At 41.2% G+C, this 118,617-nt stretch overlaps 4 protein-coding genes and 1 long non-coding RNA gene across 10 annotated transcripts; 4 read left to right on the top strand and 1 right to left on the bottom strand.

Moving 5' to 3' along the window:
* The first annotated feature begins 20,633 nt into the window (after positions 1-20,633).
* Positions 20,634-33,107, top strand: LMOD3 (leiomodin 3). Its single transcript, XM_048856886.2, has 3 exons — positions 20,634-21,026; positions 23,388-24,788; positions 28,844-33,107. The coding sequence occupies exons 1-3, from the start codon at positions 20,736-20,738 to the stop codon at positions 28,868-28,870; spliced, it is 1,719 nt and encodes a 572-aa protein (XP_048712843.2). The 5' UTR covers positions 20,634-20,735; the 3' UTR covers positions 28,871-33,107.
* A 42-nt stretch (positions 33,108-33,149) lies between these two features.
* On the bottom strand, positions 33,150-50,681 carry ARL6IP5 (ARF like GTPase 6 interacting protein 5). The gene is made up of 3 exons (XM_048856893.2): positions 50,506-50,681; positions 35,459-35,676; positions 33,150-35,052 (listed from the first exon to the last, which is right to left on the bottom strand). The coding sequence occupies exons 1-3, from the start codon at positions 50,679-50,681 to the stop codon at positions 34,880-34,882; spliced, it is 567 nt and encodes a 188-aa protein (XP_048712850.1). The 3' UTR covers positions 33,150-34,879.
* A 102-nt stretch (positions 50,682-50,783) lies between these two features.
* On the top strand, positions 50,784-78,191 carry UBA3 (ubiquitin like modifier activating enzyme 3). Of its 6 annotated transcripts, none has more exons than XM_048856892.2 (18): positions 50,975-51,176; positions 54,043-54,084; positions 57,245-57,365; positions 59,199-59,279; positions 61,458-61,540; positions 63,281-63,361; positions 64,624-64,667; positions 64,952-65,016; positions 71,360-71,515; positions 71,638-71,740; positions 73,542-73,655; positions 73,921-73,974; positions 74,458-74,494; positions 74,570-74,651; positions 75,939-76,039; positions 76,176-76,239; positions 76,344-76,398; positions 77,338-78,191. In XM_048856892.2, exons 3-18 carry the CDS (start codon positions 57,246-57,248, stop codon positions 77,424-77,426), a joined length of 1,329 nt encoding a protein of 442 aa, XP_048712849.1. In that variant the 5' UTR covers positions 50,975-51,176; positions 54,043-54,084; position 57,245; the 3' UTR covers positions 77,427-78,191. The 6 variants fall into 6 exon arrangements, with proteins under 6 accessions (XP_048712844.1, XP_048712845.1, XP_074986330.1 ...); XM_048856889.1 differs by lacking the exon at positions 50,975-51,176 and adding an exon at positions 53,857-53,928; XM_048856887.1 differs by lacking the exons at positions 50,975-51,176; positions 54,043-54,084 and adding an exon at positions 50,784-50,959.
* LOC142072672 (uncharacterized) lies at positions 65,023-69,016 on the top strand. The gene is made up of 2 exons (XR_012669178.1): positions 65,023-67,182; positions 68,320-69,016. It is a non-coding gene; the product is annotated as an uncharacterized LOC142072672 (long non-coding RNA).
* A 2,141-nt stretch (positions 78,192-80,332) lies between the features above and the next one.
* Positions 80,333-115,762, top strand: TMF1 (TATA element modulatory factor 1). Its single transcript, XM_048857374.2, has 17 exons — positions 80,333-80,583; positions 85,180-86,444; positions 89,444-89,547; positions 90,010-90,136; positions 91,980-92,085; positions 95,077-95,219; positions 99,460-99,626; positions 99,833-99,989; positions 100,641-100,733; positions 103,222-103,378; positions 104,354-104,546; positions 106,446-106,515; positions 106,600-106,692; positions 108,087-108,206; positions 108,933-109,079; positions 110,112-110,237; positions 112,018-115,762. Exons 1-17 carry the CDS (start codon positions 80,442-80,444, stop codon positions 112,159-112,161), a joined length of 3,354 nt encoding a protein of 1,117 aa, XP_048713331.1. The 5' UTR covers positions 80,333-80,441; the 3' UTR covers positions 112,162-115,762.
* The last annotated feature ends 2,855 nt before the right edge of the window (positions 115,763-118,617 follow it).

The following is a 118,617-nucleotide window of genomic DNA, read 5'->3' as shown; positions in this document are numbered from 1 at the left end:
AAGCAGCCCGGTAGGAAGGAGTCCAGGGGTGAGAGCAGTAAAGGGACATACATGCCGACCTTAACTGTTCACTACAGGGCCCCGAACTGGAACCCTGAGTAGAGGGTGGGCCTCAGTTCCCCTACCATCCATTGCAGAGTGGCATTGCATGGAACAGTGGATATGAAGATATGTGAGGACTGCCTGGTGCTGCTGGTGCAGAGACACTTTGAAAGACCACTCTGGAAAGGGAGGCTGCTGAGTCACGAAGAGGAAGCTGCAACACTGAGAGTGAGGCAGACCCTGGCAGAGAGACAGCGTACAACTGCAGGAAGGGGCGTCGACCTGGTGGAGCTAATCCCTAGAACCGCCAGGAGGCGGCGCTGTCCAGCGGTGAGTAGAGTGCCCCGTCACAGTCATCCACCAATTTTATCAGCAGTGATTTTATATTTATTTCCACATCATTGATAGAAAATGTTAAATACCATCAAGCCTAGTGCCAATCCCTGCGGAAAAATACCCTCTTTTGATGATGATTCCCCATTAACTAGTTTTTGAAATCTGTCGGTTACATTTTCCTACTCAATGTAACAGGTGCTCTATTGATACTATATTGATCTTGCTAATTTTTTTAATCAGAATGTCATGCAATACTAATGCCTTACAAAAATCTAAGTATCTTACATCTGTGCGGTTACCTTTTATCAACCAAGCTTGTGATCTCATCAAAGAATGAAATCAGGTTTGTTTGTCAAGATCTCCTTTCCAGAAAACCATGTTGACTGGTACTAATTAGATTCCTATCCTTTAATTCTTTTATCAACTGACTCCCGTCTCAGCTTTTCCAATCCTTGTAGCCTGGGACTGATGACTGGCCTATTGTTACCCATCCTACTTGCCCTTTCTGAATATTGATACAACATTAGCACTCATCTAGTTTTAGGGAATTCCCCCTGTAATCCAAGATTATCTTGAATGTGCAGTGAGAGAATTAAACTCAGTGAATTTGGTGACATTTTAAAAACAGATGAGCCCGATCTGCAAAGTTTGGGTCAGAATTTTTCTGACATTTAGAGATGTTAGGCCTCAAAATTCCAGTTCTAGTCTTTAAATGTCAGAAGGCCTGGGGGTAAAACATGCTCCCCTTGAGGATCACCTGCTGGTCTACCGGTAGCTGAGAATGGATAGTTCTCTGAACACATCGGCTCAGTGTTCAGCAGCAGTCAAAAAAGCTAATGGAATGTTTGGAACCATTAGGAAAAGAATAGATAATAGTGCCAGAAAATGTCATCATGCATTGTACCTGGCACACCCACACCTTGAATACTGTGTGCAGTTCTGGTTGCAACAAAAATGATGAGGGGTATGGAACAGCTTCTATGTGAGGAGAGACTAAAAACGATTGGAACTGATCAGCTTGGAAAAGAGACTTGAGGGAGGGATATGATAGAGGCTTATAAAATCAGGACTGGTGAGAAGAAAGGGAACAAGTGTTATTTACCCTTCACGTAACACACGAACCAGGAGTCACCCAATGAAATTGATAGGCAACAGTTTAAAAACAAACAAAAGGAGGTACTTCTTCACACAACGCACAGTCAACCTTTGGAACGAATTGCCAGGGTAAGTTCCCTCTAAGCTGCACTGCTGTGCAGCAGGCTATCAAGGGCCACGCAGGTTGGGAGAGGCGCCTCTCCCCCGACCCAGCCGAGCCCCAGAGCTGCAGTGGCCGGCAAGAGGCACCTCTCCCCTGGCCCCAGCCCTGGAGCTGCCATGGCTGGCAAGAGGCACTTATTCCCGGGCCCCAGCCCCTGTCCCGGAGCTGCCATGGCCAGCAAGAGACACCTCTCCCCCAGCCCCGGAGCTGCCACGGCTGGGAAGAGTTGCCTCTCTCCCGGCCCTGGGCTGCTGCGGTGAGAGAGGGCTGAGGGCACTGTGCATCCAGCCCTATTTTAGGGTAAACGAAATAAAGTGGAAAAACAGAAGCAAGGGGGGAGGTCTCTCCAACTCTGAAAGGGGCTGAGAACATGGAATTAAAACGTCCACTCCCCAAAGAGCTCAGCGAGTATAGATCTGGGAGAACTGGAATATATCGCCAATCACAATGGGGATAAGAGAAGAAGGGAAGAACTTGCAGATTTCACACCCAGCCGAGCATCAGGATGACGAGGGCCGCTGATGCTTTCCATCTGGGGAGGCACAGCTTGCCTGAACTCTGATGTTCCCAATTACTCTCCAGAGGTCTGTGCTGCAAAGCGCGGCACTCCTGGGATACGTGTGTGTAGTTTCTTGTGGGTTTGAAGCAAAACCCCAAATCCAACATCCCCAGGCATGTGAACAAATTCCATCTGGTTCTGGCTCTGAACTTTTGGGAATCTCTAGTTTCTTATTTAACTATCGAACCAGGATATTTCTTTAGCGATGTTCCACTTCAGTAGTTGTGAACAACCACGGTAACCTGTACAGCCTAATGGACTTGAACAGGAGTCATTAATAGTATATTTATAATTATGATCATTTGTAAAGAACTGAAATGGGAAATCATATTTGTCATCAATGGATTGTTATTTCACATAGGCTGTCTGAGCAACGTCTCACCCGCCTTTCTTGAGCAGGAACGGCAAGGACATCTAGTGTCTGATCAGGGTCATTGCAGGTAAGAACTTTCTCACCTTTCATTAGCTCAAATCCTTCTGCCTTTTATTTGGGAATATTTTATTTCTCATATTTCTACAACATAATACATATTGAGAGACAGAACAGAAGCCAAGAGAGAACATATAAAGATATAACAACAAAAATCCGCAGAACAGGGTCAGATTGGGTCCTACGTTAATCAGAACACCACAATTGCCTAGAGAATTTAGAAAAGGAAATAATAATTTTTAGAGTGATTTCGTTTAAATATATTAAACGAGCAGAAATGAAACAACAAAAATTAATTGGAAAACACTTTGCTAAAGTAAGTAATCCGATCTCTGAGTTATTATTGTTACATATTTTTTTCTGTTCTGTTAACAACACAAACATACATTCCTCCTTAGCGTGGCAGGACGAGCTTGTAAAAATTCAGCTGTGCATGAGGTATTCTCTTCAAGTCTCTTCTGTACAGGTTCTTATGCCACCCTCATTGCTGTCGTACCTAAATATCTTCCACTAGCACATTAAACGATGTGACTAACATCTGTCACAGGAGGCTTGTTCTTTCTCTGGTCTTCTCCCCAGAGGAAGAATAGTGTGTGCAGTGGAGGGTTTTGTTGGTGTTGTGGCTTTTTTAAAATACACACTGCTCTGTTTTTATGTTAGTGAAGGCAAGTGGAAGATGTGCAGCTGATACTTAGCACTTGGAGTGAAATGGGGAAGGTTTGTGATAGTCCATCGTTCCTGGGGTGGAGTTCATTCTAGTCTGGGTCCAGCCTCTGAGGAGAGCTCTTGTCTCCTGCACAGATGAGCTTATCCTATGGTTGAGGGCTTAAAAGAGCATTAATTCTCAGCAGCAGGGCATGCTCCCTAGTAAATATTACAAAATCTCAGCATTAGCCCAGCACAAGACTTTGCTCTCTCTAGTCTCAGGGAGGATGAATATTCACCTAGTTCTCAAAAGAGCTCCGTGCAGAGGGCCAGAGCCAGGCCTATGCATCATTTGCATCTCACTTAAGCCCTATTGTGAGAATTTAAATGGATTTAAGTGGTGCATAGGCCTTGTGCTGACCCTCTGCACAAGGGTGACTTCCCCCTGCACCTTCAGCCCTGATATGTACATCTGGAAGAAACCTTGCAGAACTCAGTTCTTTGTGAATTTACTGCGTGGATTGTTTTATAAACTCCAAAGCCCACTGTGCCACAATAACTGGGTTTTCAGCATAAAAAAGCCAGGGCCGGCATTTGGGGGTAGCAAGCAGGGCAAATGCCCTGTGCCCCAGGGGACCCCCGTGAAGCTACATTGCTCAGGCTTTGGTTTCAGCCCCAGGTGGCAGGGCTCAGGGCCCCAGACTTCAGCCCCATGCCGTGGGGCTTTGGCTTTCTGCCATGGGCCCCAGCAAGTCTAATGCTGGCCCTGTTTGGCGGCCCCCTGAAACCTGCTTGCAGCCCCCCCTCCGCTTAGAATTCTCTGCTTGGCAGTGACAGGTAGCACCTGTGACCTAGAGATTCAGAGATAACTGGGTGAAAGGATTACTATAGTCTGAAATATGTACGTAAAAGGGCCATGCCTGACAAACACCCAAACCCATATGAAACACTCTGAATTCGGAGTTTATTCCAAACCCAAAATTCAGATCATGTTTGTTGTAACATTCTCTGAGGTTCATAGATCTTTAGAGCTCACCTGGCCTCATTTATGGATTTGAACAGAAATAATGTGAAATTTGCCAGTCCACGTGGGTTCAGTGCAAAACTCAATCATTTCCACTCAGGTTTGATTTGAGATTGAACAAAGTCAAAATGAAACATTGGGGCTATGGAGATCAGAACAGCCACCCAAACTTGTATGCAGCAAAACAGCTAAGGTGCTCTGAGCTCCAATATACAGTGGGGCAGATCCTCAACTGGTGTAAATTGGCATCATTTCCATTGTCCAGGTATCTGGCCAAGCACATTTAAATATACGTGCCAGGTAATGAGGGCCTTCTTCAAACAGCTACTTAGTGCCCTCTCCTGATCATGTAAAATGATTGCAAGCGAGACAAGGTGGATGAGATAAGTATCTTTTATTGGATCAACTTCTGTTGGTGAAAGAGAGAAGCTTTCGAGCTACACAGAGCTCTTCTTCAGGTCTCCAGAAATTGTGTCATCGTACATGATGATTCTTCAGCTTAAGAGAACAAAACAGTATCAATGCTTGCACTCCACTTTCTAGACAGGCTAGCTAATATCCTCATGTGAAGATTTCCACACTCCACATGGCTTCTAATTTGTTTTATACTTTCTTGTCATCTTTAACAAGTTCTTAGGGTAAGAAACTCAGTCACAGGACTTTGCCCAGGTGTGAAGGCCCGTAAAGCCGACAGGAGCAGAGGAGCCTGCAGTTCATACAGAGTCATCCCTCAGGAGAAAGAAAAGGAGGACTTGTGGCACCTTGGAGACTAACAAATTTATTTGAGTGTAAGCTTTCGTGAGCTACAGCTCACGTCATCAGTTGCATGCAGTGGATGAAGTGAGCTGTAGCTCACGAAAGCTTATGCTCAAATAAATTTGTTAGTCTGTAAGGTGCCACAAGTCCTCCTTTTCTATTTGCGAATACAGACTAACACGGCTGCTACTCTGAAACCTATCCCTTAAGAGAGGATCTATTAATAGAGATTCTTTGTCTTAGTAAAGAGGATAGACGTTGAAAAAGTACAGGTAGGAATTGAAGAGAAACAGTCAAATGAAAATGAGTCTCATTGAATTAGATCATATGAACGCAAAAAAGTAAAAAGTAATAAGTGCTTGTATACTAATGAGAGAAGTCTAAATACTTAGAGGGGTAAACTTCAGTGCCTTGTATTAAATGAGATATTTATATAATAGGCATCACAGAAACTTGGTGGAATGATGACAATCAACGGGACGCTGTAATAGCAAGGTACAAATATATAGGAAAGACAGAGTGGGTCGTGCTGGTGGGGGATTGACACTCTATGTGAAAGAAAGCATAGGGTCAAATAAAGAAAAATTCCTAAGTGAATCAAACTGTACCACAGAGTCTCTGTGGATTGAAATTCCATGCTTAAATAATAAGAGTATAGCAGCAGGACTCTACTACCTGTACCAACCACCTGATCAGGATGGTGGCAATGATTGTGAAATGGTCAAGGAGGTTAGAGAGGCTATCAAAATAGAAAACTCAGTAATGTGGAATTTCACCTATCCTCACGTTGACGGGGTACATGTCACCTCAGGACAGGATGCAGAGATAAAGTTTCTAGACCCCATTAATAATTGCTTCTTGGAGCAGCTAGTCCTGGAACCCACAAGGGGAGAGGCAATTCTTGATTTAGTCCTAAGTGGAGCATAGCATCTGCTCCAGGATGTGAGTGTAGCTGAACTGCTCAGTAATAGCGACCATAAAATAATTAAATAGTAGGGGGGGAAATAGCCAAGAAGCCCAAAACAGTCATATTTAACTTCAGAAAGGGGAATGACACAAAAATGAGGAGGCTAGTTAACCAGAAATTAAAAGGAACAGTCACAGGAGTGAAATGCCTGCAAACTGCATGGAAACTTTTTAAAAACACCATACCAGAGACTGAAATTAAGTGTATACCTCAAATTTAAAAAAATAGTAAGATGACTAAAACAATGCCACTGTGACTAAACAACAGCGTAAAAGAGGCCATTAAAGGCAAAAAGGCACCGTGTAAAAATTAAAAATCCTACTGAGGAAAACAGAAAGGAGCATAAACTCTGGCAAGTCAAGTGTAAAAGTATAATTAGGCAACACCAAAAAAGAATTTGAAGAGCAACTAGCCAAAGACTCAAAAACCAACACCAAAAATATTTTTAAGTACATCAGAAGCCAGAAGTCTGCCAATTAGTGAGGCCAATGGACGATTAAGATGCTAAAAGGAGCACTAAAGAAAGACCAGGCCTGTGCAGAGAAGCTAAATGACTTTTTTGCATTGGTCTTCACTGCAGAGGATGTGAGGGAGATTCCCACACCTGAGCCATTCTTTTTAGGTAACAAATCTGAGAAACTGTCCCAGATTGAAGTGTCAACAGAGAAGGTTTTGGAACAAACTGATAAACTAAACAGTAATAAATCTGGACCAGATGGTATTCTGAAGGAACTTGAATATGAAGTTACAGAACTACTACCTATGGTATGTAACATTGCTTAAATCAGCCTCTGTACCAGCTGACTAAGAGGGTAGCTAATGTGATGCCAATTTTTAAAAAAGGCTCCAGAGGTGATCCTGGCAATTACAGGCCAGTAAGCCTAACTTCAGTACCAGGCAAATTGGTTGAAACGGTAGTAAAAAACCAGATTTATCAGACACAGGTGAGTATGATTTGTTGGGGAAGAGTGAACGCTGTTTTTGTAAAGGGAAATCATGCCTCACTAGTCTATTAAAATTATTTGCGGGGGGGGGGAGGGTCAACAAACATGCGGACAAGGATGATCCAGTGGATGTAGTGCACTTGGACTTTCAGAAAGCCTTTGACAAGGTCCCTCACCAAAGGTTCCTAAGCAAAGTAAGCTGTCATGGGATAAGAGGAAAGGTCCTGACATGGATCAGTAACTGGTTAAAAAACAGGAAACAAATGGTAGGAATAAATGGTCAATTTTCAGAATGGAGAGAGGTAAAGAGCAGTGGCCCACAGGAGTCTGCAATGTCTGTTCAGTGCTGTTCAATGTCTTCATAAATGATCTGGAAAAAGGGTGACAATGTCTGCAGATGATACAAAATCACTCAAGATAGTTAAGTCCAAAGCAGACTGTGAGGAATTACAAAAGGATCTCACAAAACTGGTTGACTGGGCAACAAAATGGCAGATGAAATTCAGTGATCTGAAATACCGGTATTGTTAATTGCACTGTTTACTTGTAAGATGTCTCTGTTTACTTTATAGAGGTCCAGACAGAGAGTGGTCCCTGGTAAACAAGTGATGCAAAGCTAGACCTCAAGCTGTGTGAAAGCATGTCTGTGTGAAGCATGAAAGCTGATCGCCATATTTGGGGTCGGGAAGGAATTTTCCTCCAGGGCAGATTGGAAGGCCCTGGAGGTTTTTCGCCTTCCTCTGTAGCATGGGGCACGGGTCACTTGCTGGAGGATTCTCTGCTCCTTGAGGTCTTCAAACTACAATTTGAGGACTTCAATAGCACAGATATAGGTGTGAGGTCTTTTTTAGGAGTGGTGGGTGAAATTCTGTGGCCTGCATTGTGCAGGAGGTCAGACTAGATGATCATAATGGTCCCTTCTGGCCTAAATATCTATGAATCTATGAATCTATGTTTGTGTATCTAGTTTCTGGTGGTTGTTTTTAAATATTCAAGAAGGACAGTGATTCCACATATCAAGACACAACGTAATGGTATACAGAAAGATGAGGTCTTTGTTCTGAGGACCTTACAAGCTAACCCACCTGAATACAATACACAGGGCTAAAGATCAAGCCCAAAAAGGAGCAGATAGCATCAAACCAGAGACTGCTGAAAGGCTAAGCTGAGAATGGGGAGAGAGGTTTGAAGAAGGATTAAAGCTGCTTGGCATTGTGGAGCAGGGTGACTAATCCAAATTAAGGAGTGGCTGGGAATAGTGTGGGTAAATGTTGGGGGCATGTATTTCTGCACACACTGAAATGCAGATGATTTTCAACATTGAAAAAGTGAAAAATACAGAAAAGTGTTGCCCAGAATTCTGCATTCATTAATTATTGCTATCATGGGCAACATCCTTGTTCCACAAAAGATCATTGTGGACAGGAACCCCACGAGGTCCTTATAAAGTGATTGGGGGAGACGTTTACAGCATGTCTGGCAAACTCTGATTCAGCCCCTCGTCCTTGGCTGAAAAGCTCAAGACAACCCGTGTGCAAGCTCTGCAAACATGAATAGGTTCCAAGGGTGAAGCTGGAGGAAAGCAGACCTCATCAGCGCAGGGAAAGAGCAAGGGGTCAGCAGCGATGCAGAAGGAGAATGGAAGGAGACAGGGATAACAATACTTGGGGGCTGGGGCAAGGCTAGAGGAACACAGGCTGGAGCCATCCAATGGGCAGCAAAGCGAGACAGCAGAGCAAGGAGAGGAAAGCAAAGATGAGAACTGGGGGAAGGGAATCAAAACTGTGCCCAGGACTCGGAAGATTTTGGGCATCAGCCAGCCTCCTCCCCAGCAAACGTGCAAGTAAATAGGGTCTTTGCACAGGGGGGAATGAAGGGAGGCTGGGGGGAAAAAATCTTCTCCATCTACTCCAGCAGCTTGGCAAGCATAGCTGTCACTACTACAATCTCTGGGGGTAGCCGCTGGGGCTCCTGTGTGCCCCAAAAAGGGAAGTGGAGGTAGGCTACTGAGAGGAAGCATGGTCGTATGGTGAAGACACTAGACTCAAGCAATCTGGGTTGCGATCCTGAGTCTGCCACAGACCTTCCCTCTTGCTTATGGGTATGTCTACACTGTGATTAAAAGTCACGGGCACTAAGTCTCAGGTCCCAGCTCCGCAGACTCAGGCTTGTGGAGGTTAGGCTACAGGTGTAGATGTCTGGAGGGGGGCTGGAACCTGGGTTCTGGGCCCTCTCCAGCCCAAACCTGGACATCTACCCTGCAGTTTTATAGCCCTCCGAGCCCCATGAGCCGGAGTCAGCTGACCTACAGGTCTTTGATCACACAGCAGCAAGTCTCGGTACCTGGGTCAACTGACTCAGGCTCACGCTACCAGGCTAAAACAAGCACTGTAAATGTTCCTGCTCAGGCTGGAGCCCGGGCTCTGAAACCTGGAGACAGGGGAGGCCTCCGAGCTCAGGCTCCAGCTATTTCGTGCTGGTCTTTTTAGCCCCATAGCGCAACCCTGAATCAAAGTCCTCCTCAGAGTTTTAAATCTTTTCAGTGGGCACTTATCAGGCGGGAAGGAGCAGCCAGGAATGACCCCAAAGGTATCATAGTAATGGGGTAGGTATCTGAGGGCCAAGATATCCAGCGGGCACAAAGTAACCCCCCTAAAAATGGTGGAAGATAAAAGCAGCCACCATGAAGTGAGGCAGACGGATGGGGGAAGTTCTGGAAAGAACAAAGGACCTCTGGGAATCTATGGGCCTGGGACTAATTCTCAGGTCCAGCCGAGCTCTGCCAGGCACAGGACCCAGCATGACAGGAAAAAAGTGCCTTGGTGCTCCCATTAAACCCCGCTCCCCAACCCTGCGGCCTGCTAAAAATCCCTTCAGGCTCCAATGCCTCAGGGTTGTTCTAAGTTGATTCAGAAGCGGTGGTTTGCCTGAGCACAACCGTCCTCGGGCCAGGCTCCCTTCCCCCAGGCATCCCTACACCAAACCAGAGAAACCTGCAGCTGGCCAAACAGGTCAGCTTCATAGCCCCTTTATGCCGCTGTGTGTTTAGGGCTGATGAAAAGAACTGAGGGGAAAGACTCCCCTATCCCGTAACGATTTCCCTGATTCTTTCCCCTAAAAGAACTGTGGGAAATGAATTGCCTATGGTCTAATCCACAGCACTGGTTTATTTTCATCACTGGTTGTGCTTGTCATTTATTCGTGAACTGTTAACCCTGTCCATCTGGAGTACTAGCAAAGATCCACTGTGCACAGCTAACATTTTACACTCATCTTGCATCTTTCATCCAAGTATTTCAAAGTGCTTTACAAAACACTAATTAAATTTCACGAGCTGAGAATGTAATACTAAGTCTATTTAACAGATAGATACTCTGAGACATGGATCAGTTACACGATCTTACCAAGGTCATACAGTAATTGAGACCAAGGAATAGTCCCCACCTATATATATAACTGGAATATAGTCCATCTTTTATGAATGCCTGAGAAATATTCAGCTCAGCTGTTACCCATACCAAAGAGCCTACAAACAAGCTTCAAACAAAGGCAGGTTCTCTTGTTTCTCATGAATGTCAATTAAGCAGCATTGCTTCATTTGCTTTGAACAATGTGTACCTTGTATTTAAACAGGATTTTAACAAAGGCTGGGCCATATAAGTAACAATAAGCTTAACTGTGCAATTAAAATAAGTCATGCATGTGAGGAGCTAGACAAATGTGGGACACCACTGACTAGATTTAAGTGTTTGTCAGAGCCATAACTTCTGTGGCAAAATATGTCCCTTTTACGGCGGAAGGGGTTCATTAAAAAAAAATCATTAAAAGACTCATTCATTAAATAAAACCTGATCCTCATCTGATATAAATGGACATAGCTCTGCTGAAGTCAGTAGAGGTACGCTGAATTACACAAGCTGAGGATCTGGTCTCTTACGGCTCACTGCTCAGCTAGATTCTGGTGGTTACAAAATTGGTTCTCATTCTCTCAGGTATGATGGAGTGCGGGGCGCTTTAATGGTTTTAAATCATTAGTTCAACATTATGAAATGGGTTTTAATGGTTTTGATTGTAAATATCCTTTATTTCATTTGACTCATCTCATAATTGTCCCTGACAAGCCACTTCACATGAATTAACATGTTCTGTCATTACTCTTACGTGGACTAAAATTATGACTTCATTTTTTACCATGACAAAACTGGCTTTTCCCATTCTTTTTGCCATGACAAGGAACCTAAATGCTGAGATCTGAGGTAGATATTGGTTTGGTGAGACCTTGTTAATGGGCTGTTGACTTGTGGCATTCCTAGGCTTCTCGAGACTGTACTGGGAATGGAAATCCCAATGAAAGTGAATTTTGGTCTTTAGTCTGTTATACCCACATGCCATTTAGAGCCTGCTCCTGCTCTCACTGAAATCAGTGGCAGAGTTCCAATCTGAGTACAATGAACACTCTAGTCCCCAATCCTCAGGTCCAGCTGAGCTCTGTTTGTTGCAGAGCCGAGGAAGGGAAGGGGACAAAGATGGATTTATGCAACTTTTGGGGCTCTCCCAGTTCTGGGGCCTGACATTGGGGATTGCTGGAGCAAAGCACATAAGAACATAAGAATGGCCATACTGGGTCAGACCATCCAGCCCAGTATCCTGTCTACCGACAGTGGCCAATGCCAGGTGCCCCGGAGGGAGTGAACCTAACAGGTAATCATCAAGTGATCTCTCTCCTGCCATCCATCTCCACCCTCTGACAAACAAACCATTCCTTACCTATCCTGGCTAATAGCCATTAATGGACTTAACCTCCATGAATTTATCCAGTTCTCTTTTAAACCCTGTTATAGTCCTAGCCTTCACAACCTCCTCAAGCAAGGAGTTCCACAGGTTGACTGTGCACTGAGTGAAGAACTTCCTTTTATTTGTTTTAAACCTGCTGCCCATTAATTTCATTTGGTAGCCCGTAGTTCTTATATTATGGGAACAAGTAAATAACGACTTTTCCTTATTCACTTTCTCCACACCACTCATGATTTTATATACCTCTATCATATCCCCCCTTAGTCTCCTCTTTTCCAAGCTGAAAAGTCCCAGCCTCTTTAATCTAGCACCCATCTGCCCATATTGCTTCCCTCTGTCCATGTTCCCTAAGATGAAGTATGTGAGGCAGTAGTGTAGGGCCAGCTTCTCCAGTGTCTGTCACCCAGGAATTCCCCACACCAGCCGGTTAGCCCAGGCCACTGGGCAGAGGATCAGACCTTTACATCAATACCATTCTTTTTGTCATGTGACTTTAACAGATGATAAAGTCATTTCTCAGGGGAGCTGTCTAACAACCAATCAGATCAAACATGTATAGTTTTTTTCTGGAAGATTCCTGGCTTTACCATAGGATCTCTCTTTATGATCCCTCTTGTTACTTGGTGGTTCTTATTATTAAAAAGCCATCATCTGACCCTTGATAATCCCCATATGGCATTACTGGGAACTGCTGGACATACTCAGAACCGGTCTGTGTTTTTCAATTTTAGACTGCCCCATCACCCTTACAAGTATTTTACAAGTGATGCCAGGTTATGTTACATGGACACATTCTCCAGCCTTTTTCCAGTTAATGCTTTGGCACTTGGTAATGGCATGTATTGGTAGAAGGCAATAAATGGGTGGGTTTTTATCAACAAAAATGAAATCCAACAGTACAGAATTTGCTTTATAAAGGACTTGGAGTCAGCACATGTCCCTATCAGTTATCTTAAAAATAGAATCCATTGAACGTTTTAGGCACTTGAAGCATGTTTTGATGATCTGCTACCTTGGAGTCGCATGGTGACGCATGGAGAGAAGTTGGTGAACAAGTCGTCTCCTCTATTCAAGTTAAAAGCTTGTTGCTGCTTTTACTTTCTAGACGGATTGAAGGAGTGGAGCTTCTGAAGCAAATACTTGAAAGAGAAATCAATTTAAGTGAAACAATACAGTACCCAAATGTTCTGGGTTTCAAACAAATGTTCATGCTCTAAGTACTTGCCTTAGAAACAATGAGCACTAAGTATTAATCGGTCATTTGATTTCTATAGGCATGTTTCATCTCTCAGCACAGTTAACGCTTATTCCTTAACTGCTCGTATTCAGCGCTTGTAAAGTACCTAGTCAACATGACCGTTAGAATTGTAGCCATTGGAACCAGCTCATCATTATTCCCTCTATTAAACAGGCTCGTGTTCGGTTAAAGTGACTTTTTTCTCATCCATATTTTGGGTTCCATATTCAAAAATGCCACCTTAATAATAAGGAATAATTAACAGAAGGAATTAACACTTAGTTCAGATCTAATGCTTACTACTATTTGCAGTTTTCTGTACAAGTATGGAGTTGTTAACTCAATGTATTCAGATCAATTCATGCAAAACTCTCAGAGCTCTGTGTGCCTCTTTGAAAAAATAACTAAGTTCTTCAGCTTTATAGAGTGCCATAAAACATACACTTGGGTTTTTATTAGTGGCTGTGTAACTTGCACTTCAATTATCTATGCCAGCTCTGCAGTGAAGGCAAAAAGGTCATTATTTTTCTACCAAGTGGGAAATCATTAACATGGTGTTTACTCAGTAATATTATTGTGACTCTTTGACAGCCATTAATCATCCATGTCAGTCAGACTAGGAGAATTGCGTGAGATGGCCAAGCTTTCAAAACAAGTTGTTAATCATTGGCTGGAAGATGGGATAGGGGATGTGATGCAGTTGGCTTTAAAGATTGTTAGCATCAGCTTAATAAAAATAAAAATGTTGGCAGTTTCCTTCTTTAAAATATCTTCCTCTACAGATCCCTGTATGCTGCACTTTGATGCAATATGAGCACGACCTACAAATGCTTCAGTCAGTAAAACTATGATAACAAATAATAGTTGTGAACATAATACACCCCTTTTTGGAAGGAAAAATATGTCTCAGACCCTAATCCTGCCACTTGTGGCACACAGACAGAGCCATGCACCTGCCCAGAGCCCTAGATTAATGGGGCCTAAAGTTTGAATATTAAGTTTTAAGCCTAAAATATAAAACATGTAACTTCAGATGCTCCAAGACAAGTTATTCATAGATATCAAGGTCAGAAGGCCTTGTCTGATCTCCTATATAACACAGGCCAGAGAACTCCCCCAGAATAATTCCTTTTGAAATAGAGCATATATATATTTTTTTTTAAAATGGAATTGTGATTTAAAAGTTTCCAGTGATGGAGAATCCGTCGTGACCTGGGTGTGTACGTGACACTGTCAGTTGAAGGTCTCCATTGAATGAGCACAACACTTAGAGTGACACATTGTTGTACTTAAAGGGACATTGCTGACAAAAACTCACCCATCTGTTTGAATTTTTTTACTCCCTGTTACAGGTAACACCTAAAATAATGGAATCTGGTAGGGATTGAAGGGGGGAAAAAAAATCCCTTTTTTTGATTTGTTTATGTGAGTCTTGGCTGCCACACTGTGGATTGAAGCGAGGACCTCCAGCACTAAAAGCATCAACTAACGAGCCAAACTTCTATAGCTCAGGGCTGTAACAACTCAGAATCTCTGTGGACTGGCACAGAAGTGGGGGAGACTGGTAAGACACACTCACCAGTGTGGTCCATTTACTTTGTACACACTTCACACCATTTTATATCTGGCCAGCTTCCCTTTCCACTTGTAGAGGCAGCTCGTTCCCCTGCTGTTTGTGTGAATCTCACAACAACAGGGGAGAGAAAAACATTTTTTAAAACAGGGCCCTGTGAGTGTAAAGCCACAAAAAAATCAGCAGGGAGCCTGAGAGGCTGTTGGTGGCTTCACTGGAGCCAGGGCAGAGACCGTTGCTGTGCCCAGAGCTGACTGAGGTGGGCCTTGCAGTGAGGGCAGTGTGAGTAACCACCACCCTTGTTTGGGAAGGTGCTTGCAAGGGACAGGGAACAGCGAAGAGCCTCTAATGGGTTGTCTGAGAAGAGGCAGAGAGGGTCTTGTCCAGGGTTGCTGACCTCTGGTTAAACCATCTCCAGTCTTCAGAGGGGTCATGCATCCTGGAATGCTCCCAAATTAGAATTGTTCTGCCCCTTGTTGCCTTGGCTGGACTGAATCACTGGACCAACAGAGTGCTGGCCCCAGGTTCAAGATCTTCAAGCGTGCCCACGCAAGCAAGCGTCTAGGATTCTGAAATCCAGAGGAGTGTATATTCAGGGGTGGGGTAAATGGTGGCAGTGTAAATGCAAGTTAGATAAATTTTGTTTACTACTCTAAACTGTATTTGTGAATTGATTTATTGAACAGCCCCTTGCTGATTTAAATTAGTAGTTTCAGAGTAACAGCCGTGTTAGTCTGTATTCGCAAAAAGAAAAGGAGTACTTGTGGCACCTTAGAGACTAACCAATTTATTTGAGCATAAGCTTTCGTGAGCTACAGCATCCGATGAAGTGAGCTGTAGCTCACGAAAGCTTATGCTCAAATAAATAAATTAGTAGTGACATTCAATCTCAGTCTGTTATACCATGTTTCTCAACGTTGTTAAGTAAAGGTGTGTTAACTCCAGTCTAAGTGTATATTGTTTATCATTGGTATTTTTGAGTTAGACCCATTGCACAGATCACCCCAGGTGTATTCCTGGAGGCTCCCCACCACACCGTCGAGTGTGTGCAGGGCCCAGGCATGTGAAGGCACTGCCAATTTTAATTTCCTTTAGGAGTAAAGGGACTGCAGCAGAGGGGTGGATCCTCTATTCCCCACCTATCCAACAGCACCAACGGGATACTCAGCATCTCCTTTACAATCAACATCATCAGGTGCCTGGGCACACAGGGGAGAGTTACCTGCTCCCGAGTAACCTAGGGAGGAAAGGGAGGTTACACTGTCTTCTCCTCCTTCAATTCCAAACAGGGTGGTAGGTGTCAAAGGAGTATTCTAACTCAATGTATTCTGAATTAAGTAGTGATCTTGGTATTAAAGAAGTTACTGTGCAAGGAAATTTGAAATCAGATGTTTTAAAGGTTGTAGATGGGAATTATAACATCTGTTAACTAATGCAGCTGCGCATTGTGTGTCCACTGGGATCTTATCCTTCTACCCTCTTTTCTCCTTTATGTCTGTTTACTTGCTGTGCACTAGCTAAATCCCAGTCTGTTGCTGGGAGCGTCTTTTTGTCATTTGTTGGTACAATGGCTTGTACAACAGTGATCTAATCTTCTCTTCTGCACACTAAATAGCCCCAGTTCCCTCAGCCTCTCCTTGTAAGTCATGTGCCCCAGCCCCCTAATCATTTCCGTTGCCCTCCACTGGACTCTCTCCAGTTTGTCCACATCTCCTCTGTAGTGCGGGGGCCAAAACTGGACGCAATATTCCAGATGTTGCCTCCCCAGTGCCGAATAGAGGGGAATAATCGCGTCCCTCGATCTGCTGGCAATGCTCCTACTAATGCAGCCCAATATGCCATTGGCCTTCTTGGCAACAAGGGCACACTGTTGACTCCTATCCAGCTTCTCGTCCACTGTAATCCCCAGGTCCTTTTCTGCAGAACTGCTGCTTAGCCAGTCGTTCCCCAGCCTATAGCAGTGCATGGCATCCTTCCTTCCTAAGGAAGGATTCTGCATTTATCTTTGTTGAACCTCATCAGATTTCTTTTGGCCCAATCCTCCAATTTGTCTAGGTCACTCTGGACCCTATCCCTACCCTCCAGTGTATCTACCTCTCCCCCCAGCTTAGTGTCATCTGCGAACTTGCTGAGGGTGCAGTCCATCCCATCATCCAAGTCATTAATAAAGATGTTGAATAAAACCAGCCCCAGGACCAACAACTGGGGCACTCCCCTAACACAGGCCACGGGCTGGAGAATCCCAAAGGGCTGCAGGAATGTGTGCGGGGAGAGGCAAATGCAATGAGTGTCAAAACTTGCCCAGCACATGGCACTTGGCAGCCTGGCCTGCCAACCTTCCGCCAACCGGGCCCAGGACTGAAGTCGAATGTGAGAGCACTCAGTCCGGCTTTAGGACTTGGATTGTTGTTGAGTTTTCAGGAGAACCAGGAACATTGTGAAGCGAGAGAAGCCCTGGAATAAAACCATGGGACAGTTAGGGTATGTCTACACTGGCACTTTGTCAGCAAACCCCTCCCCACCCCCAAAAAAGTTTTACTGACGAAAACCGCCAGGTGTGAAGAGCGGGAGTGCTTTCCTGCCGACAAAGCCACTGCCGCTCATGGAGGGGGTGGAAGTTGTTTGTTGGCAGGAGAACTCTCTCCTGCCTACAAACAGCAGCTACGCTGCGTGGTTTTTAACAGCACAGCCGTGTCGCTAAAAGCCTCCTAATATAGCCGTAGCCTTAAAGTAGTGCTGTGCCCTGGAGCTTCAACTCTGGAGTCAACGGAAACTGTTGGGGCTGCCCTGTCCTCCTCTTTACCTCATAAATGACTAAGTGCCACTCATTTTCCACACTCACTAAATGCCACACGAGTCTAAGTCACACAACTTACTCCCATTGTCTGTTTTACGCTACTGTGTACGTCGCTGCCAAATGTATCCCAGAGATTCCCAAGGAGGTTTCACCCACTTATTGCAGGCTGCCGGTGGCCCACCCTAACCATATGATGGAAAAAATAAAACTTTTTGAGATAGACAGTTAGTGGAAAATAATTCCTAACCAGGTTCCAGAGGCAGAGCCCAGATTCTGACCTGACATCTGTGTGAGCACACTACAGTCCAGAAGGCTGGCAGAGATTCTGATCTAAGATGGTTTGATAGTGAAATGGAAGGGGACAGTAAATGGTAATAATAAACAAGGGTGTCCCAGTCATTCACGGATATTTGGTAACAAGGTACTTCAGTGGAATGTTTTTGTTTCCCTTTGGTGCACTATTGCCTAGACGGATGCAAATATAGTACTTATTAGGTCTCATAAAACCAATTATATTCACAGATATGCAGCAGATTAGTGCACTGCTTCTTAGCTGTGAACCTCTTGTGAGAAGGGTTAACTTCTACCAATATATCGTGTACTACAGACGAAGCTAGTTCCTTACACGAGCACAGTAGGATGTTAAATAGGGTCTTATTTTTGGATCTGTAATCTCAGTGCATTGTAAAATACCTATAATCACAAGTAATGCTCTATATTTAATAAGCAGGAACTGTATACACAAGATACTCTTTCTAGGGGGAAAAAAAAATTGAGAACACATGTCTACTGGGATACAAACCCAGAAAGACAAAAGTCTCTTTAGCTTTCTTCAACGCACATAGTGTAGGGGAAATCTAAATAAAGACTAAAGCTTCATGATGGTGTTCAGTATATGTGGTGAATGGGCCCAGTAGTTTGTTTTAAACTTGCATGACATCCTTAGTTGTAAACAATAACCACAATATCCTAACATTAGACAATGGGTGTGAAAATGATATGGTAAACTCCAGGAGAAACACTATTGGTGAATTTCACCCATGCCTGCACAAGGACTGATGTCCCACTCCTAGGATGAGGCTTATTATGTGGTAGAGAGGCCTTATGAATAAGGACTTTACAGAGGTAACATTCACTACACACCTGGTTCTTTAGATTCAGGTTGTTATTAGCACCTAGGACCCCCTGTCACGGCCCAGGACCCTGGTAGTAGTAACAAGTGCACCTTATTATGACATATTTTATGGTTCTAATTTTTTCAACCTATCTTGCCCAATCTTCCATGATTTTATCCAAAGCACAGTTGCCATTTCAACTGCTCATGTGACCGGGGCTATTACAAGCTGATATTCAGCATTTGAATGTGAAGCAAAGCTGCCCTCAGAATTCAGGTTTCAGAGGAACAGCCGTGTTAGTCTGTATTCGCAAAAAGAAAAGGAGTACTTGTGGCACCTTAGAGACTAACCAATTTATTTGAGGTTTCAGAGGAACAGCCGTGTTAGTCTGTATTTGCAAAAAGAAAAGGAGTACTTGTGGCACCTTAGAGACTAACCAATTTATTTGAGCATGAGCTTTCGTGAGCTACAGCTCACTTCATCAGATGTTTACCGTGGAAACTGCAGCAGACTTTATATACACACAGAGAATATGAAACAATACCTCCTCCCACCCCACTGTCCTGCTGGTAATAGCTTATCTAAAGTGATCAACAGGTGGGCCATTTCCAGCACAAATCCAGGTTTTCTCACCCTCCACCCCCCACACAAATTCACTCTCCTGCTGGTGCTAGCCCATCCAAAGTGACAACTCTTTACATAATCAAGTAGGGCTATATCCTGCATAGATCAAGGTTTTCTCACATCCCCCCCACCCCCATACACACACAAACTCACTCTCCTGCTGGTAATAGCTCATCTAAACTGACCACTCTCCAAGTTTAAATCCAAGTTAAACCAGAACATCTGGGGGAGGGGGGGGTAGGAAAAAACAAGAAGAAACAGGCTACCTTGCATAATGACTTAGCCACTCCCAGTCTCTATTTAAGCCTAAATTAATAGTATCCAATTTGCAAATGAATTCCAATTCAGCAGTTTCTCGCTGGAGTCTGGTATTGTTTCATATTCTCTGTGTGTATATAAAGTCTGCTGCAGTTTCCACGGTAAACATCTGATGAAGTGAGCTGTAGCTCACGAAAGCTCATGCTCAAATAAATTGGTTAGTCTCTAAGGTGCCACAAGTACTCCTTTTCTTTTTTCCTCAGAATTCAGTCATTTTTGAAAGCTTAGGAAAGACTATGAATACAGTGTGAAATTCACTCCTATGTAAAGGGCCAGTCCAAGGCCTATGCAACACCTAAACCCTGTGCTGAGCCTTCAGTGAGACATACATTATGCATAAGAACTGCCATACTGGGTCAGACCATGGTCCATCTTGTCTAGTTTGCTGTCTCCAGCAGTAGCCTGTACCAGAACTTCAGGGGAAGTGTACAGAACAGGGCATTTTTGGAGTGATCCATCCCCATCTTCCACTCCCGGCTTCTGGTAGTCAGAGGTTCAACGTTGCCCTAAGCATGGGGTTGATCTTGATGAACCTATCCTCCATGAAATTATCCAGTTATTTTTTTGAACCCAATTATATTTTTGGCCATCACAATATCCCATGACAATGAGTTCCACTGGTTAGTTGTGTGTTCTGTGAAAAAATACTTCCTCTAGTTTGTATTAAACCTACTGTCTATTAATTTCATTGGGACGCTTGTTTTTTGTATTGTGTGAAAAAATAAATAACACTTCTCTATTCACTTTCTCCACACTACACGATTTGATAGACTTCTATCATAGCCCCTCTTCGTTGTCTCTTTTCTAAACTGAAGACCCCTAATCTTTTTAGTTCCTTGTAATACTTCCATACCTTTGATTGTCTTTGTTGCCCTTCTCTGAACCCTTTCCAGTTCCAAGAAAACTTGTGTGTTGATTCTCTGCACAAATGTGAATTTCATCCTGCATATATAGCAGATTCGTCAATATGATGAGACTTAAAAGTTATCCTCTGAAGGGAATCCTCTAGAAAACTATCGTCTTCTCTATTACTCAATCAGAGACATACCAGCTGTACTGAAATGTCAGAAGGGTTTGCACAGCTGACAAGTTGCTGAAAACGGAGCATGGCAACATCTCCATAAATTCTCTTGATCTAGCCAAGTGCAGCAGCTTAATATAGACTTAGTAAAAGCTTCAGTCCCACTGTCTCTCTCACACATTGAGATCAAGCACTGCCACAGATCATGACAAATACACAAATGTGGGGATTTAACAGCGTGTAATACTGTTAGTAGCACAGTGTTTTATAAATTGTTTTCTTCAGGTTTAAAAAAATGTCTGAATTCAGCCAAAATTCTGACCAGGAAGTCAGAATCGAGGACATTGATGAAGATGAAATCTTAGGAAACTTATCCCCTGAAGAGCTGAGGGAGCTCCAGTGTGAAATGGAAGTCATGGCTCCAGACCCAAGAGTCCCAGTTGGAATGATACAGAAAGATCAGACTGAAAAACCTCCAACAGGAAACTTTGACCACAGATCTCTTGTTGATTACCTGTATTGGCAGAAGGCATCAAGACGCATGCTAGAGGATGAGAGAGTTCCTGTCAACCTCTTGCCATCTGAGGTAATAAACGAGAATCACAACTGTTTATTATGCATCTGCTATAAGACTTATTGTAACAGTATATTGCCAAAGATCAGGGCCTTCATAGTAATAGGTTTGATCCTTTGTCTTCCTCTCTGTCAGTTCCTTCTGCAAATTAAAGCACAGTATAGTGTATGAATTTAAACTCAGTCAAATCTTGTTTCAAAACTTTCTATAACTATAGGATCTAACTTGAAAGATTACCCCAGTAAAAGATTTTTACTTTTTGCCCTAAATTGTTAACTACATTTTCAAATGTAAGAAAATGACATTTTTATTTCATCAAAACCTCTGATTGAAAAAAGACCATATAAAAGCAAATCACAAAATAGAAGTCAAGCTTTTTATTTCTCCATAATATATATAAGAATATAAATATTGGCTAGCGTGATTTTCCCATATAACCTTAATATAATTAGAAGGACTTAATAAACTCTAAAATTAAATTATGATAATAATAATAGTAATCATTAATAGAACTTAATGTCACATTGAAAATGTCTGTCTTTTTGACTGAGTTAAAGTCACTAGTGACTATGAGCCCAAACTTCATGGGCCAAATACTCAGCAAAGGTAAATCAGCCAAGTTAATGGAACTGTGCTGATTTACACCAGCTGGGGATCCAGTTGTATGTCTTTTTGTGGGCTCTGATTCAAGAGTCCAATCCTATTCAGCAATGCACTTAAGCACATTCCTAAGTCCCATTGACTTAAAGTTAAGCACGTACTTAAATGCTTTGCTGAATTGGGGCCATAGTCTTTATGCAGGCCAAACTCTCACTGAATACAAGGGGAGATGTGCCTGTGGAAATACATCAAGATTAGGACGTGTAGGAATTTTAAATGACTCAAGGGAGAAACGCAGTATGACTTTTTACCATCAGTCCAACCTTCTATAATATGGTTGTATTCTAGTACATCAGTACTGTATATCCCTGAATTCCAGTAAAAGTTTGTGTCCCAGTAACTGTTTACAAAGAAGATAAGCTGTTCCTTAATCATTCTTGGCCTTTAAGAGGTTTGTATATAAATGTGTTTCCTTTTATACTTTGGGATGTTGAAAGTTGTTGGGGTTTCTTTAACCTCTATTGTACAAAGTAGAGATGGGCCTGAGTTGCACAGTTTGGATCCAGATTTGAACTATTCCAAAGGTGGGGGTTGTGTGGTTCATTCCCAGCTCCGTGTCCAGTTAAATCCATACAAAAACTCCAAGGGTTTCATTAATACAGCAAACAGATATGATTTATTTATATTTCAGCATCCCCTACTTTGACACTTCAGAACTTGACAAATAGCAACCTCCACTGGTACAAAGGAGAAGTGCAGTTAAGTGTCACTGTGGTCCCAATCCTGATCTCAGTGGGGCAGGACCACCACCACCACCATCTGCATCCCTTACTTTTGTACTTTCAAAGGGCCTGATCGTGCACTCCTTATTTATATATAAACTCTCACTGGAGTCCATGGGAGTTTTAAGCTGGACGTGGACTCTAAGATCAGGCCTTCTGTCTAGTTGCTTACTAATAGCAAGTTGCAGACAAAGTGAAATGGGTCCTGACTAATAAAATCCAGTTCTTACCCATCATGAGAGAGGGGCAAGAAAATTAAATTGTACATGAAATAGACGTTCAGGGAAAGTGGCTATGTTTCCTGGCAGGAACTGAGCAGCGGCCAATATGATGTCATTACTGATGCTAAAAGCACAGTCCTTCCATCAAGCAGTGTTCAGAAACCACGTTTCCATTGCAGAACACAAAAGCAATTGAACTAATATTCACCTATGTCCCCAGTGGTGTCCCCTTAATGCTAATGCTTTACACAGAAGCCCAAACTCGTAAGGCTTGGACACTAACAGTTCTACCCGTTATTATGACATTCTCCTCTTTGGTCTTAATTAGACTGAGCCACAGAGCCAATATCTAGAAATGTATCTCCGGTTTTTTGCTACATGAAAAACAAAGGTCTCCAAGAAATGCGATGGACAACACATTGTTATATCAGAGAAAATTAGGGCTGATCTACCATTGATGTAAATAGAAAGATTTCTCTCGACGTCAGTAGACTTTTGATCAGGAATGTGAAAGAAGTTATTGGCATTCTTGGAAAGTTTATATGAGAGATTTCTGTATAACAGTATTTAAGTAAGGAATTATTGTTCATTCACATTTAGGCCAGAAGTACTATGAACACTTTCTTTTTTCAAAAAGCATTCTCTAGAATATAATGTGAGGAAAAACAGAGATACATTAAAGCCGTTCGCTATATTTTTATTTCAGTGCATAATTAATGAAACAAAACCATTTTAAATTATTTCAGCTATTAGCATTTTGTCTTCTTTAGAGAAACATTGCGGAGAAGTTTGAAGAAAATGCTGGGGATATGGACGATAGTGCTAAGAAAAAAATGGCAGAAGATACTACAGAAGCAGACAGAAAAGAAACATATTACAAAAACGAACATGTCGAACAGGCCAAACCTGTTTCAGCACAACAATCAGGAGAAACAAATGAAGAGAGAAGCTATAAAGAGACAGAAGATGAGGAGGAGGAGGAAGATGATGACGAGGAGGAGGAGGAGGAGGAGGAGGAGGAGGAGGAGGATGAAGAATCAAGAATGAAGAAGCCATATGGAGACGAAAACATCAACAGTGATCAGGTAACTAAGAAGCCATGTACAAAATCAGGGGGAAATCCAGAAAACCAAGAAAACAATGAAAAGAAAGTATCAAAACTACAAATTCCAAAGAAGTTAGCTGTAGATACTAGCTTTATTAAGTTAAGTGCAAGACCTTCAGGAAACCAAACCAATTTAGATGAGAACTTGCAGAAGGTCCGGAAAAACGATCCAGATGTGAAGGAACTCAATCTGAACAACATTGAAAACATCCCAAAGGAAATGCTGGTGGACTTTGTGAACGCCATGAAAAAAAATAAGCATGTAAAAACATTTAGTTTAGCCAATGTGGGAGCTGATGACAACGTAGCTTTTGCTGTGGCCAACATGTTACGTGAAAACAGGAGCATCACTACTCTAAATATTGATTCAAATTTTATCTCAGGCAAGGGAATTGTTGCGATCATGAGATGTCTGCAGTATAATGAGACGTTAACTGAACTGCGTTTTCACAATCAGAGGAACATGTTGGGCCATCAAGCTGAAATGGAAATTGCCAGGCTTCTCAAAGCCAACCCTAAGCTGCTGAAGATGGGCTATCACTTTGAACTTCCAGGCCCCAGGATGGTTGTTACCAATCTGCTCAGCAGAAATCTTGACAGACAAAGACAAAAAAGGCAGGAGGAGCAAAAACAGCAGCAATTAAAAGAGCAGAGAGAGTTAATAGCCATGTTAGAAAATGGACTAGGGTTGCCTCCTGGGATTTGGGAAATGCTAGGGGGACCAATGCCTGATTCAAGGATGTATAGCTCAATACAAGCCCCCAAGCCTCCACCTGTCCCTAAAACTATGCCCATGAGCAGGAAAAATGAACATGCAAGAAAGCCAGCCCCAGAAGAAAAGAGCAGTGAGGAACCTGCCTCCTTCAAAATGGTCAAACTCAAGAGAACTCAGCGCAAGCCCACTATACCAGAATACGTAGAACCAGCTGAAAAAACAAGTCTCAAAGATGTTATCAAGACTCTCAAACCAGTTCCAAAAAAACGACTACCTCCTCTGGTTGAGATAACCCCAAGAGAAAAGCTCTTAAATGACATTCGTCAGAGTAATGTCGCCTATCTTAAACCGGTAAGTGTATATGAAACAGAATGGTAGCAACAGGGAAATAATTCCATCTCTGTAATTTAATGCAAATCAAATGTAATATTCTATTTTAAAAGCTTCCACAAAAGCATCTTCAAAAACTGTGGGCATATTCATTTTCAGGCACATAAACATGTTTATTGTATGCAAGTTGGCATTTTTGTGAACAGATTTTGAGCATTAGTCACGTGTTTCTATATGCACAAATGCAGAATTTTGCACAGGCAAATTAATACAACCACAAATTTTGCAGGTGCAATTGTTAACGCCTGGTGAAGATTTGGCTGCTATGCTTTATGGATAGATTCATCATCATTTTAAAATTAAGTACATTTATGTTATGGAATTTTGATAAAGGGTTTGTTAGTTGGCTGATGGGCTGTTATGAGCTGTTAGTTGAAGTCATACTTTAATTCACACCTTACATCTCAATAATGACCAACAACAGTTTTACTTCAAATGTGGTAAATATTAAGCCCAACTTTCAGTGGGAGCTTTTCCTATATAAGGACTGCATGTTCTTTGAGCAAGGATGGCAAGACCCAGACCATTATTTCCCCCTAGAATGAGATTTTTCATGCCTAATTTCATGTTATAACTAGACAAATCATAAGCCCCTCTAAATAATAGTCAGTGAAATGGTCCCACTGACGCAAAGTCCTAAAGGGAGATTTCAAACCTTTGTATGCCCACAATCATAAAGGTAAAAGAAAAGGATTCAACTCAATAGATAAGCAAAAAAATTAGAAGAAAATCTGTGTGTGTGTGTGTGTGTGTGTAAAAATCTGTTTCTTTTAGGGTGCAAATAGTTGCATGAATGATTTATTACTAATCCTCCAAAATCATACAATGTATGGTCAATCCTATGAGGTTCCCATAATAACACTTATCTAGCACTTTTCATCCATAGATCTCAAAGCCCCTTACAAATGGAGTATCATTATGCCCATTTCACAGATTGGGAAAGTGAGGCTGAGGGAGATGAAGTGACTTGCCCAAAGATTACCTAGCAAACCAGTGGCAGGGCCAGAAACTGAACCTATGTCTACTTAGTCCCCTGTTCAGTGCCCTAGCCTTAACATAAGAACGGCCATACTGGGTCAGACCAGAGGTTCATTTAGCCCAGTATCCTATCTTCTGACAGTGGCCAATGCCAGGTGCCCCAGAGGGAATGAACAGAACATGTAATCATCAAATGATCCATCCCATTGCCCATTCCCAACTTCTGGCAAACAGAGGCTAGGGACACTATCCCTGCCCATCCTGGCTAATAACCATTGGTGAACCTATCCTCCAGGAATTTATCTAGTTCTTTTTTGAATGTATCTAGTTCTATTATATTCTTGGCCTTCACAACATCCTCTGGCAAGGAGTTCCACAGGTTGACTGTGTGTTGTGTGAAAAAATACTTCCTTTTAAACCTGCTGCATATTAGTTTCATTTGTTGACCCCTAGTTCTTGTGTTATGAGAAGGAGTAAATAACACTTCCTCATTTACTTTCTCCACACCAGCCATGATTTTATAGACCTCTATCATATCCCCCTTTAGTCGTCTCTTTTCCAAGCTGAAAAGTCCCAGTCTGATTAATCTTTCCTAATATGGCAGCCATTCCATACCCCTAATAATTTTTGTTGCCCTTTTCTGAACCTTTTCCAAGTCGATATATCTTTTTTGAGATGGGGCGACCACATCTGCACACAGTATTCAAGATGTGGGCGTATCATGGATTTATATAGAGGCAATATGATATTTTCTGTCTTATGATCTATCCCTTTCCTGATGATTCCCAATATTCTGTTTGCTTTTTTGACTGTCACTTTACGCTGAGCAGATGTTTTCAGAAAACTATCCACAGTGACTCCCAGATCTCTTTCTTGAGTAGTCACAGCTAATTTAGACCCCATCATTTTATATGTAGAGTTGGGATTATGTTTTCCAACATGCATTACTTTGCATTTATCAACATTGAATTTCATCTGCCATTTTGTTTGCCCAGTCACCCAGTTTTGAGAGATCCTTTTGTAGCTCTTTGCAGTCTGCCTGGGACTTAACTATCTTGAGTAGTTTTGTATCATCTGCAAATTTTGCCACCTCACTGTTTACCCCTTTTTCCAGGTCATTTATGAATAAGTGGATATTCTAAAGTTCTTCTGAGTGGTGAAGGCCCCATAAGATCTCATATGAGACTGTGTTCTTGTTTTAGTGGGGAGAGGAGTAAGTTTGTTTGTTTGTTTGACAGCAGCTCTTCCTTACTTTGTCTGAAATTATCATGATGACAGTACAAGTGGTGACATTGCCAATGGCCCTTAATCTATGACTGTATATTCAATAATGTTGAAGGTATACTTAGTGCATATGCCATGACTTTGAATTAATAATTTGCTAGACAGGCAGAAGTGGCTTCTCCTGAGCTGCTTTGGTCTATCTGGTCTAGGACACATTTTTAAAATTGCCCGAGTAGAAAATCAAATGGCCTCTAACTTGTTGTTTTAGTCTGCAGGGCACATATAATGCCTTCAATAATATTTTAATTAAAAATAAAGTTTTTAATAAATAGACAAAACCAAACAAGAAAGACCATGGCTTAAATTCACTTCTGGCATGAGCAAGTGTACCTGGAATGAAATCAATGGAGATATGCCCTTTTACAGCAGTGGTGAATTTGGTTTTGTATGTGTGAAATGTTAACAGTGAGCAAGCATTTAACAAAATAATATATAGGCCCTGGATCTGTGTAGATCACTGTAGTGACTGGACTCGGTCCTGTTCCCATTTAAGTCAATGGCAAAATTCTTGGCAACAATAGGAGTAGGATCTGGGTCTGTTATGCATTTTTTACAAAATATAGAGCAAAATTATGAAAAGGACTAATGATTTTGGATGTTTTCATTTTTGTGTATCCAACTTGAAATACTTCGAGGATGATTTTCAGAAAGTGGTGAGCCCTCAACCTCCGAAAACCAGGCCCCTTTCAGAAGGCTCAGGTTGGGCACTCAAAATCATGGCCACTGTGTTTAACGTTCTGTTCTTCTAGGAGCTAAAACTGACCCCCGTAGTCCTTACATAAGTGATCAGGCCCATTAAATTCTGTGAAAATAATCATCCAAATGGAATTGCTTTTGTGATTAAGGAATACTCCCATGAGCAAGAGTGTGGAGGGTCCAGTCTAAAAACTATATTGCCAAAAGGTACCATTCCAATTTCTCAAGTAATTGACACTTGCTTCATAACTTTCTCTGAATTTTTTTCAATGTATTAATTGAAAGGCCTTATTTTGGTTCCATTTACGTTTGTACAAACTCATGGTTGTCAATGGTGTTACACATAGGTGTAATGGAGATAAGAATTTGGCCTGAAATGTTAAAGAAGATGAGAGATCTTAAAATGACCCCGCCTGTAAATTCAAAGTTAATGCTGCCACTGTGTCTCTAACTCACATCACTGGGGTATTTTTATTGTTACTACTACAGTGGCAAGGATTATTTAAAGACTGATTTAGCTGCAAAGAAAGGCAGTCTTCAGGACTTCTGACCTTTTACATTGGCGTATAAGTGTTGTATCTTAGATCCTGTCACGCTGTCTAGAATGGGTCACAACTGATTAGAGGTAAAATACCTGCCGTGGACAGCCCACTGGACTTGGGTTCAAGGCACATAGGCTCTGTTCTCAACTCTGCCACTGACTCACTGTGTGATCTTGGCACATCACTTAAACCCTTTCCAGAGGGTCTATCCCCAACTGTCATATGGGGGATAAGAATGCCCTCTCACCTTGTAGAGCACTCTGAGAGCTATGGGAAAGTGCTGTATCTGGGCTAAATGGTGTTGTTGATTTATCAAGCAATAACCATCAGCTCTGTGAATTCTAAGAAAGAACAATGTGCCAAGAATTTAACCATTATAGCCACAGAATTTCCAGTTACATTTTCAGTACTTTGATGTTACTGTCTGATTCCAAGCAGCACACTTATTTTTGGAGAGAAGAGGGAAAAAGCCAGATTTTCCTGCTATTAACGTGTCTTCTTCTTGGTCTTGTACAGGTGCCAGTACCAAAAGAGCTAGAGTGAAACACCAGAGTCTCCTGAAAGAAACAACTTGAAATAAAGACTATTCAAGTTTCACTTACAATGGTTTCAAAGGATGCTTTCTTCAGAAGCCAAGGGGTAGATACGAACACGTGGGAACAATGCTTGTAATACGCAGTCTGTTGATACGATGATGAAAAAGGGTGGAATGGAACAAGTCAATGCGAAAAGAATTTCCATCAGCCATTAAGTAACCATGATGCCCTGGTATAATCTGTCTTCCAGTTGGATTCTAGTCTCCAGTTTGTCCAGAGGTATTTGCCCAGCAACAGCAATAACTTAACAGGTTTTACAGATTCAGTCAATGAACTCTATTGCTTACATGATACTTTCTTCTGTTAAATTCTCCTGCAACACATAGTGCCCTATTGTGACTTTCCTTTATCACACTGTTGTATGTCACTGGCTTTTTTTTTTTAAACTAAGAACATGATTTCTATCTACACAACTTATATTTTCAGTCCAGAATTTTCATTTTTAGACTGAGGAAACATTACACACAAAAAAAGAGCAAAAATGCCCTGTCTAGGAGAGAGCACAGTGTGCATTTCTTCCATGACAAACTGCAGTAGTTCTGAGAACAAAATGGCTGCCATCTCTGCAAACAGGCAGAGTTCTTAGAAACTTAAAGGCACAGTACACAGGGAAAAAAAAGAAAGTCGTAACAGTTTCAAACTTCATACTCCATAGAATGTGTTCTGGCAAGTATTCTGTCTGGTTAGCATTTAAAACATGAAACCATGAGCTGTATTGGGAGCTGTGCAATCATTGTTCTCCTGGCAGATTCTCTCTATCCTTGCTATAACCCTGAACTGTTTCACCACCCCCAGGCTTCAAGCCACACATTGCAGTCACCTTCTGAGAATAGAACAGGACTGTTTCAGATGTCCTTCAATACTCCTGATTAACTGGCCACAGTTGCTGCTACTGAGTATTGTTGGGCCCTTGCCCTCTTCCCTCTGCTTGGGACTCAAACTGCCTGCCAGTTTGAGGAAGGAACTGAATGTCTCGCTTGCGTGGCGAGGCCAGTGCAGAGCTCTAGATGGAGGTAACTGCACTCACCCATCCTTGCACAACTTAACTGTTTTGAAATATTCCGATGGGAAAAAATGTTTTAAATGGTCAAAGAGACTAAGCGTGTGAAATCCCCCTGAGTTTCTCTTATCTTTAAGGAATCTCTCTTTTCTGGATACTTGCCCTTTGCTACCAGGCATGCTGTTGTATACCCCCTACTTCAGTCTGTTTGTACCAGCCTATCCATTCTCTCTCTCTTGTTGGTTACTCTCTCTGCTTGATTCCCTATCTGCCAACTCTCCTCTTGCTCCCCACAAAATTTCACTCCACGCAAACCAGCCTCACCAAGTCCATTAATGGCCTACTCTGCCTCTCGTAGCTAAGACACAGGGCTGGGTCTTGCTCTTTATTCCCTTCTTGGTCTGCCTACTACTGCTGCTCAGTTCCTCCTCTTCTTGTCTGCATGTCCTTGGCCATTCAATAATCTGACTTCTTCTTTCTGCCGCTCCTTTGGTTTCTCCTTATCCTTCCCTTCTTGCTCAATATCACCAAAGCTCTACAAAATCTTCTGCCCGCCAGCTTGCATTTCTCTTACACAATCCATACTCCCTTCCCAAACCGCTTTTCTCCTTCTCACAGCTTCATATCCTGCTGCTTCCACATAGGGAACAGTTGCCTTCTTCATGCCATCAACCCTCTCCTTTCAAACCCACCTGTCCAACTTTGTTCAATTCCCCTCCCCCTGCTGTCTGATTCCTTTTAAGGCTCTTGGGGGGGAGGCACATGCAGGCAGGGAGCTCAATTTATTGTTTATAAGGTACTGTATGAATTTACAGTACAAAGGGATTTTTTAAACTATGATTCAACATTGCTTTCAACAAATGTTGAGAGGAAAACCTAGTTTTACTTTATTTCTCATTTACAGCTGTCACATGAAGAGAATATTCTAACTGGGATGTACCAGTGTTGTAGTCTCTCTCTTCCAATTGAACAACTAGCAGAAAAAGAAGCATGGTCAGGAAGAGCCAAAGTGGCTTTGAGCCACTCTAATTCAGCTCTGTTCCCAGAGCCGATTCAGGACTCAGCCTAAGTTGAGCAGCTTTTCAAGGGTCCGTCTGGAGGGAAGCGTGCGCCTTCACCAACGCCAGCCAGAGAGGGTGTGAGGGATGACAGAGCTGCTGCAGTGACCCTATGCCATCAGCCGATCCCTACATGAAGGGAATGCTCCCAGGGCCGGTTAAGGTGATTTTATGGCTGATCATTCTAGTGAATCAGGCTCCTCATGTTCATGTAAAATTTTCAGAGTGCTCCTAATGTCTACACTGTGTAGTAAAGAGAGGGAAGCAAATGAACGATAAGAGCTGCTCTGCACTCTCACAACATGGAAGGGTGGCTAAGTGTTTGGAAGAAACTAGGGCAACCCCATCCCTTCCTTTGAGGGAAGGAAAAGCAAGCAAAAGCCCATCACTACCTTATGTGTAATCACAGGTGGGACCATATGCTAATATGGCATGCAGGCCACATTCAGGCAGGAATTGGCACCATAGATTAAAGATGCAGAAGGGACCTATATGGAGAAGAGACTGGAACATGCATCTCAGTGGCATCAACACAACCCTTGCTTGTGAGTGCAAGAGAGTTCAGGGGAAGGTGTGGCCAAAGCAAAGGTAGGTGGAATCTAGGGAAGTGCCACACAAAAATGGTGCCTTCTGAAAAGGCACAAGGGCAGGCTGCCAAAACAAGTTGGCTACTTTTCACAGCCATCAGTTCCTACTGTAAGAGAGGAATGTGCATCAGGAAAAGATCCCATCTCTCACCCTGTCAGAAAGCATGCAAAAGCAAACACCTGGAGGCTTATAGCACTACCCCCATTCAAGCCCTGCTCCACAGGAGGACTGGTTTGTTTCAGAGCAGACACTCACTTACCATTGAAGTTTATCCACATTGGACTGAGCCTCATGGTATGCAGATCTATTAGTGCCTTGTAGGTTTCTACAGTTAGCGTGGTCATGTCTGGTGTCATGCTATTTCACAGGGTTCAGGGCTGAAGGGTGGTTTTGGGGATGCGGATCACATCACGATCCTTTTCCTTCAATGAGTTATATACACATTACCACATCAGCTACTTGCAGTCTCCTACCTCAACCCTAATAGGATTGCACTACTTTTTCCACTGCAAATACCTCTGCAGACTCCTCATCTTCAATAGGGTTGGAAAAAGGTAACTGAACCCATCTCCCACCCTTTTCTGATGGCCACTTATAGTTCCTGCCAAGCATATTTGGGTGGGGCATAGCTTCTTCTTAAAAAAAAGAAATCCAACAATACCTGCCTCACTCTTGCCTTCTGTACTTCAAGGTCCCAATGGATTCTGCTAAGGCCAGAAATAGGATCAAACTTCAAGGATAAGGGGTTGCTGTAGGCTGTGTGCCCCACCCCCCACAAAACCCAGTAGCAGATACTAACTGGGATTATTGTTATTGTAAAGGTACAATCTGTTATCTTGTATAGGAAGGTGTCCCCCTTTGCTTCAATTTCCTTTGAAGACATATAGCAGTTTACCTCTTTCTATTGCAGAAGCTGCATGTGTACACATACAAATCAGGCTCCACCCCGCTGCATATAGTGTACTGATTTACTCCCACTTAGTCTGAGGTTTTGGAGAGGTGTTGTTTTTAAGTTGGGAGATGAAGGCAGAAATCTTCTCCCTTCAAGCCGTTTCTAAAGTAGAAATTTAGTTAGGTAGGGGGGAAACTGAAAATTATTCATATAAGGTAGCTGTGCTCTGTACAAGCACTTTGGAGTTTTTGTGCTATTTGGTATGCTAAAGGCTTTAAAAAAAGGTCGGACATCCAAACACTGGAAAATTTTGTTTAATAAAAAACAAAAACCAACTGTACACCACCCAGCTTGGTAAGCATACCATTTCTCAAAGTAGTCCAAAGAGGCTGCCGTCCCTACTCTCCTCCACCCAGAAACCCACTCACCTAGAAGGATACAAATAACCTTAGTGCTCTACTGCAATGACTCACTATGGCATGTTCCAAATCCATTCCCTTTTTAAAAAGGAAAGATGACCCACAGTGCATTGTGTTGTGCTTTTGTTATATGTAAAGTAGTGACTATAGTTCAAAAAACAAAAAAAGTTGGTCACTTAAACTGAATCATATTATTGTAGAGTAGTGTGATCTTGATTAAAGTCACTTTTCTGCATCATTAGTTAAAAAAATGCAATAAATGCACTCTGTTTTAACAATGGTTAAACTTTATTCTTCACAACTAATTTTTAAAATTCTACAATGTAACCATATATTCATGAAGTCATAGGCTAGTATCTCTTCTGTAAGTGTAGCAAGAATTACTCATCGAAAGCTAAGACAATGTACTATAATAAAGGAGCAGGTCATGGCTTCTTACCCTGGAATATACACGTAAAGAAGCTTCTAATAAATACTGATCACTCTGGAACATTTGTATGGAATGAGGTGTTCAGACTCCAAAACAATTCATTTGGAAGAGACCCCAGGTGTGTGCGCACGTGCACACTGATGCGTCTTGTACACATGAACTTTGAAGAGGTTTTTGGGATATCTGCTGTACCTGCCATGTAAATCAAGTCAGTTACAGATAAATACTTCATAAAAAAAGGGAGGAGAGATGCAAGACTGATGGTTACATACTATGTTAATCTGCATAAGTTTTTCCATGCATATGGTTTAGGTAGCACAGACTGCAGTCAAGCTGAAGTTTACTGAAGCTATTTGTAACAATAGCTCTTGAAAATAATTGCTTACATGAATTTGGGAATGGTTTTAAGAACATGTAATTTGTTTTTATTTACAAGTCTGAAATCTGGTCTTATTTCCCTTGAATAGAGCCACAAGTAGAATAAATTAGCAAGATGTATGTTTTAGCCAGTGTCTTCTTTAAACAGGAAGAGTCAGAGCACAATTTGGACAATGAGGTAAGTCCTAAAATCTCAAGGGACAGTTTTAAAACAAAAAACAAAACAAAACCAGAACTCCAAATAAGAGTCTCCTAGCTATTCTTACAGTCCACAGGTTTTTTTTTTAAGTATTAAAAGAAAGAAGAAACCAATTGCAAAAACCCACACCTTGTAAGTGTGAAATTGTGGCTCTATTGAAGGCAATTGCAAAAAAGCTTTCATGGACCTCAAGAGAGCCAAAGATGTCAGAGACATTTAAGGCTCATAATAACCTTCAGAGACACATGTGCCTCTCCTACTGAATTCAGTCAAATCTGCATCCGTGCTTTGTAGGCAGAGCTGGACAAGGGAGCTATATAGTTTACATACGTTGCCCATTTAGACTTGGATCTCCTGCTATAAGAAATATTACATTTTATGAGCATGCGAGGTGACTTGTGTGCTCTGGTCAATTTATTCTTTCCATTTGCTACTTCAGATAATAAGATGGCTTGACTATAACCTGCTTGAAAAGGTAAGCTGACAGGAGGACACCCCCTAGAGGTTTTTTTGGGGGGGGGGGGTGGGGGGGGAAAGAAATGAAAAAAAATTTTTTATTGGCAGAGCTTTCAGCCAGTCCTGACTGCCAGATTTTTGTCTGGTGACATTTTTAGCCAACTGGTAGTGCACTAAACAGCCCCACCCCTATATCATTCCTCCAATGAAGTGCATTATAAATACTTAGACATGACACTGGCTACCAAGAACAGGTTCAGAGACTGCAATTCATGTTTGTTTCCCCCGCCAGAAAACAAGTGCTTTAAAAACAGTTGGTGCATATGTATGCAATACCAAGACATTTTACCATACTCTAGAAAGGTGAGTCTCTCCTCCCCAGCCTTAGAGGAGCCCTGCATAGCTTTGTATACCTGTATCTTGCCATTTTCAATCTATACAGTATGTGCATCTCAGACAAATTGAAAGCAAGCTTTGACAAAAGTAAATAGAAACTAAATTCCTGCAACAGGTAAGAATGCCATATTATGTGCATCTTATTCCTTCACTTTAGCAATGTAGTCAGCCAGTTTGTTGATGTTCTCTTCCTGCTGTTCAAGGGCATCAAGTACTATGCCCATAGGGGTCTTCTTCAAACCTATTCCTTCCATTTTATTCTCCAGTTTGTTCTTTATGCTCCGAAGCCTCAGAGATGCATGGATAAATATCACTAAGAACAGAAATACATGTTTGTTAACTGACATGCCCCCATTGAATACTTAGCTCTTCAGTATCTCTCAAAGCACTTTGAATGACTTTGTAAATGAGCGGACATCCAAAAGTAGGAAGCTGAAAGTCTAACACATATGTACTGATATGGTCTGCTTAAGAAGTCATGTAAGTATATGTCTACCTCCAGTATAGTTTATTTCTTAAAAGGAAAGCATTAGATTCCTTCAAGTTTCACTTGCTAGCAGCCTTGAAAGTCAATTGTATAAAATTTGTTTTGGGACCATTTTTAAAACCTCAAATTTCATATACTAAGTGGAGCCAAGGGTTAATTCAGAGTGAAGAGACTTGAGCTTTTAGTTTTAGTCATTAAGGGGGGAGAGGGGAGGGAGAAAAGCTATACTTACACAGTAGAGGAAATGTTATCCCAAATATGAACACCATGACACCTCCAAAATAGGATATCAAGAAGTAACTAGACAGCAGGATGGCTACCACAAACGCAGTTGGGTACTGCTTCTTGAACTTGCGAAGGATGTCCTTGTTGTGTGATGCCCACACAAAGCCTGTGAACACCAGCACCACTATGGTGCCACCAAGGATCATGTTCAGTGGGCTCAGAAATCTGGAGAGAAAGTGAGGGAAAGTTTGACCAACATCTTCATTTTATAACATATGAGTTATGCATTCAGCTTGAGTGTCTCCCTATTGCATGATTAAGAAGATGGAGACAGTTGACAAGGCTTATGCTTCAGTGCCTCAGAACCCTTATCAGCCAGCTTCGGACATTCACATGTCGCGCTTTGTTAGCCATAATGTTGTCATGCAGAGACCGCAAGCCATTGGTAAGCGATGTGCTTAATTAGTATTGTTCTCATGTGTATTTACACACACTATTCTCCCCCTGCCCTGGTTTTTGGAGGAGTTCAGTGCTCATGAAAGCAAGGAACTCACATCTGGCTAAAAAGAATCCTGAAGGCATCAGCACATCTCAACGCCACCCACCCATTTCACTCCTGGGCCTTTGCTGAGCAGCAGCAGACGGACAGTCATGCCAGATAGCATGATGGTCTAGTACTTGCTGGGACCAGTCTTCTCCATTTGTGGCTTAGAACAGGATCTAACCTAGTCTTCAGGAGGTGAAAAACGCTAGTGATGACCTACTGTACTGCCTTTAGCTTCAGATAGGTTTAATTTACATTCCCCGTTCCCCCTCCCCCCATATTATGCAGAATGGGACTTTTACTTAGACTATATCTGAAGATTTAGAATACAAATAGAAGTCAAAGAGATGCAGAGATATCACGTGTGTCAAATCAAGGTGGTGTGTATCCCTAGGTAGGGCAATTACTTTCATCAGCAAACTGCAGGTAGCATGTGCGTCTCAGGGTCAGAAGGAACTAGGGTCTAGGATAGAGGTCCTGCAGGGAAGTTCTAGAAACAGCCCAGTTCAGCAAGAAAGCCAAGACTGGAAACAGAACATTCAACTTCAGATCGTGTGATAGAGGAGACACACTGGACAGACCTTAATTAACATTACTAAGGTAAGTTCAATCCTTTGAAGCCCTATTGTATTTAAAATGCAATTGCTTGTATGTTATTGTGAGTCTATGCAACTTTGGGTACGTTCATGCACTTTCTCTGGTTATCAGCCCTTTGAAGAACCCCCGAGAGGTTTGTATATTGTTGTTCCAACTAGATTCTCCAAACAAAGAATTTTTGGATAAATGGCCTGGTTTTAAACTGGCTCAGGGCCTTTTATCTGGTGCTGCAAACAGACAGGACCCCAGTCCTTAGAGAAGGATTGGAAGAACTTTGGCCTACTGAGGCCCCATAAGACAGCGTTAGTTCCAAGGTGAGACTTAAGAACTTGGGCACTGGTATGAGGGGTCTCTTGTGGTCACATGTTAGAGACATTTGGTGGGCAGGGGAATTGCTGGTAAACTTATTAGCATGTGTGTAGGTTTTTATATTGTTTACTATGTTTTCTCCATAATCTTACATCCCAAGAATAAATAGGCTTGCACAGTTAGTGCTATGGTACCATATCCTGAGCAATTACCCCATAACAGTGAGGAGAAAGACAAAGCAGGTGTGCTTAGGCAGACTCTTTTGCTGGAACAACACAGTGAAGGCAGTGGAACTGTTTAGCCTGGAAATGCTCTGCTCAGGATGGAGAGAGACATGGGTCTCCAAAGAAGGGCTTCTTGCTCCCTGGCCATTGCCTGAGAGTGGGTGTCCTTGCTGGGCTATAGAGGAAAAAAAAAAAAAACAGATGCAGTTGTCCTGAACTATGACAACTAGACAACCAAAACTCCAGGATGGGAGTGAGTTTAGGAGTATCTGGAGTAGGGTGGGAACTCCACCTGCTCTCACCACTCTTCAGTTATGTGTAGGCCATTTTTTTCTGCCCCTCCCCTAACCGTAACTTGCTTAGCCTGCTACTAATTTTTGCTTATGAAGTGCAATCTCTTAGTCTATTAATGCATAAGAATGACCACACTAGGTCAGACCAATGTACTATCTTGTCCAGTACATTGGCAATGGCCAGTGCCAGATGCTTCAGAGGGAATGAACAGAACAGGGCAATCATCCAGTCTCAGCTTCCATCAGTTGGAGGTTATGGTTCACCTGGAATATGGTGTTGAATCCCTGACCATCTTGGCTAATAGGTAAGCTTATGGAGGATAGGTCCATCAATGGCTAATTCTTTTTTGAGCCATTTATACTTTTGGCCTTCAAAACATCCCCTGGGAATGACTTTCACAGGTTGACTGTGCATTGTGTGAAGTACTTTGTTTGTTTTAAGCCCACAGTTACAAACAGAACAGTTCTTATGACCAAGATGATCCTGATTTGCCACTGTCAAATGGGCGTCATCCCTACTATAACAATTCCAGTATTTCAGGCCATAATTCATCTCAGACATAACCAGATGCAACACTAAAGCTAGGTGACCTGCCCACACTTACATCAGCACTAAGCTTGGCTCATCCTGTTGGACAACTGCAGTAGCATATGGTAGCATTTATAGTCTGTCCTTAATGTCCAACAAAAATGAAGAGCCATTTCGTACACATTATCTAGTTACATTGGCAATATTTGTATCCACTACTCTGACAAAGGGTTCCGTGGGAAAGGGGAAAACTAAATCACTTTGGTTTGAAACAACTCGTCTCCAGTTTCCTCTGTAGGTCAGCTGTCCCAACAAGGATGGGACAACTGGATTGAAAGATAAAAAACGCAAGTTAGCTGCCCACCTGCTTCTGTTATTCATGTCTGAGCTCCAGCAAGGCACACAGGAACTCTGATAGGGAAGGCCTGTTTGCAACATTTGAGTCATTTGTCTTGCAGTCAACCACAGACTATATTTAGGTTAAAACGGTCTCAAGCTCCCAGGCTGGAAAAAGTGACCAGCATTACTCCAGGCAGAAGTTATTTTAAGTCCGTGCTCTGCTGCAGCAGGATTTCTGATCAGACAACACTAGTAATGCTACTATATGTTTCAGAACCAAAGTGCTTGTGTATATATATATATTTATTTATTTAATTTATTTTTTAAAAGTCTAAATACACCTCCTTTCCCCCTCCACAAGGGGGATTAACCTTGTTAACTTCTATGAGAAATGACCTAGTCTGTTTAATAGTTTGCCAATAGCCGGTCACTAGATTTGGGTGCAGGAGGTAGAGCCTTGTCCCAAGTTAAACATTTGTAGCAAAGTTGATTTGTTCCACTTCAACATTCAGAGGCTTTTATTTATTTTTCCAGTTTAGGAATTGGGGGTTTGTATAAATAGTTTCTGTCCAAACATTAAACGGAAGAATATTTTTCTCCATATTGACAGGTAGTTCATTCCAAATCTCTACATGTTTTAAAATTGTATTCTAGGGAGTTTGTGCAGTTGAACTTCCTCAGATGCAAAGACCGCTGCAAGTGATCCCAAAAAAAGACAGCTTTCCCAAGGAAAGCGTTAATCTGAAGTACATGCTTTCTGAAGTGGGATGAATTGCAGAGTACAAAGAAGCAGTGAGTGTAACTATCAAATGAGATCATTCAGAGCCACATAAAGGCAGATTAGTAGTAAGCTGTCCAAAGAACATGAATATTCATGTTGTGAGCCATGTGGTTCAGATTCCCCAATACTGCTGAATTCAATCTTGGATGTCTCTTTTATGCCATTTTCCCTGTAACAGTTTCTGAAAGCCATCTGCATTATGCAGTACTGCTTCCTGCCCACACAGTGCTACAACAGGATCACCCTCACAATAAATAAATTCCATCAGAGAGGAGTCATCAAATGCTGGCATATTTCACCAAGGCTGCCTTCTGCTACCTGAGAGTGTAAGTCAGACTTGTGATCACTCTTTCTAGATATCTGCTATATTTAATGCACCCCCTGATTTAAGGGAAGACGGAACAGGACAATACTAGTTTTCCAGGTAGAATATTTTGCCTCTGAACTTGTGAACAGTCAGGTTTTCAGCTTAGTCCAAAATAGCAGAGTAAGTGACAGGAGGGTCCTGTTACAGATGCCAACAACGTGCAGTGGAGCTGCTGCTCATTAGGTTAAACCTAGATATTGCGTTCTGGAGCATAGGTTTGAGTTCTTTGCAGCATTTATCCAATACCAGTGATTGGGTAATAGGTATTCTTTGAGAATACTTCCTCCCATCCCAAAGTAGAACAATTAGTTCTGTAGATTGTGAGGTTCAGAATTGCTTTCCGAAGGGCCAGATTTTTTTTTTTACATCATTGTAAATCTGAAGCATCTCCTCTGATGTCAGGGCTATCTTTAAGAAAATCATCAGAATCAGTCTCTGGGATGAGCTACACCAACCCACTGCTTGTCTGTCTGTAGAATGGCAGCAGCGTGCCAAAGCAGTATCACACCCCAACACTCAGCAGAGCATGGGCTGCGCAAGTGAATGATGATAAGCAGTTCATGATTAAGGTAATGAGGGAGAGACTAGAGCACCAGGTACTGCATGCTTTTGTGCTTGTATCTGAGAATAGGCGATATATTGACCCATATGCAGTCTCTTAAAGTGGTGTCCTGGAAGTTTCCCTTCAACAGCACAGGAAGTACTGTTGTGGCCTTGCTTAAATATATATCTCTTATCACAGTCTGATAGTGACTTCCCAGACCTCAAGTTTGAAGCCTAGATTGAAGTCTTCCAAACTTGCAGAGACTAGATACTTTCTAAATACAGTTCCTTTGAAAGGTTTATTAGGCATCTCAAACATTTTAAAAGGCATCTAATAGGGCAGCAGCACTGTGGCAATGAGTTTTAGGTTGCTCAGACAACTTGAAAACCAGAAGCTTGGGTAGAAGGCAACAACTAGTTCTTGTTTCCCACAGAGAAATTAAGGCAGGAATAACACACAGTGTCAAGAGGAAGTACAAAGAGCCCAGAACCAACAGCATGCCAAGTGGATGTTGCATTCCTTTCTAGGATGAAGGAGGAGTGAGCCAGAGGTCTGGGTCCAGCAGAGAATGGAACAAATCAGTTGGGAAAAGCCAGCCATTTAGAGATGGAATCTCTCTGTAGTCTCATCATTACAGGAAGTACCCCTCTGCCTTCTTTCTGAGACAGTGTTTCCTTGCATTTCTTACTGCAGCTTCTATGAAAGCAAACAGATATGGGAATTGACTTTATTTGTGCTGTCAGGCTGGTAGGCCTGATTGGGTGAAGGGCAAGGAAGGAAGTCAAGCAGTATTGCAAGGGAGAGGGAATAGAAAAAAAAAACTACTGAAAAAAACTAGCCAGTTCAAATAGTCCTTTTGTAAGAAGACTCGGCACTAGGTATAAGCAGACTAAACAATTGCTTAAGGCCCCCGTTAATTATTAGTATGTGTTGGGGGCAAAAATATTCCTGCTGATGGCCCCCAGTGGGCTAGCACCAGCATGGTTTGGAAATTAAGGATGGCAGACAGTGCTCCAGTGAGTTTCCTCTTTTACATGAGTCTAGGCCGAGGACAGTTCAAGAGGTGGCCCTCGGTCAAGCTTTTAAAGGGGGGATGCTTTAAGAACAGAGCTAGATTGAGCCTGTGCTTTACTTTGTAGCGGTCACACCTGTCAGCTTGTTTTGTTTTACATGCTACCTTACTGCAGGAAAGTCTATTAAAATGCTGACAGAACCTGTGTTTCTTATTGCGTAGCAGAGCTTTTTGCTAACTGCCTCATGACTGACTAGGCTCACCCTCAACAGAATATATTTGTTTAGAGGGAATACATGAGAGATACACACCCTTTCTCTAGAGGCCCAAGGAAGTTATGCCTGTGTTCTCCCCCCGACCCACATTCCAGTAAATGAGCAGGCATAGTGCTGCTTTACTCACTTATGAGTTATTTCAAGACTGCACAGATCAAATTCTTCCCTCAGTTACATCTATGCAGTCTCACTGAAGCCAGTACAGTTTGCATAGGTTTAACTGATGGCAAAATTTGGTCCTGTACATTTAAGAAAGTAGGGTTGCCAGGTGTCTGACCTGACCGCCCGGTCAAAAAGGGACCCTGGCAGCTCTGGTCAACACTGCTGACCGGGCTGTTAAAAATCCAGTCGGTGGCGCAGCAGGGCTGGCAGGCTCCTTGCCTACCTGAGATCCATGTGGCTCCCAGAAGCAGTAGCATGTACTCCCTCTGGCTCCTAAGGTGTAGAGGCAGCCAGGGATCTCCAAGCAGTGCCCCCGCCCAAAGTGCCAGCTCTGTTGCTCCCATTGGCCAGGAACCGCAGTTAATGAGAGCTGCAGGGGTGGCGCATGCGACCAGGACAGCATGCAGAACCACCTGGCTGTGCCACAGCGTAGGAGCCAGAGGGGGGACATGCTGCTGCTTCTGGGAGCTGCTTGAGGTAAGCACTGCCCAGAACCCGTACCCCTGACCCCAGCCCCACACCCCAACCCCCTGCCCTGAGCTCCCTCACCCTCTGAACCCCTCAGTCCCTGCCTTGAGCACCCTCCTGCACCCCAAATCCCCAGCCCCACCCCTGAGTCTGCACCCACAGCCAGAGCTCTCATCTCTCCCCCCACCCTCTGCCCCAGTCTGGAGCCCCCTCCTGCACCCTGAACCCCTCATTTCTAGCCCCACCCTGGAACCCACACCCCCTGCCCAGAGTCTGCACCCCCTCCCTCACCCAACCTTCTACTTCAGCCCAGACCCCCTCATACACTGAACTCCTTGGCTCCCCCAGCCTGGAGCCCTTTCCTGCACCCCAAATCCCTGATCCCCAGCTGAAGCCCTCACCCCCCTCCCACAACCCAACCCCCTGAGCTAGCCCAGTGAAAATGAGAGAGTAAGGGAGGGTGGGCAGCGAGTGATAGAGGGAGGTGGAGATGGAGTGAGTGGGGGGCAGGGCAGAGGTGTTCAGTTTTGTGCGAGGAGAAAGTTGGCAACCCTATAAGCAAGCATGAGAACAGAGATAGTACATTTCCAACCTTTATGAGTTACCACAGATGTGTTACTCCTGGGTGAACTAAGTCTATTTAACATTTCAGTAACCGCTAGCATCCTGAGATCTCAAAGCTTCACAAACATGAAACCGCTACTGAAACACCATCTAGGAACAGAATCCAGGAGACCAGCTTCCAATATCCCTCTGCTAGGGCCACTAGACACCATTCCCTCCAATGCTTCCCAAATTTTGCTTTGTCATAGAGGCAGCTAACTCTATTGAATACGGATCTATTTATTTTTTAAAGCAACAAAATGGAAGTGTTGCTCACCCTCGCTGTTTTTGCCATTCCAGTTTTTTTTTTAATTTATTAATAGCCCAACTCCTCCAAGCCATTAAAAATAAAGTCAGGTTTCAGAGTAGCAGCCGTGTTAGTCTGTATTTGCAAAAAGAAAAAAGGAGGACTTGTGGCACCTTAGAGGCTAACATTTGAGCATAAGTTTTCATGAGCTACAGCTCACCTCATCTGATGCCTTCAGAGGAAAATACAGTGGGGAGATTTTAGACACAGAACGTGAAACAATGGGTGTTACCATACACAATGCAAGGAGAGCGATCACCCAAGGTGAGCCATCACCAGCAGGAGGGTGGGGGAAAAAAACCTTGTGGTGATAATCAAGGTGGGCCACCTCCAGCAGCTGACAAGAACACCCAAGGAACAGCCAAGGGGGTAGGGGCGGGAAATAAACATGGGGAAATAGTTTCACTCTGCACAATGACCCATCCACTCCCAGTCTCTATCTAAGCCCAAGTTAATTTTGCCACTTTGGAGTGATCATCTTACACAGGGAATTATTCTAACTATAAATCAATCAACTAATGTGGGGCAGGGGGAAGAGAAGAATAAAGCTGTTTGTCAATTTGAATGACTGTGCAGTAAGCTAATGGAAGGGAAAAAAAAAGAAGAATCAAAGGACTGGGGGATGGAGGTGGTAAAATCACAACATGAGGCTGCAGGTAAGCAGACGATTAAGCCATATCAGAACAGAGAGACAAGGTGGGTGAGGTAATATATTTTCTTGGACCAGCGTCTGTTGGTGAGCAAGACAAGTTTTCAAGCTCCACAGAGCTCTTTGTCGGGTCTGGAATTTGGGAAATGTACTAAGATGAAAACAAATATTCTAACTTCTTGTGCTAAAGTATGTGCTGTTTGATCTTGTACTAAGTGTCACAGGTAAATACATTTCCCAGATCTGAAGAAGAGCTCTACGTAGCTGGAAAACTAGTCTCTCTCCCCCACAAACAGAAGCTGGTCCACTAAAAAGATATTACCTTACCCACCTTGTCCCATATCCTGGGACACACAGCTACAACAGAACGGAGATAGCTGTTGACTAACACAGGAGGGACCCTGGGATGCCTAGCTCATTTTACACGATCAGCTTTTATAGCAATTTTTACACTGGGAAGGCTCTAGTAGCTAAAATTTAAGCATTTGATGTGCATGGCAAACAAGTTCCAAAATACTGTGCAAGTTTATCTGAATATGCAGTGATTTGACTTTTAGTAAAGCAGCATCAGTAAGGCATAGAAATCTATTTGGCAAGATTCCATTCTCCTGCCAGAGTGGGAGTCCTCCACTAGGATGCAGGGATTGTCTAGGTATACCTGATCCTGCCTCAGTGCACAGGGATGGAATAAATGACCTCTTTGAGGTCCCTTTCAGCCCTATATTTCTATAACTCTGATCAGAATAAAACGAACACTCTACCATCTTCATGATAGGACCGATCTATAGTTGAATGTTTTAGAAGATATTTTTAGATCTTTGGGGTTATTTTTTTGGTCTGTTTGTAAAGCACCTAAAACAACGGGGCCCTGGAGCTCCTGCTGAAATACAAATTAACAACAAAGGACAGTTAAGCACCCAATTCCTATTGATTTTGGAGCACTAATGGGATATTTAATATCTTGGAATAGCTACAGGGATTCAGTGGGAGAGAGTCTTAATATGGAGCTATGTTGCTGTGTAAGTCCAGCCTTGAAAAATCAAGTTACTGTCTACAATGTGTTTTAACACAGAACAGCACTGTGATTCATTCCCACTGGCACTTTTATTGTACACGTAAACAACAACTATAGCCAAGAAATGTTAGCTTCTAGTTTCTGGATTCACAATTTTCTATTTAGTCCGGGGGGAGGGGAGGGACCTCACACATGAAGGATTTTTTTGTTTTTAAATGCAGTGTTGTTGTAGCCATGTTGGTCGCAGGATTTTTCTTTTTAAATGTCACACAGGGTGTGCCCATATAATAGGCTGATTACTTAGTGGCCTTTATACTTTGCCATCTGGGATTACCACACACACACAGTGGTAGCTTTTATGGAATAGGATTAGTGTTCAGATGGTTCAGTACCACATGAATTCTCTATTAAACTAGGGGAAAGCTATACAGAGGTAATATTGCAGTTTTACACAGTGTGCTCAGCATAAGGGTTACAAATATATACAGCTCCTTATCGCAGGTAGAGGTATCCTGTACTCACTGGATATTTCAGAGGGGTAGCTGTGTTAGTCCGTATCAGCAAAAACAATGAGGCGTCCTTGTGGCACTTTAGAGACTAAAATTTATTTGGGTATAAGCTTTTGTGGGCTAAAACCCACTTCATCAGATGCATGGAGTGAAAAATACAGTAGGCAGGTATAAGCATACAGCACATGAAAAGATGGGAGTTGCCTTACCAAGTGGGGGGTCAGTGCTAACTAGGCCAATTCAAATCAGGGTGGATGTGGCCCATTCCCAACAGTTGATAAGAAGGGGTGAATATCCGAGGGAAAATTATTTTGTAGTGACCCAGCCACTCCCAGTCTTTATTCAGGCCTAATTTGATGGTGTCAAGTTTGCAAATTAATTCCAGTTCTGCAGTTTCTCACTGAAGTCTGTTTTTTTTGTTGAAGAATGGCCACTTAAGTCTGTTATTGAGTGTCCAGGGAGATTGAAATGCTCTTCTACTTGTTTTTGAATGTTAATTCTTGATGTCTGATTTGTGTCCATTTATTCTTTTGCTTAGAGAGTGTCCGGTTTGGCCAATGTACACGGTAGAGGGGCATTGCTGACACGATTGCACATATCACATTGGTAGATGTGCAGGTGAATGAGCCCCTGATGGCGTGCTGATGTGGTTAGGTCCTATGATGGCGTCCCTTGAATAGATATATGGACAGAGTTGGCAATGGGTTTTGTTGCAGGGATTGGTTCCTGGGTTAGTGTTTCTGTTGTGTGGTGTGTAGTTGCTGATGAGTATTTGCTTCAGGTTGGGGGGGGGCTGTCTTTAAGCGAGGACTGGCCTGTCTCCCAGCAAGGACTGACCTGTCTCCCAAGGTCTGTAAGAGTGAGGGATCATCCTCCAGGATCGGTGGTCAATTCCTGATGATGTGCTGAAGAGGTTTTAGTTGGGGGCTGTAGGCAATGGCTAGTGGCCTTCTGTTACTTTCTTTGTTGAGCCTGTCCTGTAGTAGGTGACTTCTGGGTACCCTTCTGGCTCTGTCAATCTGTTTCTTCACTTCCCCAGGTGGGTACTGTAGTTTTAAGAATGCTTGATAGAGATCCTGTATGTGTTTGTCTCGGTCTGAGGGATTGGAGCAAATGCAGTTGTATCTTAGGGCTTGCTTGGCTTGTATGTCCCAATAAATTAGTCTTGGAGGTGCCACAAGGACTCCTCGTTGTTTTCACTTGTGGTTGGAAGTCTAATGAGTTTCCATCTTGTCAGATTCAATTTACAACCATAAAAGAGGGGTTTTATGGTTTTACGGTCTTACTAGCAATGTGTAAGACACACAATTCCTAAGTAATGCTGATCACGTTGCCCAACGCTACCACCACAACTACCAAACTATTACAGTGTAGAAGTCAGACAGCCCAGGGTTACAAGACACACCCAGCTTGAATGAGAGGAGTTAGGCTACTCTAAAACAGAGCTGACCATGGGGCAAATTTAGCCTTGTTGAGAGAGAAAGAATTTGGCACACTGCAATGGCCTTTTTGCAGAATCCTGTTGCTGCGGCCTTACACAAGTGTTTTTACAAGTTAAATCTCATATTAGAGAGGGTTTTCTAGAAGATGTAGAGCCATGATGCAGTACTGGATTGCTGCCCAGTGAACAGTTAAGCATGGAGAATTTAGACAAATGACTAAGTCTACGACTTATCGACAGAGCTTTCTTTAGTTTCCCCGCTCAGCACACTCAGTATTTGAATTGGTGAAGTTAGCCACAATCTGTCCCCCATTAAAAAGGTCAGCTTTATGTAATACACACCCAGAAGTATGGACGTTTCCCCATTAGGGCTTGATCTTTGCTAAAATAAGGGACTTTTGCTATTCCATTCAATGGCGGCAGCATCAGCACTCCTAGGATGCAAAGTCTTCACACAGTACGGATCATAACTCAGGAGCAAGAAGATCTCAGACACCAGATGTGCCTTATCCTGGTGTTTTCACTTCAGGAATTATTTTTGAAAACTAAACATCCATAACATTAACTGTTCTGGATCTGTGCACCATGCATGCTAGTGTTTTTTATTGGCAGATTCAACACATACACACACACAGCCAGAAAAATTGGTAATATTTTTTCCCCCCCAGTTACATGTAGATAATCCTTATTCTAGAAGATTGGGGATTTGAGTATTGTATATCTGGTAGGGAAATGATTGAGGAGACCAAACAGGTTCAAGTTGAGGTGGCAACAGTTTATAGTGCTTTTGAGATCCTTGGCTGCAAAGTACATTCTGACTAGTGTCAGAGTAACAGCCGTGTTAGTCTGTATTCGCAAAAAGAAAAAGGAGTACTTGTGGCACCTTAGAGACTAACCAATTTATTTGAGCATGAGCTTTCGTGAGCCACACCGATGAAGTGAGCTGTGGCTCACGAAAGCTCATGCTCAAATAAATTGGTTAGTCTCTAAGATGCCACAAGTACTCCTTTTCTTTTTTCTGACTAGTGTGTTATCTGTCTTTCAGAACTGAACATTAGTTAGCAACCTGAGGTAGAGAAGAACTCACACCTGGCCAACACACAAAGTTACACTGATTTACCTAACGGTGAGATTTTGCACCAGTCTAAACTAAAACTACTTGTCTATTATCACTATGCAAGAATGCTGACAATAGTTAAGGGTAGACTAAAGCGAAGTAAGCCAGTGCAACTTTGTGTTTAAAGAAGCACCAAGTAGCTTGCTCAAGGTGACAGAGCTGGGAAAACAACCCAGGAGTCCTGCCTACCTACCAGTCCCATGTTCTAATCTCTTGGCCATACAACACCCCTCTACTCCCAGTTACCAGCAGCCTTCAAGCTTAGAGCAGGCAGAAGAAAAAGATATTCTATCCCATGGTGCCAGTTCCATAGCTAGTATACAGAGTAGAAATATCACCCACTTATGAAGAGTACTTCACCTCTCAAAGTCTGATCCAAAGTTAATTGATGTCTGTCAAGGTTCCTCCCCCACTCTGAACGCTAGGGTACAGATGTGGGGACCTGCATGAAAAACCTCCTAAGCTTATCTTTACCAGCTTAGGTCAAAACTTCCCCAAGGTACAAAATATTCCACCCGTTGTCCTTGGACTGGCCGCTACCACCACCAAACAAATACTGGTTACTGGGGAAGAGCTGTTTGGACGCGTCTTTCCCCCCAAAATACTTCCCAAAACCTTGCACCCCACTTCCTGGACAAGGTTTGGTAAAAAGCCTCACCAATTTGCCTAGGTGACTACAGACCCAGACCCTTGGATCTTAAGAACAATGAACAATCCTCCCAACACTTGCACCCCCCCTTTCCTGGGAAATGTTGGATAAAAAGCCTCACCAATTTGCAAAGGTGACCACAGACCCAAACTCTTGGATCTGAGAACAATGAAGAAGCATTCAGTTTCTTACAAGAAGACTTTTAATAAAAATAGAAGTAAATAGAAATGAAGAAATCCCCCCTGTAAAATCAGGATGGTAGATATCTTACAGGGTAATTAGATTCAAAAACATAGAGAACCCCTCTAGGCAAAACCTTAAGTTACAAAAAAGATACACAGACAGAAATAGTTATTCTATTCAGCACAATTCTTTTCTCAGCCATTTAAAGAAATCATAATCTAACACATACCTAGCTAGATTACTTACTAAAAGTTCCAAGACTCCATTCCTGGTCTATCCCCGACAAAGACCAGCATATAGACAGACACAGACCCTTTGTTTCTCTCCCTCCTCCCAGCTTTTGAAAGTATTTTGTCTCCTCATTGGTCATTTTGGTCAGGTGCCAGCGAGGTTACCTTTAGCTTCTTAACCCTTTACAGGTGAGAGGAGCTTTCCCCTGGCCAGGAGGGATTTCCCCTTCCCTTTATATTTATGACAATGTCAATTGAAAAAAAATGTATTGTCAGCTTTCAGGGGGCTTCAGATTAGGCCATGTGTTAATGGCCTCAAGGAGTCTGACTGGATGTAGGTTCTTCGCTTTAGCAAGTTTTCATTCTGGTTTAATGTTTTAAATGAACAAGCTGGCATCTTTACAACATGCTATTATAAATGAGATGGTGCCCTGGCTCATAGGCTTAAAGTCAGACCTGATTCAGACAAAACAGATGATCCTCAGCACCCCCAATTCAAGTGCTCTGGATTCAGATAAGTGTTGCTATTTTACCTGCCTAGACATGATAATTGCAAATGGTTTGGTTGGAAGATTAAGAGGTCCCCACCCCCATTATCACTATTTTCTGCATCTGCTTCTAAAACACCTTAACACAAGTCTTACAGCAATACTCGAGAGGGAGCCACGCCAGATCCCCATCAGAAAGGGGTAAAATGTTTAGTCTCCAGACTTTCTCCAGGAGCAGAAGGGCGCCATGGTGCAGTTATGCTCAGAGAGTACACCGATACCCGAATGAGACCCCCCCATGTGCAAAACAATCCTGCTCTTATCATCAGACTTCCAGCACTGACTGCTCCAGGAACTGATCCTGCTCCACCTCCACAGACCTGGAGCCCTATCCTGACCTCAGACACAGCAGATGCAATACCATGACTGAACAAAATTGGTCCCCTGAAGTTTGGGGGGAGGGAGGGCGGAAGAGAAGAGAAGAGAAGAAAAAACAAACACACACAAAAAGCCTATCAACAGTCAACCACACTTTCTACATTTCAACTTGTCCGATTCTGCTCTCTGGCTGGTAACCCTTTAAGCAGAAAGCACATCACTGCAGAGGAAGTGGTTTTATTTTTAAGAGGAAAAGTAGAGAGTTAAGCCGAGAGCTACACAGCAGCCAGTTCCTAAACTCAGTGTTGTTTTTTGAGACTGAGCACATTAAAACTTAACATAAAACAAAAAATTTAAACGATTTAGGTCTCCCAAACAAGCCTTTTGCTCTCTACCCCCCCACACACAGCAGCACCCCCAGAAAGGGGAGATTGGGGGGTGGGGAGCAGAGGGAGGAGCTGTTTTAGGACTCCTACCACATAACTGTGCTGTAAAAAGGAAGCCACACCTTCCACTGACTTACACCCTTTCTCAGCTATTCCAGGTGAACAGAACCAACTCTGCTGGTTTAAATTTGAAACCCAAGGAGGTTTGCTCCCTCCCTCAACACAGCCAAGTCCTTGCACGGTCCATTTCGCCTCCGCTGCTCCGGCGGCTGTCGCAGGCCCACCGGGTGGGGAAGAAGAACCGGATCTCAGAAACCGCCGAGAACGGCGCTGGGGCCCGGACACCTGGGCGGCCTCCTCGGCCAGCCCTGCCCAGGCAGGGAGCTGCCGGCGCGGCGTGGGGGACACACGGGCACGGCCGCCAGCGTCCTGACCCTACAGCCCGCTTTGCGACCGCGTCTGTCCACACAGCGGCCCAGGGGGCATAACCTGCAGGACCCAGCATCCAGCCGGGACCCCCCAGCCCAGCCCTTTGCAAGTCGCAGGAGGCCAAACCCTGAGCTCCGCTCCTGGCAGCGCAGATGGGGGGAGCGGGGGGAGGAAGGGGGCGCCCCTTTTGCTACCCACCCCTCCCGCGCAGGAGAGGCAGACTCACCCCACGATGGAGACGACCGCGGCAGCCAGCAGCAGGTAATTGGTCTGGTAATAGAGCAGGTTGCTGACCACCCTGTTGTTCCATTTGGACACGTCTCTGAAATCCGGCCGGGCGAAGCGCTCGACGCCGGGGAAGAAGTCGTCCCAGGCTCTCCGGGGCGCAACCTGCACCTCCATCGCGCTCCCAAGCCGGCGGCGGCCCGTCAGCTGGGCAGGGTTAAAGAGCTCCCGGCAGCGAATCCGCGCAGCCGGCCGGCTCAGCTGCTCCCCGCGCCGCCAATGCACCGCGGCAGCAGGAGGGGTCTGTTTTCCCTTCTTCACGCCTCCACTTCCTCCGCTCCGCGGATTGCAGGGGGGTGGCTGGCTGTGGCAGCGCGAAGGAGACGCGATGTGGCAAGCACCCGAGAGCGGTCCGTTAAATGCCGCATTTTCGACAAGGAGCCTTCCCCCTCGAGGTCTGGGTTGTTTTTTTTTTTGTTGAGGTCGCAAAACTGTCTTTCGCGATAATCCCAAATGGGCCTGCGGTTCGGTGGATGAGATCGTAGCAGCTGGGCGAATCTCGTCACGGGCAGAGACGCTCAGTAATTTAATAAAATGACATGAATGAGCCTATTGGAGAATTGTTGCAGGCCTTTTTACTGCTGGTCAAACCCAGGAGAAATCTACAATCAGGTCAGATGATGAAGAGTCTAGGGCTTATTGTGTACATTATTGTACTTACTGAAAATGGGGAGGGAGGAGCATTAGTTTATATATATGTATTAAATTGACACGAAATTTTTACCAAAGGATCAGATAAATACATATAAAGCAAATGTGGAATCAAATTAATGTAAGATGTGAAATGCTTATGATGTTTCATAAAATATTTTACACCAGTGCATTTGATGTTTTATAGCACCTACAGGCCACTGCCACGCGCTTGTTCCCTTTGTTCAATAAACTGTAACCATCAACATTGAAATTAACATACTATTTTAATGGAAATCACTTCATGAATTCTAAACTATTGGTGTTGCAGAAATGTGTTTGAAGTCAATGTGATTCAAGTAATGATGCGGGCCAGTTCCAGCCATCAGTGCAGCAGCAAAGGCCGATTCCATCGAATCTTGTTAGGAGAAATAATAAAGCGTGCACTGAGGGCACAACCCACTGTTGCTATGTCATTTACCCCATTGCAAAATGAGTGCAAAATCCATGCTTTAAATCAAATAGTAGTGTAAGCAGCTACACAAAATGCAGAGCAGCACTCAATCAATGTAATACTCAGGGAAACTTCAGCAAGAAATACAGATTAATCATTTGGAACGGGGAAGGGTACCTTAGTGTTATCTTGTTCTTTTTGAGCCTAATCCCACTTCCATTGACTTTAAGGGGAGTTGGATCAGGCCTCACTTTAGCCCTGGTTTCAACAAAAATGATGCCTACATTGTGTAGAGGGTGTTCACGAATTCTTATTTTAAATATATTAATGATCTGTGTGTGCTTCTACCTGGCAGGATGTAGTTGTCAAAGGGGTTTGTGCAATGTTGCTCAGTAGTCTTTGAGATTACTTTCCACATATGTTGTGTTTGCAGTCTTTGGACCATCTCATTCCCTCTGCTTTTTGCTTTGGGATGAAAAGAATGGAAAACTTCTCCCCATCACCCTAAATTCTAATGGAGGGAGGTGAACTGCAAAAACATCCTATCATTCCCCACTCCATTTAACCTCACAGAAACCTCCCTAGGCATCAATATCACAAAAACTAATAGGAGTAAGTAACTTGACACACATGAGCAGCTCCTTTGGATACAATGGGACTACTCATATTTGTTATTACTCAATCCATTAGTGTTTATGAGATTGTCCTTACCAGCCTCTGTTCAGGCAGAAGGCCAATTACAGATAACACTGATAAGATAAAACATACATTTCTTCTTCTTCTTTTTCTTCTAGCCTTAGTCCCATCTATATGGGGTTGGCTCTTCAAGTCCTTCTTCATTCCAGTCTGTCTTGAAGCAGTGCTTCATAAACTCCACAGCTAATCAGATCATTTTGTATAACATCCATCCATCTAGTTCTTTTCCAACACTTCTCTTACTTTCCCACTTCTAAATTAATACCGTTTCCCATATATTCTTCCAGTCTTCTTTTCACATGCCCAAACCATCCTGGATTCCTCAGTTTTTCTATAATTGGTACCACCTTCACACTTTCCCTAATAAAAAAAAAAAAAGAAAAAAACTAAAACAAAAAACATATAAAATACATAAAGAAGATGTGCTGGTCAGATGGCTGTATGATTATTGCTCTGCAATAAATAGGCAAGAGGCCGTTTTGAAATCTGATTTCTTACTCCATGAGGCTGTAGGAGTTCAAAGTGCAGTGAACACAGATTGTGAATCTCTCAGAGCTTGACGGTGATCCCTCAAGCCTGTATAGAAACGGTACATATGAATTTCAGAGGAAACTCCAGCTTTCATCAGCCTATGCTCTCCTTTGCTGTGACTGTAGGAGTGAGTTATAGACTCTTATACACTGCATTATTGACGTAAGGCTGAGTGACAGGGCCTCCTATGCATTATGGGCATAAATAGTGGCTTTAGGAAATCAGATCAGAGACCTACCTATGTGTGAAGGGGAATTCTATCGGGCTTACACCTTGTATTATGGCGTGAACTCTGCAGAGGCTTATACCCTTCATTTGGGCAAGGGGGGATGTTTTTTGGAGACCTATGCCCTACAGTTTGGCAATCAAGCGAGATGTGCTGTGGGCTTTTCCCCGGGATGCTGGCTCTGTGATGACCTATAGGGGACTATACCCTGCACTGTGGCTAGAGGGATGAGTTCTATGGGGGCCGATTAAGGTTGTGGAGTCCCTTCGAGCAGTGCGACTCAAAGAGGTGGTCGGCGGACCGGTGCCGGTCCGCGAGGGACCGGTGCCGGTCCGCGAGCCATCGGCTGCCGGTCTGCGCGCACATTGGGGAAAAAAAATTGCCGGTCCCCCACATCAGATAGCTTGAGAAGCACTGCCTTAGAGAGGTTTCAGAGGAACAGCCGTGTTAGTCTGTATTCGCAAAAAGAAAAGGAGGACTTGTGGCACCTTAGAGACCAACCAATTATTGAGGGTCCATTCCCTACATTATTGCTGTGGAGCTGAGTTCTACACTAGCCGTCTATTGGAAGCACGTGTCATGCGCGCGCCCTCTCTCCCTCCCTCCACCCCCCGAGGAACTACGTCGCCCCGCCGGAGCACGCCGGGTGGGGCGCTCTCTCCTCCCAGCTGCTCTCTATGGTCTTTCCGCCCGCCTTGGCGCTCTAGCTGAGCTGCGCCCATAGAGGCGCTGCGCTGCCGTTGGCCGGCTCGGCCCGAAGGGCGGCGGCGGCTTGGCAGCGGGGCATTGTGGGAAGCAGAGGGAAATATGGCGGATGGCGAGGAGCCGTAAGTAGCTGTGTGTGTGGTCCCCCCTTCCCTCGGGGCTCGGTGGGCCCCGGGCTCCCTCCCCCCGGGCTCGGTAGCGCGAGACTGACCCTTCTTTTATTCTCTCTCTTTTAGGGAGAAGAAAAGAAGGAGGATAGAGGAGCTGCTGGCGGATGGGTTAGTGTGGGGCCGGGCTGCGGGGCCTAGTGCGGTGGTGGGGCCTCGGCGGGGCGGGCAGTGTAGGGCCGGGCTGCTGGGGTAGCGTCAGGCCTGCCTGGGAGGGGGGTAGTGCGGGGCCGGCGGGGCGGCTGCCGGCGGGGGGTTAGTGCGAGGCTGGGGAAAGGGGGGCCGGAGGACGTTGCTACCGGGGGGGGGGGGGGTTAGTGCGAGGTCAGGTAGGGTGGAGCTGGCGGGTGGGTTAGTGTGGGGCCTGAGGGGGGAGGGGTGGGGCAGTTACTAGCAGGTGGGTTATGGGGGGTGGGTGGGTGTCGGGAGTTGGATACTGGGGCTTTGGGAGCCTGCTGGGCCTGGTGTAGTGAGCTAGGGTTGAGGGGGCTGCAGGCACAGGTTAGCTTCTGTGGACTGGGATGGGGTGGGGTCGGAGGAAGTGGAGCTGTGGGGTGGGAGGAAGCTGCTGTGGGATGGGGCAGCGCCAGGCAGGCTGGCAGGAGGTGGAGCTATGGGACTGGAGGAAGTTGCTATGGGATGGGTTAGTGTGGGCTCCTGGGTGTTAAGGGGTTTGGGCAATGGATTGGAGAAGAGGAATCTCCTGCGGAGAGGGGGTTGGTGCTGGGGGTGCTGGAGGCTTGGCATGAGTATGGCCTGGCAGTGCTGGGAGAGGCGGTGCTGCTGGGCAGAGGCCTGAGGTGGTGGCTGTTTTAGCTGCTGAGAATTAAAGATCCAGGCTACAGAAGAGCTGCCTTGGCTTATTAAAACCCCAGACTCTATGCACCTCCCCTCACTCCCCAAGAAGTAACATGTGGGAACCCTCAAGCTGTATCCTTCCTTCTGCTTGCAACCCCCTCCCTAAAGACCACAGAACAGATGTAGCTACTTAGCCTGGGAGGTAGGCTCACAGGCATTGCATGTGTATGTTTGGGATGGGGTCACAGAGGTTCTTGGGCATATTGGCTGCATGCTGATGACAGGGCCCCTCAGAAGCGTGGAGCTTTGGGAGCTGGGAGGGAGAAGGAAAGAGTGGGACCTGGGACATCATAAGGACTGTGATACAGTGACAGTTAAAATGACATTGAAAATTAAAAATGAGAAATTGAAACAGTTCGTTGAAATACATTCTAAGATCCTTAATCAAAATGTAATTACACAGAGAATTGCTAATGCCATGGTGCTGCAAAAGTGAAGACTTTAAAAATGAATAAAAAACACCTCACTTCAAACAACAGATTTGGCAGGTCTCCAAAGTGTCTAACTCAAAACCAAATCTTACTGCCTACAGTTAACTGTAAATTAAGAACAATATAGTCCTCTTCTCTCCCCCCCCCCATGTAAAAAAGTACAGTTGGATAATGGATACATTTAGATTCTATGTAAAAAGCACAGAAATCAGTTCTTAACACCACCAAGCACGGCTCTACATTTATTTCCAGCAGAACTTTTAAATTACAGTACACAGGATACAGATTAATGTTTGTGGTGCAAATAAAATAAGTTAAAAACATCTATGAGATTTGCATTTCTTTAGTAGCCATGCATGCTAAGAACCAATGTACAACAGGAGGATCCATAGATCCAAGAGTCAGAGAGGGGACTGTGAATTGTACATACTGCAGAAGAAAGTGAAGCAAGTTTCAATTACAAAAGAGATTTTTGTGCTGTAGTTCTTGTTGTTAAGCCCTTCATAAATTAGTAACTGGTGTAACTCCATAGAATTGATAGTTACCCCCCAGGGATATTTCAGCAAACTGTCTAAAAATAGTCAAAATATTGACAGCTTGTGAAATATTCAGACAAATCCAGTTTGAGGGTAGGTTTTTTTTAACACTTTATTTACTACAAGTTTTTGTTCCCAAATTATAGAAAGTCTTTTGCAGGGTTATAGCTTATTTTTAAAAAATGCATCAAATAAAATTATAATGGAGTTAACCCTATTGTCCATGTTTTGAATTTTGAAAAAAGGGTATGCAGTGTCTTGCCACTATAGCTGGTGTTCCCTGTTTTTTGACAAGTGAGGAGGAGGGAGACAAATAAATCCTAGCAATTAATGAATTAAACTTATATTGCATGAGAAATATAAAGAACATCTGTAGTAGAAAACAAACTACATATCTTGCATATGTCAAAGTTGGGTGTGCATGCTCAAGACTGGAAAACTATTTTTTAATTTACGCAGCTCTTTCTAACACTGAACAGTAATTATAGAGGCTGAGTTGAACTAAATTTTTAAATGGGACATGCTCTTTCAGGGAAAGATTATTTGTTCTGTGTATGGATTAATTTAAAAGAGATGAGTGATCTTAAATTAAAAGCAATATTGAAGTGAGTAAGCCAGTTCTGAAGTATTCCAAAAAGATATTTTGAGATATAAAATTAAAATTAATGTAATTATGAACTACTAAAAGTGACCTGTAAAGGGAGGAAAAATGTGTTATGGCCTCTTTTTGCTTTATGATGTAAAAGAATTCCTTAAAATTTTAAAGAAAATTAACAACACAAATAATTTTATATTGTCTGCCCTGGAATACTCTATGCTTAACTGGCAAATAGGTACAATGAAAGTGGCACCTCGTTAATTGAGAAGAAATTACTTTTATTCAGACAGTTGGCATTTTTGTTAATGCCTTTTTAAAATGCATGGAAGGGAAACTGTTAACACTCCACCCCTGCTAAGTGCTGAGAGCACCTAATATGCTTATCTGACTCACCTAAGCAGTCCGACATAGAAAAGAAATACAAGAATACATTGACAATCCTGGTAGTTCTAAGGAAAAGAGCTGAGAAAAAACTCCTTCAGGCATTCTTTGTACATCAGAAACAAACAACCACCATAAGAGCGCACTCACTTTTTCTTTCCAGATCACCTTTAGCTGATTATAGGTAATTAGCCAGATTATTTTCAAGTGTATATTTGTCTTTGACTTTGGTGTGTAGTTAATAGTATTACTCTGTAGTTTCAAAAACACTCTCTAGCTGCCACAGTCCTGCAAACCTTTACACATGTGCTTAACCAGAACAGGAGTAAAGTTAACAGATGTGGACATGTTTTCAGGATTAGACCATAGTTTGGTTTTCTTTTAGCACAACTGATGGAAAACAAGCTGTAGAGGTATGGCATTTTCTTTACTGATTTTTGCAGCTGAATTTACTATGTTCTGTGCAGAATGGCTGTTGATGGTGGGTGTGGGGACACTGGAGACTGGGAAGGTCGCTGGAACCATGTAAAGAAGTTCCTCGAGCGATCTGGACCATTCACACACCCTGATTTCGAGCCAGGCACTCAAGTGAGAAACGTTTATTTTAAATAAAAATGTTTGTAGTGTTGTGTTGCAAACTAATGTGAACACACATTTATTGGTGTACCATCCAGCAATGCACGATAACTAAAAATGCATGTGTGTGTTTAAAGTGAATCAATTGAATTGTGTGATTTTAGAATAAAATACAGTGTTGTAAATAGACTACTACATTTTCACACTTCTTTGTCAGCTACAAGCTTTCTCGGTAATATATGCATAAATTGTACAGTGCGTGTGGGTTATTTCCTGAAGTTCGAACTGGAAAATTGTAACTTTCTACTGGTTTTAAGTAATTTTGGGTGCAGTAAGAAATTATCTCCCAGATAAACAAGGAATTAAGCTAATCATAAGTAGTCACAGTACAGTTGAACCTCAGAGTTACAAACACCTCGGGAATGAAGGTTGTTCGTAACTCTGAACGAAACGTTCTGGTTCTTTCAAAAGTTTACAGCTGAATATTGACTTAATACAGCTTTGAAACTTTAAAATGCAGAAGAAAAAGGCTGCTTTTAGCCATCTTAATTTAAATGAAACAAGCACAGAAACAGTTTCATTACCTTGTCAGATCTTTTTTTAAAGTTTCCCTTTATTTTTTTAGTAGTTTGTTTCACACAGTACTGTATTGTATTTGTGGGTTTTTTTGTTGTTGTTGTTGTTGTCTCTGCTGCTGCCTGATTGAGTACCAAATGAGATGTGTGGTTGACTGGTCAGTTCATAACTCTGGTGTTTGTAATTCCTGAGGTTCTACTGTATTGGGAAGGGAGGAGATTTTTAATGGGAATGAGCAAAACTCAATAAATGAAGGTGGGATAACTATTTGAACTGCTGATAGGAGTCTATGTGTCACACTCATATCAATTCTGATATGTATAAGCTAGCCTTGGCAATTACAAAAAATTAAAAAGTAAATAGCAAAATAAGCGAGTACTTTTGATTTATTTTGCTTTTTTCCCCACTAATTTTTGTTCCCTCCTTTCTGTATTGCTCCCACTTTTTTCTTTATGAACAGTTTCCTAGTTCCTTTTCACCTGATCGTTTCTCATTGTTTTTCCTACATTGATTTATCACTTTATAAAAATTCTTATCTCTTACCGCTTTTCTTCCTTTTCCTACTTTCCATTTTATTCTGGATTGTCAGCCTGTGCTTTTGTCGTCCCTATTTTTAATGCACTCTTGCTTTATGTTAAAAAGCAAAACAAAAACTTTTCTCAAGGTGTTCTTTTTAAGAGGTTTTCTGTTTTTCATTTATTTTTGTTTTTCTCTCTCCTTTTTTCAGTGCATTTCACAGTTTATTCTTGTTTGTTATCAAGAATATTTGTTTTATTCCTTTTTATCATTAGTGTACTGTTCCATCAGTTTCCAGTTCAAGATAAATATCTGGTGGAATAGTCCACAGAGAGCAATTACCCAATGCTGCGAGTATTTCACTACCCTTTAGGCCAACAATATTTTCTGTCTCTAGGTTTACTTTCATTTTGTATTGTGTGGCAGCAAACCTTTTCAGCGGGAGAAAGGAACCGTAATATCTTCAAATTAATTATTTTGTGTCTGACAGGGAAGATGGCGGGCACATTGCTTATTTCACAAGCAAAATAAAATAGGAAAAATGAAAGAAATATTGAAATCAGCAGACATCTTTTACTAAAGTTAGTCAAGGTATAAGAATTGTGTGGACCGAACACCTGTTAAAGTCCAAGATCAAAGAAAAGTATTATAGGCGCTTAGAAGTTGTAAGTTAATCGTATGTTTTGTGATGCAATGGGGAAATCTTAGTTTTCTCCTATTCAAAATATTAATATCCTTTTTAATTCTTTACAGCCTCTCGACTTTTTGTTAAACACATGTAAAGTTCTAGTTATTGGAGCAGGAGGATTAGGATGTGAACTCCTGAAAAATCTGGTAATTACTTTGATTTTCCTCTTTGTTTCTTGGAATTCTACTCCTTTCCTCAGGAGATTTTTTTGCTCTGTCATCTTATTCTTGTGTGCAAATGTTTGCAAGATGGTCGCTTAAGTGGTGTCCTGCCAGTTTCTTTGCTCTGAAAAGTCTCTTTCAGGGATCAGAAGAAGTGCTGTAGTTTCAAGTTAATCTCAAATCAAATTCATGGTAGCAAGTGAAATAGTCAGCTGATACAGAACACTGTTTAAGTATGTTAAATAAATATTGATGGTTCAATTTAAAATCTAACTTAATTTTCTTTCGACTTTTGGATGAACTTAAAATGACAACTGAGCATCATCCAGTGAAACAAGATGAACATGCAGCACTCAGATATCCACTGTTAAATTCTCACTAGCTACTGCTGCCTAAGAACACATGCTTTTACTTTAAAAAAAATAGATTTTGATTTCTGTTTAATTAGTGCTTTGAATACAGTATTATTTGAGTTAATACATATAATATGGCTTCTTGGTGTTCATTCTTGGATGTCAAATAATAAATGTTTCATATGTGTGAGAATATTGAATATTAATCCTATAAGAAATTGGAGGACAAGGGTCTTCATCAGATTCTTCAGATTTTACCTATTCTGCTTGATGGTTGCTTATTTTTGAGAAGCCATGTTGCAGCCCAGTATCCTTGCTGGTTTATGGGACAGAACTGAAATCTTCTTGGAACCCATAATTATGGCAGGAGGGTTGCTGTCCAGTAACACAAGGCATTTTCTTCCTCTGAGGCAGTGTGCTTGTCTCCATAGCATTTCAATTCTTTTTACTGCAATTCAGACAAGTCTTCTGTGTGACAGTGTCAGGGCACTATCATTAAACTATTGGATCAGCCCCACAATAATTTTGTAGACATGATTGTGCTGTAGTACCATTCCTCATTACTGAGGATGGGCTGGACTAGCAACAGGATTGGGCAGATCATCAGTTGCAGAGAGATTATGCCTGCTGAGTTGTGTCAAATAATGAGGTGATTTTGCACTTCTGGTTGTACTTCACTATTGACTATAAGTTCTTCATGGTTATTGTCAGCTGTGATTTGAGCACAGATATGGAAAGTTCCAGTCTGCATTTATCATAACTCAGAAATGGTTGTTAAAAGTATTTAAAATTGCATTGGCGTTAACTTTCTGCCTGAACGTTTCTGAACCATGTAGGCAAGGGATAAATAGATTAAGATAGTTCTGCGGAGTTTACTCTTTTGCAAAGTCTGACCTTATTTAAAAAAATTCTATCCCCTGTGGTTGTGCAGGTACCATTCATACTGTAAATCAGCATATTACCATCTTCCTTGTACTGCAGTAAGATGGGCTAAAACAAAACAACACCACCTAAGTGTGAATGTCTCCTTCATCTTAAGTGTCCTAAATTCAAAACATAGTTTGACCATTTCTAATGTATTTAACCCAGTTTTTCCAAATACCAGCTTTTGTAATAAGTATTTTAACCAGAAAATGACTGCACATAAATTCAAATTTATTACTTACATAAAATGTATGTAATATGCATTTTAATGTCCAGTCACTTATCACATAAGCATTACAATACTAATATTTCCGACACTTTCTCATCATACTCTTGCAAAACCAATTTTAAAGTGAACTGTCCCTAAAGCATGAAGTGTTAGGCTATGTCTACACTGAAGACCTTACAGTGGCACAGTTTTACCACTGCAGCTGAGCCACTGTAAGGTCTCCCATATAGCTGCTCTATGCCGATGGGAGACAGCTCTCCTGTCAGCATCGTTAAACCACCCCCAACGAGTGGTGGTAGCTATGTTGGCGCTTCTGTCAGTAAAACTTATATTGGTCAGGGTGTGTGTGTTTTTCACACCCCAGACTGACAAAAGGGCTAGTGTAGACTTAGCCTTAGTACTACAGAATACACCGGCTACATCTGTGACATGCACTTTTTTTTAGTTAGTCTAACACTAGAATGTTTATTGCAGGGGAAAAAAAGTCAACCGGTTGCATGTTATTTATGTCCATTTGCCAATCTGTGTATGGAGTTGAACACATTTATAGATTTCTTCAGATGCTGGCTTTTTATGAACCCTTTAGCACTTGGAATGTGTTATTGAAGAGCTATAAAGATCTCACTTCCTCTTATAAGCTTCACTTTATTTCCACAGGCATTGTCTGGTTTTAGACAAATCCATGTTATTGACATGGATACGATAGATGTTTCTAATCTGAATAGGCAATTTTTGTTTCGGTAAGTAATATTTTCATCATTTAAATATTCTTAGATTTGAAAGCAAAAGGCATATGTTTAGATTGTGTATCTGTTTAGTCCAGTAGAATGTTATCAACATTGCTAACTAGCTTTTCATATCAAGGGAATGCTTATTCTTAACTAAACCAGAGACCTGATTCTGTACTGCCTTGCACCTTTTTTTGTAGTGTCTTGCACCTATGCAAAGTGAATCTGAAATTCTTACTGTTCTGATTTGATAGCGTTTTACAGCCAGGTTGAACTCAATTTTCACAGGTTTCAGTGGCAAAATAAGATGCAAGACAGAGAGTGGAGATTAGAGTCCCTCATCTCTTAAAAGATGTTGGTTAATATATGCAAGATGATAATTATTGTAAATATTAGCCTCTATAGCAAGCATCTTAATCTTGCCTATTCCCAACTTTGAATGCTTTCTTAAATACCTTATTGCAGGCATGGATAAGCATTGAATACTATTTTAAAAAGTATAGAAGTAATTGTTGGGATTTTTTTGACAGCACACTTCCAAACATCCTCTATACATAAAAGTAAATTATTAGAGCATGTCCTATAGAAAACAGTCTTGAATCGGTTGAGGGAGAGACTAGAGAGCCTAGGTAGGAAAGTCTTCCGTCTCTAATTTCTATGAGGAAATCTGGTGGCTTTCCAAGATTAAAAAATAAAATAAAATCTAATCAATTGTGGCCATAGCTGGCATGATAGAAAATATAGAAAATGTTAATGCATATAGTGCCTAGGGACTTGCAGTGAGCTTCTCAAATTAACTGTACAATTTGCTGAACAAAGTTCTAATTGAAATATTGTTAGTTGTAGTCTTGATCAATGTCTACATCAAATTAAATGTAACAAGTCAAGTTAGCTTTTCTAAATATCTCAGAACGAAGATCTATCCTCATGTGTTCTGTCTGTTCTAGAGAGCCCAGGTAGGTGAGGTAACATCTTCTATTGGTGAGAGAGACGAGCTTTCAAGCTTACACAGATGTCTTCTTCAGGTCTGGGAAATGTACTCAGACTGCCACAGCTAAATACAAGGTGGAACAGATTGTTTTGCATAAGTAGTGAACACTTCAAGGGACCATTCGAGGTGAAGTTGCCCATTAAGACCCCTCCAGTCATGGGGGGGAAATACATTTTATTAGTTCTGTCCTCAGTTGCTCTTGGTGGGAGTTGCATATGACGAATTGAGAGTAGACTTTGACCCCAGACTTCTGGTTTAATACCTTCTTAAATTTTAAATTGAAATCAAATTATGTATTGTTAAACAGCATACAAAAAGGAGTTTTCTATTGGGTACAAGTATGGTGCCTTTCTTTTTTAATTAAACAGAATAAAGTTGTTAACAAGTAAGACATAGGCATCAGTGAATTGATTGATACTTAAGATAATGGAATAAGTAATACTATAGAAGAATTTATACATATTAAAGTATTAGCTTCACAAATACCACTTTCCTTCCTAATAAAATAAAATATCCACCAGATTTTCAAATATTTTGTATCAGCAGCTGTTATGAAGATCTTTAAATGTGTTTAGTCTTATGTCTGAAGGTTATAAGTAAAAACCATTTAACAAATGACAGGAATACTCCTTAATAGTATCTGTTACTAGATTCTCCTACAGTAATATTTCATCTTGTGTAAATCATTTGTAAGACGTGAATTCTCAAAGGTTAATGATTGCTTTTAGAATCAGAATTTTAAAAGCATTTTTTTTTTTCAGACCCAAAGATGTTGGACGACCTAAAGCAGAGGTTGCAGCAGAATTTCTAAACAACCGAATTCCTAATTGTGCTGTTGTACCGTATCCTTTCAGAGAAGTAATAGCCATTGAAGTTAATTGTGTTTTTAAGATTGCTGTACTTGGTCAGGCTTTTTAATTTTAAAGACTCTAACTTCACTTCTTTTCATTTGTTCAAATAATAACTTACTATTTGGACTGATGGCTTAAGTTCTTTCCCACTGTGGCATTATCTTGTAGAACAGCAGAAGTGTACATGGGCATAGAAGTAGTTTTTGGTGTATGTATTGTGTTATTACTTACAGTATGTAGTAAGAATCTGTGATAAATATAAACGTCTTCATCAGCTAGAATGAAATATGTTCGGAAAATGTAAAAGGAGCATGGCCAGCATGGAACCTCCTGGGCCTACCAGTTATTTATAGATAGATAGCCATATGTGTTGTGGTTACACCTTCTGTAGTTATATCCTTCTGCATTCTGGTCAGCATGCGTAAAGGGACACACCTCTACCCACCGCTCAGTTTCTTCCGATCTTAATATGCAGCAAGTTGAAACTTGGCAGAATCCATTGTTACTCCCACTGGCCCCCTTTTTGGAAAGCTTAATGTTTTTATTTATTATTATAGTTTTATTATTATTAAGGTAGTTGAGGCTTTTCTGTGTTGCTGTGGACCTTTTTAGACTATGGCTGCTCTTGGCATTGTGACCAGCACTGCACTAGCATTGAATCTTGGACCTAAAGTGATGTCATCTCTGGTGTCCAGCCTGTCTCTTTGTGCCACCCTTTTATTCACCAGTCTGATTTGTCTCGTACAGACTCTTGTCTCCTCCTCTTTTTATATTCTTGTTTGGTTTTCAACAGGGAATTCTCCCCTGCTACCCTTTTCATGTATCCCTTACTGTGGTAGGACTGATCCTGGGGTCAGGGGACTCCCAGTTCAACTTCACTGGTGTCTGAGGTCTGCTCCAGGTTCCCTTTCTTTCACAGCTCTTCTACGTAGTTAAGCTCAGACCATGCTCCTCATCGCCTTCAGAGTAATATGAGAGTGAAGGGACTAGACAGCACTCTCCAGAGGGGCTGCTATTGTTGTCTTCATAGCCGACGATTTCATAGTCCAAACTTCAGTCCAAAAAATTTCCAGGCATTGTGAGGCTTCTGATCACTACTTTAATATAAATATTAATAGAGTGCTATATAAAATGATATTGATACATCATTGGATCTTTTGATTTACTGATTTTGTATTTGTTAATCTAGATTTGGTTATAATACTATAAAAGTACTAATTACCATAATATTCCTTTACTGCATATACATTCAGTCATTTTAAAAAAATTCAGGATATGGATGAAACTTTCTATCGACGTAAGTAGCATTTGCAAATATACAAATTCTCCACTTGTGCTTTGGGAAAGCACTGTAGTTGTTGATGGTTGCCATTTTTTGGTTGAGTCAGTTGTGTTCACTTTTTATTGTTTCTTTCAAGTGAGCAGAAAATACTATTCACTAAAAGCCAGAACTTCTAAGTGAAACTTTCATATAAACTACATAGCACAGTTAAGTTAACTTCATTCCTGTTGTGTGAATAAAATATATTGATTATTTAAAGGAAAACACATTGAAATTTTAAATAAAATTTTTTCTTCTAGAATTTCATATTATTGTATGTGGTCTGGACTCTATAATTGCAAGAAGATGGATAAATGGCATGCTGGTAAAGACTTTATTTTAATCTTTCTAAAGTTAATCATTATCATTTGAGTATAGATAGTGAAATTTAAACAGCTTTATGCAACATATAGCAGTAGTATGGAACAAATGGTGTTAAAAGAGAATTGTGAAACTGGTTAAGATAATGGTAAAGATGTACATTTTCCGTTATATTTCATATTTGAGTATATTTTTATTTTGATGTAAGATGTTAAACCTCTAACTCCTTGTGGATCATGATGAAATGTATAGCATTTTATTACATTTTGTGAAAAATGTCAGTTTACATGTAAACTATGAATGGATTTTAATGCCACTAAAACCAGCTCATCCTTTTTTCTTGAGTGTCTTACATGTCATGAGTTCCAGTTCCTTCTGGACAGCTATCTGCATCACAAAATCCACAAGTGTAATTGGCACTAGTTTGGTCCTTTTTCTGCATTCTGAAGGGCCATGGATTAAATGAGCATAGAGACTTAGCTCTCTCTTTTCATACCTAGAACTGGTCCATCAAGGCCAGCGTTGAGATACAGTGACTGGCAGCACGGAGAAGTTTTCCTTGCTGCTGCCTGTGCTAATGTGCTCTGTGAATAAACAATTCTGTCTTCCGGGCTGTCAATCCAACACCTTCAGTGATCATTACATTTACTTCAAAACAAATAAGTAAAAGCAGGATCTAATTTTAAATTCATATAAATAAGGGAATTCAGGTTAAACTGTTTTTCCATTACTACTCACCACTTTATTCCTTGGTGTTGGTGTTTATTCATTGCCTCAGTGGGATGAATTAAAGGTAGGGATGCCTCTGTTTCTTTGAATTTTCTTGCTCCTGTGAGGTTTTTTGTATTTATCTTGTATTACTTTGGATTTTATTCTTAAATTCTTTAAAAAAAAAACACCGAAAACCTTCTGACACTTTATTTCGGGGACTATGCACTTAATAGTAACATGAGTGAGACAACTGTGATTTTTTTCAATGGCTTTCTAGTGGTACCAGGTAAAAATAATATATTAAGGGCACATCCTGCTCTTTGTAAACATGAGTAATCACAGAAGTTGTGTACAGCAAGCAGGATTTGGTCCCCAAAAGCTAATTCTTTGTTAGTATGGGACTTCCTTGAGTTAAGATAATGCCTTTGAGGCAGCAAGGTCTAGTGGACTTGAGCATGGGACTGGGAACCAAGGTTGCCTAAATTTCAGTCCTGCCTCTACCACTGACTTGTGTAACATTTTGATAACTCACTTAACCTCTCCAGACCTCAGAACAAATTATGGCACTTGGCATATGCATAACAGTATATCTGCAGCCACACCCCATAGAATTTAGCAAGCTATCCCATATGAGTCTAATTGCACCATCTCCAGTATATTATATGAGCCTTTAACAGCACCATTTCATTACCTGTGTAAACCTGAGATGTTTACAGCTGCACTAGTTTATCAGTCCTCCCAACACAATTCCACAGTGTTCTTGCTCATCCTTCAGTGATCTCTCTAGACCAGGGCTCCTTGGCATTTGTGTCCCATGCTGAGTGCATACCATGGCAATCCTACATGAAGTTTTATATCTGTATATAATGCTCTACATTCACCTGCCATAACAAAACATGTACCTTGTAATCATTCACTTCTGTGCAATCACTGTGTTCTTGAATTAGCTATCTTCTGCATTTGGTTTGGAAATTCCTTCAGCAACAGTTGCCCTATGATTGTGCGGCTTGCTGGTCTGAGCCAAATGTGTTAGGGCTGCTCTCAATATCTGGAGTGATGAGGGGATCCATTCTGAGCTGATTCTCATTCCAGGGCACTTTTGTTTATGCCACATGTCATAGCATCTGGTCAAGCTTAGAATAAGGCATAATGCAAAGCAGTACTTTAGAATAAAATTAAGAGCGTGAAAATGTGGTTCATTTGGACCAAAACAACACACGAATGTCTCTCGAAGGAAGGCAAACCTTTCCCTGTCTACAACATGTTAAAACATAGTCTTGGGCCCAAGGCATTCACTGAGCCTCCCATGTCATTGGACAACGGAGCAGCATCTGGTGGGGCAGGAGAAGTGAATTGATAAGCGGAAATTGGATTGGCAGGTCATGAACCTGGACTTTGTGGATCTGCTGTTGTAGATCCCAGCTAAATGTTGGAATAGAGGAAGGAGCAGACTCTCCAGGTAAGGTGTAGTGTTTATTTATAACAACTGTATGCTTGAGTTGAGAGAAATGTGGTCCATATGTTAGTGATTCATCGCTGTTGTTGTGTGAATGGATGCTGCGGCCATTAAGGCTGGAAGTCTTCACTCTTTCCACATCTATGGGGAGCAAGTGAGAATAGTATTGAGCCCCTCCTACGAGTGCTGTTTGGCCAAAAGACCGATATTTTTCTTCCCTTTCTCCCCCCAAAATATGATGGCGCATGCTGCCCTTCACAGTTCCCTCGCCCCACCATCATTCTTGTAGCCAGATCCTGCCTTTGCCAGAACCCTCTTTTTGCTCTTTCTGCTGGTAGAAAGACAAGTTTGTTGAGGTAATAACTTTTATTGGACCAAGTATTTGGTTTAATAAGATATTACCTCACCTACGTTGTCTCTCTAATATCCTGGGACCAACAACTCCACCTTATGTTGTCATACTGCATAGAAGTTCCAGTGATCCCAGGCTTCCCCTTGAGTACTGTGCCCCGTATAATAGCACTAAAATAGCATGAAAAAGATATTAAAAAGTGAAAGTTTCAAACACCCATTGATGGTATTAAAGCCAAATCCACTTACTCTATCTTGTAGCTAGTAGACATCATGACCTGAGTGGATCAGTCCAATCTCTGTCCAATAGGACCAGATTATGTAACTAATGCTGATAACTGTTTGTTTTAGCTACAGTCTTTCTCCAATCTCTGGGTGTTAGAGTAGTGAAATACTCGGTTGTTCGCTCCTGTAGATCAGCAATGAGATTGTTAGCAAACTGGCCTTTCATGACTCCTCCCTAAACCAGGGTCTTGGCACTGATAATCAACTTGAAAAACTAATCCACATTTTATTGAGGTAACCTAGGAACTTTAATTTCAGGATATACAGAACCACAGTGTTCACCAGTGGATTTAACAGTAAATGTGTGTAAGACCCCATGCTAAATTGAACACCTCCTTATTCTCCTCACAAAAGTGGCAAAAGTTACCTCTATTCTTGAAAAAAGGACACTTACTTCAAATTTTAGTTCTCCCTATTTTAGTGGTGGGCAGCTGCCAGTGAGACAGATTAAGAGAAATTAAATATCCCTGTTAACCCTTCTGCTTTTCATTTCTTTTTCAAAAGTTGCTATTAGAAAGCGGAGGAGACAGCATACATTAGCAAGAACAAAGAGGTGTAATGTTAAGATCAGCTCAACAACCGTTACAAGAAGAAATCAAGGATTGATAGCTTCCCTAAGTTACAGAGGGAGCCTGATTGCTGGAGCTCAAGAAGAGGTGATGGCAGAAGAAGTGAGCTTGACAAATTTAGCTGTTTATTGAGAACAGCTTAGAATGTGGAAATCTGACAGTGTAGGAGGAGAAGGATCAGAGACTGCAAAACTATATGGAACATGAAAAGGAAATAAACTGGCTGGAAATAGAGCAACATTCCATGGCAATGCAGCAGATGATGGGGAATAGGGTGAGCCTTTTTAAAAACCGAATGTCTGACATTCTCAGCCCGACCGTGTCTACCACCAGGCTTGTTCCAGCAGATACCCCTCTAGCAGTGATGCTTCATGAGTGTTCCCGCTGCCCTGGAATACTACTCTGTTACTCACTTCCTGGCTTGCCTTCCAACAGGACAGCGGAGACAGCCTAGACCTCAGCCAATTTCCAGCATCACTATCTGTAGTTCTACTACCTGCCCACTTTCTTCTTCCCACCCCTTATTTGTTATTTTGATCTCTGACTTTGGGCACTGTGCAAACACATGGTGGTTGTCTTTGCCCTTGCACATGTTCAGTTTTTTATAGTTGAATAAAACTTGTTTTAAAATACATATTGTGTGAGATTTTGTTTCATGTACAAGTGATTTAGTGGAGTTATATCCCCTCTCAAGCTCACCATCGAAAAGCATTGATTAACTGTTACTAGTGTAAGAAGTAAATTGACTGTGATTATAACTATCAGCATTGTCATTCCCATTTGCTTCACTTGCAGAATACTAGCAGAGGGCATCCCTAATATTAGCATGTTGCTTACTGGCAGCTTTGTGATATCCTTAACCAAAGCATCTGGGTCTGGCTGATGAAATGCCAAATCTGCGTTTGCCTGTTCTATCCACTCACTAGTGAACATTTCCTGTTTGCTTTCATAAATGCAAAATAAGTGAGCAAATGACCTATTCAGTAGAAGTGTAATGTCTCTTCAGGAGGTGTCTCCATCTTGCTGTACGGCTGCAGCCGTTCTGGCTTTGCTGAACCAAGTAGTTGAAGTAACACCTGTCACTATGTAGTAATCAAGGTAAGCTTTCATAAGCTAGCCACGCTCTCCCTGGGGATCACAATTGGGGCAGACACAATTTTTGTCTATGGCGTAGGGCGAAGAGACTGCATTTTTGTATGTTCCAGAGCAGTCTAGAATTCTTGAAAATTAGCTCAATCATGTACTTTGTCAGGCCAGCCTAACGCTGAACAGTATGTTTGTATGATCCACCATGAGGTCAGTAGCTTTTTTCACTCAATATCCTCTTACGTTGCTTGAATGGACACAGAATGGTGCCATCTATAGCTCTAATGCAGTTAGTGGAAAGCTATCTCAAGAAATTTAATTTTGGGGACATTTTATGTTGATCAAATTCCCCAGTAAAACTTATCTTTGTGATACACACCTCCAGCACAAAGGCCCCCTTTTTATGGACTTTCCAAATCCCACATGTGTCTCAGTGAGCAGTGATTGCCCACAGTTGCCAACTTTCACAAGGAAAGTGGATTTCTCTCTGAGTGGATTGGAACTTGTGTGTTGGTATGAGGTCCTGTGAGAGAGAGAGAGAGAGAGAGAGAGAGACACACACACACACACACACACTAGAGATGTTCTAGCCACTGTTCCTCATCGCTGGTTTTTTGCACAACCCTGTTTCACAAGTGATTGGACATATCATGGTCCAAAAATATTTCACAGTCAATAAAAGATGGCAGCCACCTGAGCTAGGCATGAATGTGGATGCAACGTCCTGAGAAAGCCAAGGATTCTTGCTCAAATGTCTGAAACTGATTTTTCCAGGAGCAGAATGTAATATAGCATTACGAATACCACTCCAGAAAATGTCCATGTTGTCTGAGAGGATACTGAGGTTATATATGTGATCCTTGCATGTATTTCACGGCTTCAGCAGGATCCTTGAATAGATGCTGGACATTGTACTGTTGATGGATGCTTGGCTTGTGGGGAGTTTGAAAATAGGGAGCGTAACAACAGCTAGTCAATTGATGAAATTGCATTATGTGGATTTGCAATGTATTCTTCTAGATGTCTGCAATATAGACTTTTAAGCAGAGTGTGGTTCCTTGTAAACAAAGGTGACAAAACTAGAACTGTTGTAGGTGAAAGCCTGTTTGTGTTCATAGTTGTAGCCCTTTTCTTGCTTAAAAAGGCCTGTGATTGTACGGATCTTGACAGTAACGGAGGAAATTCAGTGTGTGGGCAGACTATACCTACTTTATCAAAGCAGATTCAGTTGTGAACACACACTGAACTCTCTCAGAAACAAACAATACTAGAAATGTTTAGCTGTTATGTTTAACCTTGAAATGGCTCAGTTACCTACCATACATAAGCTTTCTATGTCTGTTTCCTCATCTGTACAATAGGGTGATAAATTATGTACCTACCTCCACATATGTTTTGGGAGGTTGGGCTGGCTGATGTTTGTATTGCGCTTTGCAGATGTAAAGTGCTAAGTATTTAGGCATACTACAGTTTATGGGACTTATAAGGAAGGAATCTTGGTCTGCATATTCCATTGATGTCTGTACAGTATACAGTTACGTGCTATGAAATAGTTATATCTAAGCCTAAATAACAGGCTAGTTTGTATTTTGGTCAGATACAATGGTGGGTGCCTTTTTTTTTTTTTTTAAATTTCTGCAGGTTTAATAACGTTGCTGTTCTACTTGACTGTAGGAACAACATTCCATGAGAAATGAATTTGAGGTTTAAGTCTTAAGTATCTAATGACAAATATAAAAGTGGGAGGATGTATAGATTATTATTATTACAACACTGAATATTTCTTAGCATGTCATGTTGTGTTATATCTTTAATAGATGATTTAGAAGGAACTCTTTGGATCTGGTATAATTTTTTATGCAACTTGTGCAAACTTGTAATTTTAACAGATGTCATTTTTAAACTATGAAGATGGCATGCTAGATCCAAGTTCCATCATACCCTTGATAGATGGAGGAACAGAAGGTTTTAAAGGAAACGCTCGTGTGATTATTCCTGGAATGACAGCTTGTATTGAATGCACACTTGAACTTTATCCACCTCAGGTAACTAAAAGCATTGATATTTTTTCCCCTGTGTGTTCAGTTTGTGCCACTTATCCCTTCTCCTTCCTCTCCTCTCCTGCACAGAATATATGTTAAATCATTTTATGATCTTTCCTCATCAGATCAATTTTCCCATGTGTACTATTGCATCTATGCCCAGGCTGCCAGAACATTGTATTGAATATGTCAGGATATTGCAGTGGCCCAAGGAACATCCTTTTGGAGGTAATCAGTACACTGCATTTTATTTTATTTTTTAAATCAATGATTTAAAATGTGACTATTAAATAATCAAAACACTTACAGCAAAGTAAGAGGTGTAAAATCATACTTCGATTCAGTGAACAGTTTGTTTTAATTTTGCACTTTATCTTACCAACAACCACTGGCCAAACTTCACTCTTGGATTAAAATCCTACGTGTCAATTTTCAGCCTGAAGCAAATATTTTACAACTGCATTAGAAAGAAAACAATAAACTGATCATGTTGAATAAACAGTTATTGATCTCTTGTTCATCACATGTTGCTTATTTTCTTTTTTACTAATCCATCAGCAGAAAAAAGAACAGACGTGATTGTTAGAAGCCAATAATGAAACTTTCTGTTACTAATGTAAATACACAGATGTATAATTTCAGACTGAATTTGTCATGTGAATGGTTCCATTGAGAAATGCCCCTTTATTATGCTGAATAATTGATACAGTATTGATTCACGTGATGGTAGCTTATGGTTTTCACTGCTTATTACAGTAATAGTAAATTTAGTCTGTGACAGTGGTTTACTGACTTTGAATGGTTATTTAGATTCTTTGAGTTTAATACTATATCACTGTCAAAGTATCTCATAATTTTTAAAACTGGCATTAATTTGCCATTAATAATAAACCCTTGAAAGCTTAAATATTTTTGCCGAACTTTTGTTTCCCTTGTGTATACCTATAAATTTGCTGCTGCATTTGATTATGATTGCTTATATTTGCATGCTTCTTGTGGGGAGGGGGAAGTATTGAGACTTTCAGGGGGGTTGAAGAGAGATGCAAATCTTGCAAAGTCCATGTAATTATTTAATAAAAAAAAGTAGTTCTAATATTTGGTCTACTAATCTTCACATTGCCCTTAAAAATATTATATGGTCTCAACTCTTGAGAACATGCAGGGTTTTTTTTCCTTCCAGCAACAAAACTGTACATTTAAAGTTAAAGTTACACTTAAAAATTAATACTGGGGAGTATGAAAATGCACACTTAAGGTTAGTTAACATTAACTCTACCCCCTGGCCACTATCCACAGAATAAACAAAAATCAGACAATCTTATCTTCATGTAATGCCCATCATTGAGAAGCAATCTAATGCAACTACCCGATGTTTGTTAATAGACTGATTATCATACCTTTTCTCTTTTAAGCTAAATGGTAGGTATTTCTAGCTTAATAATGTTTTAATCCTGGGAGTTTCCTTTAGAGGTTTAAAAAGGCATTGAGCAAATCTCAAATATTAAACTCTCCAGAACTTGTTAGCTTTGGAGGGATGCCCCCACTTCTCCCCAGCCCAAAATACGGTCTCCTGGCAATTCCCCTGGAGGGAATTGGCCATATAGAATGGACTGAATTGGAGAGATTTCTCTCCAGGCCAGTAAATGGATTCTTTATCCTCCCCAGACCAGATCCACCTTCCCACATAGGTTTTTTCCCCTTACTGTTCAGTCCAGCCCTCCCTGTTCTATTCTTCCCCCACCCCACAATGTAGTTCCCTGCCCATGACTCCCCTAAGCACCCTGTCATGGCCATCCATGTCATGACCTTGCAGATTTTATAAATTATGCATCAGGGCTCATAAAATGTATGGAAATTAGTTTTAATAACTAAATTGTTTTGGCAACACCACCTCCAAGACCGTGCTAATTCTCACCAAGACTAGTGGATTAAAACAAACTTCAGAATTTGTAGACAAAAAAAGTAATGTTGATGAAGAGCCATTATGAATTTAGATAAATTTGTCTGTATATCTTTAATTTTCCTGTAGAGAGTGTTCCTTTGGATGGAGATGACCCTGATCATATACAATGGATTTACCAACAGTCTTTAGAAAGAGCATCTCAATTCAATATTAAGGGTGTTACATACAGACTTACTCAAGGTAAGAGAGTGCAGTAGTTGGCATTTCGGTGAGTGTGTGTGGACAGTAACCTCTTGCAAATGGCAACAATAAATACCAAGAAAAATACCAAGGTACTTCAACAGCGTTTAGATACTACAGTGATGGGCGCTATAGGAAAAGGTGTAAAGTGACTTAGCATAGAATGTGCTGCAGTCAAAACAAGCACAAATTTTGGGTAACATAGCCCTTTATATGGGGAAACTATTTTGGAAAAGGCTTAATGCTGTATGTTTTGTCTTTGCAGGGGTTGTTAAGCGGATCATTCCAGCTGTAGCTTCTACAAATGCCGTCATTGCAGGTACAGTAATGCTGAAAGGAAAAGCTTTGGCTTTCATTAGAAGGTTCCCAGGCATCTGAGTACAAGTTTCCTTCACTTTGCCCTTCTATTAGGGGTAATGAGCTTCTTCATGAGGCCGCAGTTGAAGACTGGCGGGTGAGAGTGGGTCACGTAGGTGTTTTCTAGTTAGCTAATTTTTCGTTTTTTTATACCATTTTCTCTATTTCTGGCTGCTACACATGATCTTGCATAATTCTGAGTACTTTGTGACTTGAGAGTAAGCAAAAGTTTTGGAGGTTGCACTGCTACCTCAAAAATGTAAAGATAAAAAGTGCATTGTAGATCTCCAAGACGGTCTCAGATGAGTACTAAGTCCACCACATATTAGTGTATAGTACTACCAGTTAAATCTCTGAGAAACCTTTCGATCTGTAGGCATTTTGATTGTGTGTTTGGATATATTTTGAGATTGAGAACAAAGCAACTGTTTTTTTCCTTTTCCAGCTGTATGCGCCACTGAAGTTTTTAAAATAGCCACAAGGTAATTTGTTGTTTTTTAATATAAATATTTTTAACAAACTTACTTGTATAAACACTAACACATTTCTCATTGCAGTGCATACATTCCTCTTAATAACTACTTGGTGTTCAATGATGTAGATGGATTATACACATATACATTTGAAGCTGAAAGAAAGGTTAGTACTATTACAGAAGAACCTCTTGGGCTGGCTGGGTTGTTTCCTGATTTTTATAGCACCTGTTGCAATTGCAGCTACTTACTTGCTGAACTTAAAATTCAGTGTCTGTTCCCCACCACTGTAGTATCTAAATATCTCCGAAATATTTAGAAATAGAAGTAACAATACGTCTAACTTCTTTCCCATGGAGGAGTAGCCTGATGAGTGTACAGGATATTTTTGGGGGGAGGATTGGCCTAGTAGGCAGTGATGTGCTAGATTCATAGAGAGCAGGGAGACTATTCAGCTTTCAAGGGGAGTAAATTAAGGTCAGTTGTTGCTGATCTGGAGGTACATCAGATATCTGGGATATGGCAACTAGACAACTAGGTACTAGACAACCCTGGGCACTGTGCTGTTACTATGGGAAGAAATCTTTCCATTGGTTCTCCAGATTCTCAGTGATCAGCAGTGTTACTCTGCTGGGGCCAAGCAGTCCAGCAACAACTGCATTAGAAAGAGGACTATTTGATAGTTGGGGTAGGCCTGGGATCCACCTATCACATCAAATTACCAATAACCATCATATAATAAATACAAAATACTGATGCCTTATTTAAGAAATATTTATATCTGTTGAATCAAAATTTCTCAATGGCTGGGGGAAGAAGTTCCACATGCAGGAAGGATTCTCCACCAGCTATTTGTGTTGGCATTGTTGCTGCATCCAGTGTTTAAAGTTGCAATCCCTGTCTAGAAAGGTGAGCCAGGTGACTAAATCCCTAACTCTGGCAATTGCTTTTGCTAATATAGCTGGAGGAAAACAGTAGCTGAGCCTGGAAAGCAGGATCAAGGAAATATTAACCCTCTGACCTCAAGAATCATAATTCACAGAACAAAGTACATAGCCTTAAGGACACAACAGCAACTGTTGGCATTAAGAGGTTAGGACAACATAGTTAATTCAGTAACATACAGGATTAACCCTAAACTTTAAACCAAACAAAATACAGATTGACTGCACCTTTTTATATAGATTGTTGTATGTTAGTGACTAACAACCTGATTCACAGCCCTTTGAAGTTGATGGAAAGGTTCCCATTGATTTCACAGAGTATTGGATTGGGTACTTAATCTTCACAGAAGTATTAATTTTGCTAGATCCACGCATTTATAAATTTTGCAAATAATTGTAATAGCGAAGATCTACATTTTGAATAATTACTGATACTGATATAAGTATATTTGAAAAAGTCTATTAGTATAAGCTTGATTACTACACTTTTTTTTTTTTTTTTTTGGTAGGAGAATTGTCCTGCCTGCAGCCAGCTCCCTCAAAATATAGAGTTTCCTCCATCAGCTAAACTGCAGGAGGTCTTGGATTATTTGACAAATAATGCTTCGTTGTAAGTGTGCAACTATTCTGATTTCTTTGATTTAGTTTTTAGAAATTTGAAGTTTGCAGCATGTTAAAATTAGATTTTTTCAAACTGCATTTTATCCTGAAAGCTCTCATATTTTACTTTCATGATTTGCATACAGGCAAATGAAATCTCCAGCAATCACAGCAACTGTGTATGGAGGGAATAAAACACTGTACTTACAGGTGATCAGTATCTGCTTGCTTTTGCTTAGTTAACTCATTTTCATTTAAGTTTGGCTTGATTTAATTAAAAAAAAACAGTTTTTATTTATTTATTTATTTTGCAGACAGTAGCTTCAATTGAAGAACGAACAAGGCCAAATCTTTCTAAGACACTGAAAGGTATTGCCTAATTGAGTCACACGGAACATCAAGACATACATATACATCAGAGATATGATAACTCATGAGTTTTAGTGCTGTTTTATTTAATGCCTCTGTATAACATATTGCATGTTTTGCAATAATAGCACTTTAAGCAACAAATATTTAAAATTATATATAAATTAAATAAAATTAGTATGTGACTAATTTTAGAGAGCTAGGTTTGTATCTGACGAAGTCATTTTAAAATATGTGCAAATATGCAGATTGCTGGATTGTCATAAAACTAATGGATTTGATTTTTTATCTGGGATTATTATTCCCCTTCCTCTCCCCTAATGGTTAAATTGGAATTTTTTTGAAGGAGGAACTGTAGGGATTACCTACCACAGAACAGGATTTTCGATGCAGTTAGCTGTCTGCTTCCATAGAAAGAAAAACCAAATTGCAGAAGACGGAGGGAGTAGAGAATTTTTCTCGGTTATCCTCTCCTTACATCCCCTCCACTCTTCCTGTTCTGCTGATACTCATTTTCTGTTCTCTTCTAATTCACTATAAACCTATAAGAGGGTAATAACCCACCTCCTCACTCACTAATTCCTGCAGTAGAATTTGGTTAACCCCTTTTCATACAGTCAGGCTTGTCCTTAAAATTACTTTGGGGATGAACACTAACTCCTTTAATAGCATTCATTATTTGGGCAGATGTCATTAGAAAAAATATTTGAGTCAGCAAAGGATGCTGTGAAACCTACTTTTTCTTTGTTCTTGACAAATATCTTCTGCTAGTCATCTTTTTGGTTGAATTAACACTGAGGTTATTATAGCTAATGAATTACATATAACTGAATTCTGATAGTTTTGTTTAAGCCTTTGTAGAACTGTAACTCTGTTTGTTTGTTTTTTTTATTAAGCATAGATCTATTGCATACAACTTTCTTTTTTTTCCTATTTCAGAGTTGGGGCTCGTGGATGGTCAGGAACTTGCAGTTGCTGATGTAACTACACCACAGACTATGCTGTTCAAGCTTCATTTTACTACTTAATTTAAGCCTCATTAATCTGCACATACAGTGAGAGAATTCTGCACACCATGTAAAACATGTTGTGCTCTATGTGGATGTTCAGAGTAACCTAAAATGTCTCTTTTAAGTACTAGCCTTGCTGGAAGTTAGATTATCCCAGGTGAATCACTCTTATTTTAGAACTGTCCTTAGAAGCCAATATTTGGTGGATGGTATTTGTATAAATACTCCTTAATGTACAGAACTTGATGTACAGTGATGATTTTTTTTGGTTTATGTGTTGATATTGTTAAATAATGCCAACACTCCTTCCTACACTTGGACATTTTATGGTGGTCAAAGGAGTTGTTCTCTGCTTGCGTTTGAACACCCACATCTACAAAAGAATATCCTTTAAGGAGAACCATGATGATTTTAAATTAAATTTTAGAACCCATATACATTTGCTGAATCTTATATTAAAACCTGTGGGCAGTAGAGTAAAATAAGCATTGTATGTTTCCTCCTTTATTTAATACTCATTTTTATTGACTTGCTAAACGGATATTAAGTATTGCAGAGAGTTAATTCAATTTGTTTACAAAATATGGAAAGACAATGTAATTATATTAAATGAACATCTGTGCATGAAAACAAAGTATTTTTCATGTTTATATTTGCAGTGGATTAGCGGTTACTATGCACAATAGTTCAGTTAAAAGTCCACTGATGTTCAGGATTGGTGAGTTTTATGTTTGGTTATCATTGATGCTCTCAAGGTATTTATTAATAAAAATATAAAGATAACTTGTTCTGCAGTATGTCAATGGGAATTCAGGACAATATGTGACCATAAGTAAGAGAGGTAAAAACATAGGATGATGGGGTATCACTTCGTCAATTAAAAGAGCTGTTTCTGTTACCATAATGGGTACAAAAGGTGAGAGAGTGAGTCATCTGTGCACAAATTAACTCAAATGGATCTGAAATCTGTTATTTTATTTGATACATACCTTCCTTTCTCTTCTTAAAACATTTTCTCCCATCCCAGATTTTAGAGATGTATAAGGTATATATTGTTTGTTTAGGTTGGATGTTAGGAAAAAAAATTTCACTAGGCGGGTGGTGAAGCCCTGGAATGGGTTACCTAGGGAGGCGGTGGAATCTCCTTCCTTAGAGGTTTTCAAGGTCAGGCTTGGCAAAGCCTTGGCTGGGATGATTTAGTTGGGGATTGGTCCAGCTTTGAGCAGGAGTTTGGACCAGAGTCCCTTCCAACCCTGATATTCTATGATTCTAAGTAGAAAGAACCTGAAGACCATACACACTGAAAACACTGACATGAACATGTCTTGCAAAATATGGTTGCATTTACAACCATTTTAAACATTAAAATTAAAGCTGGCTGAAATATTTTTAAATATGGGACTTAGATGAAAAATTTCATAAATCTTTACCAGTTTTGATAAGTTGTAGTCAAAAGAGAGAGAGAACTATTTTTAGCTATTTGAGTAAATTACTTCGAATAGTATGTCATTCTTAGAACTATAGAGACTAACAAATTTATTTGAGCATAAGCATCCGATGAAGTGAGCTGTAGCTCACGAAAGCTTATGCTCAAATAAATTGGTTAGTCTCTAAGGTGCCACAAGTACTCCTTTTCTTTTTGCGAATACAGACTAACACGGCTGTTCCTCTGAAACCTGTCATTCTTAGAATTGACACTTTCTAAAAATTGACACACCTTTCTAAATAAGAAGTAGGTCCAGCTTCCCTGCTTTCATGATTCTTATAGTAAATAAACAAAGACCAATTGCCCTCATATGAAAAAATGCCCTTTCTGTACTCCTGATCAAAATAATCAAATATCCAGTCTAAATTTTCCTGGCCTTTTGGAGTTGTATTGCCAATTCCAAGCATTCAAAAATCAGCAGTCAGGCTGCAAAAAACATGCTTTTATTTAAAAATAAATAAATAAATTGCCTTTTGGCATTTTGTGTCTGTAGCATATAGTGGGTTCGGGTATTTAGATTCTCTCCTCCGTCCCCCGCAAGCACCTGCAGTAGAAGCTTGCCCTTTTTTAAAAGTGAGAGTAATCGCTCCTGTAGAAATCAGAGGGGTATCCCTGTTAGTCTGTATCAGCAAAAACAATGAGGAGTCCTTGTGGCACCTCAGAGACTAACAAATTTATTTGGGCATAAGTTTCTGTGGGCTAAAACCCACTTCATCCGAGGAAGCTTTTGTGGGCTAAAACCCACTTCAGCAGTTGCATGCACCTGATGAAGTGGGTTTTTGCCCCTGAAAGCTTCTGCCCAAATACATTCGTTAATCTCTCAGATGCCCCAAGTATTCCTCGTTGTTTTTCCTGTAGGAATGAGGACGGAAGAAATACACCGAAGGTGCGATCGCTATCTTGGTATCCTCGCTGCTACCTGCCCCATCCTTGCATCTGCCATTGCCCAGTCATGGCCGGGGGCCGGGTCCTGGAAGATAGGGTGACCAGACAGCCGGTGTGAAAAATCAGGACCCGTCCCCCCCCAGTGCAGGAGACGGGAGGAAGAATTGCACGTATAAGACAAAGCCCCTAGTAGCAGGAGCTGTGGTCCCTCGCCCTGACCGGGCCCAAGGCGGACCTGAGACGATCAGGATTGGGAACGTCTCGCGTGAGAGCGAGGCCGCGACCTTGCCGTCCGCCATGACACATACCCAGGCGGAAGTGAGGCGGGTCCCGAGGCGGAAGTCGCTCGAGCTGCAGGAAGGAGTTGTGTTGTGCCGCGGTAGCTATGGCGGCGGCAAGACTCGCAGTCACATGACCCCCCCCCGGGCACCTGCCGGCTGAGGCGCCGAGTGAGCCTGCGCTGGGTTTGCTGGCGAGTTTGCGACGTGGAGGTGCGCCACGTGCGCATGCGCGGGGCCCTCCCTCGGGCTAGGGGTGGTGCCGCCGGCCTCACGCCCGTGGCTGCTGCGCCCCGCGCCCTGCCGCGGACCGAGGGCCCCGCGCGCCGCGTTCCCCGCCTGGCCGCGGCGCCCCCGGGCTCCGGGACCGAGCCGGGCGGGGGCATGAGCTGGTTCAACGCCTCCCAGCTCTCGAGCTTCGCCAAGCAGGCGCTGTCGCAGGCCCAGAAATCCATCGACAGGGTGCTGGACATCCAGGCCGAGGAGAGCCCCTGGGCCCAGCCCGTCATCCCCGACCACGGCGGCGGTAGGTGTGTGCGAGCGGCCGCGCCCGGGGCCGACCCCGCCGGGCCGCGCCCCCTCAGCGGGGTGTCCGGGCCGCGCCCGGGGGTCACCCCACTGTCCACTGGTCCCCCGCTGTGCTGTGCCGTGCCCCTCATCGGGGTGTCTGAGCTGGGCAGGGAGCGTCAGGCGCCCTCTCTGAGCGCCCTGGGGTAACCCTGCTGTCCCCGGCCCCGTGCTCTGCTGTGCCCATCCCTGTGGTGTCTGACCTGGGCGTGCAGTGCGGGGCGCCATGGAGTAACCCCACTGTTCTCTGGTACCCCGCTGTGCTGTGCCCTTCACCGGGGCGTCTGAACTGGGCAGGGAGCGCAGGACGACCTCTCTGAGCGCCCTGCAGTAACCCCGCTGTCCCTGGTCCCCTGCTTTGCTGTGCCTGTCACCGGGGCGTCAGAACTAGGCAGGCAGCGCAGGGTGCCCTGGGGTAACCCTACTGTCCCCTGGTCCCCGCTGTGCTGTGCCCATCACCAGGGTGTCTGGACTGGGCAGGCAGTGTGGAGCGTCTTCTCTGAGTGCCCTGGGGTAGCACATTGACCCATGTGCTACCCATGCACTGCTCTGCCCATCACCTTGGTATCTGAACTGGGAAGACAAGGGTGGGGTGCCTTGTCTGACTGCACTGTGGTGACACACTGTCCCCGATACCCACATGCTGCTGTGATTATCACCTTGGTGTCTGAACTGGGCAGGCAGTTTGGGGAACCCTGTCTGAGTGCATTGGAGCAATGCCCCACTTTTCCCCTTGTACCCAGGTGCTGCTGAGCTCATGCTTGCTCGCAAGGGGCTTGTTGGTGTAGAAGACATAGAAAATGATATGGTCTCTGCTCTGAGATGCTTACAGTCTAGGCCAGTGGTTTTCAACCTGTGGTCTGTGGACCCTTGGGGGCCTGCAAACTATGTCTAAGGGTTCTGTCATTACCATAGAACAGTGATTTTCAATCTTAGACTTTGGGTATGTATCTACACTACCCGCTGGATCGGTGGGCAGCGATCGATCCAGCGGGGGTTGATTTATCGCATCTAGTCTAGACGCGATAAATTGATCCCACGAGCGCTCTTCCGTTGACTCCTGTACTCCGCCACCGCGAGAGGCGCAGGCAGAGTCGACGGGGGGAGCGGCAGCAGTCGACTCACCGTAGTGAAGACACCATGGTGGGTAGATCTAAGTATGTTGACTTTAGCTACGTTATTCACATAGCTGAAGTTGCGTAACTTAGATCGATATCTCCCCTCCCACCCAGTGTAGACCAGGGCTATGTCTAAGATTTCCAAAAGGGTCTGCACTTCCTTTCAAAATTTTTCGGGAATGGGAAAAAAGTTTGAAAACCACTGATCTAGGCAGCAGCACAGAGGTAGGTGCTGTGTGAAGGCCAGGTTCTGCCTACCAGTGTTCGCACTTGTAGTGAGTGGTGTTTGAGGACAGAACATGACCCTCTGGCAGAACCATCTGCTGTCATATTTATTGTTGTGGAGGTGTTGAGGAGACTGCCTTGAAAACAAGATTTTTTTCTGCCTCTTTCACAACTTCTTCTGTATTTTTTTTCCCAACACTTTACAATTATATAACCCCAGTGGAGGTATTCAAAGCTCTTTGCAAACAATTACTTAAGCTTCCTAATATGTTTACCATATTACAGGTGAAGGAAAATAGGCACAAAGAGGTCTAGCGCTTTCCCCAAAGGTGTAAAATGAGGAATTGCTGGAACTGATATTAGTCTTTTTTTCCTCTACTCCAATTGATGACTGACAATAATACTCCCAATGTTGAATAATGTTAATATGCTTATGCCTTGAGGATAAACTTTTAATTCATGTACTCAAGAAACTTGTTAATTCATTGTTGCTCAATGAGTATGACAGGTGTGAAGAGAGAAATGTCTAAGGGATGTCTACACTACCTGTCGGATTGGCAGGCAGTGATCGATCCACCAGGGGTCAATTTATTGCGTCTAGTCTAAACGCGATAAATCGACCCCCCAAGCGCTCTCTCGTCAACTCCTGTACTCCACTGCCGCGAGAGGCGGAATCGACGGGGGAGCGGCAGTAGTCGACTCACCGCGGTGAGGACACCACGGTAAGTCAATCTAAGTGCGTTGACTTCAGCTATTTTATTCACGTAGCTAAAGTTGCATAACTTAGATTGACCCCCGATCCACCCCCCCACACACACACACACACCCTCCGTGTAGACCAGGGCTAAGTAATATGATTTCTCCACCACTCCTTTGCCTAATTCTGATACTGGCATCTTGCCCTTTCCTATCAGTGTTTGGGGGAAGTAGGGAATGACAGCTGTCTGCTGCATCAATCCCTGAAATTCATAGAAATTCAGTGGAGTTTCATGCGGAAGTTAATGCATTTTGTGACAGAATGAACTACTGCACATTCCTGCCTGCAAATGTCTATTAAAGAAATTAGGTTGTAGAAAGTTTGCCATAGTCTAAATATGATGAGGTGATGTCTGTTTTTCATATAAGGCACAGCATTAATACAGAACTTGAAAGAAAAATTCATCTTAAATTATAGTATTGAGTTTCTTTCTAGGCTATACTTTTCAAAATGAAGAAATCCTGATATGTGACAATATTTTAAAATTAGGGATGCAGGATGAAGAGACTCAGGAAGCTGTAATGATAGTCAATCAATATCCTTAGTACAAATGTTGTGTATATCTTTAGAATAATATAGCAGTAAAACCGAGATAACAGTATGTTTACTGTTTCAAGTAAACTTGAATCTCGAACAAAGGACAGTTGGAGAGCGTTTTCCAGGCTGATAGTGAAGTATAAACAAAGTTTAATATATAAGCATTTCTAGTAAAAAGCAGTAGCCACCTGTCAGATGGCTTCAGTGTAATATAAGTTAAATAGTGGGGGTTTTGTGTGAACAAAGGTTACACAAAACTCAATCCCTTCTTCTTTTAGTATTATACCAAATCATTTTAAAATGTCAGTTGTATTTAAGTTTTTGTGATAACAATATGAAATTCATAAGGACATCAGTAAAGGTAATTCAGAGGTCTAGAGCAAACTCTGTGTGGACCAGATAAAAACACATTTTAGTGATTTTGGCTTATTTTTTAAAAATAAGCATATGTATTGTCAAACTTGCCAGACCTTCAGATGTGCTGAATCACATGCATTTCACACAAAAGGCAATAAGAGTTTTTAGTGCTCAGCACTTTTGGCAATGAAGCCATTAGTGTCTTACCCAAACTTTAAATGTTGATGTTGCTAAGTATGATGTAGTCAATAATGTACTAGTGCAACCATTGATATTGAGTGTTATAACTTACAGATTTTGTGTTAGTGTACTATTGTATGCCTTAACTAAATATTTGTTGGGAAATCTCTTTTTACATAAGTCTGAAATAAGTAGTGAGATACCCAGGGGTTTGATTACACGTGAGAAATATCTTGGAAATTATTCTTGAACCCCAAATGTTTTCTGTTCCATATTGTCTTGTCAGTTACTGCATTTATGACACTACTAATATTTAACAATGAAATTCTTCACATCCTACCCAACATATACTAGGCAAAGAACAAAACCCTCCAAACAAAGATTAATATGAGAGATGAGGCTGGGAGGGATGCAGTGGAAGTCCAAGGCAAACAGTTGCAGTACCCTGTCTGCTGCTGTGGGACAGCACTGAGGAGCAGAGTGCAGCTAACTGGATTCTTGTTAGTTTTACTGTTGCCCCACAAGATTGGGCATAGCAACAGTGAAAATAAAGGAATGTCTTGGTTTTACCCTTTCTGAGGAGGTTCGGAACAGCCCCCAAGGCACTGGAGTTGTTTGTCAGCTGCCTCAAAAAGTTTGTTCCATTGGTTTGTGTTTGGAAGTTTATTGTCACAACCATAAAGGCTAGAACCTTTTAGTCCTAAATTCTTCAAAATCTGAAAGCTTAGACTGTCTGAGTTGTTAGAATTGGTTTCCCACTTGCCAATGACAGGTAATTTTTTTTAAACCCTGATAATTGCAATTCGCTCTTTTGTGCTCTGAGTGAATACTCTAAACTTCAGTGTGTCCAGATCACTGTGACTAGCCTACTCTCACTACAGTAAGCGGCTTATATTCCCTATCCCCTTCATTAGTTTCCTTTCCATCTTGGAAATAGTCCTTTATGATTTTCAAAACTCTGTATGAACCTATTCCACACTCTCTCTCTCTAATACTCATATCCACCTTTTTCAGCTGTTTCTCAGATCTTGGTATAACTCTTGTCTGCCTTTCTATCCACCAGTGACGCTCCACAGTTGCTGGGAAGAAGAAAGTCATTTTCATCTGTGTTGCTCTACCTTTCTGGAGTTCCTTCTGTACATTGAATCGTTATGGCTCCTTTAAACTATGACAATTACTTGTAAAAATATAAGGTTGCAATAACAATAAAAGGTACTGTAGCTATCTGTATATCTTCTTTCATGCTGTATGTTCAACATCATATAACTTTTTTTGTTCATTTTCTGTATTGTTGCATCTTACAATGCCAGTACTGCAAAACCATAACTTTTATATTTTAGACGTTTTTCATATGGCTGATTTTCTTTACTTCTTGTTTTAGGAACAAATTCCCTTACAAGTGGAGGATGGGATACTTCTACCTGGGGATTAAACTCAAATATAGAACCTCAAAGTCCGTCAATATCATCACCAACAGCAATCACCAAACCAGTTAGGAGGACAGTGGTGGATGAATCTGAGAATTTCTTCAGTGCCTTTCTCTCTACAACAGATATTCAGAGTATACAGCAGAGTCCAGTGGTGTCTAAACCTCCAACCAAATCACAGCGTCCCAAAGAAGAAGTGAAAAGCACTTTAAAGGAATCTCTATGCAGCAGTCAGCCAGAAACACTAGTAGAAACTGAGACCGAAGCAAAAGATTCCTCTGCATCTGTGCTAGTGGACTTGGAAAACCTTGATGTTCCCCAGGAAAAACTAGAAGAAAGTTCTGCACTTGAAACTGATGCTAAGCATGAAGAGAATACAAACAAAGGCACTGATGATAAAGTGGCGACTCCAGATCTCAAAGTACCGGAAGTAGATCTCAAAGTACCGGAAGTTGCTGTTAATGCGAAATCTAATGCAGGAAATGATGGACCAGGAAGTGCTCCTGACAGCCCTGCACAATCTCTTACTGCAGAGACAAAGGTCTTGGGTTTGGAAAGTAAGGAACAGAAAAATGAGGACAGACAAAGCAACACACCTTCACCTCCTATTAGCACTTTCTCCTCAGGGACATCCACAACTAGTGATATTGAAGTTTTGGACCATGAAAGTGTAATGAGTGAAAGCTCGGTAAGTTCAAGACAAGAGGCTACAGAGTCAAAATCCAGTCTTCATCTCATGCAAACTTCCTTTCAGCTCTTATCAACATCTGCCTGTGCTGAGTATAATCGTTTAGATGACTTTCAGAAACTGACTGAGAGTTGCAGCTCCTCTGATGCTTTTGAAAGAATTGACTCATTTAGTGTGCAGTCGTTAGACAGCCGAAGTGTAAGTGAAATCAATTCAGATGACGAATTATCAGGCAGAGGTTGTGCTTCAGCATCTCTCACAGTCAGCCCTTTAACAACAAAGACTGAGATGGTTGACCCCATGAAAAATAAATCTAAAGAAGAATTGAATGAGACACTCGTACACACAGAGGAAACTGAAATGGAGGAAAGTGGGAGAAGTGCGACCCCTGTTAACTCTGAGCAACCAGATGTTTTGATTGCTGCTGTACAAACAGATGAAGGACAGACTGTCAAAGAGGAGGTTCTGATGCACCAGCAAGGTGCTGAAAAGTTGCCTACAGCGAACTGCGAAAAGGAAGAGCTTTGCAAGGTAACTATAAAATATGTTGCGCAAACATACAACATGCATTCTGTGGGCTAAATTCATCCCAGATATAAGTGAGTAAAGCTACATTGATCTTGACCCCTGGGCATTGACTTATATCTGGACCAAATAAGTCCATACTGCATCATTCTGTACTAATGGAAAATTCTTTGATCCTGCATTGTAAGGCTCCATCTGTTCAGAATCCCAGTGAAATCATTAGAGCTTGCGTGGTTGCAAGCATCAGTCTGTGTGGACCTGACTGCAAGACTGGGGCCTTAATGGGTATGTCTACACTGCAGCTTGGAGAGAACCTCCCAGCCTAGGTAGACACTTATGCTAGTGGGGCTTGAGCTAGCATGCTAAAAATAATAGTATGGACATTGTGGCTTGGGTTCTTAAACCCATCTGATCCCTAGGCTTGGGACCCTGAGCCACAATGTCCATACTGCTGTTTTCAGTGCATTGTCTTGAGGCCTACTAGCAAGAATCTGGCTCAGGCTACACTACAGACTTATCTCAGTATAACATCATCACGCAGGGGTGTGAAAAATCCACAGCCCTGAGAGACGCAGTTCTACTGACCTAACCCCTTGTGTAGACAGTGCTATATTGATGGGAGAGCTTCTCCCACTAACATAGCTACCACCTCTTGGGGAGGTGGATTAGTAATACTGACGGGAAAAGCTCTCCTGTTATCATAGTAGCAGCGTCAGTAAAGTGCTACAGCACACCAGTGCAGCTGCACCACTGTAATGCTGTATGTGTAGATAAGCCCTCAAGAAGTATTTTTGTCAGGTGTACATACATCTAGCGGTTTCGTTGTAAATTTGACTGATTATCAGATAAACAGTGAAAGGAGCCCCTTGAAAATGTTATGATGAAATACTAAAGGTTACTGATAATTCCTGATAATTTTACAACAGTCAATCAATTTGCAGGTATAGATATGCAAGCTGTGTAAAACTGATTACCCATAGAATCAGCTTGAAAATATTTTTAATACACTTTCATAGGCGTGTATATATTTGGCTTTGTAATATATAGATTTAGTAGTAACTCATTTTCTGAAATGGGAAACAACTTTGATTAATCAGAAATCATGCTGAAAACATTTTTTCTGCATTATACAGTATCTTAATTTACACAATGCATCAGCATTATTTCAATTTTAAAGCCCTCTCCTCATAGGCTCAGGAACTACGGGGATGGGGGTGCTGCACCCCCAGATTTTAAACTTGGGCTCAGCTCCAGGCCCTGCCTGCGGGTTCCCGGCGCTCCACGCCCACCCCCAATTGTGGTCCCAGCCTCTGCCCCCTTTTCCCTGTCCATGTTCCCCGGTCCTGGAGCCACGGCCTTGCTCCTGGCCCCAGTTCTAGGGCATGGGGGGTACAGACAGGGGTGGGGTAAGGCACACAAGGTAAAAAGTTTGGCGACAGTTTTGATGACTTTCATCACCCCCACTATAAAACATGTTCCAGCGCCACTGCCTCTCCTAGAGAAGTGTTACACCCGAAAGATGCAAATGACCTAGGTTTTCTCACGAGCAGATACTTTAGAAAGACTAGGTAAACCAGGTTTTTAAGGTCAAGGAGAGAAACAGGATAGTGAGTATTGACTAGAATAAGTATAAATTGGATAGCTAACTTAATTATACAAAAAGGAGAAATGTAGAAAGGAAGCATGGTCCAGCAGACAGGGTACTGGACTGGAAATTGAGACTTGGGTTCTATTCCCAGTTCTGCCACTGACCTGCTGTGTGACCTTGTGCAAGACACTTTCCTTCTTTGTGCCTCTTTCCCCTCCCAGCCTTTGTCTATTTTAAATTGTCAGCTCGTCGTGGATAATCTGTTCCTGCAGTGCCTAGCACAATTGGGCCCAGTCTTGGTTTGAGCCTGTAAGCATAGCAGTAATATTACTATTAATAATAGCAATGGGAAAAAAGTGTCCGAGTTTATGAAACACCTTTAGTTAATTCACTTTTCAAAGAAAATTAATAAGCATGTTCCTCTTTAATGTCTGTGTAAAATTGTACAGAATTATGATGTAAATGTTGCAGAAAAGTATACAGTCATGGGCTGTTACATAATTATGTTTAATTAGATAATTGTATAATTATTGAATAGGGAAGACTTTTTGGTTTAGAAACCTGTTATTGTTCATGAAATACGGCAGATTTTCAGTTACATTTGCCCAAATTAGATTGTATGACATGTTTGGTGCACATACTTTACCTGTTGTTGGAATTTGACTTGATTTATATTTGTTACACATAGTTTGTAGATGCCATTTGCATTTTGTCATGCCTCTTCTATGGTAAAGTGCCACAAAACTGTGAAATGAGAAGTATAAAGGAGTGCTTAATCATGTACATTTATTTATTAAAAATCTAGAAAGTGTAGAGCCTTGTTTTTCTTGTTTCTTAACTTCATGCTGATGAATGTCTGAGTTTTTGTGTAGTACTTATGGCCAGTAGTTGTAAAATGAAACTTCTGCTCCCTATTGTGAAAACTTAAAACAGCTGTTACAAATGAAGCATTTTGGAAGCAATTACTCTCGCAGTTACATAACATCTTTATCTCTTAGAAACATGAAAAAAGGATTCAAAGTTTAGTTGTCAGATGCCACAATTGTAAGCTGTCATCTGCAAGTTTATCTGACAAAATAAGCAAATAGGAAAATAGTGGAGACTATTGGTCCTATTTAGCACACTTTACTCAGGCAGAGCTACTATTGAATTTAATGGGAACTTTAGTTGAGCCAGGAATTCCCTTTGTTAAAAGTTTAGAAAAGTAAATAGCTTCAAAAGGTCCAGAGTCTGTTTCTGATATAATTAGATGTAAAAGCTTACCATTGCCATTCTTGCCATTCTTCATTGACTTTAAAACAAAAGTTCCTAAAAGTATCAAAAGAATTCCAACCTCAAAACACAACTAAAGAAAAAAAAAACATGCTATTTCCATCATTTAACTGTTTTTGATCTTCATATCTAAAATTTTATTCAGATGATTGATTTGTTAACTGAGAAGCTGGAGAAGAGGGAAACACAATTATTAAGTGTTAGTAAAGAGAAGGCAAGCCTGGAAGAAGCTTACGATAACCTGAAAGAGTAAGTATCAAAATAGCAACAGTTCTGCTTATAAGTGTTAAATTGTGACTTATTGCAACAAAAATGGGGGCTACTTAGGTGTGTGATACAATAAAACAAATATTTTTCATTTTTATTCAAACAACTGTTTATTTGTGAAGTAGTCATGATTTTTTGTTTATTAAATAACTTAATAAACAGTTGTCTTTTACATAGTGTAACTCTTCTTGTACTGCTGCTGTATGTTTACCCATTCATTCGCAGAGCTTGATTAGTGAATAATGTGTTTTCGATGAAATAATTGAAGTGCCAACCTTATGTTGCACTACTTAACTAAATCGTGAAGATCTTCTAAAGACCTGTGTTTCTGATGAGTGTCAATGTTTTGTGTCTAGCTAGTTAAAGTTTATTATAAGAGCTTGTTGAATGCAGTTTGAAATGTCAGCATAACCATTGGACTATTCTAAAATGTCTTAAATCTAGTGAAATGTTTAGAGTGAAAGAAGAGAGCAGTAGCATTTCATCTCTTAAAGAGGAGTTTACTCAGCGAATAGCAGATGCTGAAAAGAAGGTCCAGCTAGCATGCAAAGAGAGAGATGCAGCTAAAAAGGTAATCAACTTCCCAGCTAAATTAGTATTTATAACTCTAAAAAGTCTCAGATTCCGTTAGGAGCAAATCATAAAAATGGAGGTTAGGAAAACATGACATTTACATGAGCCACTGTGAAGTAACCTAGATATCAATATAAAGGTTTGGGGGGTTTTTTGTGTTGTGTTTTGGTGGGACAAGCGCCACAAGACCTGATAGAGATGTTTTCATGATTTTATAAAAAAGAAAAGGGTTTTGGGATTTAAACATTCACTGCTCAAACACTCAAGCATTTTGCTTAGGGTGATCTGTTCAAAGTCATTCTGCAAAAAGTAAATTAAACAGCATAATTGAAAAACATTCTTAAAAATTTCAGATTTAAAAAAATGCTTTATTATAAAAGTTGTTTTGTCAATGCCCCTATAAATGTGTGTTGAAGCAGCTGGGGTTGTACTTCTTTTTAGGAGGAAGTAGAATCCCACATCATGTGATATTCACTTGCATGAATTAAATAGTTCTGGGTTTGTTTATTTTGCTACGTCACAAAGGTTTAAAATAGGAATAATAGATTCATAGATATTAAGGTCAGAAGGGATCATTATGATCATCTAGGCTGACCTCCTGCACAATGCAGGCCACAGAATCTCGTCCACCCACTCCTGCAATAAACCTCTCACCTATGTCTGAGCTATTGAAGTCCTCAAATCATGGTTTAAAGACTTCAAGGTGCAGAGAATCCTCCAGTAAGTGACCCATGCCCCATGATACAGAGGAAGGCGAAAACCCCCCAGGTTGGCCAGATTGGCCTCTTCCAATCTGCCTTGGAGGAAAATTCCTTCCCCACCCCAAATATGGCGATCAGCTGAACCCTGAGTAAGTGGGCAAGATTCACCAGCCAGATAGCCAGGAAAGAATTCTCTGTAATAACTCTGATCCCGCCCCATCTAACATCCCATCACAGGCCATTGGGCCTATTTACCATGAATAGTTAAAGATCAGTTAATTGCCAAAATCATGTTAACCCATCATACCATCTCCTCCATAAACTTATCGAGTTTAATCTTGAAGCCAGATATGTCTTTTGCCCCCACTGCTTCCCTTGGAAGGCTGTTCCAGAACTTCACTCCTCTGATGGTTAGAAACCTTCGTCTAATTTCAAATCTAAACTTCCTGATGGCCAGTTTATATCCATTTGTTCTTGTGTCCACATTGGTACTGAGCTTAAATAATTCCTCTCCCTCCCTGGTATATATCCATCTGATATATTTATAGCGAACAATCATATCTCCCCCAGGTAAAGGCAAAAGAAAATTCTGGTTGAAAAGAGAAAATAGGGATATTCAATAAATTCCAAGTCCAGAAGAGACCACTGTGATCATCTAGTCTGACCTCCTGCTTAATACAGGCTATAGAACTCCCCAAAAATAATAGGGGTGTCAGTGAACTTATAAAATATACACTTAAGGCTAGTTATCACCTTCTGCATCTTTGAGTTCACACAGTTATTGCCTAGTTCTTGCAGAAGAATTTGTTTTCGTTCTTTTAACTACAGGTTTATTCTAAAATAAAAAGTCTAAAGCAGTAGTTTTCAATCTGAGGTCCGCTGACCCTGGGAGTCCGCAAACTATGTTTAAGATTTCCAAAGGGGTCTGCACTTCCGTTCGCAATTTTTTAGGGGTTTGCAGATGAAAGAAAGTTGAAAACCACTGGTCTAAAGTCTTTTTAGGAATCTGAGAAACTATGCTATATTTGGGGCCATATCTATTTTTCCAGTGGATAAAAGCTCCATGTAACTTAACATATGTGTATTTTAAAAAAAGGCTAACATTTATAAATAGTACTAAGAATATTTCCTCCTTTTCAGGAAGTAAAGAATGTTAAAGAAGAATTGGCAACTAGACTAAATTGTAATGAAACAGCTGAACTATTGAAGGAGAAGGATGAACAAATCAAAGGACTAATGCAAGAAGGTAAAGTTGGTAAACGTCTTATAGTAAAGAGATTTTAAAAGTGTCTTAATGCATTTTGTCTTATTTTAGATTTTACATGACAATGTCATGTTATTTCAAATATCCTCTACGTGTGGAAAATGTTTAAGCAATGAGTCTCACTCCTATCCATACTTTTTTAAACATCAAAGTGTGGGTATAGCAAACCCCAAATTGATGGGAGAACTTGGGAATTTCCATCCCCTGTCTCTACGTTCTGATTTGACAGGGAACTCTGTGTGTAGAAGCCTTGTACAGGTAGATATGGTAAATATTTTGTTCTGTCACAAACAAAATTAGATCAGCAGCATGGGATACATTCATCTACATTAGGAAAATGAGATTTGTCACAGCAGGTGTCAAATTCTCTATCCTCCAGATCCCCTGGAAAAATGTCTAGTACCTTTTGCTTGAATGCGTGTTGGCCTCTGTCAGGTTCACTGTTAGTCTTTCACAGCCCTTGATGGGGTTCAAAGAAGTTATTTTTAGTGACTTAGGGCAAGAGTCACAAAAGTTAGGCTGAGAGCTGAATGGAGCTACTTGTAAAGAGCCATTTTCAATGCTGGTGATGTGCCTTCTCCTGAAAAGTTCCTGGCACTCTTGCTGCTGTTGACGGCATGCGTGTAGCTACTCACCTGTCCCCACCTGCCAGTGTGGATTGATTTAGATTACTGGTTTAAATCACAAATTTTAATAATGATTTAAATCAGTAAGCAGGAAACTTTGATTTAAATAATTGATTTAAATATTGTTTTGCATTTGTACTTTTTAGTTCGTTTCTTAAAGTTTAATTCTTGTTAGTTGGTGTAACTATTAAAACTTGTTGAATTGCAACCAGATGCAGCATTTACACTAAATCTGGTGAAGCCAGGAAGATCCACTATATCTATACATATTCATTTAAGCAATTATATAGCTTAACATATGTTTATTCAGATTCTTTCCTTTTGCTTTTTTTATCGTTAGAAAATGGTGAATGATGCATTTCTTGTTTACTACGTGATTTTTTTACTTGGGATTTTTGTCAAGCTGCATTTGGATTGAAATTGGAATTCAATTATGTGAATATAAATAACATTTTAAAACCATTTTTATTGATTAAATAAAATTACCTTAATGTGCTGGGTGCATAAGAAGGAAAAACAAGTTTATCAAAACATGTTTTGAATTTAAAACTGATTTATTGAACAAACAAGTATTAACTGTAGATAGTGAAGTGATAGGAAACAATTTGTCAACATGGGCCAGATTCTCAGAGGTATTTAGGTGCCCGAAGATGCATATAGGTGCTTAGTGGGATTCTCAAAATTACCTAAGCAGGTTAGGTGCCCAACTCCCATGGTGGGAGTTGGGCTGTGTCTATGCTAGGAATGCTTTACTGGTGTAGGACTACTAGTTTATTATACTGGCCAAGTGCTCCTAGTGTGGATGCAGCTGTACCAGCAAAGCTGGGCTTTGTAGTGGTATAGTAAAACCACCCCCCATGAACGAAAAAAGCGATACTGGCATAGCTAAGTCTACTTCTGCTGTCACACCTGTGTTGGTCAGGGATCACACCTCTTCACATTCCTGATCATAGCTATTCTGGTGGCAGAAGTCCCTAATGTAGACAGGTGTTAGTCTTCAACTGTATCTCCAAGTGTCCTCCATTCATATGTTGACAGTTCTTGATAGTTTGTTCATACCAACCCTGACACATTTCTGCAGTATGCACTGACTCCTTCCATTTGGGAGTGATGTGTAGTTTGTATATCAGTTAATTTATTTTATCTATCCACAACATAGCGAAACAGTTATAATTCATATCAAAGTGTGGCCTAGCGGATAGAGTATAGGACTGTGACTTGGGACTCTTTGAGTTCAAATCCTGGCTGTGTTGACTTAGGGCATCAAGTGACTTGCTTACATGCCTCAGTTACTAACCTATCTGTTTAATGGGAGTTCCTACTTACCACGTAGAGGATATATTAATGATTGTGAAATACTATTAGGGGTTATGTATTCATTCACATAAATAATTGTATGCTGACTTCATGTAAAAAAAACCCAACCCACTAAACTAAAAAATGTGTATTTTATAGAATAAGGGGACTAAGGCCTGGTCTACATTACAGAGTTAGGTTGATGTAAGGCAACTTAACGTCGATCTAACTCTCTAAGTGTCTACACTAAAATGTTGCTTCTGCTGGTGTGACTCGCCCACTACACCAACTTAACTCCACTTCCACAAGAGGGGTAGAGTCAATGTAGATGTAGTTAGGTCAACACATTTTCAGTGTAGATACCGCATTGCTTACGTTGACTGTTGCTGCCTTTCAGAAGCTGTCGCACCCTGACAGTTAAGTCGTGCAAGTACTCCTGGTGAGGATGCTCACCGCCGACAGAGGGAGTGTAGTATGGACATGAAAAAGCAATTTAATAACTGTGGTGGCAGTCAGCATAATTTTGTACTGTAGACATACCCTTAAGAGGGAAGTTTTCAGGCATTGTGACATCACTACGCCTGTTCCAATGGGATCGGAGGAATGATGACTATACATTTAAGATGGCCAGAATCCACTGACAATAGAAAACATTATAAGCCTGCCATGTCAGTAGCAGTGTAAAAATACTATAGGTTGAAGTGATTGGGAGAGAAGAAAATAAGCAGCTTTAGCACTGATTCACTGTTAGTTTAATACTGGAATAATAGCTGATTTATGTAGATTCCAATGTCTTTTTATAGTAAATAATGTAGTCCATATGGCAGTGGCATTAATTATCCTTAATATAGCACAGTGTAACATGCAGATACTATGGCAATAGGTGCTATATGGTGCCCTAATATTTGAAATTAAGCACTATAGAGAAGTCAATGTAAAATCATATTTCTTGGTGATACTGTTACTCCTTAGAGAAAACAAATCTTGCACTACATTGGAGGATGGAAGGGCATGCTAATACTTAACTTTATACACATTTTTCTTTTTAAAGGAGAAAAGCTTTCAAAACAGCAACTACACAATTCCAACATCATTAAGAAGTTAAGAATGAAGGAGAAGGAAAATGAAAATACTAATACAAAACAGAGCAAAAAGATTAAGGAGTTAGAAGAGGAGTTGCAGCATTTAAAACAGGTTAGATATATTTGCAGTCACATTCTGTAAATCACTTTATTCTGATATTGGTGCCTTTAACTCTGACTATAGAAGGTAGTCTTTTTGAGAGGTTTCATAATAGCTTTTGTTCCCTTGTACTTCATTGTGGTTTGGAGATCATGGTCCCTCTTCTGATTCTCAGTAGTTTGGGGCATATGGTTTCTGGATGCTTTCACTCCGTACATTAACTGTTCTTCATCATTTGTTTCTAATTCTGTAGTTCTTCTTTGTTTGCACTCTTTCTCAGTCTTCCTTTGGGGGATAACTTTATGTAGCTGTAGTTAGGTTTTTTTATACAGTTCATTATGGGGGTCTTTCTAGAAAACTTTCACTTGAAATAACTGTATTTTTTATTGGTGTTTCACTATTGCATTAGTTGAGATGTTGAAATACCTCAGTAGTTGCAGATGTTGTCCTGAATGAACAACGTCCATCTCTAATGCCTGCTTACAAGGATCAGACTTAGTTTATTTTATTGTGATTTGCTGTGAAAGATCAGGACACAAATGTCACTTCATGTTTTCAGAAGCTTAATATCCTCTTGGCTGCCATAACAGGTAGCTAGTTTAACCTTGGTGATCAGATGTGAAATTCCCAGTTTAGCTTTCCAGACCTAGGTTTATGGCACTCCTATGAAGGGCTCTTTTTAGTATGTCATCTGCATTAAAGACAGTATTGATTCTCATACTTTGGAGTGGAGGTATATTAGAGCAATCAGAGAAGTTTGATGTTATTATTGTAGTTCTTCGTCGATGTTGCTGTCAAGCGTTCCTGCGGTGGCTCAGTAGCATGAGTACCAACCCCAGGGCCGACTGTCAGGAAGCAGGGCACAAACCCCAAAGTGGCTGAGGTATGCAGCTCTTAGATTTCACCAACCAAGTGTAAACTCCTCAGGCAGTGTAACAGCCTAATCATGGAGTCACAGACATTCCTCTTGGGTACTCTGATCTATCTTGTCACTTAGTCAAGCTTGCCTTAGTGATAGATGGTCCCTTATACCAAAAATTACAAGAATGTTCAGGTTACTCTGAGTCCGAAAGGACCAGTCACTTACCTCACGTCAGTTGCACCTTAGATCTCACATCAATCCTCTGATAAACTATCTAAAGATTTATTATCTAGGAAAAGGAAATAACAGTTATTTACAAAGTTAAAGCAGATTAACCATTTGTGTGTGTATATGTTTGTCTTAAATTTCAAATGGTAATAGAAGCTTCTATAATAAACAAGCTCTGTATGTCATTTATGGCTAAGCCAAGCACTGAGGATCTTTTGCTTATGCTTAGTAATGCTTGCCCCTCAGAGTCCAAGCAGCATAAAAGATAATTCTCGTTTTTAGGGCTTTTTATTCCTTTCCCCCTTCTGCTTCAAGTTGCAAATTCAACTGTTGGGAAGAATTCAGATGCATGTCTCCTCTTCATGGGGTGGGAGAAACAATCTACAAAACCTTTTGTCTTCTGATGTTCTACAGTGGTACATCTTGTGTTTGATTGGCCATCTTTTGTTGGAGGGGCATAGCCTTACCGCTGCAACTGTGCCGCTGTAAGATCTCCTGTGTATGCTGGCAAGAGAGCTCTCCCGCTGGCATAATTGAACCACCCCAAACGAGCAGCAGTAGCTATGTCAGTGGGAGAAGCTCTCCTGCCGACATGCTGCTGTCTACGCTGGCGCTTTTGTTAGTTGAGGGGTGTTCCCCCGTCCCCCACAACCATGGAGCACCGATGCGGGGGAAAAAATGGTGGTTGCTCAGCACCCACTGGCAGCCCCAGCACCTCTCGCCTGCCACAGATCAACCGTTTAGCAGGAGGAGCTGATGGGGAGGGGGAGGAGAGAGGGTGAGGTGCCCTTGGGGTAGGGGGTGGGCAAGGGCGGGAAGAGGTGGGGCAGGGGTTGGGGCTTACTGGAAGGTGTGGAGTTGGGGCGCGGCCTGGGGCGGAGTAGGGGACAAACCTCCCCCTCTTCTTCCCCCCCCTTCCGTCCCCCGGAAAGGACAAAGTCAGCACCTGTGCCCCTAACCATCAAAAGTTTTACCAACAAAAATGCTAGTGTAGACAAAGCCTAGTTTTCACACGTGTTAATGCTTCTGTCCTGTCTGGTAATTTACTGTTACAGAGCAAACACGTAAGAATTACCTTATAATGTGGGATATAGGTATTATAAGTGAGATTAATGCAGGCAGCAACTTACAAGAATTTCATAAAGTCTAAATACAAAACACATTTTTATAACTGTAATACTTATATTAATAGTACTAATGCACAGATGAGTCAGATGGGTTCCAACTATGTATTCATCAGTGTTCAGCAGAGACCTGGGAGCCTTGGCATGTGCAGACACCTGGTCTGCCAGTGTCACAGTTGCCACCTAGTCAACAGTGGTAGTCATGGGCAGTGGGTGGGGGAGGCTGAGACTCCCCAAGTGGTCAGGCGTGGCCCCACCCACACTCCGCCCCTAGGGTCCCAGGCTGGGGCCATGCCACCCGCTTTCCTGGGGCTGAGGAGGCTGCAGCGGTGCCGCTGTGTGCTCTCCCTCCCGGTGCTCTGGGGCTGGTGGGGCGACTGCAAGCACTAGCCAGTCGGGGCGGGGGCTGGTGGCTACGGTGTGGGGGGCTCTGGGTTCTGGGGCGCACAGAATAGGCAGGGCCTCAGGCAGAAGGGGTGGGGCTGGGGCTAGCCTACCCCAGCCAGAGGTTCACGAGTCGCCCATGGTGGTAGTTTCCTTATCTCACTAGGCATCCCAGCTGTGATGGCTTGGATCACAGAAACCCCTGGGAGCTGCCACCTGATGTGCCAAGTCAACTTCTGCTCCTGCTTTCCTGCCCTGGCAGCTTAGGACTTCAGACCCGCTAGCCTGCTGCAAACCCAGACCCAGGTCTGAACCACGTCCCCTAACAGCTGTGGGCTTAACTGGGTTAATTAATAAGTTAAGTTATTTTATTAAATACAGAAAGTAGGATTTAAGTGGTTCCAAGTAGTAACAGACAGAACAAAGTGAATTACCAAGCAAAATAAAATAAAACCTGCAAGTCTATGTCTAATAAAACTGAATATAGACGAAACCTCACCAGTTCCAGTAAGCTTCCTTTTACAGACTAATCTCCTTCTAGTCTGGGTCCAGCAATCGCTCACACCCCCTGTAGTTACTGTCTTTTGTTCCAGTTTCTTTCCGGTATCCTTGGGGGTGGAGAGGCTATCTCTTTAGCCAGCTGAAGACCAAATGGAGGGGGTCTCCCATGGGCTTAAATTGACTTTCTCTTGTGGGTGGAGTCCCCTTCCTCTCTCCTATGCAAAGTCCAGCTCCAAGATGGAGTTCTGGAGTCACCTGGGCAAGTCACGTGTCCATGCATGACTCACAGTTTCTTACCAGGTAGCAGCCATGGGTCACATGCTACCTTGAACATCCTCAAGTAGACTTCTTATGTGGATTGGAGCTGTAGCTCACGAAAGCTTATGCTCAAATAAATTTGTTAGTCTCTAAGGTGCCACAAGTACTCCTTTTCTTATTGTACTTCAAGTGCTTCTTGATTTGCACATTCCTTCCTTAAGAAGCTGACCAAATGCTTTACAAAGGTTACTTAAAAATCAAGTCAGTACACAGCCAATATTCATAACTTCGAATACAAAAATGACACATGCATACAAATAGGATTAATAGATTCATTAGATCATAACCTTTACAGAGAGATGTTACATGGCATATGTAGCATAAAACATATTCTAGTTATGTCATATATACATTCATAAGCATATCTCCATAAAGCCTTATGGGGGGCACCATCACATCAGCATCATACTCCTCTTACTTTTTTCTTCAACTTCAGTTAAAGCTCTATTCCAGGAATCTTACATTTTAGGCTTTCAGTCATCAAAAGTAATTTAAAGACTATTCAGTGGTCTTAGTAAGTCTTATTCGGGCTCTTGATATTTCACTCACTGAAACTTACGTTAGTGCGCAGCAAGGCTTTCTGTTGGCCCTGAACTTGATTGCCACCAGTTGTCTATGCCCGTGCCTAGAAGTAAATGTCACTCTAGAGGCCTGTGTCTGTATTGACTCACAGGTATGCTGTCACCATTCTAGTGCAAAATGTTGTCTTGGAGCTGGCGTTTCAGGTTTAATGGAATTTAACTCAGGAAGACTTAATAAAATGCTCCATCTTAAATTTGAAGAGTTTTTTCAGTTATTTTGGTAGACTGTTATCAATTTTTTTTCACTCTAATAGGTGCTTGATGGCAAGGAGGAGGTTGAAAAGCAGCATCGAGAGAACATTAAACAACTGAACAGTGTGGTAGAGCGACAAGAGAAGGATCTCAGCAGACTTCAGGTCGACATGGAGGAGCTTGAAGAACGGAACCGAAGTGTTCAAGCAGCACTTGACAGCGCATACAAGTAAGCGGATACTTGCATGTAAAAATCAAGAAGTTTACACTTAGAAACTCCTGTGTGTGGTGCCTGAGAAATGTTTATAATATGTAGTAAAAATTACTTGTTAAGTCACCTTGACATGGTATAAACTGTGAAGATCACTGTAGTTTTTCTACTTAATTTGAATTTTATGATATAAAATTCCGGTGCCTTTAATTCTTGGTTTGTAGGGAACTTGCTGATCTTCACAAAGCTAATGCTACAAAGGATAGTGAAGCACAAGAAGCAGCATTAAGTCGTGAAATGAAAGCTAAGGAAGAACTTGGATTAGCTCTGGAGAAGGCCCAAGACGAGGCCCGCCAGCAGCAAGAGGCTTTAGCAATTCAGGTGAGCTTTAAGCCTGGGGATTAAAGCTTTCTCCTCTAATTTGAGAGTGCACTTTGGGCTATGAATGATGTGCTCTGCTGAAGGGAACCAGGCTTTGTGCAAGCTGGATGTCAAAATTCTCCTCCATTCCTCCAAAAAACAGCTTTTGCCAAAAACAGCTTGAAAAAAATACTTAACAAATCTAGCACGACTGTTCTGTAACCTAGTAAATAGAAAATAGTATGAACACCAGATAAGTCATAAATTCAATTAACAATGAGCAAAACATAGGAGGAGAAATGTCATAATGCACTAAACCACTTGTCCAAAGTCGTAATCTTTATTTTAAATATGTTTATCTTGTCTAAATTCGTGATTATAATTTTGGTGGTAAGCCACAGTTCATGCTTGTGCCTTTCTTGTTATGATGTTAAGTGTTACTTCCTTGAACTGGGCACTGTGTAACTAGTAGTGGGTGGGTAAACTAGTGAAACTATTATGCACATGTTGTGTGTGGGTATGCATAGCTGATCTGTAAAACTCATAAACTGGGGCCCCAGGTACAATATTCACTGATGCAAATACACGTGGCTGTAGCAGTGACAAGTGGAAACTGAATTCTTCATTCAGAATTAATGAAATATAGTAATTCTCTACTTCCTGCTGATACAGGTGGCAGACTTGAGACTGGCACTTCAGCGAGCCGAGCAGCAAGCAGCAAGAAAGGAGGACTATTTGCGCCAAGAAATCAGTGAATTACAACAGGTGCAGTAACAATTAGAATCATAGAATGATCAGGGTTGGAAGGGACCTCAGGAGGTCATCTAGTCCAACCCCCTGCTCAAAGCAGGACCAATCCCCAATTTTTGCCCCAGATCCCTAAATGACCCCCTCAGGGATTGAACTCACAACCCTGGGTTTAGCAGGCCAATGCTCAAACCACTGAGCTATCCGTGTCCCCCCCTCCCCATTTGTTTCATTGATATTTCTAGCTGCTCCGTGTTCGTTTGGTTCAAAATAAAAAATGCAAGGATTATACTGAGATAGACAAGGTGGATGAGGTAATGTCTTTTATTGGACCAACTTCAGTTGGCAGTGACAGTGCTAACCCATTGGGGACCCTAAGCAGGAATGTTCCCTCCCTCCCCGCCTGCCCACCCCCCCCAGCTCATACTAAAAAAGCGAATAAAAGGGCCCCTTGCAATTGCTTAATCTGCTTATGTTTAGCGCCAGCTCTGTTTGTTGGTGAGAGAGACAAGCTTTCGAGACACACAGTGCACTTCTTCAGGTCTGGGAAAGGAAATCGCAGTGTCACAGCTCAATGCAAGGTGGAACACATTGTTTAGCATACGTAGTTAGCACATATTGTAAGGGACCATTCAAGGTAGAGTGGCCCCTTACCACCTCTGTTGTCATAGGACAAAAAGAGAGGATTAGTGGGTTACAGATTGTTGTAACAAGCCATAAATCCAGTGTCTTTTCTGAACCCCCACTTCTGGCCTTCAAACAACTCTCCAAGCTCATCATCAGAAGCAAGTGCCTGACAGACCAAAATACAGCCACTCAAAGTGGCACCAGACCCTGCCAGACCAACAGATGGAAAAGCTTCAGACGTATCTCCATTACTACAATTATCAGCACCCCCCACAATACATATTTCAAGGTCCATGGATTCTACACATGCCTATCACGTGTGGTATACCTCATTCAGTGCACTAAATGCCCAAATAATAAGGTATGTGGGTGAAAACAGACAATCACTGCGCACTCAAACTCTCAAAGGAAAATGCTACGAGAGAAAAACACCCCATCACCGGTGGGATGGACACTTTTCACAAATCGATCACTCTATATCTGACCTATCAGTCCTCATCCTCGAAGGAAACTGCACAACACTTTAAAAAAACGAGCCTAGGAGTTTAAATTCATGTCTCTGCTAGACACTAAATGTGAACCAAGATACTGGATATATGGTTTATTAAAACAGTCTGTAACCCACTAACCCCCCTCTTTTTGTCCTATGACTGCAGAGGTGTTAACGAGCCACTCTACCTTGAATGGTCCCTTACTATATGTGCTAACTACATATGCTAAACAAACCATTCCAGCTTACATTTTGTTGTTACTGTGGGAGTGCCTTTCCCGGACCTGAAGAAGGGCTCTGTGTGGCTCAAAAGCTTGTCTCTCACCAACAGGAATTGGTCCAATAAGATATATTAATCTCCCCAACTTGTGTCTTTAACACCCCGGGACCGATACGGCTACAACTACACTACATACCTAGGATTATGTTAAGTTATTTGTTTAGGGGAGGGACTTCTAAAAGGAGAATACAAAATGCTAAAATAACTTGAAAGTTCATAGGTCACAAGATACCTTTTAGGCCATGTCTTGTGCAGAAGAACATTAGGAACAAATGTTAGGAAAAACCTTTGGTTGTTCTTTGATTTTCAACCAATATATTTCTTTGAAAATCATTATGCCAGCTTTTTAAGCATGACGGATCTTTTTAGTATGAAGCAAAATTTAGCCATTAAGGTTGTGATTATGCTGTAAAACTTACAGCAAATGGACACTTAAATCCCTTCCTGTCTTCCCTGGAAGAGTGGATTACTTTTTCATCCTTTTCTTTTAGGAATAGTCCAGAGATTAGTCTAAATGTGGCCTCTTCCTGGGGCCTGTGGAGAGAGTATTGCCTAATGAATATGTTAGCACCAGGAGGGAAATAACTTGATAGCAGATCCTGTTGAGGTGTGAAGTGGTTAGTAAAGAGTCAAAACTTGAACTTTTGGTAGGGACTAATTAGGGGAGAGAAATCCCCCAGAATGGAGTGCTCTTCTTTCTTCTCAAGTAATGGCATTTTTAAAATTGAAACCATAATATGCTGTCAGCTAAGTATTAAGGCCTGCTAGATGAGGCTTGTCTTCTGCTTAATACTGGAAACTCCAGTTATATACTAACACAACACTACCATCAGAAAAAGGGTCCTTTGGCAATTAAATCTTCTTCTACTGTCTGACTTTAAACACCAGACCTGTTTCCTAATGACTTGTCTAAAAAGTCACTCCAGCTCTTGATGATGTATTATTCTCCTCTAACTTTACTTTATTAAAAAAAAAAAGTGCAGTTTTAATAGTAGTTATTGTAGAACATGTAAGGATTGTAGTTACATTTTTAGCTGAATTTTGTGGTAAAACTTAAACTGGTCATGCCGTGTTAAGGTTTAATGGCATTGAACTAATTCATAATTCAGAGACTCCAAGAAGCAGAGAATCGGAACCAAGAACTGAGTCACAGTGTTACATCTGCCACCAGGCCACTTCTTCGGCAGATCGAAAATCTGCAAGCAACACTGGGAGCACAAACCTCTTCATGGGAAAAGTTAGAAAAGAACCTTTCTGACAGACTTGGTAAGTCTAGCTTGTATGTAGATTTTAATGTATTGTGTGACTGTCGGGGAGACACTAGATGGCAGTAATGTAGTGAGAAGAGCATAGACTTATGTCTAAAGTATGGGCGATCTGGGTTCAAATGTGTATCAGTAATATAGGATGATACATAGGTGTGTTGCAAGGGTGCTGTGAGGCGTGATTTACTGAATTTGTAAAAGACTTGAGATGGTATGGTAGTAGTGATTTATATAAGTGAAGAGCACTGTATGTGTATATATAGAATTTTAAAAAGGGAGTGGGCATGGGAGAGGGGCAGGAGTGAAAATGGACCAACATCTTGAATTGTCAGATGTGGTTTTTGGATTCCATGACCTGGGCTCAGCTAGTATAATTTACTGTGTGACTGTCCAAGGCTGTGAAACAAATATATTTCAGCTGCGTTGAGGGTTGTAATGAAAAACTGTTGCCCCTTGGATGAACAAAATGACAATGGAATAAAATGTCCAAAGCCACAGGTAGGGTATGTAAATGTTTCCTTTAATTATGTACTCTTCAAAACTAGAATCTCAAATCCTCCTTGCCCGGCAATCCTCTCTACCGCCAATTGTATATTCTTGTTTGGTGGCAGGCATACTGCCACCAATCAGTTCTCAAACAGTGCTGTATCTACTCGTCCACAATGAGGCCTTTACCCTGCTATTACGTGCTTCTCATGGCTAATGCCAAGATGTAATTGCTTACCATATTTTGAATGCTGTTGAAAAGACTACATTTCTCGTGAAGCCTGGAAATAGTACAAGAATAAACCTTTATAATGTTTGAAAAATATCTGAATTGCATCTAAACATTTGGCAAATATGCCAGACATTTCAATTCGACACCTAAATAGTTGGCTCAAGTTTTGGATGACTGACTATTTTGGCGTAAAAGTCAGCTAACAGTTGTTTTGTTTTTTTATAATGAATTGTGTATTTACTCTTTCTTGGGAATTAGGTGAATCTCAAGCCCTCCTGGCAGCAGCAGCTGAGAGAGAACGTGCTGCTACAGAAGAACTTCTTTCCAATAAAATTCAAGTGTCTTCCATTGAATCACAGAATAGCCTCTTGAGGCAGGAAAACAGTCGCCTTCAGGCTCAGCTAGAAGCAGAGAGAGCCAGACTCAAGAAACTGGAAAATGAAAACAATAGGTGAATTGGGTTAAGTTCTTGGCTCATACACGTTTCATATGGAAATGAAAGGAATATACTATCAAGTTTTTGTGTTTGAATAGGAAGACTTGCCCTTTTGTATGTATTTGATAACTACCATATAAAATACTGACTGTGTTGCCGGCCAAGTTTTATGAAGGAAGACACATACAGAGATCCTTTTCTTTATTTGATACCTGCTACTTTCAGGTCACTTCAGCTCTTCTGGGCTATCCATGTACCCTTAGGGTTCCTAGAAGCACTTCTTATGCATTGAGCCTTAAATCTCTCACCTCACCCAGGACCAGTCACTCTCACCTACTTTATTTGCTTTTGACAAGAATATTAAATAATGATCATGGGTGGCAGGAACCGTAGGCTTGGGGAGGCTATGCCATCCCAAACAGCCAGATGTGGCTCTGCCCCCAGCCCTGCCCCCCCTGCTTCCTCCCACTCTGCATGCGCCCCTCCAGTCCCCTAGCCAGTACTGGCCATGGCTGGGGCTGGGGCTATGTCTACGCATGCCGCCCACCCTCCCGGTGCTCTGGGGCTGGAGCCGGTGGCTGCAGTGGGGGAAGGGGCGGGGCCTCGGGTCGAAAGGGTGGGGCTGAGGGCTAGCCTCCCCCAGCCTCTGGTTCATGTGCCACCCATGATGATGATCTCTTTGGCCCTACTCTTGCAAGCTGCTTTGTGTAGTTGCAGTCCGTGAGCCTCCATGCAGGCACAAGGGTCCATCTGCACAGAGCAGCTTGCAGGATTGGGACATTAGAAAGCATCCAACATCTTCTCCAAAAAGAAATTAAATCAATCAGTTATCGCGTGCTAAGAAGTTGAACTGTGGCAACGACTATATTCTTAAACATATTCCTGCTTTTAATAGTAGAAAAACAAGAAAACATGTCCCTTGAAGACTAATGCTTTTTGGTGGCTCCACGCCACCACCTTCTGAACTTCTGCCCTGATGCATTTCCACCAACATCCAATACAGGCCTCCCACCTCTGCCTCGGCACAGACACTATTGTAGAAGCAAACCTGAAGTCAGTAGCAAAAATATTAAGTAACTATGAATTACCCTTGTGAAATTCTTCCTCTTGATTATGTCTCCAACAAACTGTGTTTGTTTCCCTTTTAACCCCCTGGGCTGTTCCTGGGGGGAGGTGTGCTTTCCTGCATTGGGATTCCAGTTCATATCAGGAAATTCCCTTTTCAGCATCCTGGTGGTACATTGGGAGGATCAAAATACTTTGGTGATCTTTCAGTAGACTTCATCCTATCTAGTCAACTACAGTTTCTTCCCAGGCAATCTACCGGTCCTAAGAAATTCTGACACCTGGGATAGTTTTGCCTCCTGGTTTCTGAGTTTAATTGTGTTAATTTGAGGAGTCATATGTCCACTTCTGTAGTATGCTTACGCTATTTTTTTGTATGAGAAATAGTTAAAGATAAGTTATTGAAAGTTGCTTTAAGGTTAATGTAAGTATTATTGGTTCATGCAATAGTAGACCAAGTATCCAGAATATTAAAGCAGCATGCACACAACAAACGAAGCGTAAGAGGATATTGCATGGAAATATAACAAGTGGTTAAACAGAGGTTCTTAAGATTAGCAAACATTCTAGTGGCCACATGCTACTTACAAATCAGTGTGAGGGTATTTTTCTAACATCATAGAGAAATAGTTTTAGTTCTCCATTTGGTAATACAGATCAATTCTGTTCCTGATGCAGTTAAATATTAAGCTTAAATATAGATATATATTTGTATAGGAAACAAATATTGTGCATTATGCTTTTGTCAGTTTCAGTAAATTATTTTTCTTTGTGGGAACCTAAAATAAAAACATGAAGAGAAGATTGTCTTTCATAAAATTACATTACTTTTCCCTTTTTTCAATATAGATATGAGGTTGAATTAGAAAACCTGAAAGAGGAGTGTATGAAAACTCTTGACGAAGCAAAGAAAGAAAAGGTATTGGTTAATTCAATATTGCATTGCTTCATCATAAAATTCTGAGTTTGCAAGGGATTAAAAATCCACATTTCCTCCTTCTAGACGCTGTTAGCTACTCAACTGGAAATGGAGAAAATGAAAGTTGAACAAGAAAAAAAGAGAGTAATTTTTGTACAAGAAACAGCAAAGGAAAAGGTATTTAAATTTGCTTTAATGTTAATTCATGTGTTTCAAAAATCTTATTGGGTCACATGATGACCGAGCAAGTCTCGAATGCTAAAATGTCATATAAACAACAAACAAGGATTTAGAGGATCTAGCATGGTAATGGCATGAAACTAAGTGTCTGGGACTTCTCTGCATCTTTTTTTTTTCCTGTGAATTCAATGCTTGTGTGAAAGGCACTGTATTGACAGTCCTGAATAATTCCTCTACTTAGTCACAGAACAAATGAAACAGGGATAGTATCAGCATAGATTGATCCACACTGTTGCACCAGTGTGCCTTTGTCCTTACCTTGAGGGGCATGACATTCAATGTCTGGGGCTACTGAAAAACTCTTGCCTCTGCTGAGACTACCAGCAAGGTGCCGGTTAATTCTAGTTGTGATGCGTCTGTGTGATATGAATGCTGGTCTATAGGCCCCGACTCACTTTGTTTAGCGTAGGTTACCAAATGCCCATCAGTTGGCAACAGCTTTCAGTCACTACCAGTCAGCAGTTGATATTCTAACACCGCTCTGTCCTCGCTGTTAATCTCCTAGTTGCTGCAGTTCTGAAATTGAAGTCCTGTTCAAAGTTATTTACTTCATCCTTAAGTCAACATGTATTCAGTTGCTGACTGCAGAGGATGTCAGCCTATTTAGAAAAACTCGTCAGTAACAGAGTTTAGCCTCAGAGATCCTGAGTTTGAGCATTGTAACGCTTTTTAAAAAATCTCTTCACTGTCCTTCATCCAGGGAAGAACCTACTTTTTATTTAGGGTGTAATTTCTGTGAGGCACATGAGCTCAGTGAAACACTTAGTTGTCTCTAGGGCTCATGTACTTTTGTGGTCTTAGGCCAGCATTCTGCAGTGTGGCTACTGAAAGACCACTTCCCTTTGCACTAGGTAGTAACGTCTGTTTCTGCATAGCCAGGAAAGCCTAAGGCAGTAGTGGGAAACCTGCAGCCTGTCAGGGTAATCCACTGGTGGGCCACAAGACAGTTTGTTTACATGGAGCATCTGCAAGCACGGCCGCCCGCAGCTCCCAGTGGCCGCAGTTAACCGTTCCCAGCCAATGTGAGCTGCGGGCTGGTCAATATAAACAAGTGTCTCGTGGGCCGCCAGTAGATTACCCTGATGGGCTGCAGGTTGCCCACCACTGACCTAAGGAATTGAACTTGGGCTAGATGTACTCGTGACACTGTTAAATCCACTTCACTGTTTAAACTTCAGTTAATATACAGAAAAAATGAATTTGTGCTCTACATTTGGGAGTGAAAAAAGAGACCCCATTATATGCAAAAAGGTCTGTTTATTGTCTTCTTCCTCAACAATCTTTGTTCCTTGTATTCACTTTCTCTTAACTAGCTGTTGTATTTTTCAAAGGAGCGCAAGTCATTTACCTTATCAACAGTGGAAACTGTTTCGAGTACTCCAACATTGTCACGCTCAAGCTCTATAAGTGGAGTTGATATGGCAGGGCTTCAGGCATCCTTCCTCTCTCAGGTAATGTATCATTTATCAATTGATGTTTTTTGATAAACCATTTTGCTACCTTTTGTGTGTTTACAATGAATTATGTTGGAGTCTTCAAATAGTTTTATTGGCATGTTAATTTTATCTAGCTAATAACTGCTTTGAAAAAATAGTGATTTCAGCTATTTTGCTTTCTTAAACATACCTACAAAATGTCTAGGTTTGCATAGCATTTGAACGAGGGTGCCTGAGAGCACATTTAAAAAAATATAGTAGAATAATGTGGAGAATATAAACTTGAAGTGCTATTCACGTAATTCGTTCCAAAGTGCTTTATAAAATAAGTTGACACTATATCTAAAGTTGACTCGACTGTTAATCCAGTGATTCTAGTTTAGTGCACCACTCACTCGTGACACACTGCCACTGTCTTGATGCAATCTGTGCAAAGGCAGTTGCTTCTGATGACTTTATCTATGAGAATATAGAGATCTATGCTAGCCAAATGGCAGTGGTAAGGGTGACATGACAGCAAGCAAACTTGACATGACAGCAAGCAGCTTTGTTTAGCTATTCAAAATGAGCTTTTGTTTGGAAGGAATATATATGAAGCATTGAAACTTTTGACTCTAATGATGACTGTCTTCATTTGCTGTTTGTATTGAATCAGTAGGCTCTTGCTTCTAGTGCTAAAGTCTTCAAACGTGAAATAATCTCAATGTCCGATCTTGTGGTTGGTTCACTTTTTATTTGTAGGATGACCCTCATGATCATTCATTTGGGTCAATGTCTACAAGTGGGAGCAATCTTTATGATGCTGTAAGGATGGGAGCAGGTTCAAGTATAATTGAAAACCTGCAGTCGCAGTTAAAACTGAAGGAAGGAGAGATTTCTCACCTACAGGTACTGTGAGAATCACTTTAAGTTTATTGTGTGTGTCATAAGTAGAAAGATGAACATGATTTTACTTTACTGGTTTGTTTTACAAAGTTTATTTTACTGATAGCTGTGTAGGGTCTGGATGTGCAAACAATGGTTTTGTCTTGCACTGATGTAGGGACACTCCTCCCCACTCATCCCCCAGGCAGTTCTGTTAAAGTCATAATGGGCCATCACAAGAGACATAAGCATGCATTACCTAGTTTTTGGATGAGGTGGATCAAGTAGACTCTACCTGGCTATCTCAACATTGATCAGGGTTCCAGGGAAAGGTGAAGAAAAAGGTGAGGAGTTCGTGTTGAATGCTGTTTCATAGGGCACTTAATTGAAGATGCTTTAAAAGCAGTATATCAACGTTCCTTCCCCTGTCCATCTCTGTGTTACCTGATTTGATTGCTTCTAGTTTCTACTGATCTGGGAGTGAAAATCCCCAAGACTTAACATAGTTGAAGCATAAGGAATACTAATGTGAATTTATGTGACATGCAGGTTGGAAAATAAAGAAACCACTTAAACGTGTGTCATTGTAAACCTGTCTTAAACTTGAATAATGTGTGTTTTCATGTTTAAGGTGTATGTACTCAGTTTAGCAAATTAACCTTGAGCTTCAATTTTTATGTATGAAAGAGCTCTTTAAATTGACACCTTACCCCACAGCAAATACTGTCTTACCTATACTATATTATTTTCTTACTTTATAAATCTGACATCCGCTTGGTACTGTCTATATCAGTGATACTCAGACTGAGGCTTGCGAGCTGCAAGTGTATCTTTAATGTGTCTCCTGTGGCTCTTTGCAGCACTGTCTCTCTTTTGGGTAATGTTGATAGCTATTTTGGCTCTTGAACCACTGAGGTTTGAGTATCACAGGTCTGTATAATAAATTGTTTTTCATTAAAAAAAAAATTAGAATGATTGATCTTGGAAGTCAAAGTTAGTAACTTAGTATGTCACTCCCAGCACAAAGCTCTAACTGTTAAATGCCTGTTATCTTAGCTGGAAATTGGAAACCTTGAAAGAACTCGATCAATAATGGCAGAAGAGCTGGTTAAATTAACAAATCAAAATGATGAATTTGAAGAAAAGGTGAAGGAGATACCAAAACTACGTGCACAGCTAAGGGTAGGTGGCTTTCATTTATATAAATCAGGTGAGAGATTGACATGTGATTTATGAAAACTCTTTTTACTAAGTTAATCATTCATAAATAAATATGTAACTCTGTAGATGCCCATTGTGATACTTAATACAAAATCTCTTTTCATTAAAGTTGAAAATGTGGTAAGAATCACAAAGTATATTGAATTATTAAAAGTTAGGCAGTGTAAAAATAACTCAAAGTAATACAATTTTAGACTTGAAAATTAAGTGCTCTTTTTACAGTAAAACTGATAAATTGGTTTGTAACTTCATAGGATGCAGCTTAGAGACGGATGGATTTTGTCAGCAGATTTTGCTATATTGCATGGCAATTATCAGTTACTTTCCAAATTGATTTTCAAATTGTTATGCTAGTAAACATACGGTTCAGTGAGTGTGCATACCTATAAAAGAATCCATGTTAAGAGTTAGGAATTGTGATATGCAGAGAGAGCCATAATTTCATAATTATGCCCACTGTCAGGAATACTAAAATATGTCACATCATCAGTATAATTGCATGTGTAAACGACCACTTCATAGCCATATAGTCACTTGCACACACAGTTGTCATAATTGTACACATAATTGTATACTGAAATTAGGCATGCATATTTTTGTGCTCAGAGCATTCCGAACATCTGGCTTGGAGCTCATAATTTTTGAGTGAATTGGAAGTCTTGAGAGCCAGCATAAGAATTAGAGTATTCCATATGAGTTTAGCAAAACATAACCTATCACAGTAAAGGTTTGATCCTGTCTGATCATGATACTCATGGAACTAATAAAATAAATATTGCACATTTTTAATCCACTCTTATTACTTAACTTCTTGGGTCCTTTTTTGTTGTTGTTCTGTTTAAAGAGAACACACAGATGCAAATTTTTTGAATTGCAATTATCTCATTCTGGAAAATGATTCATTCTTTTTTATACATGCAGCATGTTAAATTTTCAAACCAGAAAGTTTTTGATACTAAGCTTCTTCCTATAACAAAATCTAGTGATGGTTTGCTGAATGTTCTCTCCTTGACTCATTGTAAGTTATGAACATTAACAACTGCACAATTTTCAGACTGCTTTGTACTACGCAAAAATGAAGGAAAAGCACTTCTGAAACTGTTTTTGGCTTTCATGTGTACAAGCGCTTGTAAAATCTGTGGTGTGAGAGAGATTTAAAATTGAATATTGTAATTTAAAGTGACCTGAGTCATGTAGTAGATGCCTTTTCATTAGATGATAATTTGCGGACCTTTCCAGATTATTTTACTTTGAAATTCATATAGAAACTACAGCTGCCCACCTGCTGAATGGAATGCTGTGAGCAGCCAACCTCTGTGTTTAAGCCTTCAGTTACATTTCAAGATCTTAGTGGTCTTCTATAAAACCCTTAGTGGTCTGGGGCCTGTTATCTGATATACCAGAGAGAACTTGCAAAAAGTGCCTATTTTCTATAGAGACTTGGGCATTAAAGCCAGAGTCATTTATGAAAATTTTACTCCCTCACCTCTTTGCTCTTTGTAGTTAAAAATCCTGCCTTTGGAATTTGCTTCCTTTCACAGTTCTCAAGAGCACACATTTGGTGATATTCAGGACACAATGCAATATGTGTTTATATGGGTTAGCATTAGTTTAACTTTTCAGCTTTTTTAATACTTAAAGCATGATAGGCAATGTGTTAGACAAATAATGAAAACAAATATATGGCACTGCTTTTAAATTGGGGAAACAGCCAAATAACCAAAAGCCCATGTTATTCTAGGATTTGGATCAAAGATACAATACTATTCTTCAGATGTATGGAGAGAAAGCAGAAGAGGCCGAAGAACTTCGACTGGATCTAGAAGATGTGAAAAATATGTACAAGACTCAAATAGATGAACTTTTAAAACAAAGACACAACTAATTCCTGCTGAAACTGTAACTTTCCAACAATGACATTAAACTGTAAAGAGTGGTGTTTATGTAAATGCAGAATTCAAATGCCTTGTAAAAAAATGTACTATAAAAATGGGATTATATTGTAGAGTTCTTATGTGGGGAAAAATCATTACGCTTTAACAGTGTCTAGTACTGTTGGCAGTTAAATTATTTGTGCATTATTTAAAATGTGTTTAAATAAAACCATCCCTCTCTATTTAAGGTTAACCAAAAGGTGGACCATTATGTACAGACAGTAGCACAGAGATTATTTGACTAATGTAATGTTACCTAACCATACAGCACTGGAAGGCGTAAGGATAATGTAGCATGAGGCTTTATTAGACCTGCCCCTGATAATTTGCAGATTACTGTTTTACCCGCTTTCATGGGTGTACAGATAAGAGTTAATGTTGGAGGATTTTTTTAATGTCCTGAACATTTTTTGTATGATTTTATAGTACAAATAATACTTGTTTTTTTAACATGACTATAAATAGCAATGACTTGCTGTGTGAAACTAAAGGGGGTAGATATTTTAGGCTTAGCTTTTTTTTTATTAAGTGAAAATTTCTGATTTCTACTTTGGGGATCTTGAACATGCAAGAGTAACAATTTCATGTTTGTAGACAACATTTTATCTTCATATAACATCTTTTATCTTCACTCCCCAAAGCAAGGAGATTGACTCAAGACTGCTACTCTTGTTCTTAAACCCACTGCTCCATCTTGAATACTCTTTGTGCTGCATTCCTGAAGCATAACGGGGCCATTTAGAGACAGTTTTGCCTGTAACTGTAAATCGAACTAATGTCAACTGCAATAAGCAAGACAATTCTTTTGGTTCTTGTAATTTTGGGTGCTGCTTTTTAACAGTACTGTTTAAAAAAACAAAAACAAAAAACATGTATATAAAATTCTCTTGACACAAAATAATTGCTGCTGCTCTTCTGTAGCCATTCTTGGTCAGTCTGTCTGTCTTTAAACATTTTTAAAAGTGGATTCTGATAGCCTGAAGTGGTTAGAAAAGATCTCCCATTTAGGAAAGGCATTGGCTAGGAATCAGATAACAACCACATAGCTTAGTGTATAAAGAGCTACATTTCAGGTCATGTGTCAGAGGGAACTTCTGAATCAGACCCTTGGGAGTGCTGAGAATTAGCTTGCCTTCTTCCTCTTTGCATTCCAGACAGCAAATAGTTCATTACATCTCAGATTTGTAGCAACGATGGATACTTATAGTGTGAACTATGCTGCATATGAAATTAGCTGCTTATCATACCACTGCCTGCAATCTGAGAGATTTCTCTCTCTTCCTGTTAAGTTACAAATGCATATTAAGTGTCAGAGAATAGTCCCTAATGTGTTATAGCTCGGCATTAGTTGGACTTAATGGGACATTGAGACTTGACTGAGGCTTGGTCTACACTAGAAACATATATTGGTTATAACTTCATCGCTTAGGGGTGTGGAAAATCCACACCTCTGAGCGATGCAGTTATACCAACCTAACTCCTTGTGTGGACAGCACTATGTCAATGGGAGGGCTTGGGAGCCCTCCTGTTGACATAAGTAGCATCTTCACTGAAGCGCTACAGCGGTGCAGCTGCACCACTGCAACCTTTTAACTGTAGACAAGCCCTGAGGAATCAGCCTCTTCTAGAGAGATACTTCTGTAGTAGGGCTTTTCTTCTCAGGGTCTGCCTGCACTAGGTATTTCTGCACTGATGTAGCTACTCACGTATAAAACGGCGTTTGCACTGGTGCAGTTTACACTTTCAAACGAATAACATCTCTAGATTGGAGATCTGCACGACAGGAAAAAATCTCCAATGTTAGCACTAAGGTTTAGAATGAAATATTTAGAGGATTCTAATAAAGCAATAGAGAATTGTAAGGATGCTAAAAGTTATAAAGGCCTGCATCTGTTATAGTAATGTTTAAAACGATTTAAAATAGCTGTTTTGTGGGTAGTGAATTCTTATAGTTTCTTTTTCATCATGGAAACTAATATAGTTCTTATACTAAAAGACAAACTACGATTTTGCTTTCTTAAAATGACATTCAATTGCTGGTAAATACAAAATACAGACTAAAAATGTTCACTTATTTTGCAGAGGGTGAATCATCTATGGGTTGGTTAAATCGGTTTAAATTCTGATATGTAAATATTTAAAAATTGAGCCATTTGTAATGGAACCAATGTTCTAGTAGAGTTAAACTTAGTTTAGGGCAGCAATTAAGAATTGTTTTCACATAGTAGTTTCCCATTACAAATGAGACAGCCACTCATCCAGTAAAAAGAATGAACAGGTATCTAAAAAATGAAGATAAACTCATAGTGATTTATTCTTAGTAGACAAGTCAAGGACTACTCCCAAGAGAGAGATGCATCTAGCTTGGCATTTTTATTTGACATGATTGCAGGTGCTTTTCTAAGAGACTGTTCCATGCTTAAAATATGAGGGGGTAATTTTCAGTCAAAAGAACTGATATAGCAACTGCTCTATTCACTAATAACTGCAAATATTTTTCAGATGTTCTTTTCAGTATTGAAGAGAGTGAATAAATGGGAAAAAGTAGTGTACATTCTACATTCACTGTTTCTTCATTGGTTTTAGATATAAAGTGATATGTCATGTACTTCAGGCCCAGAATTTAAGTTTTACAAAACTTGACAGAGATTTTATAAATACTTCGAATTCAGTGAAAAGATGGCTTTTTGCTTGCATTCAGCCATTCTCCTGCAGTGAAACCATTCACTATACTAGTGCAGTAAATTCAAAAAATGAAACCGTCTAATATACTTTAATCATCAAAGCCTTGTGAAACATAAAAAGTAAATAACATACATGGTAAAAAGTAAAATTTTCACCACTACATTTTAAAAGTTTTGTTTTAATCATCTTGGGTGTAATATTGTTAGTTGTTTCTTTAAAACATTTTAATATACCGGTGTCCCTTAGATGCAATGCTGTTCTTGAGATTGTCTAAGAGAAATTTTTTTGGGGAAAAATGGATTACAAAAAGATTTTGGAAAGGTCTAACTTCTATTCAAATTAATAGATCAAAATATTACCCAAAGAATAACTGTTTTGTCTGTATCTGTTACAGTATCCAGTAATAAATACTATATGAGTGTGAAGAAACATTACCATTTCAAGACTTGCTCAAAGTACATTTTTCAAATGGGGCCTGTTCTATAGCCCACTGAAGGCAAGGGAAAGACTCCTGTTGGCTTTGGATTAGCTCCATGGATGTCTAATAGGGAGAAATGAAGGTTCAGTCCAACACTCATTTACTTTAATGAGCATTGCATTGCATCCTTAATGAACAACCGGAGTAGATGTTCCAAATACCATCTATCTGTATGTGTGTAAAAAAATTTATTTTTGCTAAAGAAAAGTTAATTTGTCCTGTTATGAGACAGTTTTTGTTATGGTTATGTAAAGGGCTACAACTACCTTGAATATAAGACAGAAAGTGGATTAATATACTATGAAAATTGAATATTTCAATTCTGATTGTAAAATAATGTAAATAACCTGTATAAAAAAGGGGTTGGGTAAAATAAAAATGGATGCTAATACTGTGTTCCTAGTTTTCTGTAATGAAGACTGAAAACTAACTGATGGTAGATGATTCTTTGCAAATGTCAACATGGCAGCCTGCAAAGAAAATATCTTAGCTAATTTAAATAAGCAGCCCTCAAAAAAATGAACATTGAATTGAACCAGGGTTTCTGAACACTTGCAATTTTTGTTTGTGCCCCAATATCTAGGCACAAGAGGATGGCTTACCAAATGTAATTCTGAATTTTAATGCTGTTACAGGATTAAGATAATGCAGAATTTGGACTAACTTCCCTTTAGGCTGTAAATGTAAAATATCTATCAAATGACCCATTAAAATTAATGGGACTTAAATTTATGCTTAAGTGCTTTGCTGAATAGAGATGTGAAGACAGATGGTCCAGTGGTTAGGGTGCTAGCCTGTGACTTGGAGGAGCTGGATTCAGTTCCCTGCTGTGCCACAGATTTCCTGTGTGACCCTGAACAAATCACTTAATGGTTTGGCCTTGGTACCTCATCTGTAAAACGGGGATAATAGCACTTTCCTACCTCACAGGGGTCTTGCAATAATATATTAAAAGGATGTGAGGTGCTCAGCTCCTATGGGAATTTTGTTTCCTCTTAGCTTATAGACACTTTTTAATTTTAAGAAAAACGGAAATGTACTAACATCAATAAATTGAACTGTGCACCAACATTGGGTGGACCAGTATTAAATAATGTTACTGTAGGTGACAGTCCTAGAATGTTAACCCTAGTCCTTTAGTTCCAAAGGTCCCTTTTCTAGCCTTTGCCCTTCCAAACTGAAGCACAGCATCAGAGAGATCCAAATACTGGCCAATGGCATTTTCAAGCAATAAAATAGCAAGTGATGTCATTCTCTCGTCCGCCATAGTCAATCAAAGATATGTTTTAATTAGCCTGAGCTTCAAAAAGCTGTGCTCACCGCTTGCTACTGTGAATGGCAGTGTGAGCAGAATCCCCAAAGCTATCCACACATTAGGAAAAGTGTCCTTCAGCTTTGCATTGTGAATGAATGGGAAAACTTGGAGTGGAGAGTGCTTCCCATGTTGCAAAATGTAACGGATGTTGTCCAATTCAACACGGAGGTCTTTATCATTGACGTCCAAACATTCCCCATGCGTCAGCCTCCGGTGAAGATTCACACAATTGTTCAAGAATGTTTTCCTGTCTGCCGGCAGCTTACTAAGGTCATACAAAAAACCCTAGGTCTTTTTGTGGTGCTTTATTTGTCCAAACCTTTCTTTGATGGACACTTGAGCAGTGTCAATAAGCAAGCAAAAAACCTCCCTCTTGAAACCTTTTTTTCTAAGGTTCCCATCACTTCATCTCTGCCCTCATAACCAACTGGTCTTTTCTTCTGATGAATATGTGTTTCCTTGAAGACAGGCTCAACTCCTAAGTTTTCTGGCATTTCTTTGGTAGCAACATTCTATTTTCCCTTTTGTTGCTAACAACAAAAACCGCACCTTAAACCTGGTGCCCCCCTACGCCTGGCACTGTAGGCAGTTGCCTGCCCCAATATCCGGCCCTACCCTGCAGTACTTAGAATGGCTTTTGAAAATAAAAAGGTTGCATTTTGGCCACTGAGATGCTGTGCATATTGAAGTCAATAGGAGTTTGCCTTTTGACCAAAGCAGAAGCCATATCTAAGTAGGGAAATAAGTTCAAGACTGAAGGAAATAAAACAATGGTCTTTTAAATGGCTATGTTTCCTGTTGGTCCATGATAGGAAAGGCCCTTTTCCGGTACATCCTGAAAATACCATCCTTATCCTAAGCACACCAAGAGGATAGCTCCTTTATAGTACTTCATTTATGTTCTGCTTTGTACATGGGTAAAGGGAAGATAATTGGAAGGTCTGAAATATACACAGATTTTTTAAAAGCATTTAACATTTATATTGCAGTAGCATCTAGCTGTCAAGGAGGTCAGGGCCCTGGTGGACTAGATGCTATGCAAACATGGTAAATAACAGTCCCTACTGCAAAGAGCTAAAAAAGAAGACACAATGGGTAGATGAGACAAATGAGAAGGTGCACAGTTATATGACATTTGTCAAAAATAACAAAGTAAACCTTAATCATGGGTGCAGATACCTGGGGAGGAGCTCCAGCTCCCTTCAAAATTTAGTGAGTGCATTAATAAGACACAAAGTCTGGAACAGAAGCTTATTTATCTCACTTGATTTAAAGGTGCACACATTTAGTCATGGTACACAAGTATTCATTAAAGTGCTGTTCAATAACTATTATTTTTAACTCTAATTGTCCTGCCCCCCCCCCCAAATAAAAAAAACAAAGTTGCTTAAAGCTCCTATTCTCCAGTCCATTAGACTGATCCTTATGGGCTTTGAACATGACAACTGAAAACAAGCTCCAAGAGCTGATAAAGTGTACAGAAAAAGCCTGCTTTACGTACTGACCTTTGCGTTGGTACAGCTATGTTGGTTAGGGTTATACCCGTACAACAACTAATGTGGCTGCAGTTAAAGCGATATTAAGGCACCTTATTCAAATATTCAATCAGTTTATTCCCTTTCTCAGAAGTAGCAGTAGGCATCGTGCAGTCTCGAGAGACCACGGGTATAGGTCCTGAGAGGTAAAGAATTGACTCAACTGATTTTATGGCAGACGTGAACGAGCGGGACAATCTCTGCCACATGGGTCACATTTAGAGGTGATGTTTCAACCCTTTGGGCTCTGCCTTCTACAAGCTCTTTTCGCCTCTGTTAAGATGGACTGCTTCCTCTTCTAACTTCCCAGACCTTTTTTAAACTCTTGTTTCCAAAGGGTGCTGTCCTGAATGTGATGTATAACTCCGTTTACACAGCTGTGTGTGTTAGTGGT

Source organism: Caretta caretta, chromosome 7, assembly GCF_965140235.1.
Source record: "Caretta caretta isolate rCarCar2 chromosome 7, rCarCar1.hap1, whole genome shotgun sequence".
In the NCBI taxonomy this organism is placed as follows: domain Eukaryota; kingdom Metazoa; phylum Chordata; order Testudines; family Cheloniidae; genus Caretta; species Caretta caretta.
Note: the sequence above shows the minus strand (reverse complement) of the source record. Positions and strands in the feature narration are given on the sequence as shown.

What these genes read in the sequence shown, in the direction of transcription:
- LMOD3 (XM_048856886.2), top strand. Translation starts at nt 20,736, where the DNA reads ATGTCTGAATTCAGCCAAAATTCTGACCAGGAAGTCAGAATCGAGGAC. An exon ending in TCAACCTCTTGCCATCTGAG is followed by an intron (nt 21,027 to 23,387) that starts GTAATAAACGAG and finishes TGTCTTCTTTAG; the next exon opens with AGAAACATTGCGGAGAAGTT. An exon ending in ATGTCGCCTATCTTAAACCG is followed by an intron (nt 24,789 to 28,843) that starts GTAAGTGTATAT and finishes GGTCTTGTACAG; the next exon opens with GTGCCAGTACCAAAAGAGCT.
- ARL6IP5 (XM_048856893.2), bottom strand. Translation starts at nt 50,681, where the DNA reads ATGGAGGTGCAGGTTGCGCCCCGGAGAGCCTGGGACGACTTCTTCCCC. An exon ending in GCGGTCGTCTCCATCGTGGG is followed by an intron (nt 35,677 to 50,505) that starts GTGAGTCTGCCT and finishes CTTTCTCTCCAG; the next exon opens with ATTTCTGAGCCCACTGAACA. An exon ending in GATAACATTTCCTCTACTGT is followed by an intron (nt 35,053 to 35,458) that starts GTAAGTATAGCT and finishes TTCTGTTCTTAG; the next exon opens with TGATATTTATCCATGCATCT.
- UBA3 (XM_048856887.1), top strand. Translation starts at nt 50,784, where the DNA reads ATGCACCGCGGCAGCAGGAGGGGTCTGTTTTCCCTTCTTCACGCCTCC. An exon ending in TACAAATGCCGTCATTGCAG is followed by an intron (nt 73,975 to 74,457) that starts GTACAGTAATGC and finishes TTCCTTTTCCAG; the next exon opens with CTGTATGCGCCACTGAAGTT. An exon ending in ATAAAACACTGTACTTACAG is followed by an intron (nt 76,240 to 76,343) that starts GTGATCAGTATC and finishes TTTATTTTGCAG; the next exon opens with ACAGTAGCTTCAATTGAAGA.
- TMF1 (XM_048857374.2), top strand. Translation starts at nt 80,442, where the DNA reads ATGAGCTGGTTCAACGCCTCCCAGCTCTCGAGCTTCGCCAAGCAGGCG. An exon ending in AGAGAGATGCAGCTAAAAAG is followed by an intron (nt 90,137 to 91,979) that starts GTAATCAACTTC and finishes CCTCCTTTTCAG; the next exon opens with GAAGTAAAGAATGTTAAAGA. An exon ending in CTGGAAAATGAAAACAATAG is followed by an intron (nt 104,547 to 106,445) that starts GTGAATTGGGTT and finishes TTTTCAATATAG; the next exon opens with ATATGAGGTTGAATTAGAAA.